Source organism: Bombina bombina, chromosome 9, assembly GCF_027579735.1.
Source record: "Bombina bombina isolate aBomBom1 chromosome 9, aBomBom1.pri, whole genome shotgun sequence".
Classification (NCBI taxonomy): Eukaryota; Metazoa; Chordata; class Amphibia; order Anura; family Bombinatoridae; genus Bombina; species Bombina bombina.
Genome location: NC_069507.1, coordinates 128,694,307 through 128,838,485, shown reverse-complemented (window position 1 = coordinate 128,838,485; position 144,179 = coordinate 128,694,307). Strand labels below are relative to the sequence as shown.

Here is a 144,179-nt window from a genome sequence, read left to right as displayed (position 1 = left end):
GCAGCATTGCCTTTAACTTACAGCACATGAGAAAGTATAGGAGATTGGAGCAGACTGTGTGGCAAACAAATTCAGCTGTAGTAAAGTTTTGGGACATCTCACCAGTTCTAGGACGAACCAGCATAAATGCACACATTACAGGGCTGTTCTGCTCTGAGAGTAGAGTGACAGCACCAACCATAACCACCAGCATTAGCATTACTAGCCTGGACAGAAAATGTGTATATTGTTAGCCCTCCAAACAAAATGCTGACACAAGGGGTTGGAGAGCAGGCTGTGATCAATGTTGAGATGGCTTTGTGGTGACTGACCGAGCTGCCAAAACGGTCAAAGCCCTAATAGATTGAAAATCAGCATACACCAACAAATATTCCGACTACTAACCAAGTCCCAATGTATCAGATATAGACTGAAGTCTACAGATTCCTGCTTGCACCTGTTTGTGTAATGGGTCTTTTCATATGTAGAGGAGGAGGGAGGGTTTGCTCTTCCTGCTTTCTCAGTCCTTTTCAGTGGGTGGCCCAGCTTAAACTCGGTGATAACTTTGAGCTTCTAAGTAAGTTTTTAAAAGGTTTTATATTGGATTTTTAGATCAGTATCTGTGCATATTCTTCTTTATAGTAGTGTCTGTCTATTATATGCAGTTATATAAAAATTGGTGTATACTGTCCCTTTAAGCAGTGCAATATAATTGCTGAGCAATGTAGCAACAAGGTGAAAAAACTGTTTGGAGATGCTAACGCAGATCCTTGAACAGCAGAGGGCACTACACTCCATGCCTTCTGGACAGAACTCTGGGGTAACGTTCCCTGTGGGTATCACGGATATCAGACAGCCAAGGCTGCCCCCACCCCCCCTACTGCCTGTCTGACTTCTTGTAACACCAGATTTGGCCCTTTCATGGCTAGCAGGATCTTGCTGTCCCTTGCTATCTACTGTTTTGCCATGCTGTGCCAGGCCGCAAGAGTTGAACCCCTACCCCCTCCTGTTCCTCAGCAGATTTTCCAGATCTTTTGTATCATTTATTTGGCGATGAGTACTTTGTCAGAGAAGAGCTGGTCTCTGACCGGAAAAACCCTCCTGGGCTCGGCGGGCTCCTGGAACTCCCGGTCGGCCGCTGTGACAATGGACACCTGCCTAACCCCTCTCAGGCTGGCCAGGCTCCTGGAACTCCCGGTCGGCCACCCGCTGACTTTACCCCTGGTTACTCCAGCGGCCCTTTGCCCCAGAGTGCTGCTCTTTTGGGGATTTGTAGCCCCTAGGGTGGACAAGAGGTGGGGGAATTACCGGAGGGGAGCTCCTTTGGGAACCGGGGGTTTTGGACACCCCTACCCCATAACTTCAACGGACTGTATCTCTGGTCGCCAGTAACGAATCACGACGCTTTTTGGACTGTGGCATCAAATGACACCCTGGAAGTGTCACCGCTCCCCCAGGATCACCCCGGGAGTGGCGGGAGAATTGTGGGATTGTCCAGTGTCTTATCGAGATGAGCTTTGTGTATAAAAGGAGTGTGTGTTTTCTCCAATAAAATCAGTTTTTGTTCCACCTGAATGCTAGTATGTCTAATTATTTGGGTGGGCTCCTGCTAAATCACTTCTTCTCCACTACATAGGGGCCCCTTGTCTGGGAGAGGAAGGACCCTCAGGCAGAGCTACCTAGTCGGGGTAGCCAGAGTCTGCCACAGGGTGGGACCCTGAATACTGATGCTGTCGGGCATCAGGGGTGGCTACAGGCTGTGGTCACTTGCCAGCTACATAGCTGCAGTCGGCAGGGAGGAAGTAGGACCCATTTGACGGAGCTACCCAGCCGGGGTAGTCAGGGTATCTGTCACAGTAGGTAAAGAGGAAAGGACGACAATTGGACAGGTAGAGATAGTGTTCAACCCATTCTGTGAATCACTGAAAACCTAAGCCAAGACACTGCAAAAGCTTGAGATATGTAATTCCCTTTATTTACTTATATAGTGAACAAAAAATTGACCACTTCCTTGATGGGCAGGAGGCTCTACCCAGTGACAGACCCTATACAGAGATAACAATACTCATGATGATGAAGGACGAGCTGAAAACTTGCTTGTGTGACTTGGTACAAGAGCCACAGTGCATGCTGGTAACCCTGTTTGATCCAATGGTGAAGGGTACATTGTCAAGTCATACGAAGAGTCTATTTCTGATCCCTTTATCTACTGTGATCAGAAGAATACTGTCTGGTTTACCCTCTTACTGTTTGCCAAGTTGCTTCTTTCTAGTCCACCTAGTAAAATCCACAATGACAGAGTTGTCTCTATTGCTGAGTATTTTGAACCTTCAGCCATCACAGCCTACCCCAAATCTTGTCGAGTAGATGCCTTTTTTTGAAAATCAACCTGTCTAAGCAGCTTTAACTTTCTAGGCAGATTGAATTAAGCACTGGCAGCACTGTGTATGTATATATATATATACATATACATACACACACACACACACACACACACAAACGCACATATATATATATATATATATATATATATATATATATATATATATATATATGTACACACAGTATCTCACAAAAGTGAGTACACCCCTCACATTTTTGTAAATATTTTATTATATCTTTTCATATGACAACACTGAAGAAATGACACTTTGCTACAATGTAAAGTAGTGCGTGTACAGCCTGTATAACAGTGTAAATTTGCTGTCCCCTCAAAATAACTCAACATACAGCCATTAATGTCTAAACCACACCGTTTGTGTGGCCATCATTATTTTCCAGCACTGCCTTAACCGTCTTGGGCATGGAGTTCACCAGAGCTTCACTGGTTGCCACTAGAGTCCTCTTCCACTCCTCCATGACGACGTCACGGAGCTGGTGGATGTTAGAGACCTTGCGCTCCCCCACCTTCCGTTTGAGGATGCCCCACAGATGCTCAATAGGGTTTAGGTCTGGAGACATGCTTGGCCAGTCCATCACCTTTACCCTCAGCTTCTTTAGCAAGGCAGTGGTCGTCTTGGAGGTGTGTTTGGGGTCAATATCAAGTTGGAATACATGCTCTGCTTCAGTATGTCACAGTACATGTTGGCATTCATGGTTCCCACAATGAACTGTAGCTCCCCAAGCCGGCAGCACTCATGCAGGCCCAGACTATGACACTCCCACCACCATGCTTGACTGTAGGCAAGACACACTTGTCTTTGTACTCCTAACCTGGTTGCCGCCACACACGCTTGACACCATCTGAACCAAATAAGTTTATCTTGGTCTCATCATGGTTCTAGTAATCCATGTCCTCAGTCTGCTTGTCTTCAGCAAACTGTTTGCAGGCTTTCTTGTGCATCATCTTTAGAGGAGGCTCCCTTCTGGGACGACAGCCATGCAGACCAATTTTATGCAGTGCGCAGCGTATGGTCTGAGTACTGACAGGCTGACCCCCTACCCCTTCAACCTCTCCAGCAATGCTGGCAGCACTCATACGTCTATTTCTCAAAGACAACCTCTGGATATGACGCCGAGCATGTGCACTCAATTTCTTTGGTCAATCACGGCGAGGCCTGTTCTGAGTGGAACCTGTTCTGTGATACCGCTGTATGGTCTTGCCCACCATGCTGCAGCTCAGTTTCCGGGTCTTGGCAATCTTCTTATAGCCTAGGCCATCTTTATGTAGAGCAACAATTATTTTTTTCAGATCCTCAGAGAGTTCTTTGCCATGAGGTGCCATGTTGAACTTCCAGTGATTAGTATGAGAGAGTGTGAGGGCGATAACACCAAATGTAACACACCTGCTTCCCATTCACACCTGAGACCTTGTAACACTAACAAGTCACATGAGTCCACTTAGGGGTGTACTCACTTTTGTTGCCAACAGTTTAGACATTAATGGCTGCGTGTTGAGTTATTTTGAGGGGACAGCAAATTTGCACTATTATACAGGATGTACACTCACTACTTTACATTGTAGCAAAGTGTCACTTCTTCAGTGTTGTCACATGAAAAAAAAGATATAATAAAATATTTACAACAATGTGAGGGGGGTTCTCACTTTTGTGAGATACTGTGTAATATATATATATATATATATATATATATATATATATATATATATATATATATATATATATACTGTATATATTTGTGTGTGTGTGCTAGCTATAGCTTCTTAAATTGTGTGGTTGTAGGTTCACTCATCCAAGTCTGCTCCTAGATGCCTCTGATGCTGTGAATGCATCTAACTTTTCCTCCAAAAATATTCAACAAATTTACTTAAAGGGACACTGAACCCAATTTTTTTTTAGAGCATGCAATTTTAAGCAACTTTCTAATGTACTCCTATTATCAATTTTTCTTCGTTCTCTTTGTATCTTTGTTTGAAAAAGCAGGAATATAAGCTTATGAGCCAGCCCATTTTTGGTTCAGACCCTGGATAGCGCTTACTCATTGGTGGCTGCATTTAGCCACCAATCAGCAAGCGTTACCCAGGTGTTGAACCAAAGATGATCAAGCAAAATTGTAATCTGCTGAACAATTATCATTGAAACAACTACGGTTGTATTTTGATTGTAGTAGATTCAATTTCATTTTTGCACCAATGCAATTAATATAATTATCACAATAATATCCTATAATATAAAATAAAAAAGTGTGTTTGTCCGAAGCTGTCATGTGCAGTAGAGACAGTACAAGGACAAACACACCTGGCCTTACCTGACATGCTGTTTGCGGCGAAAGTGGGCGTGGTCGGACAGGAGCGTGGGCGTGACCGGGTGGGAGCATGGGCCTGGCCAGGCGTGGTCGGGCGTGGCAGGGGCGTGGGCGGGCGCGGTCGGCGCAAGAGAGAGCGAGAGAAATAGAAAGAGAGGGGGAGAGACAAAAAGAGATAGGAAAGAGCTAAAGAGAGGGGGAAGAGAAGAAGAGAGGGGGAGAGAGAGGGGGAGAGAGAGCAAAAGAGAGGGGAAAGAGCAAAAGAGAGGGGAAAGAGCAAAAGAGAGGGAAGAGACAGAGAAAAAGAGAGAGGGGGGAGAGAGAGCAAAAGAGAGGGAGGAGAGAGAGCAAAAGAGAGGGAGGAGAGAGAGCAAAAGAGAGGGAGGAGAGAGAGCAAGAGAGGGAGGAGAGAGAGCAAGAGAGGGAGGAGAGAGAGCAAGAGAGGGGGAAGAGAGAGCAATAGAGAGAAGGGAGAGAGAGAGCAAGAGAGAGGGATGTAGAGAGAGAGAGCAAAAGAGAGGGATTGAGAGAAAGAGCAAAAGAGAGGGATGGAGAGAGAGAGCAAAAGAGAGGGGGAGAGAGAGCGCAAAAGAGAGGGGGGAGAGAGAGCGCAATAGAGAGGGGGAGAGAGAGCTCAAAAGAGAGGGGGAGAGAGAGAGTGCAAAAGAGAGAACACAAAAGAGAGGGGGAGAGAGAGAGCATAAAAGAGAGGGGAGAGAGAGAGCAAAAGAGAGGGGGAGAGAGGGAGCAAAAGAGAGGGGGGAGAGAGAGCAAAAGAGAGGTGGAGCGAGAGAGAGCACAAAAGAGAGGGGGAGAGAGCGCAAAAGAGAGGGGGGAGAGAGAGAGAGCAAAAGAGAGGGGGGAGAGAGAGAGCAAAAGAGAGGGGGGAGAGAGAGAGCAAAAGAGAGGGGGAGAGAGAGCAAAAGAGAGGGGGAGAGAGAGCGCAAAAGAGAGGGGGAGAGAGAGCGCAAAAGAGAGGGGGAGAGAGAGAGAGCAAAAGAGAGGGAGAGAGAGAGAGAGCAAAAGAGAGGGAGAAAGAGAGCAAGGGGTGGGACCGCTGTACTGCAAAAAATGGCCCGTGTGAACAGGCTTTAGGACTAGTCCTATATAATAAAAGGTCAAGTGTGTTTGTCCGAAGCTGTCATGCGCAGTAGAGACTGCGCGCGAGGACAAACACACCTGGCCTTCAAGACTGCAGACCTCAGAGTGAGTAGCGTGACGGGCGGGGCCTGGCGGGGGCGTTCAAGGCCGTGCGGAGAGCTCAAAAGAGGGGGGATAGAGAGAGACAGCAAACAAGAGGGGGGAGGGAGAGCAAAAGAAAGGGGAGAGAGAGATGAAGAGGAGAGATAGAGAGAGCAAAAGAGAGGGAGAGAAAAAGGAAAAGGGAGACAGAGATCAAAAGAGGGGCGATAGAGAGAGCAAAAGAGAGGGAGAGAGACAGCAAAAGAGAAGGGGAGGGAGAGCAAAAGAAAGGGGAGAGAGAGATCAAGAGGGGAGATAGATAGAGCAAAAGAGAGGGACAGAGACAGCAAAAGAGAGTGGGGAGGGAGAGCAAAAGAAAGGGGAGAGAGAGATCAAAAGAGGGGAGATAGAGAGAGCAAAAGAGAGGAAGAGAGACAGCAAAAGAGAGGGGGAGGGAGAGAAAAAGAAAGGGGAGAGGCAACAAAAGAGAGGAGGGAAAGAGAGCAAAAGAAAGAGGAGAGAGAGCAAAATAGGGGGAATGGCGACAGCAAAAGAGAGGGGGGAGAGAGCAAAAGAAAGGGGGAGAGAGAGAGCACAAGAGGGGGAGAGAGCAAAAGAGGGGGGATAGAGAGAGCAAAAGAGAGGGAGAGAGCGCAAAGAGGGGAGAGGGAATAGAGAGGGAGGAAAAGAGAGGGGGAGAGAGAGAGGGGGGAGAGAGAGCAAGGGGTAGAACCGCTGTACTGCAAAAAAATATATATATATTCCATTGTGAGTGCATTTGTCTTGAGGAATATTTATTGCATTTTTGCACCCAGGCGGATGACCTTTGGAGGGTAATACTGTAGCTTGGACTTTGGATGGATATATATATATATATATATATATATATATATATATATATATATATATATATATATATATATATATATATATACACACAAGCCCAAAGTTTTTCAGCAAAAAAGTGCAAAATAGCAATGCGTTTTTCAATATCTACAATGGAGGAATTGTATGGTTACAACTTTTTCCACTATCTATTAAGGTCCTTTATTAATATACAAGATATTAAAACTGTTGCTATCTATCTAGTTATAATTCATTATTGTTGTAACATTAGTCTGGCTAAGTGTTCAAATTTGAATTTATATCAAATATAATAGACATAATTTTGTTAGAATTATGTTCCTCTAGTTAAGAGTTCTATCCTATTATATTTAATCAAGATTGAATTGTAAGCTATAAATAAATAATAGGGAGGAGTGACAATCTCAACATGATTTTATTGCAACCAATGAGAATTTAGAGAAGGGTACTAAAGGTTTAATACAGGTGTGCCCATTAGCTATGATTACGGCTGTGTGCCGAAACATGTCAGCTATTTGTTCTCATGTTTGATTTTTGTTCTTTGTTCTATTTTTATGCTGGTACCCCCATGTTTTAATGAGTGTGACTACACTTGAATAAAGTTTATGTTTTTACCGCTATTTTGCACTTTTTTGCTGAAAAACTTTGGGCTTGTGGATTCATGAACTTTTCGGGTCAGCAGTTGTGCAATAGCGGTGTTAAAGTGCTCCATTTATACCCCAGTTTGGCGTGGACAGCTAGACTTCCCTATTGAGGCTTGCTATCATTCAAGAAAGTTGTCCCGGATTCTCTCCAATCTGATTGGATGAGTACGTACACGTGGTACGTCACACACGCATCTACACGTATTCACGCTGTTCCAGTGCGTGGATATCGGAAGGGCATCGGAAGTACAGAGGGCTGCTTCGATGCTGAAGTAAGAATACGGACATAGCGGTGGATAACAACTTCCAGGACGCCAAGAGCAATCACCTATCGAGGAAATATCCGGTGAGGTCGGTAAGTGGGTAGCCGCATAGCGGTTTCTTGCATGAGTAAGACACTTTTTAAGGAAGATTGTGTATTAGACCCACACCGACATTTACTCACAACAGTGATTACGCTCCATGATTGATCTAATTGTTTCTGATGAGACTGTTGTTGCCTCTCATATGAAGTCTTAGGGCAATAGCCATGTGGGGTTAATAAAGGATAAGACTATCTTTGGACATATACATATATTTAATGAAGGATTGAAAACCACTTTCTTTATTTTATATATATATATATATATATATATATATATATATATATATATATATATATATATATATATATATATATATAAATCATTATGGTGGTGAATGGAAAAAATTGCATATATAAAAACATGTGTCAAGTGTTCCAAAAGTATTGAGTTTACTCATATACTATAATCTCTAAAAAATGTAATAATTTAAGAGAGTCAACAGTTTAAATAAATGGTGCAGACCCATTAAATAATTATAACCATATAGTAAAAGTAGAAGAAATGGCACACAATAGTGACATTTAAAAGAATGGGAATTCAGCACTCTTTTGCAAAAGGGACCAACCACTTGAATTTGGATACAATATCATAAAGTGACTTTATTGTGCACAGTACTGTCCAGAAACCTGGGCAGATCCACATCAAAAGATGCGCATTAAATTAACCATCAAATATACCATAGACAGTATAATACACAAAAACCAAACAGTAAAAAAAGAAAATAAAATAAAAAAGGGACCGGCCCCTATGACATTTTAAGCTGGTAAAAAAGGCATTAAACCATATGTAGCTTATAGGTGCAATGTGTAGTCAACGGGATAGATGTTCTCAAGTGGAATAACAGAGCAATATTGGTTTTAGTGCAAACTGAACCACTGAAAAAAGAACATTCTAATCCTGTTCACAGGACTTGGCATCCGTTATACATATAGTGCATATCATTAATACAGGACCATATAGCTATGCTACAATGTTTCCCTTCTAAATACAAATGCAAGGTAAAATGACATAAAAGCCAATTTGTAACACAGACCAGAGTTCAGTGTAGGTCCACAGAAATTTCAATGGGAGTTGTTGCGGAGCTACGATATGCAGTGACAAACAATTTGAAAGTCTGTATCCAGATCTTCTACAAGCACATATAAAGCATGCAGCAGTGTTAGTAGCAAAGCGATGTAACAGCTCTTTTGAAAAATATAAGCCAGTGTATTTGGCAGTTGTTGGTTAGTTAGTCAACTTTAACAAGCTTAGCGAGCAAGGGGGAGGCAGTCAGTAGGAACAGCATAAGGTGATAATTCAGCATAGAAATTGGTACAGGAGGATACTCATATATGTTATTGTACCCCTCTGTCAACCGCACCTTTTCTTAGCACCCTTCGTCATTGCCATCTACCCCACAAACCATCAGATCTTCTTTTTGTCCCAAATATATAACTCGCTTACTTGAGAGACTTGAAATCGCATAGTATCCAGAAGCGGTAGTTACCTTCACCGCATATGCCAGTGCCAGTGCTCGTTCTGCTTAGAGAGTTCCACATTGCTTTGTATTTGCTCCTCTCGGCTCCATTCACGGCTGCTCGGCTCCGGAACAAACAAACATTACCAGCGTGGATGTCACATGGGTCAGTCGACCAATCGCCAACACGTGTTTCACCCCCTCGTCATCAAACAGACAAATGGGGCTTCCTCAGGGCTCGCTAAGCTTGTTAAAGTTGACTAACCAACAACTGCCAAATACACTGGCTTATATTTTTCAAAAGAGCTGTTACATCGCTTTGCTACTAACACTGCTGCATGCTTTATATGTGCTTGTAGAAGATCTGGATACAGACTTTCAAATTGTTCGTCACTGCATATCGGAGCTCCGCAACAACTCCCATTGAAATTTCTGTGGACCTACACTGAACTCTGGTCTGTGTTACAAATTGGCTTTTATGTCATTTTACCTTGCATTTGTATTTAGAAGGGAAACATTGTAGCATAGCTATATGGTCCTGTATTAATGATATGCACTATATGTATAACAGATGCCAAGTCCTGTGAACAGGATTAGAATGTTCTTTTTTCAGTGGTTCAGTTTGCACTAAAACCAATATTGGTCTGTTATTCCACTTGAGAACATCTATCCCGTTGACTACACATTGCACCTATAAGCTACATATGGTTTAATGCCTTTTTTACCAGCTTAAAATGTCATAGGGGCCGGTCCCTTTTTTCTTTTCTTTTCTTTTTTTACTGTTTGGTTTTTGTGTATTATACTGTCTATGGTATATTTGATGGTTAATTTAATGCGCATCTTTTGATGTGGATCTGCACGGGTTTCTGGACAGTACTGTGCACAATAAAGTCACTTTATGATATTGTATCCAAATTCAAGTGTTTGGTCCCTTTTTCAAAAGAGTGCTGAATTCCCAGTCTTTTAAATGTCACTATTGTGTGCCATTTCTTCTACTTTTACTATATGGTTTTATATATATATATATATATATATATATATATATATATATATATATATATATATATATATATATATATATATATACACACACAGTGGGGCAAAAAAGTATTTAGTCAGCCACCAATTGTGCAAGTTCTCCCACTTAAGAAGATGAGAGAGGCCTGTAATTTTCATCATAGGTATACCTCAACTATGAGAAGCAAAATGTGGAAACAAATCCAGGCAATCACGTTGTCTGATTTGGAAATAATTTATTTGCAAATTATGGTGGAAAATAAGTATTTGGTCAATATCAAAAGTTCATCTCAATACTTTGTTATATATCCTTTGTTGGCAATGACAGAGGTCAAACGTTTTCTGTAAGTCTTCACAAGGTTGTCACACACTGTTGCTGGTATGTTGGCCCATTCCTGTATGCAGATCTCCTTTAGAGCAGTGATGTTTTGGGGCTGTCGCTGGGCAACACAGACTTTCAACTCCCTCCAAAGGTTTTCTATAGGGTTGAGATCTGGAGACTGGCTAGGCCACTCCAGGACCTTGAAATGCTTCTTACGAATCCACTCCTTCGTTGCCCAGGCGGTGTGTTTGGGATCATTGTCATGCTAAAAGACCCAGTCATGTTTCATCTTCAATGCCCTTGCTGATGGAAGGAGGTTTGCACTCAAAATCTCACGATACATGGCCTCATTCATTCTTTCATGTACACGGATCAGTCGTCCTGTTCCCTTTGCAGAGAAACAGCCCCAAAGCATGATGTTGCCACCTCCATGCTTCACAGTAGGTATGGTGTTCTTTGGTTGCAACTCAGCATTCTCTCTCCAAACACGACGAGTTGTGTTTCTACCAAACAGTTCTACTTTGGTTTCATCTGACCATATGACATTCTCCCAATCTGCTTCTGGATCATCCAAATGCTCTCTAGCATACTTCAGACGGGCCCGAACATTTACTGGCTTAAGTAGGGGGACACGTCTGGCACTGCAGGATCTGAGTCCCTGGCGGTGTAGTGTGTTACTGATGGTAGCCTTTGTTACGTTGGTCCCAGCTCTCTGCAGGTCATTCACTAGGTCCCCCCATGTGGTTCTGGGATGTTTGCTCACCGTTCTTGTGATCATTTTGACCCCACGGGCTGAGATCTTGCGTGGAGCCCCAGATCGAGGGAGATTATCAGTGGTCTTGTATGTCTTCCATTTTCTAATTATTGCTCCCACAGTTGATTTCTTCACACCAAGCTGCTTGCCTATTGCAGATTCAGTCTTACCAGCCTGGTGCAGGTCTACAATTTTGTTTCTGGTGTCCTTCGACAGCTCTTTGGTCTTCACCATAGTGGAGTTTGGAGTGTGACTGTTTGAGGTTGTGGCCAGGTGTCTTTTATACTGATAACAAGTTCAAACAGGTGCCATTAATACAGGTAATGAGTGAAGGACAGAGGAGCCTCTTAAAGAAGAAGATACACGTCTGTGAGAGCCAGAAATCTTGCTTTTTTGTAGGTGACCAAATACTTATTTTCCACCATAATATGCAAATAAATTCTTTCCAAATCAGACAATGTGATTGTCTGGATTTGTTTCCACATTTTGTCTCTCATAGTTGAGGTATATCTATGATGAAAATTACAGGCCTCTCTCATCTTCTTAAGTGGGAGAACTTGCACAATTGGTGGCTGACTAAATACTTTTTTGCCCCATTGTGTGTATATATATATATATATATATATATATATATATATATATATATATATATATATATATATATATATATATACATACATATACATATATATATATATATATATATATATATATATATATATATATACATACACACACACAAATTAGTTATGCAAATTAGATATGCAAATTCTCAGGGGGGTTTTTGCTTCAAAATAATACTGTTTTAACACAGCTATCCTTTTAACAGGATTATTACAGCAAACCAGAAATCACTCACTGGACTGTAATAATCCACACACACAATGATACAAAGTTATACTGTATCACTGCACCACTGTAGTAAACATTTGAAAACAAATGTCGTGTAAATATATCTTCTGTTTATTCCCCCCCCCCCATTGTATTTGTTTAATGATTTCGAACTCCTTTCAATGTTTTTTTTTACACTCAAATGTATGGCCGCTAGGTAATAGGTATCACAAAAAAACGCCCCTCCCCATTAACCCCTCACTCTCTGAATAAATCTAGTCACCATGGTCAAATACTTTTAGACAGTAACCAAATACTTTACAAAAACTCGTACCTACATATAATTATATATAATAAACATATAACAGTTCTATGGCGCATTTGTTGACACACTGAAACCCACCCTCCCATCTTAGCCCTCATCTGACCTTCAGGTTTAGAAATGCCTTCGCTATTTTGTCCAAACACCGTACGTTATGCTACTTTCCATTCGGTGCTTATGATTACTGCCCAATGCCCATAACAAAGATGGCGGCTTATTCAGTGCTCTATGTAACCAGAGCATTCACTTGGTTAATGGTTACTCTCTCTAAATAACTTCCCAACTCCAAGAAAACTGCGCGTCCTTTGTATTTATAAAGTATCAAAAGCTTTGCTTTGTAAATGGCGATGGCGAGATGTTGGAATTTGTGACTGAGAAGCGTCTTTTAATAAAGTCACGTGGTTAGCTATGTATTGGGCTTGAAAACAGAATAAAGAGGGGAGGAATAATTTGAAACAGGGCTGCGAAAGACAAATTGTGTCACTGAGTAATGGCTACCACTGTGTTGAATGTGCTTTATAAAGGGGTTTGACACAACAGTATTTTATATAAAATAACGATAATCTTTATGGTATCTTCATATTATGTTATCTACAATAGACATGACATATGTTGTTTCATACATAATTGGCAACTATTTTCTCTATAGATAATGAGCTTTTAAATGAAACGTTCTATGGATTTCTTTCAATAAGACAACAGTATTTTTGCTATAGTCAGTAAGAAATGTTGCACTCTTAGGGTGACTTATTATGGGATGTACTAAAAGGAATGACAAGGGTGAATGACAAAATGGAATGCCCATAGACTTTAATGGGATGTAAAATTAAAAGTGTTGAAGCAACAAAACTATGATACATATCAACTAGATATTTACCAGATATGTTCCCCGGGTACAGTAGCATATTCTGAAATTGAGATTACATCAGATTATAGCTGCTTTCTATGGAATGACAAGGGTGAATGACAAAATGGAATGCCCATAGACTATAATGGGATTACATTTAAAAGTGCAATAGAAACTAAACTATGATACATATCAAATAGATATTTACCAGATATGTTCCCCAGGTACAGTAGCATATTCTGAAAGTGAGATTACGTCAGATTATAGTTGCTTTCTATGGAATGACAAGGGTGAATGACAAAATGGAATGCCCATAGACTATAATGGGATTAAATTTAAAAGTTCTATAGAAACTAAACTATGATACATATCAACTAGATATTTACCAGTTATGTTCCCCAGGTACAGTAGCATATTCTCAAAGTGAGATTACTTCAGATTATAGCTGCTTTCTATGGAATGACAAGGGTGAATGACAAAATGGAATGCCCATAGACTATAATGGGATTACATTTAAAAGTGCTATAGAAACTAAACTATGATACATATCAAATAGATATTTACCAGATATGTTCCCCAGGTACAGTAGCATATTCTGAAAGTGACATTATTTCAGATTATAGCTGTTTTCTATGGAATGACAAGGGTGAATGACAAAATGGAATGCCCATAGACTTTAATGGGATGTAAAATTAAAAGTGTTGAAGCAACAAAACTATGATACATATCAACTAGATATTTACCAGATATGTTCCCCATGTGCAGTAGCATATTCTGAAAGTGAGATTACATCAGATTATAGCTGCTTTCTATGGAATGACAAGGGTGAATGACAAAATGGAATGCCCATAGACTATAATGGGATTACATTTACAAGTGCTATAGAAACTAAACTCTGATACATATCAAATAGATATTTACCAAATATGTTCCCCAGGTACAGTAGCATATTGTGAAAGTGAGATTACTTCAGATTATAGCTGCTTTCTATGGAGTGACAAGGGTGAATGACATAATGGAATGCCCATAGACTATAATGGGATTAAATTTAAAAGTGCTATAGAAACTAAACTGATACATATCAAATAGATATTTACCAGATATGTTCCCCAGGTACAGTAGCATATTCTGAAAGTGAGATTACTTCAGATTATAGCTGCTTTCTATGGAATGACAAGGGTGAATGACAAAATGGAATGCCCATAGACTATAATGGGATTACATTTAAAAGTGCTATAGAAACTAAACTATGATACATATCAAATAGATATTTACCAGATATCTTCCCCAGGTACAGTAGCATATTCTGAAAGTGAGATTACTTCAGATTATAGCTGCTTTCTATGGAATGACAAGGGTGAATGACAAAATGGAATGCCCATAGACTATAATGGGATTAAATTTAAAAGTGCTATAGAAACTAAACTATGATACATATCAACTAGATATTTACCAGATATGTTCCCCAGGTACAGTAGCATATTCTCAAAGTGGGATTACTTCAGATTATAGCTGCTTTCTATGGAATGACAAGGGTGAATGACAAAATGGAATGCCCATAGACTATAATGGGATTACATTTAAAAGTGCTATAGAAACTAAACTATGATACATATCAAATAGATATTTACCAGATATGTTCCCCAGGTACAGTAGCATATTCTGAAAGTGACATTATTTCAGATTATAGCTGCTTTCTATGGAATGACAAGGGTGAATGACAAAATGGAATGCCCATAGACTTTAATGGGATGTAACATTAAAAGTGTTAAAGCAACAAAACTATGATACATATCAACTAGATATTTACCAGATATGTTCCCCATGTGCAGTAGCATATTCTGAAAGTGAGATTACATCAGATTATAGCTGCTTTCTATGGAATGACAAGGGTGAATGACAAAATGGAATGCCCATAGACTATAATGGGATTCAATTTAAAAGTGCTATAGAAACTAAACTATGATACACATCAACTAGATATTTACCAGATATGTTCCCCAGGTACATTAGCATATTCTGAAAGTGAGATTACATCAGATTATAGCTGCTTTCTATGGAATGACAAGGGTGAATGACATAATGGAATGCACATAGACTATAATGGGATTAAATTTAAAAGTGCTATAGAAACTAAACGATGATACATATCAACTAGATATTTACCAGATATGTTCCCCAGGTACAGTAGCATATTCTGTAAGGAAGATGAGCCTGGCTGAGGCGGGAAAGGATGAGAGAGTGGATTAAAATCTTAGTTGTGTCTTGTGTAAGGAAATGTCTAATTTTAGAGATGTTTTTAAGGTTGGGGCGGCAGGATTTAGCCAATGACTGAATGTGAGTAGTGAAAGAAAGATCGGAGTCAAGTGCGACCACAAGACAGCAGGCATGCAGGGTAGGTGTCTTATCGTATTGTTTCTCCACTGTACTGTTATCCTTGTACCCATGGGCAGCACTGCGGAATCTGTCAGCGCTTTATAAATAAAGAATAATAATAATAATAGGGGTAATGATGGAGCTGTCAACAGTTAGAGAGATTAGGGGTGGAGATTTTGGAAGAAGGGGTGAAAATAAGGACCCCAGTTTTGGAGGGATTTAGTTTGAGGTAGTGAGAGGACTTCGGGTTAGCAAGGAAAGAGATAGGTCTGGTGCAGAGAAGTAGATTTGGGTGTCGTCGGCATACAAATGATATTGGAACCCGTGGGACTTGGGGAACCTAATGATGACGTGTAGATTGAGAAGAGAAGGGGACCGAGGATGGAGCCTTGCAGTACACCAACAGAAAGTGGGCAGAGGAAGCCCCAGAGAAGGCGACAATAAAGTTACGGTTAGACAGGTAGGAAGAGAACTACGAGAGGGCTGTGTCACAAATGCTGAAGGATTGGAGGGTTTGGAGCAAAAGAGGGTGGACAAAAGCTACGGACAGATCGAGGAGGATAAGCAAAGAGAAGTGGCCTTTTGATTTTGCAGTAAATAGGTCGATGGTAACCTTAACGATTGCTGTAACAATTGTTTGATTGCTCTGTGGAGTGATGGGGACGAAATCCAGATTGCAGTGGGTCAAGGAGGAAGTTTAATGTAAAGAAATGGGATAGGTGTGCATATACTAGCTTTTCGAGAAGCTTTGAGAGAAGATGGAGTAGGGAAATAGGGCATTAGTTGGATGGGGAGGTTGGATCGAGAGAAGGTTTTCTGAGGAGAGGTGTGCCCAGTGCATGTTTCAGAGATGAGGTAAATATACAGAGTGAGAGGTTGAAAATGTGTGTTAGTATAGGGGTAAGGGTAGAAGAGAGGGAGCGGAGTAGCTGTGAGGGGATAGGGTCGATAGGGTCAAGGGGACAGGTAGTGAGATGAGAGCACAGTTTAAGTGCAGAGACTTCTTCCTCAGTTACAGGGGAGAAAGAGCTACATTTATGGCTATGTAGGTTGTGGTTGATTGCAAGCATTTGAGGAGGTGAGAGAATGGAAGTATGTTGAGAGCTGATTTAGTTTCTAATGGAGTTGATTTGCTATTGAAGTAGCTGGTAAATTCTTGAGCTGACAGAGAAGTTGTGTTAGGAGGTGGGGGTGGGCGGAGAAGAGTATTGAATGTGGAGAACAGACATTTTGGGTTTGAAGAAAGTAAAGATAAGAGTAGAGAAGTAATGTTGCTTATAGTGATTTATGGCAGAATAGTAGGAGTTCAAGATGAACTTGTAGTGAGCTGAACTCTGAGATTTTCTCCAGTGCCACTTAGCAGTATGGGAACATCTGCATAGGTACCGTGTCAAAGGAGTATGTCAGGGCTGAGGATGAGTGTGTGATTTCCAGCTATGGTAAGAGAGATTGTCAAGGACCGATGTAATGGTGGAATTATAGTGGCAGATAGATTGATCAGGGCAGGAAAAGGAGGAGATGGATGAGAGGAGAGGTTTGAGGGAATTAACAGGCTGTTGCTGATCTAAGACATAATGCTTCTGTGAAGTTTGGTGTGAGGAGTAGATGGAGGGAGAGTTGTAGGGAGGGAGGTGATGTTGCAAGTGAGGAGATGGTGGTCAGTCAAGGGAGTGACCACCTTTATGAGTGGGAGAGTCAGTCCATTGTGACAAAAAAGAATGAGGGCAGGGGTGTCTGAGGAAATAAGGTAACTAGGCAGCCAAGTGATCTAGAAATTGAGTTGAGTAGCCAGGGGGTCGGTATATGAATGCAACACGTATAGAGAGAATAAGCAAATAATGTGGTTTTCGAATGAGGAAAATGTGAGGGAAGAGATTGGTTGAATTTGTTGAAAGGTGCAACGAGGGGAAAGTAAAATACCTATACTACCTCCTTGTCTATTACCAGACCTAGAAGTGTGGCTGAAGTGGAGACCCCCATGTTACAGAGCAGCAGTGGATGCTGTGTCTAAGGGAGAGAGCCAGGTTTCTGTTAAAGCCAGAAGGTTGAGGGAGCGGGAGATAAAGAGGTCATGGATAGAAGTGAGCTTGTTGCAAACAGAGGGAGATTTCCAGAGTGCAAAAGTGAAGGGGTTAGTGGCTTTAGATACAAGAAAAATGTGAGTAAGGTTACCAGAGTTTTGTTTTCTGAGTCTATGGAAGGGTACACATGGATGTGCACGGCTAGGAAGTTGCTGGGGACCAGGATTAGGGGAGATGTCACCAGCAGCTAGTATAAGATAATATAAGTTATAATAGTGAGGTTTTTTTGTATAATTTCTTAGTGAGGTAGATTGCATGATGTAGACGTAGGCGTTCTGTGGGAGTTAGCTGGGCATTCCAGTTGAGTTTAGGGAAGACATGCAGTAGGTGTAGGCGGTCTGCGGGAGTTAGCCGGGCAATCCAGGGGAGTATAGCAAAGTCATGCCGTAGGTGTAGACGGTATTAGGCAGTTAGCTGGGCATTCAAGGGGAGTATAGTGAAGACATGACGTATCTATAGGCCTTCTGTGGCAGTTAGCAAAGCGTTCAAGTGGATTAATCTGCACTTTGATTGGGATACATCACCAGTAGTGAACATATTCCAATCTCTGAAATCATTAAGGTTTATTTTGAATTTGACTGTCTCTTTAATTAACTTTCCAATTCACTTTTATCAAATTTGCTTTGTTCTCTTGTTATTCTTTGTTCAAAGCTAAAAGTAGGTAGGCACATATGCTAATTTCTAAGTCCTTGAAGGGCCCTCTTATTTTAGTGCATATTGACAGTTTTTCATAGTTACATACGGCTAGTTCATGTGTGTCAAATAGATAACTCCCGTGGAGTTATTTATGAGTCAGCACTGATTAGCTAAAATTCAAGTCTGTCAAAATAATTTAAATAAGGGGGAAGCCTGCAGAAGCTTAGATACAAGGTAATCAAAGAGATAAGATGTTTAATAATATAAAAGTGTCGGTTATGCAAAACTGGGGAATGGGAAATAAATGGAGTACTGTATCGATCTTTTTAAACAATACAAATTCAGGAGTAGACTGTCCCTTTAAGCCCTTAATGACAGCAAAAATACCTAATTTGGAAGCATAGGTCTCTCATTTCAGCGGGAACACAATGCAATTTCTGCGTGCCTCAGGCAATGACAGCCACCATCAGTCACTTATGTTGGGCATCCTATTTTGTCATTCACTCTTATGAATCCATACAAAGCAGCAACAGTACCACATAATCTTACTTTTAGATTATTCTACTTTACCTAGTAAAGATATTTGGTAAAAGTCTACTTGATGTGTTTCATAGTTTTGTTGCTATAACACTTTTAAGTTTAAAACCCTTTAAAGTCTATGGGCATTCCATTTTGTCATTCACCCTTGTCATTCCATACAAAGCAGCTATAATCTGATGTAATCTCACTTTCAGAATATGCTAGTGTACCTGGGGAACATATATGGTAAATATCTATTTGATATGTCTCATATTTTAGTTTATATAGCACTTTTAAATGTAATCCCATCATATTCAATGAGCATTCTATTTTGTCATTCACCCTTGTCATTCCATAGAAAGCAGCTATAATCTGAAGTAATCTGAGTTTCAGATTATGGTACTGTACCTGTGGAACATATCTGGTAAATATCTATTTGATCTGTCTGATATTTTTGTTGCTATAGCACTTTTAAATGTAATCCCATTATAGTCTATGGGCATTCCATTTTGTCATTCACCCTTGTCATTCCATAGAAAGCAGCTATAATCTCAAATAATCTAATTTTCAGAATATGCTACTGTACCTGGGGAACATATCTGGTAAATATCTATTTGATATGTATCATAGTTTAGTTTCTATAGCACTTTGAAATGTAACCCCATTATAGTCTAAGGGCATTCCATTATGTCATTCACCCTTGTCATTCCATAGAAATCAGTTACTGTACCTGGGGAACATATATGGTAAATATCTATTTGATATGTCTCATATTTTAGTTTATATAGCACTTTTAAATGTAATCCCATTATATTCAGAGAGCATTCTATTTTGTCATTCACCCTTGTTATTCCATAGAAAGCAGCTATAATCTGAAGTAATCTGAGTTTCAGATTATGCTACTGTACCTGTGGAACATATCTGGTAAATATCTATTTGATCTGTCTGATATTTTTGTTGCTATAGCACTTTTAAATGTAATCCCATTATAGTCTATGGGCATTCCATTTTGTCATTCACCCTTGTCATTCCATAGAAAACAGCTATAATCTGAAGTAATCTCACTTTCAGAATATGCTACTGTACCTGGTGAACATATCTGGTAAATATCTAGTCAATATGTATCATAGTTTTGTTGATTCAACACTTTTAATTTTACATCCCATTAAAGTCTATGGGGATTCCATTTTGTCATTCACCCTTGTCATTCCATAGAAAACAGCTATAATCTGAAGTAATCTCACTTTCAGAATATGCTACTGTACCTGGGGAACATATCTGGTAAATATCTAGTTAATATGTATCATAGTTTTGTTGATTCAACACTTTTAAATTTAATCCCATTATAGTCTATGGGCATTCCATTATGTCATTCACCCTTGTCATTCCATAGAAAGCAGCTATAATCTGAAGTAATCTCACTTTCAGAATATGCTACTTTACCTGGGGAACATATCTGGTAAATATCTAGTTGATATGTATCATAGTTTAGTTTCTATAGCACTTTTAAATGTAATCCCATTATAGTCTATGGGCATTCCATTTTGTCATTCACCCTTGTCATTCCATAGAAAGCAGCTATAATCTGAAGAAATCTCACTTTCAGAATATGCTACTGTACCTGGGGAACATATCTGATAAATATCTAGTTGATATGTATCATAGTTTTGTTGCTTCAACACTTTTAATTTTACATCCCATTAAAGTCTATGGGCATTCCATTTTGTCATTCACCCTTGTCATTCCATAGAAAGCAGCTATAATCTGAAGTAATCTCACTTTCAGAATATGCTACTGTACATGGGGAACATATCTGGTAAATATCTATTTGATATGTATCATAGTTTAGTTTCTATAGCACTTTTAAATGTAATCCCATTATAGTCTATGGGCATTCCATTATGTCATTCACCCTTGTCATTCCATAGAAAACAGCTATAATCTGAAGTAATCTCATTTTCAGAATATGCTACTGTACACGGGGAACATATCTGGTAAATATCTAGTTGATATGTATCATAGTTTTGTTGCTTCAACACTTTTAATTTTACATCCCATTAAAGTCTATGGGCATTCCATTTTGTCATTCACCCTTGTCATTCCATAGAAAGCAGCTATAATCTGAAGTAATCTCACTTTCAGAATATGCTACTGTACATGGGGAACATATCTGGTAAATATCTATTTGATATGTATCATAGTTTAGTTTCTATAGCACTTTTAAATGTAATCCCATTATAGTCTATGGGCATTCCATTTTGTCATTCACCCTTGTCATTCCATAGAAAGCAGCTATAATCTGATGTAATCTCACTTTCAGAATATGCTACTGTACATGGGGAACATATCTGGTAAATATCTAGTTGATATGTATCATAGTTTAGTTTCTATAGCACTTTTAAATTTAATCCCATTATAGTCTATGGGCATTCCATTTTGTCATTCACCCTTGTCATTCCATAGAAAGCAGCTATAATCTGAAGTAATCTCACTTTCAGAATATGCTACTGTACCCGGGGAACATATCTGGTAAATATCTAGTTGATATGTATCATAGTTTAGTTTCTATAGAACTTTTAAATTTAATCCCATTATAGTCTATGGGCATTCCATTTTGTCATTCACCCTTGTCATTCCATAGAAAGCAGCTATAATCTGATGTAATCTCACTTTCAGAATATGCTACTGTACATGGGGAACATATCTGATAAATATCTAGTTGATATGTATCATAGTTTTGTTGCTTCAACACTTTTAATTTTACATCCCATTAAAGTCTATGGGCATTCCATTTTGTCATTCACCCTTGTCATTCCTTTTAGTACATCCCCTTATTATGACTTATTTAAGTTTCTTATAAATTGGGAATAAAGACGGTTATTTAAATTCACAATAAAATCATAAGTTGGCAACACACAAAAAACGAGAACTCCTTGCTGCAGAGTACTATCTGCTTAAAGGGACAGTATACCAATTTGCATTTAACAGTATGTAATAGACACTACTGTAAAGAATAATATACATAGATATTAATCTAAAAATCCAGTATAAAACCGTTTAAAAACTTACTTAGAAGCTCCCAGTTTAGCACTGTTAAAAAGGATAGCTGGAACTCCCACTGCAAGTGGTTCTATATCAAAAACAGCAGACACCCCTCCCTTTTGCATATGAAAAGACTCTTTACACAAACAGGAGCAAGCTGGAGTAGGTATACATCAGTATTCTCCTAAAATGTTGGGGCTTGGTTAGGAGTCTGAAAATCAGCGCAATGTTATTTAAAAACAAGCCACTATACTTTTTTTTTAATAAAAAAAAAAGCTGTATAGGCTATATAAATGGATCATCTACAAAACATTTATGCTAATATGCTAATAAAAATCTAGTGTATAGCTGGCTCTATTTTGGAGTTTCACTTGATAATTATATTGCTTTTCTCTAAAACTGAGTTTACTTCACAGCTAAAACCTAGCTAACTACTACTAGATTCAAGAATCTGTCAACCCTGGGAGGATCTTTCAGGATTAATCTTTGCCTACGCTCTACAGTTAGGCCTCACGGCTGCTGCGCTCACACAGTGTTTGCCAGTTTGTGGAGCCTGGGCTGCCGCATATTCCCCCCCCCCCAGGACACTGGGGTTACGAGTAGTAATACTTACTACTACAGCAAATTACTTCCTACCATGGACGCCTTGGAAGCAGTGGGTGTATGGGAGCGCACAATGGAGACCGCGATCACGCAATCCTATGAGCAGCTGCTAAAGGATCTCAGCATGCTACTTTTCACTGAAGCAAATCACCATATTACTTTACCCACGGAGCCTGCTGACTGTTGCCAGTCGAGGGACATGGACATTCCTCTTTTGCAACCGCAAGTGGGGTCGGAGCATCCACACGCTCAAATTTACAGGGCCCATACTGCTGCTGCGCCACAGGGTCTCACTGCAGGCCCGTGTGATCCGGAGTTGGAGACAGCAGACCTGGCGCAATTGCCGGTGGAGACGAGCCCTGAGGTGAAGGCATCAGGGTCCCACACCCTAAAGAATACTCGGCAGGACATGACCACATCGCCAACCTGGATGCAGAGTGCCATGCTCCCAAACCTGACTGTGCTAGATAGACTTCCCTCCCAAGCCTGATCTACTGAGGTCCCCACCGCTTTCTTGCTGGGATCCTGGTGGTGTGTGCCAGCTGCTCCTTTCTGGGTCGCTGCTTACCTCTTTTGAGTGCCTCCGGTGCGGTCATTGCTAGGGGGGTCATGGGCCATACTTGAACTAGACCCGGTCTGCCAGCAAACTGTCTTTTGAGTTAAGTGGTATGGAGGGGACGAGTGAAGCCTATGTCGCCACATATTTTGTACTGCCGGGCGGTAGTTTGCCCTGTTGGAAGGCCGATGTGAGATGTCTTCAAACAGAACTGGCATCTGAGGGACATACAGAGACTCTCTATCACTGAGCTGACCGCAACTGATTAACCATGCTGCTCCTACAGAACTGCGGTCAAGCTCACCTGAATTGCTACACGGAGACAGTAAGGAATGTTTATACTCCTAAGTGGGGTTTATTTTATAATAGGTGTGAGCCGCAGCCTTTGAATTGATATGCCCCATTTTCAAACACTAAAGACTTCCACATATTACCTGGATCTATATATGTCCTGATAAACTTCAGATATATGGCTGCTGTCTCTAGCTTAATCGTTGTATACACAAATGTTTTCAGCCTTTCCTATAATCCTTAGGGGTCTGTGCATATCCATGTGCTTATTTCTGTACATACCTTTGTTCTGCCATAGTCGAGTTAAAATGGGCTTTAAACATTGCAACACGGTTACAGGGTTTTAGGATGGTCATTCACTTGTTATCTTTGACTGGCATTGTGCTACCCTGTCTCACTTTGATTAATGTCTAATATGTATAGCAAGTGTTTTTGTAGGATTGATATGTCTGAATATTTGTTATTATCAACAACTTAATAATTTTTTATAGCCCCTATAATTTAGGTGTGCAAATGCTGGTAACCTCTATGTTTCTAATTATTTTTATGCAAATGCAGACTTAATTATTTATTTCTAGCTAAGGTTGTTTTCCCTAAGTTTAATGTGCTCCTAGTGTATATTGTACCCATTTCCTTGTGTCACTCAGGCAGTTTACCTACTCACGAAGCATCCTACACAGATATGGTATTTATAGAGTTCACATTGCATGTGCTGACTATATGGAATACCCTAAAATGTTAGTAGCCCTCATTTTGTTAACTATACACATCTTCAGATTTACCTACTGGCCCTCAGTTAAGATACAGTTATATTCTATGGCTACTAAGGTCTCCATATGAATTCACACGCTTATGGTTTCATAAGAAATAATGTGACGTGCTATTGCACTTAATGATCAGGTGGACCTGGTATTGTGTGCCATGCTGGCCCTTCCTATGTTTTGTTCTGTTTTTTTTTTTAAATGTTTGTGTCTGTTCCTAATTTTGTAATAAGATTGTCATCCCTTTCAGCTTGAGGCAGTCAGTTCTGTCAACCTACTATGTTATTATATATGATAGTTGGGTAAACCCCCCCTTTAATATTCAGCAACGTGTAGTCAGCTATTATTTCTGCATAGGGCTCCAAATATAGCATATTTGCCTTGTTAATTGTCTGAGGTTGTGGGTATACCCTCCTACTTAGATCTCAGCTAAGATTATGCCATCCTGTTACACTCCATCCTGTTGCGCACCTCTGGTTTCACATATCCCACTGCGCTATTAATCTCCATTATTACCACACAGTCACTAGTGTAAAGGTTTACTCAGAGCTGAAGAAAATGGACACCCATTCTTTTGTTATTATCTATTTAATCAGTATTAGGTGGTTTGAGTTCATGTTCATGTTTGATATATTGTTCCATTGTTGTATCTGCGCATTACAAGTGACACCAAACTGTTCTTATCATTGTATAAAATCTTGTTTTCATACTTCAAGCCCATAAGTGGCTATAGCCCAAAACTACCTTTCCTGCAGCTAAAACCATTAATTAATAAGAGGGTCTAAAAGTGGCCTACTCATATATTAGGAGGTATATATCATTATAAAATATGAGGTTTCTATTAGTTTTGCCTACTCTTAACTCTTATAAAGTTATGATAATGTATATATATATATATTATGTTTCCCGTGTGGGGTGAGCATTGTACCTACATATATACTTGCTCTCTTCCTTGTATTTTGTGTTGTTTTTACTTCTGTGTTAGTATGGCAACTTTTCATCTGCTCTGTTATTGTTTTTCATACCTCAATAAAAAATTTCAACAAAAAAATAAAAAAAAATCTAGTGTATAATGTAAGGTAAGGTGGCCAGACGTCCCTATTCTTTTTAGGAACAGTTCTGAATTGGGGAGTGTGTCCCTGTTGTTTTTGTTGCTATAAGCAACAGTCCTGAATTGGTCAGTCTAACCCTAATTTTTAAAGGGCTATGCTATCCTGGATTCTACTGAATTTGCTGAATGGGTTTATGTGTCTTATCCCAGTGTGTAAACAACCAGAACCAACTTCACTTTCCACAAAATCAGCTGCAGTTACTGCATTCCAACGATGGGTCACTGTGACAGCAGGAAGTGGTAGTTCACTTGCTTTTTTTGCCTTGGGGTGGATGGCTGGCATAAAGCAGCTGGAAGAGGGTAGGAAGAGTCTGGTTGACTTATTACTGGGAGCCTCCTCTTGCTTTTACTGACAGGGCAAGAACAGTACCTAGTGGCTGCAGAGTGTACAGGATAGCTCTGGTGATCTTCATAGTGGTGATCAATCACTGCCTGCTACTGCCATATGGGAACCATCTGTTCCAGGTGCAGTGTGTGCAAATCTGGAGTAGTTCTATAAAATATTTTACCAGGAAGGATACATTGAGATTTCTCTCGTTTTCAAGTATGTCCTGGGATAATCATATGTGATAGCATGGTTTTAGAAATTGCCTAGCCACAACTGTAAAACCATTGCCAGAAACTCCTGGCTATTAACTTTATTAAGGTATTTATTTATAAAGTGATTAACCCCTTAAGCCACAGGACATAGGTACTACATTACAGGGTTAAACCTTCTGCCTGTGGTCCCGGTTGTCAGCTTTAACAGATAAAACCGAAGGCAGAGGCAGAAGACATATGGTAAGGAAGAATTGATCATTCTTACTTTACCATATGAAGGCAGCTCGCCAATGCCAGCAGTGGTATATATATATATATATATATATATATATGTAAATGTCATGTTCTACTGAGTGAAGAACAAAGCTACTATATAAGCCATTTCTTAGCACACATAACGCTTGAGCGAAAGCCAGAACAAAGTTTTGTAGCCTCATAGAAGTCTATGAGGTTAGGGATTTAGCACGGCCACGCTATCCGACCTCCATATGTTAGCACGCCTGATACTTTCTGCTCAAGCGCTATCTTTTTTTTTGTTAAAACTAGTAATATGAGAGCAGGAATAAGAGTGCTATTTATTTAACTTGAGAGGCGTTAGCGTTCAACAGTGCTAATATGTTTGTATTCTTGTAATCGGAGCCATTATTAATTCATGCAATGTGCAAATAATTTCATATCATTTTGAGTAATTTTATATTTAACATTTTGTCGTCAAAACACTTCATGGCAATCATAAATAATTGTATTTAATTTGAGTGCAATTTGTTTTTATTTTTATATAACTTTATTATCAAGTGGCAATACAAAATAACATACACAAGGATAACAAGATCATATATATATAAACAGCATACCTGACCCTCATTGGACAAAGAAAGAACTTTTGAAAGTCCCGTCCACATGTGCAATCTATTGGAGGTAGGGATCAACTATGCATGCTGATATCTGGAGGTTAACCCCTCAGTGACCACAGCACTTTTCAATTTTCTGACCGTTTGGGACCAGGGCTATTTTTACATTTCTGTGGTGTTTGTGTTTAGCTGTAATTTTCCTCTTACTCATTTACTGTATCCACACATATTATATACCGTTTTTCTCGCCATTAAATTGACTTACTAAAGATACCATTATTTTCATCATATCTTATAATTTACTATAAACAAAATGATAAAATATGATGAAAAAATGGAAAAAAAACACGCTTTTTCTAACCTTGACCCCCAAAATCTGTTACACATCTACAACCACTAAAAAACACCCATGCTAAATAGTTTCTAAATTTTGTCCTGAGTTTAGAAATACCCAATGTTTACATGTTCTTTGCTTTTTTTTGCAAGTTATAGGGCAATAAGTACAAGTAGCACTTTGTTATTTCCAAACCATTTTTTTTTTTTTTTTAAATTAGCGATAGTTACATTGGAACACTGATATCTGTCAGGAATCCCTGAATAACCCTTCACGTGTATATATTTTTTAAAAGAAGACAACCTAAGGTATTAAACTTGGGGTATTTTGACTCTTTTCATGCAACCATTTTACCACCAATCTATGCCAAAGTTTGAACAAAATAGCAATTTAAGAATACATTTACTGAGAATGTTAAGGGTAACTGCCAAATAACACCCCAATATGTGTTCAGCAACATCTCCTGAGTACAGTGATACCACCCATGTATAGGTGTGTAGGGTTCTCTGGTTGCTAAAAGGCCTTATTTTAGGGGGCGCATTCCAGTTTTCCAACTTGGAATTTCACATCTGTCATCATGCACCCATGTCCTATTTGGGGCATTTCTGAAGCCGGCAAATGTACAGTGTTTCACAAAAGTGAGTACACCCCTCACATTGTTGTAAATATTTTATTATATCTTTTCATGTGACAACACTGAAGAAATTACAGTTTGCTACAATGTAAAGTAGTGATTTTACAGCCTGTATAAATTAACAGTGTAAATTTGCTGTCCCCTCAAAATAACTCAACACACAGACATTAATGCTATTAATGTCTAAACCGTTGGATCAAAAGTGAGTACACCCCTAAGTAGAAATATTTAAATTGGGCCCAATTAACCATTTTCTCTCCCTGGGGTCATGTGACTCGTTAGTGTTACAAGGTCTCAGGTGTAAATGGGGAGCAGGTGTGTTAAATTTGGTGTTATCGCTCTCACACTCTCATACTGGTCACTGGAAGTTCAACATGGCAAAGAACTCTCTGAGGATCTGAAAAAAAGAATTGCTGCTCTACATAAAGATGGCTAGGCTATAAGAAGATTGCCAAGACCCTAAAACTGAGCTGCAGCACAGTGAGCAAGACCATACAGCGGTTTCACAAAACAGGTTCCACTCAAAACAGGCCTCATCATGGTCAACCAAAGAAGTTGGGTGCACATGCTCAGCGTCATATCCAGAGGTTGTCTTTGGGAAATAGAAAGAGGACTCCAGTGGCAACCTGTGAAGCTCTGGTGAATTCCATGCCCAAGAGGGTTAAGGGGTACTCACTTTTGTTGCCAACGGTTTAGACATTAATGGCTATGTGTTGAGTTATTTTGAGGGGGACAGCAAATTTACACTGTTATACAGGCTGTACACTCACTACTTTACATTGTAGCAAAGTGTCATTTCTTCAGTGTTGTCACATGAAAAGATATAATAAAATATTAGATACTGTAATTTACCCCATCAAACACTATCTTTTTGAAAAGTAGACACCCTAGGGTATTTGAAATGCTGGTATTTTTACATTGTACTTTAGGCATGGATTCTCAGTTCCTGTTATGTGTTACTGCCAAAAAACACCTTAATATGTGTTCTCAGGGGGCTAAAAGGCCTTAATTTTAGGGGGCACATTCCAGTTTTCCAACTTGGAATTTTCACATCTGTCATGATGCACCCATGTCCTATTTGGGACATTTCTGAAGCTGGCCAATGTAATTTACCCCCATCAAACCATATATTTTTGAAAAGTAGACACCCTAGGGTAATTTGAAATGCTGGTATTGTATCACTTTCCATGCACTAATTCAACCACAAGTCTTTGTCAAACTTTTGGGTAGTCATTTTTTTTTAGTTATTTTTCACACACATTGTACTTTAGGCATGGATTCTCAGTTCCTGTTATGTGTTACTGACAAAAAAAACCACCTCAATATGTGTTAAACAACATCTCCTGAGTACAGTGATACCACCCATGAATAGGTTTGTTGGGTTCTCTGGGGGGCTAAAAGGCCTTATTTTTAGGGGGAGGATTCCAATTTTCCAACTTGGTATTTTCACATCTGTCATCATGCAACCATGTCCTATTTGGGACATTTCTGAAGCCGGCCAATGTAATTTACCCCCATCAAAACATATTTTTTTGAAAAGTAGACACCCTAGGCTATTTGAAAAGCTGGTGTTTTAACACTTTCCATGCACTTATTCAACAACCAGTCTTTGTCAAACTTTTGGGTAGTCATTTTTTTGTAATATTTTTCACACACATACTTTAGACATGCATTCTCAGTTCCTGTTATGTGTTACTGCCAAAGAACACCCCAATATTTGTTCATCAAAATCTCCTGAGTACAGTGATACCACCCATGAATAGGTTTGTCGGGTTCTCAGGGGGCATAGGTTTGTTGGGTTGTATGGATTTGCAATGCCAAACTTCTGACATGTGTTTGTGACTTTTTTTCAAATTTAACATATCTTCTTTGACTATCTTCTTTTGTGGGGCCTTTTTACATACCCCAATTTATTTGCTCACCATGAACGTGCATATATTTCAGAAGTTGAGACCCCAAGGTATTGTATATGGGGTGTTTTGATACCTTTGATTCAACTGTTTTAGACACACACAAATATTGGAGAAAGTGTGTGGTGGTATTTTTTTATTTTTACACACATATTGCTTTTTAGCTATGATTTAGGAGAGCCTGTTGTAAGTTATTGCAAGAAAACACTCCAGGTTGTTTTCTGCAAGACCTCCTGAGTACACCTATGCCCCCCATGCATAGGTTTGCCAGGATTTTGGGAAGGTTCTGTTACAATTTTATGACTTGTAATTTGAGTTAAAAGTGAGAGTATTTCTTCTGATAGGCCTATCTTTAGTTTGGGGTCTTTTGCATACCCCAGTTTTATTTATTGCAATGAAAGTGTATATATTTGAAATGTTGACACCCCAAGGTATTATATATGGTGTGCTTTGATGCAACCGTTTTAGCCAAAAAAATTGGAGAAAATGTATGGTGGTAATTTTTCAATTTTCATTTTTACACACACATTGCTTTTTATATGGTGTGCTTTGATGCAACCCTTTTTTTTTATTCATTTGTTGTCATTATTTTTCTTTATTTATAAAGTTTTTATTGAAGCTTTGTAAACATATACATCATAAAGCATCATTAGTTATTACAAAGAGACAGCATTAAAACCTTATGATGACGTCGTATTTGAATGGAAAATTACAAAAATGAAACTTTGTTGCTTATCTGCAGAGCCAGAAAAAAAAAATACAAAAAAATATAACAAAATTAAATAAAAGCAGCAAAAATAAAGAAGTAGATAAAGATGAGAATAGCAACCAGTTTTGTTGAAGGGAGAAAGAAGGGTTAAAGAGGGGGAAGTGGGAAGGCTGCCCTCGTGAGTCACTACATTTCAATTGAAGTTAAGCACTTGTCAATTTGTTATTACAGTTTGTGCAATGGTGGTTTCCCAATAAAACTGGACATTGTGGCATAGGTCTAGTCTATTGTTTTAAAGTAAGAGTATTCTTCTAGGGAGAGTAGTTCCTGAGTTCTGGTTTTCCATTCAGCTACAGTGGGGATTAGGACAGATTTCCATTTTCTAGCAATTAGGGATTTTGCACCATTTAGACAGATGGAGTAGTAGCTGTTTTATTTTGCATTTATGTTTAGGTCTATCGTTGAATAAGACTATCATGGGGGTCAATTTAAAGGCAGGATCATATAACTTAGTGAGGAATCTTTCGATGGAGACCCAGAAATCTCTTAAACAGGAACATGACCACCAAATGTGGACCATTGTTCCAGTCTCCCCACAGTCCCTCCAACAATGATGAGGTGCATTGTAGTATATTAATTTTAATCTCAAGGGCGTAAGGTACCACCTTGATATAATTTTATAATTCATTTCTAATATTTGGGTAGATGTGGAGGATTTATGTGTATACTCAAAATTTTTGATCCATGGTTTTTGGGGGATTTCTATCTATCTATTCTTTTTGCCAACCTCAGGTGTAATTGGGTAATGTTTTATATATAATTTTATCCAATATCTTCCTGGCTGTGGACAGTGAGCCTTTTAGAGCAGTGTGTTGTCTGCACAGATGCAACCCTTTTAAGCCAAAAAAAAAAAATGGAGAAAGTGTATGGCAGTAATTATTCAATTTTCATTTTTATAGACACATTGCTTTTTGACTATGATTTAGGAGAGACTGTTGTAAGTTATTGCAAAAAAAAAAAACACTCCAGGTTGTTTTCTGCAAGACCTCCTTAGTACACCTATTCCCCCAATGCATAGGTTTGCCAGGATTTTGGGAAGGTTCTGTTACAATTTATGACTTGTAATTTTTGGTATTGTATATGGTGTGCTTTGATGCCTTTGATGCAACTGTTTTAGCCAAAAAAATTGGACAAAGTGTATTGTGGTAATTTTTCAATTTTCATTTTTACACACACATAGCTTTTTTACTATGATTTAGGAGAGCCTGTTGTAAGTTATTGCAAAAAAACCCACTCCAGATTGTTTTCTGCAAGGCCCCCTGAGTACACCCATGCATTGGTTTGACAGGGGTTTTGGTAAAATACAGCACCAATTTTTTAATAAAAAAATAGAGAAGTGAAATGTAAAAAACGCTAACAGTGAACATAACAAAAAAAACAAAAACGGCAAATTTAAAAAATAAAAAAAAAATGCACCATTGTATGATACCGCTTGAAGCAGTCCCCAATGCAGAGTGCAGGCTGTCCAGGGCAATAGGACAGTAATATATGGTGTCCTTTCTCTGCCCCCTCTTGGTACAGACTCTGCATTTTTTTTGAGGTTTCTGCTTTGCGGCAGTAGGGAGGATTTTAAAAATAAAATGGGTAGCCCCAACTCTGCTCTCTTCTATCACCGCCCGGGGAGCAGGTGCATCTTGGTACAAAATCCCCAAAATGATCTGACACTGAAACTGTAAAGAAGTCTGTTTCATTCTGTGATTTGCTTTTTTGAACAACAAAAAAGCGTTGTGGGTTGCAATCTGCATTAGGTAAATTGCAACCTTTTTGTACCAGGCCCTTGTCTTCTGCATAATTAGGTAGGGCTGCAGCAGCTGATCTGCCAGATCAACCCCACCCATATGCCGGTTATAAGCCTTTATGCACACTGGCTTCATTATGCTCTCAGCTCTGCCACGTACAGAGACATCCACAGTCCTCTCTGAGTGTATGGTGGTAAGAAGGTTTACATCCTTCTTGTCTCTGTACTTAACTGCCAACAGCTCCTCTTGGCGCAGAGCTGAGGTCTCCCTCCTTCATAGCTGGGTGTGTGCAAGTTGTCCTGGGAAACCTGCACGGTTCTTTTTAATTGTACCGCAAGCTACTGTATCAAAGCAGTATCTTGAACAAAAGGACACTTGTATAGAAATGATCTAAATACAAGTGGTACCCTTTGTTCATCAGGGGTAATATCAGGTCCCAGACAATCTTGCCAGGGGTTCCCATATGTTCTGGGCAGCCTGGAGGGTCAAGGTGGCTATCCTTTACCTCATACACCCGGAAGGGCTGAGTATACCCAGTCTCACTCTCACAGAGCTTATACACCTTTACCCCATACCTGGAGCGCTTGGAAGGAATATACTGCTTGAATCGCAGCCTTCCGTTATACTTCATCAGGGATTCATCCACTCATATATTCCTTCCAGGTGTATAAGCCTCTGCAAACCTGGCAGCAAAGTGGATAATCAGGGGGCGGATTTTATACAGCCTGTCAAATTGGGGATGCTCCCTAGGGGGGCACAGGCTGTTGTCGCTGAAGTGCATGAAATGTAGAATAATTTCATACCTCTTCCTTGACATACACTGGGAGAAAATGGGGGTAGAGCAGATGGGGCTAATACTCCAGTGGGAGCTAATGGAGGGTTTCTTTATGATGCCCATCAGCATAGTCAATGCCCAAATTTTTTTAAATTCTGGCACATTGATAAGGGCCCATTGCTGCTTTACCAAATATGAGTCAGGCTTTGCAGCACAGGACTGATGGGCCTATAAATTAGTTTGGGCAACAATGTTCCCCAATACATCATCGCCCAGAAACACCTCCAGAAATTGTTGGGGGCTAAATCCTGCAACATCCATATTGATGCCAGAATTTGCTGTGAAGGGTAGGATATCTGGCCTCTGGTGATGAGGCGTTACCCATTCTTTAGCGGCAATGGCAGCAACACGTCTCCTTCTGGCAGGGGGGCTAGCAGCCACAGATACATCACTTTCAGTTGAGACTGTGTATCTGAGCATGGTCAAAATTGGGGTCTGAGTCAGACATAGAGGCATCTGACTCTGATGCAAGGATGGCATACGCCTCCTCAGCACTATATATTCTCTGTGACATTATTTATTTTATCTGTCACAGAAATAAAAATTACTAAAAAAACAAATCAACACAAAATTTTAACTAAATGGCTCTGAAAAGAGCCTTTGGGTCTCACAAAAAAATTACACAGACAGCAAAAAAGTGCAGCTGTGCTATTGCCAGTGATTTATAGTGATCACTGGCAAGCTAGGGGTTAATGGCTCTGAAAAGAGCCTTTGGGTCTCACAAAAAAATTACTAAAAAAAAAATTACCCCCTAAGAAAATGCACAGAGAGCAAAAAAGTGCAGCTGTGCTACTGCCAGTGATTTATACCAATGATAAGTGGCGAAGAAGAACTGAAAAAACATTCAAAGGTCCTAAAGGATGGTCAATTTAGATAACTCTGAAATATTAAGATTTTTCATTGGGCCTTGATTCCCATAACAAGAGAATATTATTATAGTAACAGAATGTGTCAGTGAGAAAATGATATCTCTCAAGTGTAACTGAGCTTGAGCTAGCCATGTTAGTAGTTACTACTTTTTCCCACTATTGTGGTTTGAGTGCAAGTTTTTCAGGTATATTTTAACATCTGTTAAAGGGAAAGTATACACCAATAACTGAATGCAATAGAAACTACTATAAAGAAGAATATTCACAGATACTCGTATCAAAATCCAGTATAAAACCTTTTAAAAACTTATTTAGGAGCTCCCAGTTTAGCACTGTTGATGAGGTAGTCTGGGACACCCACTGAAAGGGTTTGGGTAAACAAAAAGAGCAGACACTTCCCCCTTCCCTGCATATAAAAAGACAGATAACATAAACAGTCTGCAGGAGTCTGTAAACGCGTGTATACATCTGGCACTGGGTTTGGTTAGGAGTCTGAAAATCAGCACAATGTTCTTAAAAAATAAGCAAAACTATACATTTTTATAAAAATTCTACCAGATGGGCTATATAAAAGGATCATCTACAAAACATTTATGCAAAAAAAAATCTAGTGTACAGTGTCCCTTTAAAACCAAAAATATTCTTAACATGTAGACTGCACAAAAAATGTAATCTGCAAACTGCTCATCTATGCCACTCAACGAGATAAAATGAGTTTTCAAAAGAGGTGAAAACTACTGAATTTAAAAAGTACAACATCCTGCAAAAAGCTTCTTGATGGATTAGAATAACCTCTCCAAACTGGTCCCATGCAATCTAAAAAGAGTATTATTGCTCTATCAATACTTTGAAAAGCTTGTGATATGTCTGTACAAGTGGTATTCTAATGGAATGAAATGACTTTCAATTTGAAAACCCTGCAAAAAGCCATGAGAAGCAATATGCAGAGGATTTAAACAAAAGGATATTAAACACCTTGTTTTTGCAAAAAAACTAAAAGCAAGGTGTGTTTGATATTTTAAATATATATCCCCCGCCTGATGTGCATTTGTTAAAACATATATGCCCCTTCAGCTGGAACCTAAAAAGTTGAAATATTTAGGAATCTTCTTAGCCCTCTCCATAGAGGAGATTTTCAATGCTAATTATAAGAATTTGTAAAATGCGATTATTGTAGATATGTCAGCTTGGCGCTCAAATAACATCACATGGCTGGCGAGAATTAATGCTTACAAAATGAATATACTTCCAAGAATTGTAAATATTATGCAAGCTTTCCCTGTACTGTTACCACACAGGTTCCACACTAACTTACAAAATTAAGTTTTTGAATTCATATGGAACATAAAACCAGCTAGAATCCACAGACGTATTATGTGCCTTCCTATAACACTTGGGGGAATGGGAGTTTCTAATATGACTAAATACAGGCAGGCTATATTCTTACAAATAATCTTAGACTGGTTTACTAACTTTGATAAGAAGGGATGGATAAGTTAGAGCATTATATAACCAGCAAAACACACTTAAGGGCCGATTTATGAAAGTGCGGACGGACATGATCCGCTGTAGCGATCATGTCCGCCGCACATCGATAAATGCAGACAGCATATGCTGTCGGCATTTATCATTTGCCCAAGCAGTTCTGGTGAACTGCTTGTGCAATGCCGGCCCCTGCAGATTCACAGCCAATCAGCCACTAGTTTCTTAACTCCTATTTCCGGTGAGCCTGAAGGCTTGCACGGAAACAGCTGCATCAAGCTCCGAATGAATCGGCCCCCTAGGCTCTTTATGCTGGACACTCAGCAATAATACATTAAACCAAAAAGGGTACACCACGTTTGTACAAGAAACATATACTGTATGGGAGAAAATACTAGAAGAATATCCTTTATCATCAACCAGATTCTCCTCCTTAACCCCGCATTCAGATGACCATGAGTTTCCTCCAGGACTGGGTACCATAGGAAAATTGGTTAGGAAATCTCGTAGGTCTTTAAAGGCATATCAATTAGGGGATGAGCAAAAGTGACTGTCTGGTAATGAATTGGCGGAAAAGATCATTGATTTTCTACAAAATTGGTTTGTTACGTCAATGTCACTCATATATTTAGAGACCCTGAAAGGAAAAATATAATGAGACAACTAACACCATTTGAATCTCTATGTAGTGGTTCTAAACCAATCAGACATGCGTTATCCTTAATATATTCAATGGTGCAAAATCAAACCCCAGGATATATACCATATTATACGGAACGATGGGAACAACAGGAATTAAATATCCACATTTCCCCCTTGGATATAAAAGAGATTTTTATAAATATTACTATATCCTCAATCTCAGGTAGACTACTAGAACTTAACTTTAAGATTATACAAAGATGGTATCTTACTCCAGTGAAATGCAAGAAATCACAAATCTGGTGTCAATGCTCTGGTATAAGCTCATATTGGAAAGAAACCATAAACGAGACCTCTAAAGCATTGGAAATGGTAGTCACTGATGACCCATATTTATGGCTTTTTAACCAGATCCCCCAAAAATGTTCCACTTGTGAAACAAAATTGTTTTATAGATTGAGTAATAGCGCAAAATATTGTTAGCAAGGGAATTGGAGATCAGTTAATGTTTCCACTATAGCTCAATGGGTTGACAACAGTAACATTACAATACAATTGGAAGAATTCTATTATATAAAGAATAAACGTAAGTACTAATGAACAAATACTCAATGGAAATGTATTGTTGTTAAATTTTTCAGTTTTGTTTTTATCATTATATTTAAGAGTCGGAGTTGTCTGAGTCAGCGGATATTCTTTCCGAAATATTCATAGGAGTAGATGACCCCTGGGATGGATCGCCATATTTTACCTTACGCTTGTGCTTAGCAGAATGTGGTAAGGCACTAATCAGCTTAGACACCGCCATTTGCAGTTGATCCTCAAAATCTGGCGGCCAACGGATCCCTCCCGTAGGAGAAATAGTCATGACCTGGGGCGCAGCATGTGTAATCGGAGATGAATGTGGGGAACGCACCTCACGGGACGGAGAACCCTCAGAGGTGGACGGCTCAGTAGTACTAGACATTCTATTCTTTCTAGCTGTCGTAACTTTATCAAGGCATGTGGAACATAGTTGAGCAGGCGGATCTACCAGAACCTCCTCACAATAAACACAGGTACTAGACTTTGTTAAAGAGGGAGTATCCTCTAACGCGTCAGAGTCCTCCATAGCTTGCGCCCTTATTATGGACAAGCTATACGATATATAAAATGGAACCTTTATAACCTCCAATGGCCGGGGCACTCACCACCTCCTATGACCTGGACCACAGAAACCGTTACATCTCCTGCAACCGCCGGACAAGCAGAGGAAGTTGATTAGGCCACACCCGGTCCGAAGGTATGCTTCGCAGGACCACACCTGCACTAGAGAGAAAAACGTGCCAAATCGGCTGCGCAAATACTCCCGGAAATGAAACTAAAAGTCCACCCATTGCCAGAGCCTCATCTCACACATATCGCAGCAATGACACAATAAACAATATCATGTACAACCCCCCCCCCCCGTTCAATAATCCCCCTACCAGGGATATTAACACTTGATTCTATAAGGATAAAAGGAATCACACTATGGCCCTGTCTTCTGCGTTCCCATTACGTGCATAAAACCCCCCCGATCTTACCAGAATCTATGCCGTGGAACAGGAACACGGCCTCTCAAGTGTGACAGTGTAGTAGCATAGCTCCTGACATGGACTTGAGTGAGGAAAGCAGGCAGAGAAACTCGTCAACGCTGATTGCTTGTGGGGCTGTTAAAATGAGTCGGGATGGTTTCGCAGAAAGACTCTCCCTGCATCTCCGGACTCTAACATTCACCCAAGCTCTCACTGAGAGGCTGACAGGACTACTTAAAGTGAAGGTAAAGTTCGCATATTTACTACTATTCAAATGTAACTGGACTAAAAAATAATGTGAGTTTAATTCATCGATTTTGTTAAATTTAGATATTTACCGTTTTATCCGACATTTAAAACTATTTTCTCCGTGTTCTGTAATCTGCCCGTATTTTATTTTTTTTTTCTGCAGCAAGGTCACGTTTTTCTATTAGCCAATGATCTGTCTGGCCTTTAGGCGGTCGTCATTTGACGTCACCGCATAACTATTGGATCTGCGCATGCGTTAGATACACTTCCTGGATCTTATAATCCGTGCTCGTTCAAGATTTGCTCATGCGCAAATCTCCTTCACTCAATCAACTCTGCCGAACGCACTGGGATTAACGCATGCGCTTCAGAATGTTAAAGTTTTTAGTCGCCCAGGCGCAAATTGAGGTTGAGCCGTATTGTGCGCATGCGCAAGATTGACTAACATCGAGAACGCGCATTTACCATACGTATAGAGCGGGTGTCAACGCTCTATACGTAATAGACCAAGAAAGCAGGAAACAACTTGAAGGCGGAGCTTTAATCGGCCGGACACGGACAGATAAAGTATAGATTTTATATTGATATGTAAAGAAATATTACATAAAAACTTAGCGATCATGCTATATTTTGAATAATTAACACTATACTACTTTCATTTCCCGGAAACTTTACCTTCACTTTAAAACTCCAGTCCCATTTCAAAGAGTACTACCCTTCATAAGAAACTACTCCGAATCTTCCGACACTTTTCTGCCAACCTCCTGTGACGAAAGGCAAAAAATTACTGGGGGATGAGGGAGGTGGGGGAGGTATTTAAGCCATTGGGGCCAAATTATCAAAGGTCTTGCGGACCTGATCCGACAATGCGGATCAGGTCCGCAAGACCTCGCTGAATGCAGAGAGCAATACACTCTCCATATTCAGCATTGCACCAGCAGCTCACAAGAGCTGCTGGTGCAACGCCGCCCCCTGCAGACTCGCGGCCAATCAGCCGCCAGCAGGGAGGTGTCAATCAACCCGATCACACTCGATCGGGTTGATTTGTGGCGATTCCTGTCCGCCTCATCAGAGCAGGCGGACAGGGTTATGGAGCAGCGGTCTTTAGACCGCTTCTTCATAACTGCTGTTTCTGGCGAGTCTGAAGACTCGCCAGAAACACTGCCCTTCAAGCTCCTGGTGGCCAGGTTCTTATTTCCCACAAGTAATGAATGAAGCCGTGGACTCTCCTCCCCTTTAGATGGAAATAGGGAATTAGAAGGGGGGCAGCCTCACTAATGATTGTGGGGCTGGGGTGGTAGGGGGCACCACTACACTACAGAAAAATGTATAAATAAATAAAATAATAATAAAAAAAACATAACATAAAACATAAACTGGGTACTGGCAGACAGATGGCAGTACCTAAAATGGCCACCACTAATAGGACAGTTAAAGAGTTGTTGGGGGGGATTAGGGAGGTAGGAGGGTTGAGTATGGATCACTACACTTTGAGAAAAAATAATAATAAAAAAAAAACAATAACAACTAAAGTGCATACTGGCAGACTTTCTCCCATTACCTAAGATGGTGTTGACCTGTGTGGGTGGGGGGGGGGAGAGAAGAGAGCTGTTTGTGAGGAATCAGGTAGGGATCAGGGAGTGGGAGGTGTCAGGTGGGAGGGTAATCTCTACTCTGCATCAAAAATTAACCTTACAAGCTAATTTATTAACCCCATTCACTGCCAGGAATTTCACGAAAGGTGTGCAGCTGCAATTAGCGGCATACTAATTGCCAAAATGCAATGACAAAGCCATGTATGTTTGCTATTTCTGAACAATGTGGTTCTCAGAGAAACTTTTATAACCATTTGTCATATGACTGCAGTGGTTGTGTGTAAATCATTTTAGTGAGAAACCCAAAGGTTTTTTTTATATGATTATATATAGTGGTCAAATGGTGGCATCAAATACACCAAAATGGGCCTAGATCAATGCCTTTGGTTGTCTACTTTAACAATATATATAGTTTTCGTAGGTAAATCAAAAGCTCTATTTATGTTTAATCAGAGTGATAGGAAAAATGCTAAAAATTCTCTGGTACTTTTCTTTGAAATTAGCGAAGGGGTTAAAGGGACATGATTACCCAAATGTTGAAGCACTTGAAAATAACGGAGCATAGCTGTAAAAAGCGGACTAGGAAATACTGTATCACCGGAAAATCTATATGTAAAAAGAAAGATATTTTAGCTCACAATTTCCTTACTAGCCACATCTTATTGTAAAGGGAATTTAAGCAGCTAATCAGGATGCTACTCCCGGGACTTACAAGAAAGAGTGCACCTGGCATGTGCAGGCACAGTCATGTTAGGTTATTTCCCTTCTCGGTTTAAGGAAGTTTACTGTGAAATCTCTCAAGATTTTAGTGATCAAGCTGATTGATTGGCTGTGCATTTTATTCCAACCTGCAGCTGGCAGTAGCTGAAGGACAACTGTTCAAAGAACACTTTGGTGAGCTGAAAACATTTTGAGGAAAAATGTAAAAAAGGAAGATATAGAGATGTTCATGTGATATTTTCTTGTCAGCTATTTACAGTTACACTGCATCACTGTTAAGTGATTTAGCATATGGGTATTATGTACCTTTAAGTAGCAATAATGAATAGTAATCATTTTTTCAATCAAATACCCAATACAGGGCCACATTACAAGTGGAGCGCTAAATTATCACACACCCGCAAATGGGCAAATTTGCCTATTTGCGGGCGCACAATAATTAGCCAGCCATAACAAGTAGCGGTAGCAATTAGCACTCAGAAAATTAACCAGAGATCCGATCTCTTGTTAATTTTATAAAAGTGCCCTTAATACCCTCAAATTAGAGGGCATTATAGATTTAAATAAAAAAAAAGTAGCATTTTTTTGTAAAGAAAAAACTGCAGTTTTTGGATCCTAAAGTTGGTGGGAGTGGGGTATTGGAAAAAAATCATAACTGAAAAGTGCCTTTACATTGCGGTCTATGGGAACTGTGTTTTCCCAGTAAATATATATGTTTATGACTCCCATTAGAACCTACAGAAGCTGCGATCACAAACTCGCATTGCGCTTTACTCGTGGGGCGCTAATATCGCATGCAAGCCACTTCCTGCTCAAGAATGTCAATCTCCCACAAAAAAAATAGGCAAACCCTGTCACAAACTGAGCACCTTTTGACCCTTTCATGACGTGATGTGGAATTAAAGTGAAAACCCATGAAATAAGATAGTAGGTCATTAAGAGAGAAATCTATAAACTAAAAATCACCTTTATTAAAATATTTGCAATTTGATTTATAGTTAAAACAACTCTGAAAAGACAAAGAAATCACAACAAAAATATACATGAAAATAAATGTTAAAATATATAAGATTCTATGAAAAACAAATTTCTCACTCCTCTATTTATTGTTTGGTTTATTTTTACCAGGTTTGAATTTGCATTTGTTCTTTCAATAGTCCTCATTTAATCATGAGAGAAAGAAATGGTTGCACGCTATAGCAGAGGAATGAGAGTATTAAAGGGACATTAAACCCAAATGTTTTCTTTCATGATATAGGAAGAAGATACAATTTTAAACAAATGTCCCATTTACTTTTATTATCAAATTTGCTTCATTCTCTTGGTATCATTTGTTAAAGGAGCAGCAATGCACAACTGGTTTCTAACTGAACATATGGGTGAGCCAATGACAATCGGTGTATATATATATATATATATGCAGCCACCAATAAGCAGCTAGAACCTAGGTTCTTTGCTGCTCTTGAGCTTTCCTAGATAATGCTGTCTAAATCATGGATGTCTAATGATGACTTTACTGTCCCTTTAAATGTAATACAGTGAATGTCTGTATTATATGAATTTGGTGCCTGCTCTGATCTGAACAGGTAGTTTGGTCTCAGTGGTGTGAAAGTTCTGGTCATTCTTCTATTCTATGTTCTGCTCCTCCTCCACCACCTGCTCATAGCATCGTTCCTTTCTGTTCCTGCAGGATGGCTGTTCCTTCCTGTTTGCCGCCTCTAGTTCTTCTCCCTCATCTTCACTTTCTTCTTGCACACCCCCTGAGTCTGACTCATCTGAGTTTTCCTCCTCAAGGTAGCGATAACCTCTGACTTTGTGACGTGGTGCAGGGATCTTGGGAACACGATATGGTAATCGGCTGCTGAGCTTTCGTTCCATCCACAAATAGGATAAAACAGAGATTAAGGCAGTTGCCAGCATGATCCCTAGCTTAGCCTGATAGATAAAAAAGAGAGGTTGTAAAGAGATCACTAGAGGAAGGTGTATAAGGAACAGCTACCTCAGTTTATACATGAACATATCTTACCATCATGGGAAGTCCAGACCATAGATACACAATAAATATGGCAAGTGCTTGGAACCAGTGATAAATGGTAAATACAAAGTCCTGCCGTTCCTTGTCTTCATAAAACATGCCGATTATAACTGCAAAAAAATAATAATAATCTGTCAAGTAAGAACAGAATATTCTTTTTATTAGACTTTACACATCCTTCTCTCTCTTCCCACAATACATAAAGATGCAGTCCATGGGGCATATTAATCAAGCTCCGTAGCCCCTGAAGGCTCGCCGGAAACAGAAGTTATGAAGCGGCTGTTTAAAGACCGCTGCTCCATAACTTGTCCGCCTGCTCTGAGGCTGCGGAGAGAAATCAACCCGATCGAATATGATCGGGTTGATTGACACCCCCTGCTACGCAAATCTGCAGGGGGCGGCATTGCACCAGCAGTTCACAATGCTGTCGGCATTTATCGATGTGCAGCAGACATGATACGCTACATCGTATCATGTCTGCTCGCACTTACATAAATATACCCCATGGAGTAAATAAGGTAGCACAGGTTTCAGTTAAACCTCTTTGCAATTCTAATTGAGTCAAGAACAATCAGGCCAGCTCTCTGGGATATAAGCGGTGTAACGTAAGCTTCCGTTACCTTTGTACTTGGAGAGGACTGCAGGCCAGCCTCCTCCCCACTGACTATGGGCCCAGGAACTTGAGGGGATTCTATGATTTGGGAGGTGGGTGCCCAGGGTACATATGGAGTACTTTTACCCTGGATTCAGGTTTATACAGTTACCATGAATTCCTAGAGACTCTAAGAACTGAAGGGCCGTGAAGATTCCTGTGTTTTGTTGGAGTATAAGGTGACAGCCCAATCCAGCATTGTCTGCTGCAACTCCCACCCCCTAGACTCAGAGAATCAGAATGTTTGAGCTAATTAAAACCTCCTGATCTAATACTGGGACCTCCTGTTATCTAGTCTAGGTGTGAAGTGTCTTTCTGTTATTGTGTGAGTCATCCATTGTCCTTTTGTAAGTCAGGATGTGATTAGAATCTTGTTTAACTAACCATTGTCTGATGTTTGTCTCATTGTATAATATTTGTTTCTATTGATTATATAGTAACTACCCCCATTTGTTGGAAATGTATAAAAGCTGTGTTTTCTGTGCAATAAAGCAGTTCCTATTTTGACCCTCAAGCATTCAGTCTTGGATAATGTTCTTGGGGGTAGCTATAACAACTTGCAGAGGCCCTTATTCTAATAGTGGCGGTATCCAGTGGAGGTTCATGGGTTGGCGTTTGGTGGGAGGAAACTTACTTTAGCAGGTATACCCAGTCTGGGGTACCGAGACCCGCTACAAGCGGTTTGTTTATCGTGTATTTAGTTTATGGTATTAGAAGCTGTAATAGTTTTATTGTTTACATAGGACATACTGAATGTTGGGGCAGGAGTGGGCCATGCAGGGGGAAGAGCCCCACAATTTTGTCTTGCCTAGGGCCCAGGAAAACTATGGGGGACCCTGGAAACAATACATTTTACAGTTAACAGAAGCTCAGAATTCCTGTATTTAAATCTTGCTGCAAGAATTACCAAAATCTTTGTGACAGTACAACAGAAAGATTCCAGAACAAAAAGAACACAAACTGGCAATATTAATTTCCCAGTGAAAATTGTAGCTATTAGAAATCTGAATTTGCAATAGGTATGTACGAGGCGAGCGTTCATCATCATTTAAATCTCTAGAAACCAATAATAATCTGTTAGCACAGGATGGTAAATACATTCTTAGTTTGGAATAGAATCCCAACTTATTTGCTCCAAGACTGAAACTTCTAAAAACCATAGATGGATTTTCTTAAAATTTCAGATAAACCCAAAAGTTTTCTTTCATTATTCAGATAGAGAATACAATTTAAACGACTTTTTAATTTACTTCTATTATATAATTTGTTTAATTCTCTTGGTATCATTTGTTGAAAAAGCAACAATGCACTACTGGTTTCTAACAGGCTCGCCAGAAACACAAGTTATGAAGCAGCGGTGTAAACACCGCTGCCCCATAACCTGTCCACCTGCTCCAATCCAATACGATCAGGTTGATTGACACCCCCTGCTGGTGGACGATTGGCCGCAAATCTCCAGGGAGCGGTGTTGCACCAGCAGTTCACAAGAACTACTGGTACAATGATAAATGCAGACAGCGTATGTTGTCGGCATTTATCGATGTGCGGCGGGCATGGTTGCTATTGCGGATCATGTCCGTCCGCACAATGATAAATGGACCCCTAAGAGTAAATTGGAAAGTTGTTTAAAATTGTATTATCTATCTGAATCATGAAAGAAAAATGTGGGGTTTCATGTCCCTTTAAGCAAGGCATTAAGGATCCATTGGTATTAAACAAGCTTATGAGATTCACAGTAAAGGCTGAAGAGGAGTTCCTGATGAAAAAAAAAACCAAACAATTTTCTTTGACCAAATATGTAGAATTTCTCAAACAAAAATGCATCATTTCCACTAATAATGGTAAAAAATATGTTTGCACATACTAAAAATAAAAAAATATGACCAGTAATAGTTAGGGGCATATTTATCAAGCTCTGTTGCACTGGTCCAATGCTTGAGGAGAGGTTTGAAGTTAGAACTATTTGAGGAGAGGTTTGAGGTTAGAACTATTTGAGGAGAAGTTTGAGGTTAGAACTATTTGAGGAGAGGTTTGAGGTTAGAACTATTATGGAGGCTGGGTGTGTTAAAATAAGTGCAGTGGATGTCCATTCTGGCATTAATGATGGATAGGATTGTGGGACCTGAGTTAATGATAGTGCTATTTAAAATATCATCGTTGGAAGTAGCCATGTGGTAGAATTAGAGCCAAAAGTCAAAAGGCCTGCCAGTGTAGGTGAGCTAGCAATGCACAACACCTGAAATCATATTTTCTCAGCAGCTGTAGGCACCTGCTCCTAAAGAGGGAACCAGGAAGGATACTAATGAGGTCACTACACTGTCATCCGTCCTTGTGACAATATGTGGAAACACAATGCAAAAGGGAGAATGGACACTTATTCATAGAAGAACGACACATCTATCGCCAAAGATTTCCAATAATCAGAATTCCTGTACTTTAGAGTCATGCTGAAAGAATGACCAAAATCCTAGTGTCACTACAATACAGAGGCACCAGAACAAAATGAATACAACTTGGCAATGTTGATTTCCCAGGGAAATTAAGGCTACAAAAAATGTGAATTTGCAATAGATATGTGCAAGCATTCATCATTTAAATCTCTAAAATCACTTATGGGGGCTTATTTATCAAGCTCTGTGTTTCTGGCCAGAAACACAAGTTATGAAGCATCGGTCTAACCGCTGCTCCATAACCTGTCCGTTTGCTCTAAAGCGGTGGACAGACATCACCGGAAATCAACACGATCCAATACGATCGGGTTGATTGACACCCCCTGCTAGCGGCCGATTGGCCAGGGATCTGCAGGGGGCGGTATTGCACCAGCAGTTCACCAATGGTGCAATTATAAATGCTGAGAGTCTATGCTGTCGGCATTTATCAATGTGCAGCGGACATGATACGCAATATCGGATCATGTCCGCTCGCACGTTCTTAAATAGGGCCCATAGTCTGCTGGGATTGCATTTTCTTCTGAACTTGATGAACATATGGGCTTTAAGATGCAGCACTGGATGGTATGTTTGTTCTTAGGGACCAAAGAATAGAATTCCATATTATTTGCTCCAAGAGCATGGTTAATGCTTTAAGGTGCACTAGTGCAATGCTTGAGGAGAGGTTTGAGGTTCGAGCTACTATGAGCCAGGGTGCACCTGTAACATTAATTGGTTCTGTGGAGAGTCCAGAGTAAAAACGTCATCGGCTCATCCGGGAATCCCAACCCAGTCAATTAGCGTTACAGAACAGTAGATATTCTAGATGAAAGTGCAATGCTACCTGTCAGTGTACTCACACACCTTCACCTCCCAGGGGAACTCTTGGGAAGGGGTAAATGTCCAGGAGGCGTTAATGTAGAGAGAGGGATGAAGTGTGTTAATTTTAAATGTAACTTTTTTTTTTCTTTCTTCAAAATAAAACTATGAAGCATTTTACAATAAGCCTACAGGTTAAAGGGACATGAAACCTAAATTTTTTCTTTCATGATTTAGAAAGAGCATGCAATTTTTTTTTAAATTTTTTTTTATAATCTTTTATTGAGGATTATAAAGATATAAAACAAAAAGAATCATTTTGACATCTTACAAACATATAAGGTCACAGTAAAGTTATACAAAATGAGCAAATATAACATAAAAGTTCAATCAAATTTAGCTAAATGGAATCCTCATTTTATACATTTATGCAACATAATATCTATTACTAAGGCCACTACCAGGCCATCTGGACCAAAAGAAATCTTGTTAACCACATTTGTGACCTACAGTGTTTTACTCTTAAAGGGGCAGTCGGGTCTTAATAAGGGAAAAAAATTTTTTTAGAGGGGAGACAAAATTTCCCAACTCCTTCCCCCTCTCTCGCCTCCCTCCTCTCTTCTCCCTCAACAAAAATAAATATGTGTAAGTGTATTCCACTATCTCGTTACCAAATGCCCAGTAGTACTATTTCAGAGTTTCTGAATGGAGAGATCAGGTAATCAATTTCAGCCAGTGAAAATATTTTGACAAATTTTGCCCATTTATTAAAGAAAGATGTTATTTCATGCTCTGAGTTTAGATCTGTAGCTAATTGTTCTACTCTGTACTGTTTTTTGAGATAATTCTTTAGTTAAGTAATTGTGGGTATAAATTTACTCTTCCATTTCTTGAAAATCAAGTTCCTAGCTGCCAGGATAACTAGGTTCACTATTTTAGAATCTGTAAAGTCCCCATTGTTACTTGACAAAAAAATAATGATTAACAACGTGAGCTTGCAGGGATTTACTTTCAACACCTTAAGTAGCCAGAAATCTAATTTATGCCAAAATTGTTTAAGTCTAGGACAATCCCAGACCATGTGTATTAAATCTGCAGCAGGTAAGCCACATTTTGGACTTTTGTTGAAATTTGTGTTATACCATCTGTAACCTCTATCTGGTGTATAATAAATTTGATATAAAAGTTTTATATTGGACTCTCTCCATGTCTCGGCCAAAGTAGTATCACAAAGTATCGAAAGAGAACGCACAATTTGTAGCTCCTTATCGATATTAATGGAGATAAGATTTGTCCATTTCTGAGCTAAATTCTCTAGGTTAGAGCTACCCTTATATGAGTTGAGATACGTGTACCAGGGCGAAACGGAAAAATAACCTGCTTTAGTCAGAGCTGGCCAGTTATCTAATTTTCCCCACGACCATTTCCATTTAAATTTGATAGGTAGCTGAGTGGCATAGTGTCTGGCTTGCAAATAAGCAAAGAAATCTTGACTGTCAAGATTAAACTCGTGTTTCAGCTCTTCGAAGGATTTAATAAAACCTGTCTCTGACTTAAAAAATTGTGAAACCAAGTTGAGCCCCTGTCCGTACCATCTCTTCAGTACTACAGTTTGTGTTCCTTCTTGATATTCTGGATTTCCTAAAAAGGTTTGAAATCTAGGTATATTAGTGTTTATTCCGATTCGTGTTCCAATCCTGCCCCATGCCTGAATTATTGTATATATTATTTTAAGACCTTTCAATTGCTTAGGGATTAGGTGGAGGGGGACATGAAGCAAAGAAGCCGGCAACAACGGTTATATCATACTGGCCTCGAGCCCATTGTCAGTAAAATAATCAGACTCTGCCACCCAGTCCGCTGCTATACATCCTAAGAAGACTAGGCTATAAAGATGTAGGTCTGGGAGGGCCATTCCAGCGAATTGCTTTGAAAGATATAGTCTCTGAAGAGATATTCTAGGTTTTTTTGATTGCCATATAAAACAACGAAGCGCCGTGATAATTTTTTTTTAAAGATTTTAATAATAGGGGAAGATTTTGGAGTATATAACAAATCTTGGGTAATACTACCATTTTAAAAAGGGCAATACGCCCTGATAACGAGAGAGGTAGATTCTGCCAGTTTCTCATATATGTAATGGCTTGTGTAAGAATTGGGGAAATGTTCAGGTTATACCATTCTTAGGGATCAGCAGAGACCGAGATCCCTAAGTATCTGAAAGATTTGGAGACTATCTTAAATGGATTATCTATACATGAGCTATTAGTTTTTCTTAACCATAGTAGCTCCGATTTCAATTTATTCATTCTGTATCCTGAAAATTGACCAAATAGTTCGATTATATCCAAGAGTTTTGGAATATTGGAGGAGGTGTTGGATATATATACCAATAAATCATCAGCATATAATGCCACCTTAACCTCTTTTTTTATAGATTTTGATATCTTCGATCTAGTGTCTAATTTTAGCAGCTAAAGGTTCTATTGCTAGATCGAACAATAGTGGGGAGAGCGGGCATCCTTGCTGCGTGCCTTGCTCTAAGCGTATTTTCTTTGACTCCAGCCCATGTATAACTAGATTAGTTGATGAATGGGTGCAAATGTTTTTAACTAAATTAAGAAGATCGTCCCTAAACCCAAATCGATCTAATGTTGTTAATATATGATCATGACTGACCCGATCGAACACTTTCTCAGTGTCGATCGCTATTACTGCTGCGTCTGGATAATTTTTGGACAGGGTACCCTCTGTGTTCTTAAAATAATCAATAAATAACAAAAGTTGTCTAATTTTGGTTGATAAGCTACGTTTGAAAAGAAACCCCACCTGATCTCTATGGATAATCTCTGATAACCCCTTCTGCAATCTCTTCGCCAATATAGAAGTAAATATTTTGTAGTCTGTGTATAATAGAGCGATGGGTCTATAAGATTCTCTTCAGTGTGGATCTTTGTCAGTTTTAGGCATAAGAATAGTATGTGATGCTACGAAATTGGCAGGGATTTGAACATTTTCTTTATAAAAATAATTGAAGAGTTTGGTCAAAAATGGAGTAATTGATGAGTCCAAATTCTTATAGAATTTGTTTGGTAATGAGTCCGGACCAGGGGCTTTTTCCCATTTTAGAGCCTGGATTGCCTGAGTTACTTCCATGTCTGTTATTGGAGAATTTAAAGTGAGGTTAAACTCAGGACTACATCTCGTAATGGGAATATTTTCCCAGAATCTCTCCCGTGCTACCATGTCCGATGAAAGGGAAGAATAAATTGTCTTATAAAAAAGATTCAGATATTTCCTCAGGTGAGGTAAGTAGCTTTTTATTAATCTGTAATGATTCAATTGTCGTTGAGAGTCTAGAATTTTTTGCCAACTTAGATAATAATTTGCCTGATTTGTTACCAAATTTGTAAAATTTGGATTGGTATCTTAGGTCGGCCTGTACTGTGTTAGAAGTTAGAATGGTATCTCGTTCACCCTTTGCTTTAATGTATCTTTTCCAGTTTTCCTCAGAGGGAGAACTTAAGTATCTATTATATGCGTTAACTACCGTAGCTATTGCCGGTCTCTCCTTTAAACGAGAGTCTTGTTTAATTTTTGCCGTAAAGGCAATGATATCTCCCCTTAATACAGCTTTTGCTGTCTCCCAAATAATTAAAGGACTGGATACCGAACCATTATTAAATTTAAAGAATTCCTCCCATCTGTCTTTTAACCAGTTTCTAAATTTTGCGTTTTTGCTAAGGTGTTTGGGATAAAAGAAGCGTGGTCTTCTTGGACATTCATTCTGGCTTGGGATATCCAGCATTATGGGTGCGTGGTCTGATATACAGATTTCTGAAATAGATGCTTTAGCCCCCGTATGATAGAGACTATCGTTTATTAACATAAGGTCAATTCTTGACAATGATTTAGTTGCTTTTGAGTAGCAAGTATACTTCCTAATGTCCGGGTTCTGTGCCCTCCATACATCTCTGACTGCAAGGTTTTGGGAAATAGTGTTTAAGAGCTTTGTTTCTAAGTTATCTTTTTTGGTTTTCCTTTGAGATAAGCCATGTCTAAGCCTGTCTAAGGGGAATTGGGGGGACATATTAAAATCTCCCGCTAAGATCACATGGCCCTCCGCGACCTGTAGGATTTTAGTCTGGAGAGAGTCCCAAAACCCATGATCGATTATGTTAGGAGCATAGAGGTTGCAGATGGTGTATATTGAGTTTGCAATTTTTAGTTTTATTATTACATATCTACTATCAGGGTCAATTAGTGTTCATAATTTGTCATAAGATAATTTCTTCCCCAAAAGAATAGCTACTCCTTTTTTTCTATTTGGCTATGGGGTGAATATAGTCTCTGCAACCCATGAAGATTTCAATTTTAACGATTCCTCTTTATTAAGGTGTGTTTCTTGCAGCAGCGCTATAGAGGTATTGAGTCTCTGTAGGTGTGTCAGGATCGTTTTCTGTTTAATGGGAGATACAATACCCCCTATGTTCCAGGAGGTATCTCTAATGTCTTTATTCATAAAACTTTATTTGTGAGAGAGAGAGCGCTTGCGGGGGACGGAGGGGGCAGAGAGAGAGAGAGAGAGAGAGGAGGAGGAAAAGCAGAGGAGAAAAGAAAAAAAAAAGAGGGAGGGAGGGAAAGAGGGATATCTCATACTTTGAATAACTTCAACTATTAGTAACATAAAAGGAAGGAAAAAATAAAATAAAATTAAGTTGTAGATTCATACTCTACTTGAACGTTTGCTTTATTATCATTTAACCCCATGTTCAGCTAACTTTTTCTCTGCCTCTACTGCAGAGTCAAAAATAAAAGTTTGGCCCTCAAGTTTCAGTTTAAGTCTGGCAGGATAAATAACTGTAGCCTGCCATCCCATTTTTAGCATTTTGCCACAGATTGGGGAGAGTTCCCTCCTTTTCAAGGAGGTTTCAATAGAAAAATCCTGAAAGAGCAGAATTTTATTACCATTGTGCAAAATAGGTTGATTTTTGCGATAATATTGTAAAAAAAGCATTTTGTCTTGAAAATTCAGAAATCTTGCAATAATTGGTCTAGGCCTGGTCAAATTAGCAGAACTATCTGAAAATCTCCCCAATCTGTGAACTCTTTCAATAAGAACAGGTGACTGGGGTGGGGGCATATTTAACATTTGGGGTATAACATGAGTCATAACTTTCATGAGATCTTCTTGCTTAGAAGTATCAGGATAGCCTATGATTCTAAGATTATTCCTCCTTGACCTGTTTTCTAAGTCATCAACCTTTGCCTGAATTTTGGAGATCTTGCACTGGTTGCCCTCAATCTTAGAAAAATAGGAGTTTGTTACGTCTTCTAAATCTGAAATTCTTTGTTCTGCTTCCTGAAGTCTCTTGGAGAATTGCCTGACCTCTGTTGTTAGTTAAGATGTTTTGTTTAATTTCATTTTTTAAGAGATCAAATTTGGGAGAAATAGCTTCTAGTATATTGGATACAAGGGCTTGAGCATCATGCGCAATCAAGAGATTTTGGGATTTCAGTGGTGTAATCTCAACAGAAGATTCTGCGGGTGCCTCTGTGGGGTTCTTATTCCTGCGATCCCTATTTTTAGTTGCCATGCCTGGATTATTCTTACCAGTGATGGATGGTGACGTGATATATTTATCCATAAACATAAAAAGGGTGCACTTGTGAAAGTGAAGTTTCAAGAAAAAAACCACACCTATTATATTGTGACGAGTGAGCGAGAGAGAAGGAGCGAAGAGAAAAAGGGAAAAAGAAAGAAGGAGAGGGGGGAAAAGAGACCCCTAAGATTATTAAGGTGATAATATAAGGATGAACAAATGTGAGAGACCCGTGAAAAAAAATTAAGACCAGAATATGGCGACTTATGATGACAAAGAAAAATATGGACGCAGGAGCCTAGGACCTGTCGGCCGCAGAGAGAGGTGCTCAACTACAATTGCCTCATGAACTTAAGTTTTGATAGGCTTAAGGATAGAATCAGTAGGTACAGCTGCACAAGTCTCTGTATAACTTATCTTATCAAGAGCTGGGCAGTTGTTAAATTGGATCAAAGAGCAAACTCTCTATAAGTGGTTCTTCCTTTTGCTCACTTTACACTTTCTCCAAGATGCTAAAGCAGGGGCTACTGCTGCTCATGGCTAATACCCTTGTGGAAATTCCCCTCTGTATTTATAATATGTAGAAGGAGAAAAAATTCAAGAAAGTTTTGTGTGTGCACACTCTTTGTCAGTGAACTACTTCTACCGCTTTAACTATGAATAGCTATCAAAAATTTCTATAAATGGTTCTTCCTTTTACTCGCTTTACTCTTTCCCCAAAATGCTGAGCTAGAACCGGGGCTAATGCTGCTGATGGCTATTTCCCTTGTAGTAGTTCCCCTTTATATTTATATTGCGTAAAGGAAAGAAAAATCAAGCAAGTTTTATAGATGTACACTCTTTTACAATAAAATGCTTCTGCCACTTTAACTAAGAGGAACTGGTATGCAGAAATGGATACAAAATATGGTACACTTTATATGAGAGCAAAAATAGATATTTGCCCCCACTGAACCTTGGGGCCCTCAATTCCACCTTAATTCTCCTTGTAAACTCAGACTTTAGATAGCTTAGGCCAAAACTTCCACTACAATATAATTGTGAACAGACTTATCTACAGGCACTGCCAGGAAAAAAAGAAAAAAGGAAGATACATATATCTATTACTAAGACAACATTTGCAGGCAAAAGAACAAAGGGAAAAAAAACATTCAGAGGCAGGCATAACCGATATCTTGCCTCTGTGCACTGGTTGAGGGTTAGAACAGTTCAGCCAATCTAAGTTCCGACGGCCACCCGTTATCAGGTGAAACTCAAAATGTTCCTTCGACCTTTCAGCTTATGTAAAATAGACTGCAGCCTTCTAAAGAGGGGATGGAGGACTTTGGCCAATTGCAATATAGAAGCACAGTGGGGGGGGTTTTCTTCCCCCGTTATGTTATTCACATATAAGTCTGTCCCCAAAATGAAAAAGAAGAAATACATTTTGCTTTGATTTAAGAATATATGTCCCAAAGTACCCTTACTTTTTAGGGCTTCTAATGAAACAGTGTGTTGTGTATAGTTGAATCAACAGCTGCCTTGCACTCACCCCTCCAACCAAGTGTCTCTCTGTACCCGCTGCGATGATAGATGGATAGTGGTTTATCCTTACATAGCCGAGACAGTACAACCTCAAGGAGTGTGCGCCAAGATTGTAGCACTATGGGGTGAAGAGATAGTTCTCCTCCCGTTACGGTCGTCACTCTCTGATGTCTCCGCACTTTCTGGCTCAACTACCTGGTTCGTAGCCTCCTCCTCGCAGCATCGGTGGGGGGGAGAGGTTAAACGGCAGGAGGACAGATCCGATTCTGCGCGCCCTAGTGAGAGGGGAAAAGAAAGGAGCCCCGCTGACCAAACCCCACACGCAGCACCGGTGGGTGAGGAGGACAGCTGAACAGGGGTGACTCACAGGATCCACAGGTCAGTGTCAGGTTTCAGCTCGGCTTCGGGTATATCACAGTGTAGTATTGATGATTTGGATGAGTGCCGGCCAGCTGATGTTGTTCCCCGGTTGGCTTGTTGCAGATGAGTCAGGCTGTCTACCCTTCTCACATAAAGAGAATGTGAGTGGGGAGCCGTCCTGGGTGTTTCTTGACCAATGGGGGAGCTTGCTCACTCAGCCTTCCTATGCAAGCTCCGGGTACGAAAGATCTTTCCCAGCGTAGATGAAAACTTACGCTGCAGGAGGTTTCACCATGGTGTATCTGAATTTGACTGCAGAGTTTTTCCCTTAACCAGAAGGGTTCCTGGTGCGAAAAACCACCACTGGACTAACTGCAGGGGAAAGGAGCCTGCACCGCACTCTCTCTGTACAAGCTCCTCCTCTTCCTCCAGAGCCAAGAGCATGCAATTTTAAACAACTTTTTAATGTAATTCTATTATCTAATTTGCTTAATTCTCTTGATATCCTTTGCTGAAAAGCATATCTAGATAGGCTCAGTTGCTGCTGATTGTTGGGTTGCCTCCTGTGATTGGTTTACCCATGTGCATTGCTATTTCTTCAACAAAGGATATCTAAAGAATGAAGCAAATTAGATAACAGAAGTAAAATTGAATGCTGTTTAACATTATTCTTTATTTGAATCATGAAAGAAAAAAATTGGGTTTAAATTCCCTTTAATTTAATATACTTGTCCCTGAAAGCTTATTAAAATTAACATTTTGGGCACCCTGAGTGTTAAAGGGTATAACCCATGTCAATCTTCAGACCAGTGGCCTTCTGTTAGAGATAGAAGCAAGTGTGGATCTGTTCGGTTCACACCTTTATTAAGTTTTAACTGTAATATATTTGTTTAAGGAGAAGATGCATTTAGCAAGAACATTTTGTAAACCGTTATTCCTGATATATTTACACTTTATTCTCCTGATCATGGGGGCCTCATCATTTTTCAATTGAGGGCTTATATACTCCTCTAAGAAGCATGGAGCTCAGTTTAAGGGACATAATACTTATATGCTAAATCACTTGAAAGTGATGTAGCATAACTGTAAAAAGCTGACAGGAAAATATAACCTGAACATCTTTATGTAAAAAAGGAAGATATTTTACCTCACAATTTCCTCAGCTCACCAAAGTAAGTGCTGTGTAAAAAGTTATCTTTCAGTTATTGCTCAGCTGCAGAAAAAAAAGAAAGAAAGAAACATCAGCCAATTGGCATCAGCAGTGCTGAGGTCATTAACAGTTTTACTGTGATCTCATGAGATTTCATAGTAAACTTCCTTAAACTGAATAGGGAAATAACATGAGTGTGCATGAGGCACGCTCCCGTGCAAGTCCATACTGATTTGCTGCTTAAAGTCCTTTACAATAGGGAGTGAATATTTAGGACATTTTGAGGTAAAACAAACATCCCAAGTCTCCTGGAAGCTCCGCAAGTCTCCCGGATGGAAATAGCTGCTCCCTGACGCCCGCAAATCAATTGGACTATCCCTGAAGTACGGCAACTAACCAATATAATTTTTCATGGTAATTTCTTCAGCTATGCTAGTAACAGAGCATGCATAACGGTTTGTTTTGTGTGATGACCACACAAAACAAACCGTTATGCACGCTCTGTTACTAGCCAGTAACTGGTTTGTTTTGGTCTGAGTGTGCGATCGCTTGTTGGTCCTTTCCTTTCAGCAGTTTGATTGGCTGAATAACTGGCAGCTGGCTGCTGATTTGCGTTCATCATCTGTGTGTTCCAATGTAAATGCTGGTAACCACCATACTAGTTAGATCTGTTAACACCGAGGATTGAAGTAAGCGAGTGGCCGATAAGAGGTCAGGTGGCCGTGGAGCAACAACCTATGCCTGTAACAGAGGGGAGGGTGTTTGCCGTAATGAGCCACAAGCTGTTAATTATATTAATTGGCATTAAGAAGCTAAACTACTTACATAAATTAGCGCTTTAGCTGCTGTAATGCATAAACTTCCTATTTGGGATGGATTATGTTGACTGAATAAGATACAGTCACTTTACAACTGCATGTTAATCAGAAAGAGAGGTATCTCAAATATAGATATTCACAAAGAGCCCACTGCACTGATATTGTAAATTGCCTCTAACCCTAAATATTGGTTAAGAATAAAATGCAGTGTACATTAGCCAATGGTGCAGCTATTCTAAAAATATATATGTTTGTTGCACACACAAAGTGAGTTATAGTTCATTGTTAAATTATTAAAACGTTACCCTAGCACATGCAGTGATTATTTTACCCTCACTTTCTACTCTCTCCTCCCCTGCACAGTTTTACATACCCTGGCCTCTCATGTCCCTCCCTGCCTATTCTAATATTTATTTCTGCTCTGCATTTTCCCCCTCATTTTATGCTATCTTGTTCCTTTTTTTTTTATTTTTAATGAGTTTAATGAGTTTTTGCAGGTTGGGATGTCTGGGTAAAATATCTTTCTTTTTTACATAGAGATGTTCAGGTGATATTTTCTAGTCAGCTTTTTACAGCTATACTGCATCACTTTCAAGTGTTTCAACATTTGGGTATCATGTCCCTTTAAGATATGTTTTAGTGCCTAACCCTAGTCTCAGCATTTGCTCTGTTTTGTCCCCCATTCTCCTCACAGCAGAAAATAAGAGAAAGTAGGGTTTGATAGTTACCAATAAATAATGTTCTTTAACTAGAATGTAAATAGTAGGAGTGTCATTTGGATCTTTCCTTAGCATCCGAACGAGGAAGAAGGCAGCCACTCATGGGATTCATCTTTTTCAGAGCCGTATTTATTCCAAATCCATAGCCTAGTGTGTTGAACTTTCACAAGAATAAATGCGGCTCTGAAAAGAGCTGAAACCCACAACCATCCCCTTCTTCCGCATTCAGATCCTAATGAAGGATCTAAATGCACACCCTTAGTATTACTTCACCCCAAAATTGTTTCTCTATCCACATCTCTTGCTTGATACTTACTGCTTAGTCCACACTTGTTGAGGGCACTTCCTATACCCCACAGCACAGCCACCAGATACAACGTGGACCCCTGTGTCGGTAATCTTGGTTGTGGGCTCCAGAAGAATAGACCAATTAAAATGCAGATATGCAGTACCGTACCAGCAACCAAGGGAACTTGGCGTGGAAGACGAAGCATAGAGAGGGCAAGGATGGAAGAGATAGATGCTGAAATGCCATATGCAGTGATGAGATATGGAAGACTCTCCAGCCCGAGGGCACACACACCATAGCACTGGGATTTAGGGAAGATAGGAACAATAGAAACAGGATGAAAAAGTTAACAAACATATTTGTAATCTAATATACAAAAACAATCATTATATAAATGCAAGTATGTTTTTACTAAGGAAGACTATACAGCAAAACTATAACATCATCAGTTTTAATATGACTTACTGGCACCTTTCTTCCAAAACATGTATTATCCCTTATGAACTTTTAAGCTTTTTAAAAAGAATATAAGTTAATTTGAACTCTGGTAACAAATCAATTTAAATAACAAAAGCACAAAAATGTGCCTAAAATAGGGGCGCTGGTGTGCACAACAGTCTGGCGGCTGAATTCCCCTGGAGGAATAGGGGCGCTGGTGTGCACAACAGTCTGTAGTATATAAAATGTCCAAATAGATACCTCCACACTCTTCCTCTCACAAAGGCAGGCAGCTCTTTCAGGACCAGGTGGGCATTTCAATCAGTATATAAAGTAGGATCTGTGAAACCATAAGAGGCACCATATAGAGTAGTATAGCACCAAAATTTATGAAGCTGAGGCGGACAGGGGCGCACATACGCGCCCCTGTCCGCCGTAGCTCGCCTCTGGTGGGCTGAGTTCCCCTGGAGGAATAGGGACGCTGGTGTGCACAACAGTCTGGCGGCTAAATTCCCCTAGAGGAATAGGGACGCTGGTGTGCACAACAGTCTGTAGTATATAAAATGTCCAAATAGATACCTCCATACTCTCCCTCTCACAAAGGCATTTCAATCAGTATATAAAGTAGGATTTGCGAAACAATAAGAGGTGCCATATAGAGTAGTATAGCACCAAAATCTATATTACTCTATGTTGGGCCTCTTATGTTTTTCAGATCAAACAAAATTAATTTAGAGTGACATTTTACTGTAAATTATTAATCTGTTCCCAGTTATCTATTTTACATTCTGGATAATATTATATTGTTTACAAATGGTTGATTTTGCCTGTTGAAACTGTTAACTATACTGAAAATATAGTAACAACTGAAGTCCACAGCACCAATAATTTGAAGGAAAATGGTTTTGCAAGTTTTATAGCATTTATTTATCCTTTACAGCTTCATACAGCATAGACACCCAGCAGCAAATGCAACGTTTCGGGCGTTAACCCTTACTCATGCTAATCCAGAACACCTGTGAGCTGCTTCTTAAATACCATATGATTTAACCATTACCTCACCTTGATACAAAAACACACATTTAAAAACACAGTATACCACCACCAAAGGATAAATAAATGCTATAAAACTTGCAAAACCATTTTCCTTCAAATTATTGGTGCTGTGGACTTCAGTTGTTACTACATTACAGAGTGGCGTTTGTAGTAGCCCTCCATCACGTGCATCAGGTATGTGCTGTCTGTCATATGTGAACTGTTATACTGAAAATATAAATACTACAGTATACTCTATGGAAAGGCTATGTAAACAAAAGCCAGCAGCACAAATCACCCATCCAATGGTGGGTTAGAAAGAGAGCCCAGTCCATTTAAAAAGGTTGCGTCCTGCAGCTTCTTGGAAAACAAATAACGTCTATTAGCTACTGCTCCCTTTAATTTTTTTTTTTCAGACCAAATATCTATTTTTAACATATGTTTTTTTCATATTTATGACAGAAAATGTTTAATCCCTTTGATTTTGGAACCATTAAAAATTTAACACGTAAATGTATTTAAATGTAATTAATGACATTTATTTATTTGGTTATTTCAATTTCACTTTAAATAAACACTAAGATGTACATTTTTTTCTTCCTTTTTTAGGTAATGAAATATTGAATATTAAGAATTTATGTTTTTTTCAGCACTTAAAGGGACATTAAACCCACAATTTTAAACAATATCCCAATTTACTTCTATTATCTAATTTGCTTCATTCTTTAGATATCTTTTGTTAAAGAAATAGCAATGCACATCGGTGAGCCAATCACATGAGGCAAATATGTGCAGCCACCAATCAGAAGCTACTGAGCATATCTAGATATGCTTTTCAGGAAAGAATATCAAGAGAATGAAGCAAATTAGATTATATAAGTAAATTAGAAAGTTGTTTAAAATGGTATTCTCTATCTGAATCATGAAAGAAAAAATTTGTGTTTAATGTCCCTTTAAGTATGAAGGATTGAAAACCAATATACAGTTTCATGAAAAAAGAGCAATGACTCAATTTGTTAATTGCGGACATGATACCAGCCCCACTTGCTCTCTGAGCAGCTGCAGTATTTAAAATGCTGGTGTACTGAGAATATCTAGTTATGCTTCACATGCAGAGAAAAATGTTAACACTAAAACAGTGATAACTTTTACTAGAAGCATTTTTGCCAGTGTGAGTAGAATGTTTACCTCCTCTTAGAGGGCGATTTATCAAGCCGAGGCGGACAGAGGCCGACACCTATATTATATTTATTAACCCCTAATCTGCCCCCCCCCCCAATTTCGCCGCTACCTAACTACAATTATTAACCCCTAATCTGCCGACTGGACCTCACCGCCACTATAATAAATGTATTAACCCCTAAACCGCCGCACTCCCGCCTCGCAAACACTATAATAAATTGTATTAACCCCTAATCTGCCCTCCCTAACATCGCCGCCACCTACCTACAATTATTAACCCCTAATCTCCCGCCCGCAACGTCGCCGCTACTATAATAAATGTATTAACCCCTAAACCTGTCTAACCCTAACACCCCCTAACATAAATATAATTTAAATAAAACGAAATAATATTCCTATAATTAAATAAATTAATCCTATTTAAAAATAAATACTTACCTATAACATAAACCATAAGATAGCTACAATATAACTAGTAGTTACATTGTAGCTATTTTAGGATATATATTTATTTTACAGGCAACTTTATATTTATTTTAACTAGGTACAATAGCTATTAAATAGTTATTAACTATTTAATAGCTACCTAGTTAAAATAATTACAAAATTACCTGTAAAATAAATCCTAACCTAAGTTACAATTAAACCTAACACTACACTATCATTAAATTAATTAAATAAATTAACTACAATTAAATACAATTACATTTAATTAAATAAACTAATCTATAATACAAAAACAAACAAACACTAAATTACAGAAAAACATAATTTATGCTTACCTGATAAATTCCTTTCTTCTGTTGTGTGATCAGTCCACGGGTCATCATTACTTCTGGGATATAACTCCTCCCCAACAGGAAATGCAAGAGGATTCACCCAGCAGAGCTGCATATAGCTCCTCCCCTCTACGTCAGTCCCAGTCATTCGACCAAGAAACAACGAGAAAGGAGTAACCAAGGGTGAAGTGGTGACTGGAGTATAATTTAAAAGATATTTACCTGCCTTAAAACAGGGCGGGCCGTGGACTGATCACACAACAGAAGAAAGGAATTTATCAGGTAAGCATAAATTATGTTTTCTTCTGTTATGTGTGATCAGTCCACGGGTCATCATTACTTCTGGGATACCAATACCAAAGCAAAAGTACACGGATGACGGGAGGGATAGGCAGGCTCATTATACAGAAGGAACCACTGCCTGAAGAACCTTTCTCCCAAAAATAGCCTCCGAAGAAGCAAAAGTGTCAAATTTGTAAAATTTGGAAAAAGTATGAAGCGAAGACCAAGTTGCAGCCTTGCAAATCTGTTCAACAGAGGCCTCATTCTTAAAGGCCCAAGTGGAAGCCACAGCTCTAGTGGAGTGAGCTGTAATTCTTTCAGGAGGCTGCTGTCCAGCAGTCTCATAGGCTAAACGTATTATGCTACGAAGCCAAAAAGAGAGAGAGGTAGCAGAAGCTCTTTGACCTCTCCTCTGTCCAGAGTAAACGACAAACAAGGAAGAAGTTTGGCGAAAATCTTTAGTTGCCTGCAAGTAGAACTTGAGGGCACGAACTACATCCAGGTTGTGTAAAAGACGTTCCTTCTTTGAAGAAGGATTTGGACACAAGGATGGGACAACAATCTCTTGATTGATGTTCCTGTTAGTGACTACCTTAGGTAAGAACCCAGGTTTAGTACGCAGAACTACCTTGTCTGAGTGAAAAATCAGATAAGGGGAATCACAATGTAAGGCTGATAACTCCGAGACTCTTCGAGCCGAGGAAATAGCCATTAAAAACAGAACTTTCCAAGATAACATTTTTATATCAATGGAATGAAGGGGTTCAAACGGAACACCCTGTAAAACGTTAAGAACTAAGTTTAAACTCCATGGTGGAGCAACAGCTTTAAACACAGGCTTGATCCTAGCTAAAGCCTGACAAAAGGACTGGACGTCTGGATTTTCTGACAGACGTCTGTGTAACAAGATGGACAGAGCTGAAATCTGTCCCTTTAAAGAACTAGCTGATAAACCCTTTTCTAAACCTTCTTGTAGAAAAGACAATATCCTAGCGATCCTAACCTTACTCCAGGAGTAACCTTTGGATTCGCACCAGTATAGGTATTTCCGCCATATTTTATGGTAAATCCTTCTGGTAACAGGCTTCCTAGCCTGAATCAGGGTATCAATAACCGACTCAGAAAAACCACGTTTTGATAAAATCAAGCGTTCAATTTCCAAGCAGTCAGCTTCAGAGAAGTTAGATTTTGATGTTTGAATGGACCCTGTATCAGAAGGTCCTGTCTTAGAGGTAGAGACCAAGGCGGACAGGATGACATGTCCACTAGATCTGCATACCAAGTCCTGCGTGGCCAAGCAGGTGCTATTAGAATTACTGATGCTCTCTCCTGTTTGATTTTGGCAATCAATCGAGGAAGCAGCGGGAAGGGTGGAAACACATAAGCCATCCTGAAGTTCCAAGGTGCTGTCAAAGCATCTATCAGAACTGCTCCCGGATCCCTGGATCTGGACCCGTAGCGAGGAAGTTTGGCGTTCTGGCGAGACGCCATGAGATCTATCTCTGGTTTGCCCCAACGTCGAAGTATTTGGGCAAAGACCTCCGGATGAAGTTCCCACTCCCCCGGATGAAGAGTCTGGCGACTCAAGAAATCCGCCTCCCAGTTCTCCACTCCCGGGATGTGGATTGCTGACAGGTGGCAAGAGTGAGACTCTGCCCAGCGAATTATCTTTGATACTTCCATCATTGCTAGGGAGCTTCTTGTCCCTCCCTGATGGTTGATGTAAGCTACAGTCGTGATGTTGTCCGACTGAAACCTGATGAACCCCCGAGTTATTAACTGGGGCCAAGCCAGAAGGGCATTGAGAACTGCTCTCAATTCCAGAATGTTTATTGGAAGGAGACTCTCCTCCTGATTCCATAGTCCCTGAGCCTTCAGAGAATTCCAGACAGCGCCCCAACCTAGTAGGCTGGCGTCTGTTGTTACAATTGTCCAGTCTGGCCTGCTGAATGGCATCCCCCTGGACAGGTGTGGCCGATAAAGCCACCATAGAAGAGAATTTCTGGTCTCTTGATTCAGATTCAGAGTAGGGGACAAATCTGAGTAATCCCCATTCCACTGACTTAGCATGCATAATTGCAGCGGTCTGAGGTGTAGGCGTGCAAAAGGTACTATGTCCATTGCCGCTACCATTAAGCCGATCACCTCCATGCATTGAGCTACTGACGGGTGTTGAATGGAATGAAGGACGCGGCATGCATTTTGAAGTTTTGTTAACCTGTCTTCTGTCAGGTAAATCTTCATTTCTACAGAATCTATAAGAGTCCCCAAGAATGGAACTCTTGTGAGAGGAAAGAGAGAACTCTTCTTTTCGTTCACTTTCCATCCATGCGACCTTAGAAATGCCAGAACTAACTCTGTATGAGACTTGGCAGTTTGAAAGCTTGAAGCTTGTATTAGAATGTCGTCTAGGTACGGAGCTACCGAAATCCCTCGCGGTCTTAGTACCGCTAGAAGGGCACCCAGAACCTTTGTGAAGATTCTTGGAGCCGTAGCCAATCCGAATGGAAGAGCTACAAACTGGTAGTGCCTGTCTAAGAAGGCAAACCTTAGATACCGGTGATGATCTTTGTGGATCGGTATGTGAAGGTAAGCATCCTTTAAATCCACTGTGGTCATGTACTGACCCTCTTGGATCATGGGTAAGATTGTCCGAATAGTTTCCATTTTGAACGATGGAACTCTTAGGAATTTGTTTAGAGTCTTTAAATCTAAGATTGGCCTGAAAGTTCCCTCTTTTTTGGGAACCACAAACAGGTTTGAGTAGAACCCTTGTCCTTGTTCCGACCACGGAACCGGATGGATCACTCCCATTGTTAACAGATCTTGTACGCAGCGTAGAAACGCTTCTTTCTTTATCTGGTTTGTTGACAACCTTGACAGATGAAATCTCCCTCTTGGGGGAGATAATTTGAAGTCTAGAAGGTATCCCTGAGATATGATCTCTAGTGCCCAGGGATCCTGAACATCTCTTGCCCAGGCCTGGGCGAAGAGAGAGAGTCTGCCCCCTACTAGATCCGGTCCCGGATCGGGGGCTCTCGGTTCATGCTGTTTTTGGGGCAGCAGCAGGTTTCCTGGCCTGCTTGCTTTTGTTCCAGGACTGGTTAGGCTTCCAGCCTTGCCTGTAACGAGCAACAGCTCCTTCCTGTTTTGGTGCAGTGGAGGTTGATGCTGCTCCTGTTTTGAAATTCCGAAAGGGACGAAAATTAGACTGTCTAGCCTTAGCTTTGGCCTTGTCTTGAGGTAGGGCGTGGCCCTTACCTCCCGTAATGTCAGCGATAATTTCTTTCAAACCGGGCCCGAATAAGGACTGCCCCTTGAAAGGTATATTAAGTAATTTGGACTTAGAAGTAACATCAGCTGACCAGGATTTTAGCCACAGTGCCCTGCGTGCCTGTATGGCGAATCCTGAGTTCTTAGCCGTAAGTTTGGTTAAATGTACTACGGCCTCCGAAATGAAAGAATTAGCTAGTTTAAGGACTCTAAGCCTGTCCGTAATGTCGTCTAGCGTAGAGGAACTAAGGTTCTCTTCAAGCGACTCAATCCAAAATGCTGCCGCAGCCGTAATCGGCGCGATACATGCAAGGGGTTGTAATATAAAACCTTGTTGAACAAACATTTTCTTAAGGTAACCCTCTAATTTTTTATCCATTGGATCTGAGAAAGCACAGCTATCCTCCACCGGGATAGTGGTACGCTTAGCTAAAGTAGAAACTGCTCCCTCCACCTTGGGGACCGTTTGCCATAAGTCCCGAGTGGTGGCGTCTATTGGAAACATCTTTCTAAATATTGGAGGGGGTGAGAACGGCACACCGGGTCTATCCCACTCCTTAGTAACAATTTCAGTTAGTCTCTTAGGTATAGGAAAAACGTCAGTACTCGCCGGTACCGCAAAGTATTTATCCAACCTACACAGTTTCTCTGGTATTGCAACAGTGTTACAATCGTTGAGAGCTGCTAAGACCTCCCCTAGTAGTACACGGAGGTTCTCCAATTTAAATTTAAAATTTGAAATATCTGAGTCCAATCTGTTTGGATCAGAACCGTCACCCACAGAATGAAGCTCTCCGTCCTCATGCTCTGCGAGCTGTGACGCAGTATCAGACATGGCCCTAGCATTGTCAGCGCACTCTGTTCTCACCCCAGAGTGATCACGCTTGCCTCTTAGTTCAGGTAATTTAGACAAAACTTCAGTCATAACAGTAGCCATATCTTGTAATGTTATCTGTAATGGCCGCCCAGATGTACTAGGCGCCAAAATATCACGCACCTCCCGGGCGGGAGATGCAGGTACTGTCGCGTGAGGCGAGTTAGTCGGCATAACTCTCCCCTCGCTGTTTGGTGAAATTTGCTCACATTGTACCGATTGACTTTTATTTAAAGTAGCATCAATACAGTTAGTACATAAATTTCTATTGGGCTCCACCTTGGCATTGGAACAAATGACACAGATATCTTCCTCTGAGTCAGACATGTTTAACACACTAGCAAAAAAAAACTTACAACTTGGTTATAATCTTTTTTAGCAAAAAAAGGCACTGTGCCTCAAAGAGGTACTAACGATTAAATGACAGTTGAAATAATGAACTGAAAAACAGTTATTGCATCAAATTTTAAAACAACACAACTTTTAGCAAAGGTTTGTTCCCATTAGTAAAAAACAACACTAATTAAATTTGTACATAAGAAAACAAAACAACGTTTTTTTATACACAGTCACTATAAGAATTCTCACAGCTCTGCTGAGAGAATTTACCTCCCTTCAAAGAAGTTTGAAGACCCCTGAGATCTGTCAGAGATGAACCGGATCATGCAGGAAATATAAAAGTAGCTGACTGGAATTTTTTGATGCGTAGCAAAGAGCGCCAAAAACGGCCCCTCCCTCTCCCACACAGCAGTGAAGAGAAACGAAACTGTCACAATTAAAGCAAAAAACTGCCAAGTGGAAAATAATGCCCAAACATTTATTCACACAGTACCTCAGCAATGTAAACGATTCTACATTCCAGCAAAAACGTTTAACATGAGAATAGTTATTAAAAGGATTAGTGACCTTTAACACAGTAGTTCCGGTGAAATACCATCCCCAGAATACTGAAGTGTATACATACATGTCATTTTAACGGTATGGCAGGCTTTTCTCATCAATTCCATTCAGAAAATAAAAACTGCCACATACCTCAATGCAGATTCATCTGCCCGCTGTCCCCTGATCTGAAGCCTTTACCTCCCTCAGATGGTCGAGAACAGCAATATGATCTTAACGACTCCGGTTAAAATCATAGTAAAAAATCTCTGTCAGATTCTTCCTCAAACTCTGCCAGAGAAGTAATAACACGCTCCGGTGCTATTTTAAAATAACAAACTTTTGATTGAAGTCATAAAAACTAAGTATAATCACCATAGTCCTCTCACACATCCTATCTAGTCGTTGGGTGCAAGAGAATGACTGGGACTGACGTAGAGGGGAGGAGCTATATGCAGCTCTGCTGGGTGAATCCTCTTGCATTTCCTGTTGGGGAGGAGTTATATCCCAGAAGTAATGATGACCCGTGGACTGATCACACATAACAGAAGAAATAAAAAAATATTACAAGAAGTTTAAATTACACCTAATCTAAGCCCCCTAATAAAATAATAAAGCCCCCCAAAATAAAAAAATGCCCTACCCTATTCAAAATTACAAAGTAATCAGCTCTTTTACCAGCCCTTAAAAGGGCTTTTTGCAGGGCAATGCCCCAAAGTAATCAGCTCTTTTACCTGTAAAAAAAAACAATACAACCCCCCCAACATTAAAACCCACCACCCACATACCCCTACTCTAACCCACCCAATCCCCCCTTAAAAAAAACCTAACACTAACCCCCTGAAGATCTCCCTACCTTGAGCCGTCTTCACCCAGCCGAGCCGAATTCTTCATCCAATCCGGGCGAGATGTGGTCCTCCATCCGGGCGAAGTCTTGATCCAAGCGGCAAAGAAGAGATCCTCCATCCGGGCGATGTCTTCCTCCAAGCGGCATCTTCTATCTTCTTTCTTCCGGCTCCATCTTCAGACCGCCGACGCGGAACATCCACCTTCCCCGACGGACTAACGACGAATGACGGTTCCTTTAAGGGACGTCATCCAAGATGGCATCCCTCGAATTCCGATTGGCTGATAGGATTCTATCAGCCAATCGGAATTAAGGTAGGAAAAATCCGATTGGCTGATCCAATCAGCCAATCGGATTGAGCTTGCATTCTATTGGCTGTTCCAATCAGCCAATAGAATGCAAGCTCAATCCGATTGGCTGATTGAATCAGCCAATCAGATTTTCCTACCTTAATTCCGATTGGCTGATAGAATCCTATCAGCCAATCGGAATTCGAGGGACACCATCTTAGATGACGTCCCTTAAAGGAACCGTCATTTGTCGTTAGTCCGTCGGGGAAGGTGGATGTTCCGCGTCGGCGGTCTGAAGATGGAGCCGGAAGAAAGAAGATAGAAGATGCCACTTGGAGGAAGACATCGCCCGGATGGAGGATCTCTTCTTTGCCGCTTGGATCAAGACTTCGCCCGGATGGAGGACCACATCTCGCCCGGATTGGATGAAGAATTCGGCTCGGCTGGGTGAAGACGGCTCAAGGTAGGGAGATCTTCAGGGGGTTAGTGTTAGGTTTTTTTAAGGGGGGATTGGGTGGGTTAGAGTAGGGGTATGTGGGTGGTGGGTTTTAATGTTGGGGGGGTTGTATTTTTTTTACAGGTAAAAGCTGATTACTTTGTAATTTAGAATAGGGTAGGGCATTTTTTTATTTTGGGGGGCTTTATTATGTTATTAGGGGGCTTAGATTAGGTGTAATTAGTGTAAACTTCTTGTAATATTTTTTTATTTTCTGTAATTTAGTGGGTTTTTTTGTATTATAGATTAGTTTATTTAATTAAATGTAATTGTAGGTAATTGTAGTTAATTTATTTAATTAATTTAATGATAGTGTAGTGTTAGGTTTAATTGTAACTTAGGTTAGGATTTATTTTACAGGTAATTTTGTAATTATTTTAACTAGGTAGCTATTAAATAGTTAATAACTATTTAATAGCTATTGTACCTAGTTAAAATAAATACAAAGTTGCCTGTAAAATAAATATAAATCCTAAAATAGCTACAATGTAACTATTAGTTATATTGTAGCTATATTAGGGTTTATTTGATAGGTAAGTATTTATTTTTAAATAGGATTAATTTATTTAATTATAGGAATATTATTTAGTTTTATTTAAATTATATTTATGTTAGGGGGGTGTTAGGGTTAGACTTAGGTTTAGAGGTTAATACATTTATTATAGTAGCGGCGACGTTGCGGGCGGGAGATTAGGGGTTAATAATTGTAGGTAGGTGGCGGCGATGTTAGGGAGGGCAGATTAGGGGTTAATACAATTTATTATAGTGTTTGCTAGGCAGGAGTGCGGCGGTTTAGGGGTTAATACATTTATTATAGTGGCGACGAGGTCCGGTCGGCAGATTAGGGGTTAATAATTGTAGTTAGGTAGTGGCGACGTTGGGGGGGCAGATTAGGGGTTAATAAATATAATATAGGTGTCAGCGATGTTAGGGGCAGCAGATTAGGGGTTCATACCTATAATGTAGGTGGCAGCGGTGTCCGGTCGGCAGATTAGGGGTTAACATTTTTTATTAGAGGGTTTGCAATGTGGGGGGGCCTCGGTTTAGGGGTACATAGGTAGTTTATGGGTGTTAGTGTACTTTGTAGCACAGTAGTTAAGAGCTTTATGTTCCGGCATTAGCCCATAAAGCTCTTAACTACTGACTTTTTTTTGCGGCTGGAGTCTTGTCGGTAGAGGGTCTACCGCTCACTTCTTCAAAGACTCTAAATACCAGCGTTAGGCAAATCCCATAGAAAAGATAGGATACGCAATTGACGTAAGGGGATCTGCGGTAGCCTCGAGTCGCAGAAAGAAAGTTAGCGGTAGACCCTTTCCTGTCTGACTCTAAATACCAGCGGGCGGTCAAAAGCAGCGTTAGGACCCCTTAACGCTGCTTTTGACGGCTAACGCCAAACTCTAAATCTAGCAGTAAAATATTAAAAAAAAATTGTATTAAATCAATGCCCAAAACATATATTATATTTTGGTTTGTGTCCCTTCATATGATTTTCACATACAAATATATAGTAAAATTTTTGGTGATGGGCACTTACCAGAGTAAAACCAGTTATGGCAAACAGCACCTCGAAACCACTATAAAGAAAGTATGGTACCAGACAGCGAAGTCGATAGTCTCTGGCATGCTTGAAGGGCAACTGAAAGATGCTACCCCAACCAATGCTACGCAAGTCAATTTCCTCTGTGGGACGATATGCAGAACCACATAAGATTAGGATCTAAGGTAAGAAGAAAAAACAATGAGGAACGGGTTAAAATATAATTAAGAGTTTGAAATAAGTTAAATTAAAAGGAAAAAATTAAATTTCCCCCATTCTAATCCATTTGAATTGCTGTGTGAAAACGCATGGAAGTAATTTTTGGCTTCATTTTCTAAACCATTTCAATAAATTTGAGAAACTGAAAAATCATTTGAAAAAATAAAAACACTCAAATTACATACATGATGTTTCTTAGTAATCTTTATTTTTTGCTTCTTCTTCGTTAAACACACAAATATGTCTGCTTTAATGTAGTCAAGGAGTAGTGTGTGACCTTCACAGATATTTTTGCAGGCTTTTGGCAGACCTTCACAGAAAGAATTTATACAGCAGCTAAATGGAAAACACTGTGTTGTGAAAGTTTGATACATTATTATAAACCATGTAAGACCATCTGGGCACGTCTGGCTATCCACAGTAAAGATCTTTTTCTCTTGTAAGGTGTATCCAGTCCACGGATTCATCCATTACTTGTGGGATATTCTGCTTCCCAACAGGAAGCTGCAAGAGGACACCCACAGCAGAGCTGTCTATATAGCTCCTACCCTAACTGCCACTCCCAGTCATTCTCTTGCAGCTCTCGACAAGAAAGGAAGTATCAAGAGATATGTGGTGAATTAGTGTAGTTTATCTTCAATCAAAAGTTTGTTATTTTTAAACGGTATCGGCGTTGTACTGTTTTTACCTCAGGCAGAAATTAGAAGAAGAGTTCTGCCTGAGGTTTTTGATGATCTTAGCAGGTTGTAACTAAGGTCCACTGCTGTTCTCACACATAACTGAAGAATATGGGAAAACTTCAGCTGGGGGAATGGCCGGCAGGATTACCTGCTCTGAGGTATGTTCAGTATATTTTTTTCTAGAGAGATGATAAGGTCTAGAAAATGCTGACAGTGCCTGATATATTTAAGGTAAGCCTGATTACAGTGATTTAACAAACGACTGGGATCATGCTTGCAGTAAAGGGTAATATTCATGTTTATTGCTCATATTACTTAGTATGTAAAACGTTTGCATGAGATATAAAAAACGTTTTTTACTGAAGGTGATAAATCTTTATTTGGGGCCTAGTTTTCCACATGGCTGATAAGATTTCTCCTAGGAGTAGTTATTTATGGCCCTTTCACTTTGAGTGCATGGTGGGAGGGGCCTATTTTTGCGCTCTAATTGCGCAGTTGTTTTTATATTCTGAGACATCCAGCTTCCCTGAAGGAGTCCCCTGACATATAGGACCTCTGTAAAGGGTTTTTGTTGCTACAAAAGTCATTTTAAGGGCAGGTAGGAGCCACAGTAGAGCTGTGGCAGTTTGCTTGTGACTGTTTATAACGGTTTTATCGTTTTTCTGATTCGTTTTTGAGCCTGAGGGGTTAATCATCCATTTGCAAGTGGGTGCAATGCTATTTTAGTCTATTATACACACTGTAAAAATTTCGTAGAGTTTACTGCTTTTTTTCACTGTTTTGCAGTTTATGTGATTGTTTTTTTCCCTTAAAGGCACAGTACCGTTTTTTATATTCTGCTTTTTCACATTTATTAAAGTGTTTTTCAAGCTGGCTGGTCTCATTACTAGTCTGTTAAACATGTCTGACATAGAGGAAACTCCTTGTTCATTATGTTTAGAAGCCATTGTGGAACCCCCTCTTAGAATGTGTACCAAATGCACTGATCTTACTATAAATTATAAAGACCATATTCTGGCTTTAAAAGATTTATCACCAGAGGAAATTGACAAGGGGGAAGTTATGCCGACTAACTCTGCCCACGTCTCAGAACCTATAACTCCCGCTCAAGGGACGCCAAGTACATCTAGCGCCCCATTGCGTATACCTTACAAGACATGGCGGCAGTTATGAATCATACCCTTACAGAGGTATTGTCCAAACTGCCAGGGTTACAAGGAAAGCGAGACAGCTCTGGGGCTAGAACAAATACAGAGCTCTCTGACGCTTTAGTAGCTATGTCTGATATACCCTCACAATGTGCAGAAGCCGAAGCAGGAGAGCTTCTATCTGTGGGTGATTTTTCTGATTCAGGGAAGACACTTCAGCCTGATTCTGATATGTCTACATTTAAATTTAAACTTGAACACCTCCGAGTGTTGCTCAGGGAGGTTTTAGCAACTCTGGATGACTGTGACGCCATTGTAGTCCCAGAGAAATTGTGTAAATTGGATAAATACTATGCAGTGCCTGTTTACACTGATGTTTTTCCAATCCCTAAGAGGTTTTCAGAAATTATTACTAAGGAATGGGATAGACCAGGTGTACCGTTCTCTCCCCCTCCTGTTTTTAAAAAGATGTTTCCTATAGATGCCGCTACACAGGACTTGTGGCAAACGGTCCCTAAGGTGGAGGGAGCAGTCTCTAACCTAGCGAAGCGTACAACTATCCCGGCCGAGATCAGTTGTGCTTTTCTAGATCCAATGGATAAAAAATTAGAGGGTTACCTTAAGAAAATTTTTATTCAACAAGGTTTTATTCTCCAGCCCCTTGCATGCATTGCCCCAGTCACTGCTGCTGCGGCCTTCTGGTTTGAGTCTCTAGAAGAGGCTCTATAGGTAGAAACCCCGTTGGATGATATCCTTGACAAGCTTAAAGCTCTTAAGCTAGCCAATTCATTTGTTTCTGACGCCGTTGTTCATTTAACCAAGCTAACGGCTAAAAATTCAGGTTTTGCTATTCAGGCGCGTAGGGCGCTATGGCGTAATTCTGGTCAGCTGACGTTACTTCAAAGTCTAAGCTTTTTAACATTCCCTTCAAGGGGCAGACCCTATTCGGGCCTGGACTGAAGGAGATACTTTCTGATATTACTGGAGGAAAAGGTCACGCCCTTCCTCAGGATAGGTCCAACAAATTAAGGACCAAACAGACTAATTTTCGTTCCTTTCGAAACTTCAAGAGTGGCGCAGCTTCAACTTCCTCTAATAGAAAACAAGAGGGAAATTTTGCCCAGTCCAAGCCGGTCTGGAGACCTAACCAGGCTTGGAACAAGGGAAAGCAGGCCAAAAAACCTGCTGCTGCCTCTAAGACAGCATGAAGGATTAGCCCCCGATCCGGAAACGGATCTAGTAGGGGGCAGACTTTCTCTCTTCGCCCAGGCTTGGGCAAGAGATGTCCAGGATCCCTGGGCGTTGGAAATTGTGTCCCAGGGATATCTTCTGGATTTCAAAGCTTCTTCCTCAAAAGGGAGATTTCATCTCTCACAATTATCTGCAAACCAGATAAAGAGAGAGGCATTCTTACAATGTGTTCAAGACCTCCTAGTTATGGGAGTGATCCACCCAGTTCCAAAGGAGGAACAGGGGCAAGGCTTCTATTCAAATCTGTTTGTAGTTCCCAAGAAAGAGGGAACATTCAGACCAATCTTAGATCTAAAGATCATAAACAAATTTCTCAGGGTCCCATCCTTCAAGATGGAGACTATTCGAGCCATCCTACCTATTATCCAGGAGGGTCAATATATGACTACCGTGGACTTAAAGGATGCTTATCTTCACATTCCGATACACAGAGATCATCATCGGTTTCTCAGGTTCGCCTTCCTAGACAGGCATTACCAGTTTGTGGCTCTTCCCTTTGGGTTAGCCACGGCACCAAGAATCTTTACGAAGGTTCTAGAGTCACTCCTACCGGTCCTAAGGCCGCGGGGTATAGCAGTAGCCCCTTACCTACACGACATTCTGATACAGGCGTCGAATTTTCAAATCCCCAGGTCCCATATGGACATTGTTCTGGCATTCCTGAGGTCTCATGGGTGGAAGGTGAACGAAGAAAAGAGTTCTCTATCCCCTCTCACAAGAGTTTCCTTCCTAGGAACTCTGATAGATTCTGTAGAAATGAAGATTTACCTGACAGAGACCAGGTTGTCAAAACTTATAAATTCCTACAGTGTTCTTTATTCCACTTCTCGCCCTTCAGTGGCTCAGTGTATGGAAGTAATCGGCTTAATGGTAGCGGCAATGGACATAGTGCCGTTTGCCCGCCTACATCTCAGACCGCTGCAACTGTGCATGCTCAGTCAGTGTAATGGGGATTACACAGATTTGTCCCCTCTACTAAATCTGGATCAAGAGATCAGGGATTCTCTTCTCTGGTGGCTATCTCGGGTCCATCTGTCCAAGGGTATGACCTTCCGCAGGCCAGATTGGACAATAGTAACGACAGATGCCAGCCTTCTGGGCTGGGGTGCAGTCTGGAACTCCCTGAAGGCTCAGGGCTCGTGGACTCAGGAGGAGGCACTCCTTCCGATAAACATTCTGGAACTAAGAGCGATATTCAATGCTCTTCAGGCTTGGCCTCAGCTTGCTGCTGTCAGGTTCATCAGATTTCAGTCGGACAATATCACAACTGTAGCTTACATCAACCATCAAGGGGGAACAAGGAGTTCCCTAGCAATGTAATTCTATGGGCAGAGGTTCACTCTTGCCATCTATCAGCTATCCATATCCCAGGAGTAGAGAACTGGGAGGCGGATTTTCTAAGCCGGCAGACTTTTCATCCGGGGGAGTGGGAACTCCATCCGGAGGTATTTGCACAGTTGATTCAACTTTGGGGCAAACCAGAACTGGATCTCATGGCATCTCGTCAGAACGCCAAGCTTCCTTGTTACGGATCCAGGTCCAGGGATCCCAAGGCAGCGCTGATAGATGCTCTAGCAGCGCCTTGGTCCTTCAACCTGGCTTATGTGTTTCCACCGTTTCCTCTGCTCCCTTGTCTGATTGCCAATATCAAGCAGGAGAGAGCTTCGGTGATTTTGATAGCACCTGCGTGGCCACGCAGGACTTGGTATGCAGATCTGGTGGACATGTCATCCCTTCCACCAGGGACTCTGCCGCTGAGGCAGGACCTTCTACTTCAGGGTCCTTTCAACCATCCAAATCTAATTTCTCTGCGTCTGACTGCTTGGAGATGGAACGCTTGATTTTATCAAAGCATGGTTTTTCTGAGTCGGTCATTGACACCTTAATTCAGGCTCGAAAGCCGGTCACTAGGAAAATCTATCATAAGATATGGTGTAGATATCTTCATTGGTGTGAATCCAAATGTTACTCATGGAGTAAGGTCAGGATTCCTAGGATATTATCTTTTCTTGGAGAAGGGATTGTCAGCTAGTTCCTTAAAGGGACAGATTTCTGCTCTGTCTATTCTTTTGCACAAGCGTCTGGCTGATACTCCAGATGTTCAGGCGTTTTGTCAGGCTTTAGTTAGAATCAAGCCTGTGTTTAAACCTGTTGCTCCACCATGGAGTTTAAATTTAGTTCTTAAGGTTCTGCAAGGGGTTCCGTTCGAACCTTTGCATTCCATAGATATTAAACTTTTATCTTGGAAAGTTCTGTTTTTAGTAGCTATCTCCTCGGCTCAAAGAGTTTCGGAGTTATCTGCTTTACAATCTGATTCCCCTTATCTCATTTTCCATGCAGATAAGGTAGTGTTACGTACCAAACCTGGTTTTCTTCCTAAGGTGGTATCTAATAAAAATATCAATCAGGAAATTGTTGTTCCTTCACTATGTCCTAATCCTTCTTCAAAGAAGGAACGTCACGGTCTATTACACAATCTTGATGTGGTTCGTGCTTTAAAATTTTATTTACAAGCTACGAAGGATTTTCGGCAAACATCTGCTTTGTTTGTGGTCTACTCTGGACAGAGGAAAGCCCAAAAGGCTTCGGCAACTTCTCTTTCTTTTTGGCTAAGAAGTATAATCCCCTTAGCTTATGAGACTGCTGGCCAGCAGCCTCCTGAAAGAATTACAGCTCATTCCACTAGAGCGGTAGCTTCCACATGGGCTTTTAAGAATGAGGCTTCTGTTGAACAGATTTGTAAGGCGGCGACTTGGTCTTCGCTTCATAATTTTCTAAATTCTATAAATTTGATACTTTTGCTTCTTCGGAGGCTATTTTTGGGAGAAAGGTCTTACAGGCAGTGGTGCCTTCCGTTTAAGCGCCTGCCTTGTCCCTCCCTTCATCCGTGTCCTATAGCTTTGGTATTGGTATCCCACAAGTAATGGATGAATCCGTGGACTAGATACACCTTACAAGAGAAAACAAAATGTATGCTTACCTGATATATTTATTTCTCTTGTGGTGTATCCAGTCCACGGCCCGCCCTGTCATTTTAAGGCAGGTGTTTTTTATTTTTAAACTACAGTCACCACTGCACCCTATAGTTTCTCCTTTCTCTTGCTTGTCTTCGGTCGAATGACTGGGAGTGGCAGTTAGGGGAGGAGCTATATAGACAGCTCTGCTGTGGGTGTCCTCTTGCAGCTTCCTGTTGGGAAGAAGAATATCCCACAAGTAATGGATGAATCTGTGGACTGGATACACCACAAGAGAAATAAATTTATCAGGTAAGCATAAATTTAGTTTTTTTCCGATGAGGTGACATTTCCACCTCTTAGCCAATAGCCATGCTAGCCATGGCTAGCACGGCCATCAGCTAAAAGTATTGAAGCGCCACTTTGTTGAAAAAAATATCTTTGCTGTGAAGATTAGCAGCAAAGTCAATGCAAAAGATAACACACTTTTTAAAAAAATTGAGGACTTAAAGGGACATTAAACACTAAATACATGCTAGATAGAATGATGCATTCAAAGAAAAGATTAGTCCATGACTAACATGTAGATGTATTTTTTAAAGTTTCATTAGTTGTTTAAAAAGTGACAAAATAAGTGTAAAGTTTTAGTGTCTATAAAACACTGGGAGCTGCCATGTTGTAACTTGTGTTAACTTCTCTGCTTTGGCCAATTAGGGTCAGTTATAAATAGGTCACTAGAGTGTGCAGCCAATGGTTGTGCTGGATTTAACAGTGTTCTGCACTTCCATTTCTAACAGAAGCTGAAAAGCTCACAATTTCAGAATGGAATTACAGGCAAAGAGGACAAAATAAATAATGAAAGTATATTGCAGAGTTGTTTTATTATATACCATTTATCATTTTATATTACCATCTCAAAGTGTTTAATGTCCCTTTAAGGTAGACTTTATTTTTAAAGATGGTGAATCCTAGCATTTTTGAAACGCTAGGATTTACCATCACTTTAATGAGATTAATTTTATCTGTGTAGTTTGATTGGAAGACAGGTTATCTTGTAGGAAAAAAATGAGTATATTTATGTAAGTGCGAGCGGACATGATACAATGTAGCGTATCATGTCCTCTGCACATTGATAAATTCCGACAGCATACTCTAGCAGGGGGTGCCAATCAACCCGATCATATTCGATCGGGTTGATTTCTGTCCTCGGCCTCAGAGCAGGAGGACAAGTTATGGGGGCATATGTATCAATGTGCGAGTGGACATGATACAAAGTGAGGGCAGGCAAGAATAAATCTGTAGAGAATAGAAAAAAAGTGCAGAAATAAAAATGAAACATTGAAAAAGTATACAAAAAAAATGTAGAACAAAATCAAAATTTGTCAAACTGACAACGGGCAAATCCAGGGAAAGATGAAGAGCAGCTACGATGTCAGAATTCAAGAACTCACCCACAAGCTCCCTGAAAACATAAAGAGTCGGATTCATGGGAAGATTTATTACAGGGACTGTCTACTTGATTTTTTGTTTATTGTTTAAATAGCTAGAGAACCCCTTTTACTACCCATTGCCCAGCATTGCACAACTAACATTGTTATATTAATATACTTTATAAACTCTAAATCTCTGCCTGTTTATAAGCCCCTGCAGGCCGCCTCTTATCTCAGTGCTTTTTTTTAGCTTCTCACACCAAAGTTTATATGTGCCATATAGATAACACTGTGCTCACTCTTGTAGAGTTACACATGAGCCAGCACTGTTTGGCTAAACTGCAAGTTTTTAAATAGCACTGTGATAAGGGGGCAGTCTGCAGAAGCATAAATACAAGGTAATCACAGAGGTAAACAATATTAATATAACCGTGTTGGTTATGCAAAGCTTTGCATTACAGACTCGCATGAGCGCACGTGCTAGCACATATTAATAGGGTCAAGGCTGTTGAAAGAAAACTCCAAAAAGCATGCAAAAAAGGTGCTAGCAAAGTGATTTCTTATGGCTTGAAATACAGTTGTAGAATTACTGCACAAGGGTCTTCTAGGCAGTGTTAAGGTGGTGCACAAGCTCTTGATAAGGAAGTGAAAATAGGTTTTCTCTGTGTTTTCACATTGGTTGGATGGGATTCAAATCTGAAAACTGTGAAAAGCCATGCAAGGTACTTTTTATAATGTTCTGGAATAGACCCATAGGCCCCAATTTATCAAAGTCTGGAGGACCTGATCCGACAGTGCGAATCAGGTCCGCCAGACCTTGCTGAATACAGCGAGCAATACGCTCGCCGTATTCAGCATTGCACCAGCAGCTTACAAGAGCTGCTGGTGCAACGCCGCCCCCTGCAGACTCGAAATAAGCTGGATGGAGCAGCAGTCTTTGTGACAGCTGCTTCATAACTGCTGTTTTTGGCGAGCCTGCAGGCTCGCCAGAAACACGGGACATCGAGCCCCATCCAGAGCTTGATAGATAGGCCCCATAGTAAGAAAATAATTACTAATCAATATCCATTTTTCCTTTCCCTCTTACCAGTAGCATGGACACAAACGCAGCTCCCATTAATGCGCTTTCCACGTAGATGAGATCTAGACTGGGTGGAAGAGTATGAAGTACTGTCACATTAAATTTAGGAAGGATACCTTGAACGATGGCGGATCCTGTGGAAATAAAATGAAATAAGCTGGATAGTCCTATATAGTTCTCATTTTTGTTAGTCATCTATAAAAGCCATATACTCACCACAGTCTTTGACATTGGCGAGTGTGTGTTGATATGAATACAAGAACTTATGAAGAAAGAAGAACATCGGAAACTGAGCCATTACGAAGCTTAGCTGTAACAGAGATCATTGGTATTTTTTAAAAGAAAATGTTGGAAAACAAACAATGAAGATGAAAAGAAAGACCAAAGGAATAAACTTATTAACATGGAACTGTGTCTCCATTATTGTATTTTTGCAAATTTAAATAAAGTCAGTTGTAAAGAAAAAAAAAAAAAAAACAATTTACAAAAACGACCACAGTTTTTATTATTCTTACACAAACTTCTATCTGTGACTCACATAAAAGATGGAGTAAAAGGTGCTCTGAAATATAATGATGTATTTGTTACTGGCTCCTCGTGGTGCCTTCCGCTGCTCCCGCTCATTTTCCTCCTTATAGTTCACAAATTCATAATACTTCTGAGCCATCCTAAAAATAAATATAGATATTAAAGGGACAGTCAACTAAAAAAAAAATATTATTTAAAAAGATAGATAATACCTTTATTACCAATTCCCCAGTGTTGCACAGAAAACATGGTTATATTAATACACTTTTTATCTCTGTGATTACCTTGTATCTAAGCATCTTCTGACAGACCCCTGATAACATGACTATTTATTATCTATTGACTTGCATTTAAGCCAATTAGCGCTGTGTTGTTAGAACCAACGGGCGTGAGCACAATGTTATCTATTTGGCTCACATGAACTATCACTCCCCTGTTGTGAAAAGCTAATAAAAATGCATGTGATCATGGGGCTGTCTTTAGTGACTTAGAAGCAGACAAAAATTTAGAGGTTTAAAGGTTATAAAGTATAAGGGAATGAGTAGTAAAGGCATTGGGGGGTAGTTATCAACGTGTCTAATTTACCTGCCTGCGCCGGTTCAATACGCCCGCCTAAGCTCGCCTACCATCACCGCTGCGGACCTGCAAAATTTTGCCTAAGTTATCAAAAAAGCTGTCAAAAAGCCGCGCACCAAGTGCGGTGCGATGAGCAGCGGACTGTGAGAGTTTATCACTCATCCAATCTCGCTGCTCTTCGGCTTTTTGACAGCTTACTTGCTAGCCTGTCACTAAGCACCCACACTAAATACTCTGTTCTACCCCCTATACCGGCGCCCCCGGAGCCCCCCGCAACTCAATAAAGTTATTAACCCCTAAACCGCCGCTCCTAGACCCCGCCGCAACTCTTATAAATGTATTAACCCCTAAACCGCCGCTCCCGGACACCGCCGCCACCTACATTATACCTAGTAACCCCTATCCTGCCCCCCCTATACCGCCGCCCTCTATAATACATTTATTAACCCCTATCCTGCTGATCCCGGACCTCGCCGCAACTAAATAAATGTATTAACCCCTGAACCGCTGCTCCCGGACCCCGCCGCAACCTATATTAAACTTATTAACCCCTATCCTGCCCCCCCTATACCGTCGCCACCTATAATAAATTTAATAACCCCTATCCTGCTGATCCCGGACCTCGCCACAACTAAATAAATAGTTTAACCCCTAAATCGCCGCTCCCGGACCCCGCCGCAACCTATATTAAACTTATTAACCCATATCCTGCCCCCCCTACACCGTCGCCACCTATAATAAATTTATTAACCCCTATCCTGCCCCCCCTACACCGCCGCCACCTATAATAAATTTATTAACCCCTATCCTGCCCCCCCTACACCGCCGCCACTGTAATAAAATTATTAACCCCTAAACCTAAGTCTAACCCTAACACCCCCTAACTTAAATATTAATTAAATAAATCTAAATAATATTTCTCTTATTAAATAAATTATTCCTATTTAAAACTAAATACTTACCTTTAAAATAAACCCTAATATAGCTACAATATAAATAATAATTATATTGTAGCTATTTTAGGATTTATTTTTATTTTACAGGCATCTTTCAATTTATTTTAACTAGGTACAATAGCTATTAAATAGTTATAGCTTACCTAGCTAAAATAAAGAGTAATTTACCTGTAAAATAAAAACTAACCTAAGTTACAATTACACCTAACACTACACTATACTTTAATAAATTAATCCTATTTAAAACTAAATACTTACCTGTAAAATAAACCCTAAGATAGCTACAATATAATTAATAATTACATTGTAGCTATTTTAGGATTTATATTTATTTTACAGGTAACTTTGTATTTATTTTAGCTAGTTAGAATAGTTATTAAATAGTTATTAACTATTTAATAACTACCTAGCTAAAATAAATACAAAATTACCTGTAAAATAAATCCTAACCTAAGTTACAATTAAACCTAACACTACACTATCATTAAATTAATTAAATAAATTACCTACAAATAACTACAATTAAATACAATTAAATAAACGAACTAAAGTACAAAAAATAAAAAAAGCTAAGTTACAAAAAAAAAAGTTACAAACATTTAAAAAATATTACAACAATTTTAAGCTAATTACACCTAATCTAAGCCCCCTAATAAAATAACAAAGCCCCCAAAATAAAAAAATGCCCTACCCTATTCTAAATTAAAAAAGTTACCAGCTCTTTTACCTTACCAGCCCTTAAAAGGGCCTTTTGCGGGGCATGCCCCAAAGAAAACAGCTCTTTTGCCTGTAAAAGAAAAATACAACCCCCCCAATGTTAAAACCCACCACCCACATACCCCTAATCTAACCCAAACCCCCCTTAAATAAACCTAACACTACCCCCCTGAAGATCATCCTACCTTGAGTCATTTTCACTCAGCCGAGCCACCGATGGAACCGAAGAGGAGATCCGGAGCGGCAAAAGTGATCCTCCAAGGGGCGCTGAAGAAGTCTTCCATCCGATGAAGTCATCATCCAGGCGGCGCTGAAGAAATCTTCCATCCGGGCGATTTCATCTTCCAAGCGGCGCTGAAGAAGTCTTCCATCCGGGCGATGTCATCTTCCAAGCGGGGTCTTCAATCTTCTTTCTTCAGGATCCATCTTCATCCCGCCGACGCGGAACATCCTTCTTCCCCGACGGACTAACAACGAATGAAGGCTCCTTTAAGGGACGTCATCCAAGATGGCGTCCCTTCAATTCCGATTGGCTGATAGGATTCTATCAGCCAATCTATTGGCTGATTGGAACAGCCAATAGAATGCGAGCTCAATCTGATTGGCTGATTGGATCAGCCAATCGGATTGAACTTCAATCTGATTGGCTGATTCAATCAGCCAATCAGATTTTTCCTACCTTAATTCCGATTGGCTGATAGAATCCTATCAGCCAATCGGAATTGAAGGGACGCCATCTTGGATGACGTCCCTTAAAGGAGCCTTAATTCGTTGTTAGTCCGTCGGGGAAGAAGGATGTTCCGCGTCGGCGGGATGAAGATGGATCCTGAAGAAAGAAGATTGAAGACCCCGCTTGGAAGATCCAATCAGCCAATCGGAATTAAGGTAGGAAAAATCTGATTGGCTGATTGAATCAGCCAATCGGATTGAACTTCAATCTGATTGGCTGATTCAATCAGCCAATCAGATTTTTCCTACCTTAATTCCGATTGGCTGATAGAATCCTATCAGCCAATCGGAATTGAAGGGACGCCATCTTGGATGACGTCCCTTAAAGGAGCCTTCATTCGTCGTTAGTCTGTCGGGGAAGAAGGATGTTCTGCGTCGGCGGGATGAAGATGGATCCTGAAGAAAGAAGATTGAAGACCCCGCTTGGAAGATGACATCGCCCGGATGGAAGACTTCTTCAGCGCCGCTTGGAAGATGAAATCGCCCGGATGGAAGATTTCTTCAGCGCCGCCTGGATGATGACTTCATCGGATGGAAGACTTCTTCAGCGCCCCTTGGAGGATCACTTCTGCCGCTCCGGATCTCCTCTTCGGTTCCATCGGTGGCTCGGCTGAGTGAAGATGACTTAAGGTAGGATGATCTTCAGGGGGGTAGTGTTAGGTTTATTTAAGGGGGGTTTGGGTTAGATTAGGGGTATGTGGGTGGTGGGTTTTAACGTTGGGGGGTTGTATTTTTCTTTTACAGGCAAAAGAGCTGTTTTCTTTGGGGCATGCCCCGCAAAAGGCCCTTTTAAGGGCTGGTAAGGTAAAAGAGCTGGTAACTTTTTTAATTTAGAATAGGGTAGGGCACTTTGTTATTTTATTAGGGGGCTTAGATTAGGTGTAATATTTTTTAAATGTTTGTAACTTTTTATTTTTATTTTTTGTAACTTAGCTTTTTTTATTTTTTGTACTTTAGTTAGTTTATGTAATTGTCTTTAATTGTAGTTATTTGTAGTTAATTTATTTAATTAATGTAATGATAGTGTAGTGTTAGGTTTAATTGTAACTTAGGTTAGGATTTATTTTACAGGTAATTTTGTATTTCTTTTAGCTAGGTACTTATTAAATAGTTAATAACTATTTAATAACTATTCTAACTAGCTAAAATAAATACAAAGTTACCTGTAAAATAAATATAAATCCTAAAATAGCTACAATGTAATTATTAATTATATTGTAGCTATCTTATGGTTTATTTTACAGGTAAGTATTTAGTTTAAATAGGATTAATTTATTAAAGTATAGTGTAGTGTTAGGTGTAATTGTATCTTAGGTTAGGATTTATTTTACAGGTAAATTTCTCTTTATTTTAGCTAGGCAAGCTATTAAATAGTTAATAACTATTTAATAGCTATTGTACCTAGTTAAAATAAATTGAAAGTTGCCTGTAAAATAAAAATAAATCCTAAGATAGCTACAATATAATTATTATTTATATTGTAGCTATATTAGGGTTTATTTTAAAGGTAAGTATTTAGTTTTAAATAGGATTAATTTATTTAATAAGAGAAATATTATTTAGATTTATTTAATTAATATTTAAGTTAGGGGGGTGTTAGGGTTAGTGTTAGACTTAGGTTTAGGGGTTAATAATTTTATTACAGTGGGGGCGGTGTAGGGGGGGCAGGATAGGGGTTAATAAATTTATTATAGGTGGCGACGGTGTAGGGGGGGCAGGATAGGGGTTAATAAGTTTAATATAGGTTGTGGCGGGGTCCGGGAGCGGCGGTTTAGGGGTTAAACTATTTATTTAGTTGCGGCGAGGTCCGGGATCGGCAGGATAGGGGTTAATAACTTTATTATAGGTGGCGACGGTATAGGGGGGGCAGGATAGGGGTTAATAGGTATCATGTAGGTGGCGGCGGGGTCTGGGAGCGTCGGTTTAGGGGTTAATACGTATATTATAGTTGTGGCGGGGTCCGGGAGCGGCGGTTTAGGGGTTAACATGTTTATTATAGTTTCGGTGGGCTCCGGGAGCGGCAGTTTAGGGGGTAATAACTTTATTTAGTTTGCGGCGGTGTAGGGGGGGACAGATTAGGGGTGTTTAGACTCGGGGTACATGTTAGGGTGTTAGGTGTAGACAGCTCCCATAGGAATCAATGGGATATCTGGCAGCAGCGAACATGAACTTTCGCTATGGTCAGACTCCCATTGATTCCTATGGGATCCGCTGCCTCCAGGGCGGCGGATTGAAAACCAGGTACTCTGGGCCGGAAAAGTGCAGAGCGTACCTGCTAGTTTTTTGATAACTAGCAAAAGTAGTCAGATTGTGCCGCACTTGTGTGCGAAACATCTGTAGTGACGTAAGAATCGATCTGTGTCGGACTGAGTCCGGCGGATCGAAGCTTACGTCACTAAATTATACGGTCTCTAGCCTTTGATAACTAAGGCGAATCAGCCTCGCCACAAATACGCTGCGGAATTCCAGCGTATTTGAGGTTGACGGCTTGATAACTACCCCCCATTATCTATCTTTTTAAACAATAACTATTTTTGTGTTGACTGTCCCTTTTTCTATGGGAGTAAAGCATGGCTATCAATTTCACATAATACTACTATCATATTGTCATGAACAATAAAGCTATTTACTGCAATCTGCAATTTTGACACACGGTTACAGAAGCATTGCTATCAATTTAGATGTGTTATTATTATTCTATGTTCAGCTTCCTATTACCATTCTCCAACTGAGTTCAAATTAGTTCTACATCCTGCATTTTGCACTAATCACTTTTGACACTCTGCTTCTACTAATGTTCACTACACACTCAACAATCGCAACCAAAGCATTCCTGCCTTCAGACCCCCAATTGTAATTAGCGGGTTTTAATAAAGATCACATGATGGCGCCCTTTGTTATGCTCTCACAATACCTTTGAATCTATTTGAAAAGAACAAAAACTTATTTCTCATCTTGAGGCCATCATATCTCAAAAACCTTTTTTTATTTTATTTTTTTTGCAGCTAACCACTCTCCTCGTCTGTCCTTCTACACCACCATCCATCTCTAGCTGCACCTCTCAAGAACTTGATGACCGTTCAAGAATACAATTGACATCATAAAAATAAGTTCCTTATATTATCAATTGTATCCATTATTTCTACTAAGCTAACCACAATTATACTCACCCCTCAAAAAACAATAAAAAAAAAATACAACACTTTCTTCATCCAGCATCACTCCCAGTCTTCTGATCTCCTTAATTTGGCCTCCAAACTATAAAAAGTTAATTTACAACAGGCCAAAAACACTCTCATCCAATAATCTACTTTACACCCTGCAAGTAGGCTTATGGCCTAAGCCCTCAGAATAGCTGGTCATTTCACCCCTCATGTAGATATCTCTGCAGCTTCTAGCACTATAAAGAGCCCCCCTGTCAGTTCTTCATTCTTTTTGGTATGCAAGGCCTATTCTATTACAGGACGATGGGGCTTAGACTCAGACCCCTTGCTTTTTCCCCTCCGTACATCTCATATTTAACCACCTTTGTACTGATGATACCAAAAAAATATTTATATTACTCAGATTGTCAGTCCTTTGCTTTTGGATGTCCCACAGTTCAATATTTCTAATACTAAGATTCTGCCTCGCTCATCCTGCATCCAAAATTTCTCTTGCGATGGATGAGTCAGGAATCAATATTTACAGCTGGCAAGATATACTCAAATGCCAAAGAGAGCTGGTGATGTAATTGTCAACATAATATAAACCTTGGTTATATGTGTAAAGATGCAGTATATAAATATGGGTGCATGGAGCATATGTCTTAAGACCGCTGCTTCTTAACTCCTGTTTCCGACGAGCCTGAAGGCTTGCGCGGAAACAGATACATTAGGCTCAATACTGGGCTTGATAAATCAGCCCCTATAATCGCTAATTGCTACCACAAGCTTGCAGCAATATTTACGTATCATAATACAGCTTATACATGCAACCTAAAGGCAGTTTTATACCATGTTTAATACTTGTGTATACGTAGGGGTCAATTTATTAAATACCGGACGGACATGATTTGCTTTATCCGCCCAGCATCACTAAATGCGACAGCATACGCTGTCGGCATTTAACATTGCACAAGCATTTCAGTGCCGACCCCCTGTACAGCTGCTAGTGGGGGTGTCAATCATCCGGATCGGATCCGGATGATTGCAATCCGCCACCTAAAAGGTGGCAGACAAGTTAAGAAGCAGCAGTCTTATGACCGCTGCTTCTTAACTTCTGTTTCCGGCGAACCAGAAACTACGGGGGTAGAAAGCAGCATCCGCTACTTATTAAATCTACCCCATAGTACCATCAGAAAGTTAGTACAGTAATCCGAAAGGTAATAGCTATTGTTTTAAATTACTATAGACTAGCATTTGTATTTTAGAACAAACAAAAAAGGACACAGGCGGAGAAGATTGCGACTTTTATCTAAAGAAAACGAAATAAGAGGTCAGTGAACAGCCAAAGAAATTACACGCCAGATGAAGCCCACGAGGCACAGAAAGTGCAGGATGAAACGTGCGTAGCAAGTTGTCTCTTGGATTTTATAAGGGGGAATTAGCTGACCCCCTGACACATGCTTTCACAGGCAGCAAGGCTATCCCCAACTGTCAGGGAAATGTACAGCACCAACTTTACAAGACCGGCAGATACTGTGTGTATGAACTGAGTACTATCTCTCCCTGAGAGACCGGATGTTTGTGAGAGTTGTATGGAGTAATACACCTAACCATCCTTGGAGTGTCGTGAATGGGATGTACGAATCACAGCCACCACTACTAAAGAGCCGAGATCTTGTCAGGATTTTACAGGTATGCTGACTTACATACTGCATTACGAATCGGAAGGATCTTGTCAGGACTGTACAGGTATGATAATTCAGTTGTTCAATTACGATGCTATTGGATCCACCATCAGTTGGAACGCCCTATAAAGTCTGATGAGTTGGAGACTTTTATTTTACACTGAAACAACTTGACGGGTTAAATATCCTTTGTGACCGAATTTACTTAAGCTCCCTTTTTTCCTTTGTGGACCCAGAGGTTTAACTTTAAGACTGTTCATTTCATCTTATGGACATTCATTGACAATGGGGGACTTTATCAGTTTACATCCTATGATGATGCCCAAATTTATCTCAATATTTGGTATGGACAGCTCATGATTATAGCCATCACTCTGGGGAGTCCTAGGTCCTTATTTTCAGTGACCAGTCACTAGTAAAGCATGCTATTTGGGCTTGCTTGATTACTTGATTAGCTCTATTAAGGTTTTTTCATTGTATTATTTTTTTTTTCCATTATATTGTATTATTTTATTCACTCTTGTCTTGGAAGCTAAATAAATAGAATAGTTTAATAAACTGTTAACTAATTGTGGTCTGATCAGTTGGTGCCAAGGGACCGGGGTTTCTATATGCATTTGGAATAATCAGTGCGGAATAAGATAGACTTGGGGAGGTGTTTCAGTGGAAACAGTTTTCCCATTTTTCTCTTTTTATTTTATATTATAGTTTTCTATTTCCCTGCACCATCACTCTGTAAGATTTTGCAACACAGAGTTTTGATGATTATCAATTATTGAATGAGGATTAGTGCTGTTAGTTATTTTTCTACACACACACTATATATATATATATATATATATATATATATATATATACATACATACACACACACAATATATATATATATATATACATACACACACACACACACAATATATATATATATATATATATACATACACACACACACACACACAATATATATATATATATATATACATACACACACACACACACACACATATATATATATATATATATATACACATACACACACACACACACACACACACACACACATATATATATATATACATACACACACACTATATATATATATATATATATTTATTCATATACACACAATAAATATATATAAATAAATATATATATATATATATATATATATATATATATATATATATATATATATATATATAATTTATTGAAATCATAATCCCTATTACTTATAGTGATTGAAGGCATTTTATAACACAACAGGTCATCATTAGATCATTACAGCTACATTTCAGTTTTGTTCCTTACCTTGTAATGTAATTTGCCATTGATGCCCAGAAAGGAACTATCATCACACCAATTGCAGTAGCTGAAGGGACAAGTGTGTAATATCTCTCCCAGTAATTTGTGGAAACAAACAAAGCGTAAATTCCAGTGGAGAGAAACATCATCCATTTTATGCCAAAAAACCTGCAAAGATGAGATGTGACAATAAAAAATAACCTTAAAATCAGAGAAAGTGGTTGGTGCTGTGAGAAAGCAGAGGTCACTATATTAGTGTTAAATGGACCAAGCTGCAACAGCTACTAAGACCAAAGACAACAAAGTTAAAGGGACACGAAACCCAAAAAGTTTATTTAATGATTCAGATAGAGAATACAATTTTAAGTGACATTTAAATTTTCTTCTATTATCTAGTTTGCTTCATTCTTTAGATACCTTTGTTGAAGAAACAGCAAAGCACATGGGTGAGCCAATCACATGAGAAATCTATGTGCAACCACCAATCAGCAGCAAATGAGCGTATTTAGGTATGCTTTTCAACAAAAGGATATCAAGAGAATTAAGCATATTAGATAATAGAAGTAAATTAGAAAGTTGCTTAAAATTGCATGCTCTATCTGAATTATGAAAGAAAAAAAATTGAGTTTCATGTCCCTTTAAAGACACCAGCACATTTGTTTTCATACCTGATCAAGACTGGTGTGTAGAGAAGTGCAGCAATAGGTGTGACATTAATGCCCATCAGCATTTTACTGTCAATATCCTGAAGTCCCATGTTTCCATATTTCACATCACGATAGGTCTCATCATAATGTAAAATCAGTTGCATTTGCAAAAGGCCTAGGACAGAGAGATAGTGTTAGTACTTAAATGTTATCTCATTAGAGCCTTCATTTCAACTCATAACAATTGTTGTGCACAAGCACTGTATACTAGCTTAGGCGATATGTTACTTTGTTATCTAAGCTTTATATTAGAGGAGCAACCATTTGAATTAAATTGATTAAAGATGTTCAAATGACATAAAACAGTGATGTCATTGCCACATTAGTATAAAAAAATCAAGCTGGTAATCTCAGTCTCCAGTTAACTGAACAACCTCTTCCACCTCCTTGGAATGATAAGCGCACAACTAGGAATCCAAGTAGCTTGTAGTCAACATAGTTTCTTTAAAAACTTGCTAAAACCGTGAAACGCGTTTCTCAGCTGTATACTGGCAGTTTTCTCATGCCTGACTGAGATTACCAGCTTGCTTTTATTGCACTGCAGTGCCATCAGCATTGTTAGTTACCAATTTTGGATTTCTGTGTTTTCACAGTAGGTTTGAATTATGTTTTATACAAGAAATAAAATTAACCCCTTTAAAGTAATTTCTCTACTCTAATTTCTGAGCATACATGGTTAGATCTTTTGACCCATCTGTACTTAACAGATTTACATGCTTTCCTTACAAAGTCAGAATCTGTGGTACAGGCCTGCCCTTTGGGCAAGGTGAGATGGGGGCCCACCCAGGGCCCCGTCCTTTGGGGGGCTCCACAATGTCAGGGTTGAGGGTATGAGAAGGTGCAATGTACATCCTGAATTTAGTTTATGAAGAAGTGTTTATGGTATTAGGAGGTGTAACATATAGTGTTATTCTGTATATAGTAACACTGAATATTGGGACAGGGTGGGCCATTCAGGGGGCCGGGTATAAAGGGGTAGAGGAATAAGGGTGCTGGGCTGAGAGGCCCCACAAATTTGTCTCTCCCAGAGCCCCGCTAATGCTAAGGGTGGCCCTGCTGTGGTGTAAACACAGACCTTTGGACTTTATCTAGTAATTGCAATTTTACACAAATGTCCAATTTACTTTTATTTTCAAAACTGTCTCCGTTATCTTGGTATCCTTTGCTGAAAAGCATGCTCAGAAGCAGCAATGCACTACTGTGAACTTGTTGATGATTGGTGGCTGCACATATATGCCTCATGTCATTGGCTCACCCAATGTGTTAAGCAAGCTCCCAGTAGTGCATCATTGCTTCTTCAACAAAGGATACCAAGAGAATAATAATTTTTTTATAAAGCGCCAACATGGCATTAGGTATAAAACTGTACAATAATTAAAAGACATAAACATACACAACCTGCTTCCTGGGAGGCAGCAAAGAAAAGAGGAAGATAACACTATTTTCTGCTCTTATTTCCGATTGTTTTTCTGTTTATTTTCATGTTCTTTGCTGCTGTTTGGTAATGATTAAATAATTGATCATAAAATCATAAAAGGTAGAAGGCCTTGCCCAAAAGTTACTGATAGCCGTAAAGCACCTTTACATAAGATTATTATTGTATAGCGCTACAAAATTCTGTAGAGCTGGGTACAGAGATAGGGGTATATAATGACAGGGATTTGTGATAAGATACAAAAATATAACAGACTAACAAATCTAGTACAGGAGGAAGAGGGCCCTGCTCCGGGGGGCTTACAGTCTACAAGTTGACTGTGCAGTGACATAAGGTTTGGGGTCGCTTGTCACATTGATTGCAGCAGTGAGTCAAGGAAGTTCAAGAATTATTTTGGGTAGGATGAAAAACAGGAGAGATGGTAAACCTCTCTTAATAGGTGTGTCTTCAAGGAGCGCCTGAAGCTATATAAGGTTGACAGTCTTATGGAGCGCGGCAGAAAGTTCCAGGACAGGAGCAGCACGTGGGAAGTCTTGAAGGTGGGAGATGGATATAGAGATAATAGGAGTGGAGAGACATAGGTCAGAGGTTGATCGTTTCCATAAAGTATAAGGTGCAGCCATGTTTGAATTTGAGTAGAAAAAGAAAGAGGGCACTCCAATAGTGAAATACGTTGATGCAATGCAGCAATCCACAAAGCCCCCAATGGAGATATACTCACAAACGAGAATCACTCAATAGTGCAGTAGGTGCATGCTGAAACATCAGAGCTGTCCAGCTAGCTCGCACTCAGGCCTCCAGAAAACTTGATATGCCACACCGAGGATACCGGATCAGTTACAAGCCTCTGCTTTGCTGTATTCGACAAGGATCTATTAAATGGGGTATCTTCGCAAAAAACACTCTGTCAGGTATCAAAGTCATTTAGAGCAAAAAGTAAAATTGCTGACCCCAGATAAAGACTCAAATGCCAATATAAAAAACAATGGCCTAGATTTGGAATTTTGTCGGTAACGACCCGAAAAACTAACGCCGGCTTTTTTCTGGCCGCACCATAAAAATAACTCTGGTATCGAGAGTCCACATAAAGGCTGCGTTAGGCTCCAAAAAAGGAGCGTAGAGCATTTTTAACGCAGCTTCAACTCTCGATACCAGAGTTGCTTACGGACGCGGCCAGCCTCAAAAACGTGCTCATGCACGATTCCCCCATAGGAAACAATGGGGCTGTTTGAGCTGAAAAAAAAACAAACACCTGCAAAAAAGCCTAACGCAGCCCCATTGTTTGCTATGCGGTAACCCTTCCTACGTCTGCACTTAACACTCTAACATGTACCCCGAGTCTAAACACCCCTAACCTTACACTTATTAACCCCTAATCTGCCGCCCCCGCTATCGCTGACCCCTGCATATTATTATTAACCCCTAATCTGCCGCTCCGTAAACCGCCGCTACTTACATTATCCCTATGTACCCCTAATCTGCTGCCCCTAACACCGCCGACCCCTATATTATATTTATTAACCCCTAATCTGCCCCCCACAACGTCGCCTCCACCTGCCTACACTTATTAACCCCTAATCTACCGACCGGACCTGAGCGCTACTATAATAAAGTTATTAACCCCTAATCCGCCTCACTAACCCTATCATAAATAGTATTAACCCCTAATCTGCCCTCCCTAACATCGCCGACACCTAACTTCAATTATTAACCCCTAATCTGCCGACCGAATCTCGCCGCTATTCTAATAAATGTATTAACCCCTAAAGCTAAGTCTAACCCTAATACTAACACCCCCCTAAGTTAAATATAATTTAAATCTAATTAAATTAATTAACTCTTATTAAATAAATTATTCCAATTTAAAGCTAAATACTTACCTGTAAAATAAATCCTAATATAGCTACAATATAAATTATAATTATATTATAGCTATTTTAGGATTTATATTTATTTTACAGGTAACTTTGTATTTATTTTAACCAGGTACAATAGCTATTAAATAGTTAAGAACTATTTAATAGCTAAAATAGTTAAAATAATTACAAATTTACCTGTAAAAGAAATCCTAACCTAAGTTACAAATAAACCTAACACTAGACTATCAATAAATTAATTAAATAAACTACCTACAATTACCTACAATTAACCTAACACTACACTATCAATAAATTAATTAAATACAATTGCTACAAATAAATACAATTAAATAAACTAGCTAAAGTACAAAAAATAAAAAAGAACTAAGTTACAAAAAATAAAAAAATATTTACAAACATAAGAAAAATATTACAACAATTTTAAACTAATTACACCTACTCTAAGCCCCCTAATAAAATAACAAAGCCCCCCAAAATAAAAAAATGCCCTACCCTATTCTAAATTACTAAAGTTCAAAGCTCTTTTACCTTACCAGCCCTGAACAGGGCCCTTTGCGGGGCATGCCCCAAGAAATTCAGCTCTTTTGCCTGTAAAAAAAAACATACAATACCCCCCCACAACATTACAACCCACCACCCACATACCCCTAATCTAACCCAAACCCCCCTTAAATAAACCTAACACTAAGCCCCTGAAGATCATCCTACCTTGTCTTCACCATACCAGGTTCACCGATCGGTCCAGAAGAGCTCCTCCGATGTCCTGATCCAAGCCCAAGCGGGGGGCTGAAGAGGTCCATGATCCGGCTGAAGTCTTCATCCAAGCGGGCCAGAAGAGGTCTTCCATCCCATTGAAGTCTTCATCCAAGCGGCATCCATCCGGAGCGAAGCGGCAGCATCCTGAAGACCTCCACCGCGGAACATCCATCCTGGCCGACGACTGAACGACGAATGACGGTTCCTTTAAATGACGTCATCCAAGATGGCGTCCCTCGAATTCCGATTGGCTGATAGGATTCTATCAGCCAATCGGAATTAAGGTAGGAATATTCTGATTGGCTGATGGAATCAGCCAATCAGAATCAAGTTCAATCCGATTGGCTGATCCAATCAGCCAATCAGATTGAGCTTGCATTCTATTGGCTGATCGGAACAGCCAATAGAATGCGAGCTCAATCTGATTGGCTGATCGGATCAGCCAATCGGATTGAACTTGATTCTGATTGGCTGATTCCATCAGCCAATCAGAATATTCCTACCTTAATTCCGATTGGCTGATAGAATCCTATCAGCCAATCGGAATTCGAGGGACGCCATCTTGGATGACGTCATTTAAAGGAACCGTCATTCGTCGTTCAGTCGTCGGCCAGGATGGATGTTCCGCGGTGGAGGTCTTCAGGATGCTGCCGCTTCGCTCCGGATGGATGCCGCTTGGATGAAGACTTCAATGGGATGGAAGACCTCTTCTGGCCCGCTTGGATGAAGACTTCAGCCGGATCATGGACCTCTTCAGCCCCCCGCTTGGGCTTGGATCAGGACATCGGAGGAGCTCTTCTGGACCGATCGGTGAACCTGGTATGGTGAAGACAAGGTAGGATGATCTTCAGGGGCTTAGTGTTAGGTTTATTTAAGGGGGGTTTGGGTTAGATTAGGGGTATGTGGGTGGTGGGTTGTAATGTTGGGGGGGGTATTGTATGTTTTTTTTTACAGGCAAAAGAGCTGAATTTCTTGGGGCATGCCCCGCAAAGGGCCCTGTTCAGGGCTGGTAAGGTAAAAGAGCTTTGAACTTTAGTAATTTAGAATAGGGTAGGGCATTTTTTTATTTTGGGGGGCTTTGTTATTTTATTAGGGGGCTTAGAGTAGGTGTAATTAGTTTAAAATTGTTGTAATATTTTTCTTATGTTTGTAAATATTTTTTTATTTTTTGTAACTTAGTTCTTTTTTATTTTTTGTACTTTAGCTAGTTTATTTAATTGTATTTATTTGTAGCAATTGTATTTAATTAATTTATTGATAGTGTAGTGTTAGGTTAATTGTAGGTAATTGTAGGTAGTTTATTTAATTAATTAATTAATAGGTTAGGATTTCTTTTACAGGTAAATTTGTAATTATTTTAACTATTTTAGCTATTAAATAGTTCTTAACTATTTAATAGCTATTGTACCTGGTTAAAATAAATACAAAGTTACCTGTAAAATAAATATAAATCCTAAAATAGCTATAATATAATTATAATTTATATTGTAGCTATATTAGGATTTATTTTACAGGTAAGTATTTAGCTTTAAATTGGAATAATTTATTTAATAAGAGTTAATTAATTTCGTTAGATTTAAATAATATTTAACTTAGGGGGGTGTTAGTATTAGGGTTAGGCTTTAGGGGTTAATACATTTATTAGAATAGCGGTGAGCTCAAGTCGGCAGATTAGGGGTTAATAATTGAAGTTAGGTGTCGGCGATGTTAGGGAGGGCAGATTAGGGGTTAATACTATTTATTATAGGGTTAGTGAGGCGGATTAGGGGTTAATAACTTTATTATAGTAGCGCTCAGGTCCGGTCGGCAGATTAGGGGTTAATAAGTGTAGGCAGGTGGAGGCGACGTTGTGGGGGGCAGATTAGGGGTTAATAAATATAATATAGGGGTCTGCGGTGTTAGGGGCAGCAGATTAGGGGTACATAAGGATAACGTAGGTGGCGGTCGGCAGATTAGGGGTTAAAAAATTTTTTTTGAGTGTCGGCGATGTGGGGGGACCTCAGTTTAGGGGTACATAGGTAGTTTATGGGTGTTAGTGTACTTTAGAGTACAGTAGTTAAGAGCTTTAGAAACCGGCGTTAGCCCAGAAAGCTCTTAACTACGGACTATTTTCCTGCGGCTGGAGTTTTGTCGTTAGATGTCTAACGCTCACTTCAGAAACGACTCTAAATACCGGAGTTAGAAAAATCCCATTGAAAAGATAGGATACGCAATTTACGTAAGGGGATCTGCGGTATGGAAAAGTCGCGGCTGGAAAGTGAGCGTTAGACCCTATTTTGAGTGACTCCAAATACCGGCGGTAGCCTAAAACCAGCGTTAGGAGCCTCTAACGCTGGTTTTCACGGCTAACGCCAAACTCTAAATCTAGGCCAATGCGTTTAATATACGCTTGACATAAAAACACAAAGTATCACAATGCGTGTCTCAGTCGAAAGACTGTTTCATCAGGTGATAAAAGTAGTAGAAACACTTACTTATAAAGATGCAATATTAAACAAACATTTAATTCAGCTGCGTGTTACTAAACCTACTGGGTCGTGATTGGGTAAGCATGACTGTTAATCATGGTTACATTTGATTGACACTCATAAAGTCCAATAGAGAAACTTACTGATGATTGTCTTAATGAGGATCAATCCAATCCAATTCAGCTAAAACTATTTCAAAGGATCCAATAGCGGACCTAAGTTGAGAACAACGTATATTTACACACCATAGGTTATTCAAATTAGCCATTTGTTTGTTAGACATTTCCTATTCGTTGTGGGACTCGTTCCCAAAAACAGAGACAGATTAAAGCAATTTCTAATTAGTGAGGGCTTGTAATCTCATACCGCTTCTTTATATGGCGATATAGATCGTGTTTATAACCAGTTTTGATATGGGAATAAAATTCTTAACTCCAATCATTCATACCAAAGCGGGACTGAACACACGCAGATACAAAAACAGGGGGCATCATTAAAGAATATTAAAACCAATATATATATATAAACAATATTAAATAAAAAAACATACTTAAAACCTAGTCATACATAAAAAATATTAAGTTGATTAAACAAAAATGCCCATTATTTCGGGAATTGATAACTTAACATTTAACATGTCACAGTATGTGGACCAATTTGTTAAGAAATCAGTGATTACTTTACTTTCCTATATTAGGGACTCAGCAGATCTAATATTTAAAATGGAAAATATAAAGAAAAAATGGTAGAGATTTACACTGGTTAACTTGTTATGTTACGGCATTATATTAGAATATTACACATTCATTGGGTCTTGAAGCAGACAAGCACTATTTTGAACATGACATTTATCTGCCGTTGGGGGGTTGTTTGTATTTTTTATTGCAATGTAAAAGAGCTGATATCTTTGGGGCAATGCACCGCAAAAAGGCCCTTTTAAGGGCCATTGGCAGTTTAGTGTAGACTAGGGTTTTTTTTTATTTTGGGGGGCTTTTTAATTTTGATAGGGCTATTAGATTACGAGTAATTCGTTTTTAATTTTGATAATTTCGTTTTTTATTTTTTGTAATTTAGCGTTTTGTTTTTTTTTGTAAGTTAGTAAATTGTATTTTATTAATTTAATTTATTTCATTTTATTGTAATGTTAGGTTTTAGTGTAAGGCAGGTTAGGTTTTATTTTATAGGTAACTTTGTATTTATTTTAACTAGGTAGCTAGTAAATAGTTAATAACTATTTACTAACTAGTCTACCTAGTTAAAATAAATACAAATTTACCTGTGAAATAAAAATAAAACCTAAGATAGCTACATTATAACTATTAGTTATTTTGTAGCTAGCTTAGGTTTTTTTTTACAGGTAAGTATGTATTTAGTTTTAAATAGGAATTATTTAGTTAATAATTGTAAGGTTTATTTAGATTTATTTTAATTATATTTAAGTTAGGTGGTGTTAGGGTTAGACTTAGGGTTACATCAGGGTTAGGTTTAGGGGTTAATAACTTTAGTATAGTGGCGCCGACATTGGGGGCGGCAGTTTAGGTGTTAATAAGTGTAGGTAGGTGACGGCGATGTTAGGGGCGGCAGATTAGGGGTTAATAATTGTAATGTAGGTGGCGGCGATGTTGGGGCAGCAGATTAGGGGTTAATAACTGTAATGTAGGTGGCGGCAATGTTAGGGGCAGCAGATTAGGGGTGTTCAGACGTGGGGTTTATGTTAGGTTTAAACGTTACATTTTCTTTTCCCCTTAGACATCAATGGGGCTGCATTACGGAGCTTTTCATTCCGCGATTGCAGGTGTTAGGCTTTTTTTTGCCAACTCTCCCCATTGATATCTATGGGGAAATCATGCACAAGCACGTCAAAGCAGAGCTTGATTTCGGTGAGGTATGGCGCTCAATGCAACCATATTGCCCACACAAGCCTGCTTTTTGTAAACCTGTAATAGCAGCGCTATAGGGAGGTGAAATAATGCCAAAAATGTTGCGGTCGTTAATTTCCCTATAGCGCTCAAAACTCGTAATCTCGCTGATAGTTATATATTTTCATTTAGAGTTATTTAGATGATCAGCTCACCTAGTGTTCTCTGAATGTGAGTGGTATATATATATATATATATATATATATATATATATATATATATATATATATATATATATATATATATATATATATTTATCCATTCCTCTGTGACTCTTAACTCTCTGTCTATCTATCTATTGGGTTGTTGTAAAGCGCGGCTATTCACCCATAAGGGTCTCAAGGCGCTGAGGGTTGCAGTTCAGTTGAAGAGCCAGGTCTTGAGGTCCTTTCTGAACTTAGTTAGGGTGGTAGCTTGTCTGAGGTGCAGCGGGAGGGTGTTCCAAGTCTTGGCTGCCAGGTGAGAGAAGGATCTGCCTCCCGCTGTGGTTTTCCTGATGCGGGGGATGACAGCGAGGGCTTGGTTGGCCGATCAAAGTTGTCTGGTAGGGGTGTAGAAGGTAACACGGTGGTTCAAGTATTCGGGACCGATGTTATGGAGGACCTTGAATGCGTGGGTGAGAAGCTTGAAGGTTATTCTTTTGTTGATGGGAGCCAGTGCAGGTCCCGCAGGTGTTTAGTGGTGTGGCATTGACGAGCGATGTCAAGGATTAGTCTAGCCGAGGAGTTCTGGATGCGCTGTAGTCTCTTTTGGAGATTGATGGTGGTGCCGGCGTAGAGTGCGTTACCATAGTCCAGTCGGCTGCTGACGAGGGCGTGAGTGACAGTCTTCCTGGTCTCAGTTGGGATCCATTTGAAGATCTTTCGCAGCAGGTGAAGTGTGTGGAAGCATGCAGAAGAGATGGCGTTGATTTGCCGGTCCATGGAGAGCGATGAGTCCAGGATGACGCCTAGATTTCGTGCATGGTCGGTGGGGGTTGGAGGGTGTCCGAGGGCTGTGGGCCACCATGAGTTATTCCAAGCAGATGTGGTGGGACCAAGGAGGAGGACTTCGGTCTTGTCTGCGTTCAGCTTTAGGCAGTTGTAGTTCATCCAGGTGGAGACTGCTGTTAGCCCTTCATGGACGTTTCTCTTGGTGGTGGTGGGGTCACTGGTGAGTGAGATGATTAGCTGGGTGTCGTCGGCGTAGGAGACGATGTTGAGGTCGTATCGTCAGGCAATGGCGAAGAGAGGGGCCATGTAGATGTTGAATAGGGTGGGGCTTAGAGAAGAGCCTTGGGGTACACCGCAGCCGATTTCTGTGGGCTTGGAGGTGAAGGGTGGGAGTCTAACTTTCGATATGTACCAATTAGTGCATTTTTGTTTCATCAACTAATATTTAATGATGCCCCCTGTTTTTGTATCTGCGTGTGTTCAGTCCCATATCAAAACTGGTTATAAACACGATCTATATAAAGAAGCGGTATGAGATTACAAGCATTCACTAATTAGAAGTTGCTTTAATCTGTCTTTGTTTTTGGTAACGAGTCCTACAACGAATAGGAAACATCCAACAAACGTTGTTCTCAACTTAGGTCCGCTATCCTTTCAAATTGTTTTAGCTGAATTGGATTGGATTGATTCTCATTGAGACAATCATCAGTAAGTTTCTCTATTGGACATTGGGAGTTTTTAATCAAATGTAACCATGATTGACAGTCATGCTTACCCAATCACAACCCAGCAGGTTTAGTAACACACACAGCTGAATTAAATGCTTGTTTAATATTGTATCTTTATAAGCAAGTGTTGCTACTACTTATTTTATCACCTGATAAAACAGTCTTTGGACTGAGGAAAGCGTTGTGATACTTTTTTTTTATGTCAAGCGTATATTAAACGCATTGGTTTTTATATTGGCAATTGAGTCTTTATCTGGGGTCAGCAATTTTATTTTTTGCTCGAAATGACTGATACCTGACAGAGTGATTATTGCGAAGATACCCCATTTAATAGATCCTTATCGAATACAGCAAAGCAGAGTCTTGTAACTGATCCGGTATCCTCTGTGTGGCATATCAAGTTTGCTGGAGGCCTGAGTGTGAGCTAGCTGGACAGCTCTGATGTTTCAGCATGCACCTACTGCACTATTGAGTGATTCTCGTTTGTGAGTATATCTCCATTGGGGGCTTTGTGGATTGCTGCATTACATTAACGTATTTCACTATTGGAACACCCTCTTTCTTTTTCTACTTCACAGATCACTCCTTTCCCAGCTTGGGATTTTTCATTTGAAGAGGAAGCGGCACCTACCCTTATTTGGGATCACATGTATATATTTCTTTTGAATTTATTCTTATTTTAATTCTTTTCTTTGAATTATTTGAAGCATTTTTTGCGCACACAGTTGTTTTAGGTTTTCTCCTATCTGTTCCATGTTTGAATTTAAGTTGCCCCTTATCTTTTTACCCTGCTAAAGACAATTAAGGGCAGATATCAAACGACACTAAAAGAGAATTGTCCAAACAAGGCTGTATGGAACATAGGATAATCTAAAAGAAAACTAGTTCAAACATGGAATCAAACTAAACAAATTGTTGTAATCACTTGTGGAAATAAGCATAATATATGCACTTATATGCTTACAATGTAGTGCTGAAAAATGTACTGTCACATAAAGCAAGGTGAATACTTTTTAATGTTGCCCAATAAACAAAACCTGACTATGATACTATGGTAACTATTTGCTCTGTTTCCTAGAACATATTATTTGTGTATATAAGTAATTATGACATACCCAAATATACCCCATATGTGATGGCAGCACCCAGACTTGCACACACAACGCTTTTCACAGTCAGAAGCCTCTTGCGCCGATAATATCTCTTCTCTTCTGCCTCCTCATCATAGTCAGTCTTCTCACCCAAGAACTCCTCCACCTGTAACATAGCGCACAGATAAAGATCACATGGCTGACTTTAAAGCAGATGCCTGTCAAGATCTCACATTCATGAATAAATCACATGATGCCAATGGTTACACAATATAATACCTGTGCATTAGCGCCATCCAATATAGGAGTCTCATCAATCAGTGAAACCCCACCCACTCCATCTGCTGCTATACCATTAATGGATGCATCCTGATAGACTTGAGCCATATCCAAGTATGTACCTGCACAGTTAAAGAAAACAGTATTGCGTGTAGCCATGATTTAAAAATATAAAATTTAACATTTATTCAGCACAAGGTAAAATGCACATTCCATACATGTAACCTACGGTTCCAGTGCCAAATGAGTGAGCTAATGCATTTTGCCGTACTTTTAGCCCCGAAAACATGATTAGTAGACACTTCTTTTAAAAAGCCCCCACAAGCCTGATTGGGTACTATAAATGACATCAGAACCACTTAAAGAAACATTTAGCGTATATATAAAAATATATAAAGAATATATAAAAAACATTTATTTGCAAATACAAACATATAAAATAAGCAACAGATCAGAAAATTTCATAAACTTATAATTATGTGTGTGTTAAACTTTATATATCTCTCTCTGCATATATATATATATATATATATATATATATATATATATAATATATATATACACACTGTGTATATATATATATATATATATATATATATATATATATATATATATATATATATTTATATAATTCAGTCAGGGTAGGCATCATGGAGAAAAAAAATCGATAACAGAACAAAATAAAAAAAAAACATTTTTTGTATATAATCGGAGAGAAGCAGTGAGCAGATCTGCCGCTCTCAATTGCGTAACATGACTGAATGTGGTGACATTTTTATCACAGGGATATTGGAATATAGCTCACAGATTTTATAACTGGCAATTCACATAGCTGGTTTATTCAAGTAGTTCTTTTGTCTAGTGTCTGTCTAGAAAGACACACCCAATGGTCTTTTTGAGTGACATTTGATAAGCCACTCCCTTTTGAATTGGGGTATAAAATACTGTAACACCAGAGCCTCTCTCTCTTTTGTATCCTGGGCATGCTGTAAAGATGGCTGAAACTCTCAAGAAATATGGCTAAGTACATTCCTATGATTATTTTAGCAGTATTGAACAAATTGGGGTTAGTGTGTAGTAAAGTTGCCCTGTATCTTAAAATGTGGACTGTATCTGTAAAATAGATTTATATATATATATACACCTGTAAATATTTATCTTATTATTAACATATATTGATTCCTAAATAAACTGTTTGACAAATAATGGAGGGCCTCTCAGAGTTTATTTCACAATTTATCTGTTTTGGTTTTAGTGGTACCACCATAGAGATTTAGTGGTTTAAATTTAGTAGAAAGTAAAGATATTTTAAATTAATAGATAACCACACTGTGCAGTACCTTAGGAACCGCAAGCACAAGCGCCAATAAACCCCCAATTGAGGCAGCTCTCATAGCTGCCTCATGGGGAGGAGCCAAAGAAGTAACACTACCCGGTCACGTTCCTGGTTCACAACATCAATGTGTAGTTTTTTTTGATCAGTGTATTTTGTGGTATTAAGTTTTAAGACAATTCTGCTTAAGATGATTAGAATATGTCACACTATCACAGAGAATGCTGAGATTCTATACAATACACATAAATTAAGCATCATGTCTTTCAACAAGGCAAACTAATTTAAACACTGACACTAAATTCTGGAGGAGGAAATTATAAAAGCTTTTTTATGGAATTGCTCACATTTTTCCTACATCAGACTGGGGGGGAAGTGAACTGTCCAGGAAGAGTGACACACACTAGCAGTGCTGATGAAGGTAGCTGTCAAACTAGTAGCCCCTTTTCCGAGCGAAAATAGTGCTTCCTACGGCAAGATCCGACATCTACTAGTGAGGTTCGCAGTGTTAGCATCAAGGTGGCCCCGTGCAATGCCAGTCTGGCAGCAGCGAGCAATGCGCAAGGCCGGCTCAGCCTTGCTGAGGGATGGGGTGCACAGGTCTTCCAGGGGTGTCTACACGCTTACTTCCCTGCACGGTGTAGGCCTGTGCGTGATGCTGAGAGGAGAGATAGAATCTTACCCGGAGTTAGATGCATCTGCCCACAGCCCAGCACCGTGCTGTGCACGTAACCCGTCGCTTTACAGTGTATCTGGTTTGCTCCTTAAGCCTGTGACATACTGCAAGCGATGTTGCGCAAGGCGAAGCAACGGCCTCGCGCTGCGTCACATCGCTTCTGAAGTTCAAATATGTCAACTCTGAGCGCTCAGCTACGCGACCTGATGCAGCTGAGCACGCAGAGAAGAAAAGGCAGGGCACACTGAGCTCGCACAGCTGCATCATCACACTGCGCGCCGCTCTCAGTGTGTCACAGCCTTTACACTTTTGTTGCAGCTGCACTGTGTGCTTGGCATGCATGCTGTGTTGGTCACCTATGTACATAATCATTCATGACATGTTTCCTGTAGAACTGATGCATGGCATATGTATGCCAGAAACATGCAATCTCAAAATGCATAGAAATCATAGGATCTGTTTATAGACTAATGCACAGAGTTCAGGATCTGCTGTGATTATTACTGGCATTTCTAGGCATAGTAAATCAGTAAATAAAGATGTTCTGTCTGGCAGAGGATCTCTTAGACATGGTTTAATTAGCTGGAGGTCTCATCTTGTGTTCCCTTTTCCCCTCATGAAGAAAGCTTGCATGGAATGCCTGCTCTCTTATTATACAACCTCCTTTTTTCAGAGATCCCAGCTGAATATTCCAACAATAAATTCATGTATTTTATACAAAAAAAATAATTCTTACAAAAAAAATAAGAAAAACAAAAATAATATATAATCTATCAATCAGAATATGTTCTATATTTCCCCCCTGCTGAAGCCCTGCATATGATCTGGTGCCTTCAAGTCACTGTCAGAGAATGAACAACCCTGTGAGACTTACTTTGCTATTTTTAGCTCTTGCCCATAGAGCTTAAAGGGACATACTACTTATATGCTAAATCACTTGAAAGTGATGCAGCACAGCTGTAAAAAGCTTACTTGAAAATATCACCTGAACATCTCTATGTAAAAAAAACGAAGATATTTTGCCTCTCAATTTTCTAAGCTCACCAGAATAAGTGCTGTGTAAAAAGTTATCTTTCAGTTATTGCCCAACTGCAGGTAAAAAATTTTTTTTTTTAAAAAAAAGGAAGAAATGAACAGCAGCCAATCAGCATCTGCAGTGCTGAGGTCATTAACTGTTTTACTGTGATCTCATGAGATTTCATAGTAAACTTCCTTAAACTGAATAGGGAAATAACATGAGTGTGCCTGAGGCACGCTCCCTTGCAAGTCCCGGTACAGACATAATGATTTTCTGTTTAAAGGGACAGTCAACAATAAAAGTGTATAAAAAGATAGATAACGCCTTTACTACCCATTCCCCAACTTTGCACAACCAACATTGTTATATTAATATACTTCATAACATTTAAACCTCTACATTTCTTGCTGTTTCTGAGCCACTACAGACAGCCTCTTATAACATGCTTTTTTATTTGCTTTTCACAACAAGAGACTGCTAGTTCATGTGGGCCATATAGATAACACTGTATTCACGCCCGTGGAGTTATTTAAGAGTCAGCACACAGCACTAATTAGCTAAAATGCAAGTCAATAGATAATAAATAAAAAGTCATGTGATCAGAGGCTTAGATACAAGGTATACCTACACCAAGAGTTTTGCCACGGTAATCAGATGTAAAAAATGCTTACCTGATAAATTTATATATTTCCGGACATGGATAGTCCACGACGTCTTTCCAATTACTAGTGGGATATTCACTCCTTGCCAGCAGGAGGAGGCAAAGAGCACCCAAGCAAGCTGTTAAGTTTCACTTCCCTTACCCATAACCCCCAGTCATTCAGCCAAAGGGAAATGGAAAAAGAAGATAACACAAAGGTGTAGAAGTGCCTGAGGTTAAAAAAAAATACTGGCTAATCTTAAGGGTAGGGTCGTGGACTCTCCATGTCCAGAAAGAAAGAAATTTATCAGGTAAGCATACATTTTGTTTCTTTCCTAAGATATGGAGAGTCCACAATGTCATTCCAATTACTAGTGGGAACCAATACCCAAGCTAGAGGACACGGAATGAGCAGGGAGGGAGAGCAAGACAGGCAGACCTAAACAGAAGGCACCACTGCTTGAAGAACCTTTCTCCCAAAAGAGGTCTCAGCCGAGGCAAAAGTATAAAATTTGGAAAATTTGGAAAAAGTATGCAGAGAGGACTATGTTGCCGCCTTGCAAATCTGTTCCACAGAAGCTTCATTTTTGAAAGCCCAAGAAGAGGAGACAGCCCTAGTGGAATGAGTCGTAATTCTCTCAGGAGGCTGCTGTCCAGCAGTCTCATAAGCAAAACGAATCATACTTCTCAACCAGAGGGAAAGAGACGTAGAAAAGGCCTTCTGACCCTTACACTTTCCTGAGAAACAAACAAACAGGGCAGAAGACTGAAGAAAATCTTTAGTAGCCTGTAGGTAAAATTTTAGAGCACGCACAACATCCAAATTATGTAAAAGACGTTCCTTATGAGAAGAAGGGTAGGACAAAAGGAAGGAACAACAATTTCCTGATTAATGTTTCGATCCGAAACCACCTTAGGGAGAAACCCTAATTTAGAACGAAGGACCGCCTTATCCGTATGAAAAATAAGGAAAGGCAAATCACTGCAGAGCCGAGAGTTCAGAAACTCTACGAGCAGAGGAAATAGCAATAAGAAACAAAACTTTCCAAGATAACAACTTAATATCTACAGAATGCATTGGCTCAAATGGAGCCTGCTGCAAAACTCTAAGAACTAGGTAAAGGCACCTAAGAGGCACAACAGGCTTAAACATAGGTCTGATTCTGACCAAGGCCTGACAAAAAGATTGAACATCTGGCACATCCACCAGACATTTGTGTAAAAGAATAGCAAGTGCAGAAATCAGAAAATCTGCCTCCCAGTTGTCCACTCCTGGAATGTGGATGGCAGATAGAAGACAATTGTGAGCTTCTGCCCACTGAATAATCCGAGCCACCTCCTTCATGGCCAAGGAACTCCGAGTTCCTCCCTGGTGGCTCATGTAAGCCACTGAGGTGATGTTGTCTGACGTTAACCTGATAAACCAGGCTAAGGACAACTGAGGCCAAGCCATCAGGGTATTGAAGATCACTCTCAACTCCAAGATGTTTATGGGGAGAGAAGACTCCTCCCGAGTTCATAGGCCCTGAGCCTTTAACGAGTCCCAGACTGCTCCCCAGCTTAGTAGGCTGGCGTCCGTGGTCACAATCACCCAGGAGGGTCTCCGGAAACATGTGCCCTAAGACAGATGATCCTGAGAAATCCACCACGAGAGAGAGTCTCTTGTCAACTGGCCCAGATCTATCCTCTAAAACAGATCCGAATGGTCTCTGTTCCATTGTCTGAGCATGCATAATTGTAGAGCTCTCAAATGGAATTGAGCAAAAGGAATGATATCCATGGAAGCGACCATCAGACCAATTACCTCCATGCATTGAGCTACTGATGGCTGAACAGTAGACTGGAGAGAGAGGCAAGAAGAGAGAAGTTTGGATTTTCTGACCTCTGTCAGAAAAATCTTTATAGATAGGGAATCTATGATGGTCCCTAAGAAACACACCCTTGTAGTTGGAACAAGGGAACTCTTCTCCAGATTCAGTTTCCATCCGTGGGAACGTAGAAACGACAACAAGATCTCTGTATGAGAGTTTGCCATTTGAAAATATAGCACCTGAACCAATATGTCGTCCAGGTAAAGCGCCACCGCAATTCCCTGAGACCTGACAACTGCCAAGAGAGCCCCCAGAACCTTTGTGAATATTCTGGGAGCTGTAGCAAGGCCAAACGGAAGAGCAACACATTGAAAATGCTTGTCTAGAAAAGCGAATCTCATGAACTGGTGATGAGCCCTGTGGATGGGAACATGAAGATACGCGTCCTTCAGGTCTATGGTCATCATGAACCGGCCCTCTTGGACCAAAGGAAGAATGGAACAAATGGTTTCCATTTTGAAGGACTGTACCCTGAGAAATTTGTTGAGACACTTTAGAACTAAAATGGGTCGAAAAGTTCCCTCTTTTTTGTGAACCAAAAACAGATTTGAATAGAATCCTAGACCCTGTTCCCTTACTGGGACTGGAACAATCACTCCCAGGGAGGAAAGGTCCTGAACGCAACTTAAGAATGCCTCTCATTTTACCTGATCCGCAGATGATCTTGAGAGGAGGAATCTGGGAGGACGAGTCTTGAATTCTATTTTGTAACCCTGAGATAATATGTACACAACCCAAGAGTCTGGAACATCACGTATCCAAGCTTGTCAAAACAAGGAAAGTCTGCCCCCCACTTGATCCAATCCTGGACCGGGGGCAGACCCTTCATGATGACTTAGTTTTAGATGAAGGCTTCTTTGATTGCTTCCCCTTATTCCAAGTCTGATTGGGTCTCCAAGTGTCCAATATTTAACTGGAGTTTTCAGTATTTCAACAGTGTGTACAGTAAAATCTATACAAAAATACTGAACACTTTAATGTCCAGTTTTTAAAAGTACGGTCTAGTCAAAAATAAGCTTTCATGATTCAGATAGGGCATGTAATCTTAAACAACTTTTCAATGTACTTTTATCATCAATTTTACTTTGTTCTCTTGGTATTCTTAGTTGAAAGCTAAACCTAGGAGGCTCATATGCTAATTTGTTAGCCCTTGAATGCCACCTCTTATCTGAATGCATTTTGACAATATTTCACAACTAGAGGGCATTAGTTCATGTGTGCAATATTGATAACATTGTGGAGCAGTCTGCAGAGGCTTAGACACAAGGTAATCACAGAGGTATGCAAAACTGGGGAATGGTAAATACATTTTCTATCTTTTTAAACAATACAAATTCTGGTGTAGACTTAAAGGGACATGTCCAATTTTTTTATTTTGTAATTCAGGTAGAGTATGCTATTTCAAACAACTTTCTAATTTACTTCTATTATCAAATTGACTTTGCTCTTTTTGTATCTTTTGTTGAAAAGCAGAGAGGTAAGCTCAGGAGCCTGCCCATTTCTGGAGCACTATATGGCAGGAATTTTTCAAGAATGTTATCCATATGCAAGAGCAATAGATGGCAGCACAATTTCCTGCCATGTAGTGCTCTAGACACCTACCTCTGTATCTCTTCAACAAAGAATATCATGTGAATGAAGCAATTTTGATAATAGAAGTAAATGAAAAACTTTTCTTAAAAAAATTATATACTTTGAATCACAAAATAACATTTTTGGGTTTCATATCCCTTTAAAGTCCCCAATACACTGTCAGTGTCTTGTATGTTACTGGTAACTGAAGAGGCAATATAATATATTTGTGTGGTACTGGCAGCCAAGGGAATAAAATCACAGCTGAGAAATGGTCAGGTCAAGGGTAAGGCCTAAGGTTAGCCCATTTGCCCCATGGTACTTTATGTTTCTCCATGTTTATAGATCTATAGAACTATTCATAGTTTAAAAGCCTGCAAATTATGTAAAAATGAAGCAACACTTTTTTGCATAGCAATTTACGTTTCCATTTAGTAAGTTTACATGTTCACCTGCAGAAGGTATACATTTGCTGTGTTTAAATATTAAATACAAATTAAAATAGATATGTTTTTCTACATGTGTGTGTGTGTCCCTCTGTTTTATTTTATTTTATAGTGTATTTAATATCTCAGCACTTTGGCTCTGATACTAGCTAGTGCCTCCCCAGCCACTATATATATATATATATATATATATATATATATATATATATATATATACACACACACACAGACAAAATTATCATAATCATAAATCAATACACACTATATATGATGAAGCGTCAGGTGTTTATGTCCTGGCTTCACCTTTATACCTGCACTCTGCCAATAAACTGGTTTTGAACTGACCTTGGATGTAGCTTCGGTCTCAATGTTTCCCTCCTTTGGGGATTTCCTGCTTTTATATATTTATATATATATATATATATATATATATATATATATATATATATATATATATATATATATATATATATATACACACACACACAGACAAAATTATCATAATCATAAATCAATACACACTATATATAATAATTATATATAATAATAATTATATAATATATTTTCTACCTATGACTATAGCAAATAAATAAATCTATAAATACAAATACAGAAATGTATTTAACAGGACAGTTAAACATATAGGGCTAGATTTGCCTGTTTGCAGGCATGCGATAAATAACCAGTAATTATAAGTGGCTGGTTATTTCTACTGTGAGCTCGCAATATCAATTAGCACTCAGAAAATTAATCAGAGATCAGATCTCTGCTTAATTTTCTAAAAGTGACCCAAATGCCCCCAAAATTGAGGGTCTATTATGTTTTTATGAAAAATAAATGTAGCATTTTTTTCATTTAAAAAAAAAACTGCACTAGGCTGTTTTAAGGACTTAAACGTTGGCAGGTGTGGGGTGTGAGAAAAAAAAAACAGCACTGAAAAGTGCCTTTATATTGCGGTCTATGAGAACTGCGTGTTCCCTGTAAATATATATGTATATATTCATATACATTTATATTTAAAATTGCTGCCCATTGCTACGCAACTTACCCCCTCTACTGCGCTTAGTTCTGTGCCGTGTATGATGGCATCAGAACGAGGCTCCCATTGGAGCCTATGGAAGCGCGCTCTTGTAAGCATTGTACCTAACTCGTAATACCGTGTAAACATAAAATGGTACAGCATACGACAAACATCACTTAGTGCACGTGAAGACCTGGGGTTGCTGCCTTAACTCCCAAATAGGTAATCAAATGATGTAACGCCGCCCCCTGCAGACTCGCAGCCAATCGGCCGCCAGCAGGGGGTGTCAATTAACCCGATTGTACTCGATCGGGTTGAATTGTGGTGATTCCTGTCTGCCTGCTCAGAGCAGGCGGACAGGGTTATGGAGCACCGGTCTTTAGACCACTGCTTCATAACTACTGTTTCTGGTGAGTCTGAAGACTCGCCAGAAACACGGGACCACAAGCTCCATACGGAGCTTGATAAATGGGCCTCTTAGACTTAAAGCCTTTAATAAAGATTATGATCTAACTGTATTTTTTAATAATATGGTATGATTTTTTTTGTTGTAAGCCTCTAGAAATTAGATTGTATCCTTGTAATGCAGGCTGCATCCCAGTTTGTAAATTATTTGTACATTATTATTGATTTTAATGTTGTATAAATATTTGGTAACATATTAGCAATTTGTGATGAAAGTAAACAGCAGAGGGAGTCCATATAAAAAAAACTTTATTTAGATTGCAGAGTAGATATTCGAAATTGTCTGCAATCTCCTCCAGCTCCAGTAGATGGGAGTAGAGACTTAAGAATGAAGCCTCTGGCGCCAAAATGCCTTTAAAAGCTATTAAAAAAACACTTTACAATATGTGTGATTAAGGGGAGAACCCCGACATGTTACTGTTCTGTTTAAACTTGCCCACAATAAAGTGAACTTTTATATCGGAGTGCTGTGGACCATTGCATCATTTGATTAACTCGTAATACCTGCACACAGTGTGCACTGGTATTACTCAGTTTAGTACAAATATCGCTTTAGTGTATGCAATATTTTGTGCTCAACTCTCTCAAATCTGGCCCATAATTTACCTAATGTTATGTCAGAATGTACATTTACTGTACTCTTTGCAAAATGATACCTTTATCCATAAAATGTTGAATAAGGAGTTATTCTCTGCTTTAAATATAAAGGGGCCTATTTATCAAGCTCCGTAAGGACCACTGCTCCATAACCTGTCCGTCTACTCTGAGGCGGCAGACAGACATCGCCGAAAATCAACCCGATCCAATACGATCAGGTTGATTGACACCCCCTGCTAGCAGCCGATTGGCCGCAAATCTGCAGGGGCGGTATTGCACCAGCAGTTCACCAGAACTGCTGGTGCAATGATAGGTGCTGAGAGCGTATGCTTTCGGCATTTATCGATGTGCAGCGGATATCGGATCATGTCCGCTCGCATCATGATAAATAGGCCCCATAGCTTTAACAGCCAAATCATATTCTGAATTTAGACCTGACGGAACACGTGTTCCCAATCTAAAGAGCCAATACATCTCTTGTCAACTCAGTAGCTTAAATATGTCCCCATCTTCTTGGGAAAATAACTTTTTCAATTGCCCTCCACATTAAAGATTTAACATCTTCATTATGTTGGTGCACAAAGTGGTGCACAAGAGGCGTAGTTGAAGTACCTGTATTTATGGATGACAAATGTTGGCAAATTCTTGATCAAATTTCTCTGGTAGTGAAACCCGCATATTGTAAATTGCAAGACGTACAATGTAAAAAATAAAATACATAAGTGGACCTGCAATTCAAGCAGATTTTTAACATTGATCCCTTCTTCAGTGATTGCTGAATTAAATTATGAAGCTAGCATAACAAATTGACAGGCTCTATATACCTTTACAAGAGAGCCATGAGGAATGTCTTTTTTGTGGCTTCAACTGTGATGACCACAAAATGTTCCTTTATACCTGGAATTCTAGGATTATATGGTTCTAGTCTGTTTTTATAAGTGTTGTATAAGGGAGACGTCCCTTGATTAATTAGGAAAAGCATTTGCTGTTGTTTTTATGTGTTATAAGAATTTTTAAATAAACTAGAATGTATAAAACATAAATTAGATTGGTATCATCATTTCCTATATTTTTTTAGCGCTGCAAAATAAACCCCATTTTTTCTTCTTATGACCACAAAATGTTACCATTGGACCTAATTTGTAGGAAAATCTGCATCCTGCCTGAACCAAAGCAATTCATTTATATTCTGCAGCTAAAAGCAAAAAATGCTTCCATAAAATTCTAAAGACATCCTCTTATTGGGCTAGATTAATAATTTATCGCTTGTCGGCAAACAGCAAATTTGGCCGTTTGTGGGTGCGCAATAAATAACCAACCATTACAAGTGGCTGGTTATTGCTACTGCGAGCTTGTGGTAGCAATTATCGCTCAGAAAATTAACCAGAGATCACATATCTGGTTAATTTTCTAAAAGTGCCACAAATGCCCCCAAAATAAAGGGTCTTTTAGGTAGTTTTTAGGGGTTAAACGTGGCAGGTGTGGAGTGTTAGAAGATTGGCACTGAAAACAGCCTTTACATTACTATATGTATATATTTACGTTTGCTGCACTTTGATGTGCTTAGTTTCTGTGCTGTGTATGACGGCGTCAGATCAAGGCTCCCATTGGAGCCTATGGAAGCATACTCTCATGAGCGCAATGCTTCCATGCAAAGCGAACGTGAGGTCGCTTTCGCATTGCACCTAACTCGTAATATCAGCACACGTTTGCGTACGCTGGTATTACTCAATTGAGCACAAATATCGCTTTAGCAGAAGCGATATTTTGCTCTCAATTTGTAATCTGGCCCTTTGTGTACAGAGTGTTCAGTGACAGATGTAACACCCTACTTTGCCGTCTCTTAGATTCCAAGTGATCTTGCAACAGTGAAGTCTCTCAATGACATCCACTCCTCCCTCTGCCCTAGGAATCACTGCCTGGGGATAACACCTATCACTCAGCTAAGAAATTAGCCTGGTGTTACTGAGTATCCTCCAAGCAATTCCTTTTCAATCAGTGCTGGAGCCCTATTGAAGACGTTTTGCATTGCGACATTGACTGAGTACCAATCAGATTTGTTTCTATAATATTATTTGGTTTTAACTGGCGTTTTCTGGGACTGAGCTCTTTTTAAACAACACATATTTAAAGCATTATATATATCTAAGAACCATGTTTTTAAATAGATTGTGAGCCAACTGTGTTTCTTATAAAGGCAATATTATTATTTTATTTATATATACAGAATATATATATATATATATATATATATATATATATATATATATATATATATATATATATATATATATATATATATATATATATTTTTATATGTATAATGTGTAGACAGACCAGCACTCCAGGTGACTCCTGGTGCCCGGTGTGCAACAAATAGAATAGTATACAATCAGAAATGAAATGCAGTCACCGGGTCTTGCTTCAGACTTTTAATGCAAAAGTGTAAACATTTTCGGGGGATTAGCCCATTCCTCCGACATACATCAAAAAAGAAATAGACAAAGATACGTATGCAGGACACATACATCTGTTTCTGATTTATTGTAAAATGTGGTATTATTTGATTATTTGTTTATGTCTTCACTGCCGTAATCTCATGTTGCCCGGGATGATGACTTCATATGTCGGTGGCGCCACTACCCGGGAGATCGCGGGACACGGCGGCTAATGTTTTTAAATGGTGGCTGGTTTGGGGTAAATTTGTCTATTTCTGTTTTGATGTATGTCTGAGGAAGGGGCTAATCCCCTGAAAACGTTCACACTTTTGCATAAAAAATCTGAAGCAAGGCCCAGTGAGTGCACTTCATTTCTGACTGTGTGTGCATATATATATATATTTTATAAGTATTATGAAGTGCACACTTTCCGATAATCTTTGCACATTTAAACAGAAAAAGTGTTGTTGCTGTATTGGTCCCATAGAGAATGTTCCTTTAGTATATTGTGATACCTTTTATAAAAACTACAAAATCAAGGTTTTTTTATTCTGTAAGCTTTCAAAACCCCTAAAGAAGAGACCTCTGAGGTCTTGTAAGCTTATGGAATAAAAACAAAATTGATTTTGTTGATCCATTAATAGGTATCACAATCTGCACACTTAAAAACATTGTATCACACTGATTGTGAGGTTTAATGTGTAATTCTACCTCTGCTTTTCATAAGCAGGAAAAATATTGTTGCATTAAAGGGGCAGTTTACTCAAAAAATTTCTCCCCTTTAATTTGTTCCCAATGATCCACTTTACCTGCTGGAGTGTATTAAATTGTTTACAAGTAGCTCCTTTACCCATATATTGGCATTTGAAATTGTTAATTTAGCATGTGGTATCCCCACCTATTCTAAAAGTTTGTGGCCGCGCGTACCAGCTATAGATAAGCTTTGTAAACACAGCCAGCAGAAGAAATTACACTCCCAGTGTGTTAAAGCAGAGATAAGGTAATAAAATGTTGATTTTCCATTGTTCTCTCAAAGTATTGGGGATTGTTTTAAGGACAGATATAAGATAAAGAAGCAGGTATATGTGCACAATGTGATACAGTAATGAGATCTGATTATACCTACAAGCTCAACCTATTTTATTAGGCTGTGGCTTCAAAACACAAAATCAGAGCTTTAATATACAGAAATAAACCTTAAAAAGCAAATTTTCATACATTTTTTACTCTGCAGTTGGTAAAAAAGCAATTGTAAACACATTAAGGGAAAAACTATTTTACAGTATACTGTCCCTTTAACTTTACTCAAATTCTGCCATTCAGCCTGTGACTCCTAAGCCAACATCCCCTACAGCCTACACACACATCACTAACAAGTAGTGAAATCACAAACACTGTAACTGATATCACCAACATAAATGATTCTTACTGTTTCTCTCTTTTTGAAGATTTCAACGAACACTGCTCACTTTAGACGCCCATCTCCTTCTGAAACTGCAAATGTATTTGTATATTTGTTCCTTTCTTGTTCAGTTAAATGCTTTGAAAGAGGAAGTATAGAGAGGGGAGGAGAAAACAGGAAAGTGGGCAGAAATAAAAAAGGGGGAGGTGGAGACAGTGTTAATCAGTGATAAAGGCAACAAGAAAGCAGTGTTAATTAAACAGTGAGATAATAGTGATTAATTAGAAAGAAATTAGCAAGACACAAACAAGCAGTGAACAAACACAAGTTGTAAATAAAGATATGGTTGTTACAAACAACTTTACTTTCACTTCTTAAAAATATCAGAGAAGTTCCTGTTTTTTTTATATACAAGCAAGAACGTTCAGCAGTGGCTCCACCTCCCTTTAACCACTTACAAGCCTGGTAGAAATTGTCTGGGCAACTTTGTTAAAGGGACAGTCAACCATAGAATTGTTATTGTTTTAAAAGATAGATAATCCCTTTATTACTCATTCCCCAGTTTTGCATAACCAACACAGTTATATTAATATACTTTTTACCTCTGTGATTACCTTGTATCTAGGAACCTTCTTCCAGCCCCCTGATCACATGACTGTGACTGTTTATTATCTATTGTCTTAAATTTAGCATTGTAATGTGCTAGATCTTAACTTTCTGTGCCTGAACACAGTGTTATCTATATGGCCCACGTGTACTTTCTGTCTCTTTGTGTTGAAAAGAGATTTAAAAAGCATGTGAAAAGAGGCAGCCCTCAAAGGCTTAGAAATTAGCATATGAGCCTACCTATGTTTAGTTTAAACTAACAATACCAAGAGAAAAAAGCAAATTTGATGATAAAACTAAATTGGAAAGTCGATTAAAATTAAAAGTCCTATCTGAATAATGAAAGTTTAATTTATACTAGACTGTCCCTTTAAAATTTACTTTTTATCCAAATAAACATGCCTACCTTTTTGTATTGTTTTATAGGGAATCTTTAAAATTGAAATGTGTAAATGATTCTATTATGTCATTTGTGATTTTGATAAAGCTTACAAAGAAAAAAATAAATTTAATTATATTATTAACGCTTCCTCATTTTCTAAAAATACTTTGTTTGTTAGAACTTAAAGGGATATGAAACCCAAACATTTTATTTTGTGATTCAGACAGAACATAATAATTTATTTCTATTATAAAATTTGCTTCGTTCCCATGATATTCTGTGTTGAAGAGCTATCTAGTTAGGCATCTGGAGCACTACATAGCAGGAAAAAGTGCTGCCCTCTCCTGCTCTTGCAAATGGATAACATTCTTGCAAAACTGCTGCCGTATAGTGCTCCAGAAATGGGCCCCTGCTTTTCAACAAAATATATAAAGAGAACGAAGAAAAATTGATAATAGAAGTAAATTAGAAAGTTGTTTAAAATCACATGCTTTATATGAATTTTAAAAGAAAAAATTTGGGTTTCATATCCCTTTAACTTCTTTCCACAAGAGTATACTGTGTGTGAAGCATTGTGGCAAACAATGCTGCCTTATAGTGCTAAAAACGCAGGCTAAACACATGCTTTAACAAAAGATACCAATAGAAAAATATACAGGGCAGATTACAAGTGGAGCGTTATTTTGCGCTTTCGCTATAGCGCTAATTGTGCTAGATAGAAGAAAAGTTCTTGCGCGCGTCGGGTTTCTCTGGTATTACGAGTTCAAAGTAAAATGTTATTGCCCTCGCGCTAACCCGACACGCACAAAAAGCCGGGCTTACAATATCGCGTGAGTGTTAACGTATTCCCCCATAGAAGACAATGGAGAAAAAAAGTGGGAAAAAACACCCCACTCACTCGCAAATCCAATCATATATTCTCATGTGCGCTAACTCGACGTGAAAATATTAATATTTCACACATTCCAATGTTCTTCACGAAGCAGAATATGTTCTATTTATTAATAAATACATATTTATATTTGTATGTATACATATATATATATATATATATATATATATATATATATATATATATATATATATACACAGCAGCAGTAAAGAAAACTTGCACTCACTGGATTTTTTAAAACTCAAATTTACTGTGACCGTGCAACGTTTCGGGGATAATATATCCCCTTCCTCAGACAAGTATATATATATATATAATCTTATTTTGGTACAATATATTTATATATATATGTATATATACATGATTATATATAGGTATAGATATGTAGAGAAATATATATAGGAAAATCTATTTATCAATACATAGAACATATTCTGCTATGTACATAACATTGGAATGACAAATATTTACAGTAAATACATAGTTAAAACCTTTATTAAATATGAATACTGCATAGATATGTTTTTTCATGTTTTCATCTACTTAACTGCAAAGGGCTCTAATGCACTTCTATATATGTGTATATATGTATTTATGTGTTTATATGTGTTTATATGTCTGAAAATACATAAATAAAGGTATACACACACATATCTTTAAGCCTTTTATACCTTTTTGTGATTTTTTTTTCTAATAATGTTTATTACATGGTTTTATTATAAGTGTATTTTCTCATGTATTTTTTATGTGTTTTGTGACACTTTTTTGTTTTGTTTTGTATTACTGTGACTACATGATTTTACTATATATTTTTACTGTGATTATATGATTTTACTATGTATTTTTACTGTGATTACATGATTTTAATACGTATTATTACTGTGATTACATGATTTTACTGAGTATTATTACTGTGATTACATGATTTTACTATGTATTATTACTGTGATTACATGATTTTACTATGTATTATTACTGTGATTACATGATTTTACTATGTATTATTACTGTGATTACATGATTTTACTATGTATTTTTACTGTGATTACATGATTTTAATACGTATTATTACTGTGATTACATGATTTTACTGAGTATTATTACTGTGATTACATGATTTTACTATGTATTATTACTGTGATTACATGATTTTACTATGTATTTTTACTGTGATTACATGATTTTAATACGTATTATTACTGTGATTACATGATTTTACTGAGTATTATTACTGTGATTACATGATTTTACTATGTATTATTACTGTGATTACATGATTTTACTATGTATTATTACTGTGATTACATGATTTTACTATGTATTTTTACTGTGATTACATGATTTTAATACGTATTATTACTGTGATTACATGATTTTACTATGTATTATTACTGTGATTACATGATTTTACTATGTATTATTACTGTGATTACATGATTTTAATATGTATTATTACTGTGATTACATGATTTTAATACGTATTATTACTGTGATTACATGATTTTACTATGTATTATTACTGTGATTACATGATTTTACTATGTATTATTACTGTGATTACATGATTTTACTATGTATTATTACTGTGATTACATGATTTTACTATGTATTATTACTGTGATTACATGATTTTAATACGTATTATTACTGTGATTACATGATTGTACTGAGTATTATTACTGTGATTACATGATTTTACTATGTATTATTACTGTGATTACATGATTTTACTATGTATTTTTACTGTGATTACATGATTTTAATACGTATTATTACTGTGATTACATGATTTTACTGAGTATTATTACTGTGATTACATGATTTTACTATGTATTATTACTGTGATTACATGATTTTACTATGTATTATTACTGTGATTACATGATTTTACTATGTATTTTTACTGTGATTACATGATTTTAATACGTATTATTACTGTGATTACATGATTTTAATACGTATTATTACTGTGATTACATGATTTTACTGAGTATTATTACTGTGATTACATGATTTTACTGAGTATTATTACTGTGATTACATGATTTTTCTGAATATTATTACAGTGATTACATGATTGTACTGAGTATTATTACTGCGATTACACGATTTTACTATGTATTATTAGCTTTCATGTTACGTCTTCATTTAAGTGTATTTTTATTCCCCCCCCCCCCCAACAATAGGGAGATGTATTTTCACATTATACAGTATATCTTTAACTAATTCAAAGATCCTTTTTGTGATTTTTTTTTCTAATAATGTTTATTACATGGTTTTATTATAAGTGTATTTTCTCATGTATTTTTTATGTGTTTTGTGACACTTTTTTGTTTTGTTTTGTATTACTGTGACTACATGATTTTACTATATATTTTTACTGTGATTACATGATTTTACTATGTATTTTTACTGTGATTACATGATTTTAATACGTATTATTACTGTGATTACATGATTTTACTGAGTATTATTACTGTGATTACATGATTTTACTATGTATTATTACTGTGATTACATGATTTTACTATGTATTTTTACAGTGATTACATGATTTTAATACGTATTATTACTGTGATTACATTATTTTACTGAGTATTATTACTGTGATTACATGATTTTACTGAGTATTATTACTGTGATTACATGATTTTTCTGAATATTATTACAGTGATTACATGATTGTACTGAGTATTATTACTGCGATTACACGATTTTACTATGTATTATTAGCTTTCATGTTACGTCTTCATTTAAGTGTATTTTTATTCCCCCCCCCAACAATAGGGAGATGTATTTTCACATTATACAGTATATCTTTAACTAATTCAAAGATCTGTGTGTGTGTGTGTGTGGGGGGGGGGATAATGTCTTCTTAGCTTCATGTTTGCAACAGGAAAAGAGGTAAATAGATATGCCACATGTATCCTGAGCACATAGATACTAAATATGTGCTATCTTCACCCAATGACTACAAATCCAACAATTATACATAAGACCATCACAGCCATGGCATTTCAGGGGAAAAAATGCTATGTTTTAGTTATCAGGGGTAAGTCATCCTACAGATCCTTTTTAACCCCATAAAACATATATAAATCCTAAAGGTATACATATTAAGGAATATAAAAATTCCAAAAGAGGCGTATAGCTGATCTGGTTCCACCTTTTATAAAGGGAAGCAGGGCTTATCCAGTTAGTCTGATATCGGTAGTGGGCAAGTTACTTGAAGGAATTAAAAGGGATAATATTGATGAGTATATTAGTGTAAACAAGATTACAAGTTCAGATCAGCATGGTTTTATGAAAACTACACCCTGTTTCAAATTATTATGCAAATTCTATTTCAGTGTCACAAAGATTAAATTATTTTTTTTTCAGTTTAACTCATGGATGGCATTGTGTCTCAGGGCTCTTTTGATCACTGAAAACAATCTCGGACACCTGTGATAATTAGATTGCCAGGTGAGCCTAATTAACCCTTTAAGGACACAGCTTTCAGTTTGCTCAATTGTTTTATGACGGAAAAATTCCGTCATATGTCCTTAAGAGGTTAAAGGAAAAACTACTAAAGGAGGGTGTTCCACATTATTAAGCAGAGCACCATTTTCAAGCAATATGGGGAAGAAAAAGGATCTCTCTGCTGCCGAAAAGAGTGAAATAGTTCAATGCCTTGGATGAGGTATGAAAACATTAGATATTTCACGAAAACTTAAGCGTGATCATCGCACTATTAAGAGATTTGTGGCTGATTCAGAGCACAGACGGGTTTGTGCAGATAATGGCACATTGAGGAATATTTCTGCTGGATCCATGCATCGGATCAAGAGAGCAGCTGCTAAAATATCATTACATAGCAGCAAACAGATATTTGAAGCTGCTGGTGCCTCTGGAGTACCACGGACATCAAGGTGTAGAGTCCTCCAGAGTCTTGCAACTGTGCATAAACCTTTCATTCGGCCACCACTAACCAATGCTCACAAGCAGAAATGGCTGCATTGGGCAGAAAAATACATGAAGACTAATTTTCAAACAGTCCTGTTCACTGATGAGTGCTGTGCAACCCTGGATGTTCCAGATTGATGGAGTAGTGGATGGTTGGTGGACAGTCACCCTGTTCCAACAGGCTGCGACATCAGCAAGGCGGTGGTGGAGTTATGTTTTGGGCCGGAATCATGGGAAGAGAGCTGGTCGGCCCCTTTAGGGTCCCTGAAGGTGTAAAGATGATCTCTGCAAAGTATGTGGAGTTCCTGACTGACCACTTCCTTCCCTGGTACAGAAGGAAGAACTATGCTTTCCATAATAAAATCATCTTCATGCATGACAATGCACCATCTCATGCTGCAAAGAATACCTCTGCATCAATGGCTGCTATGGGGATAAAAGGAGAGAAAGTCATGGTGTGGCCTCCATTTTTCCCTGACCTCAATCCTATTGAGAACTTTTGGAGCATCCTCAAGCAAAAGATCTATGAGGATGGGAGGCAGTTTACATCCAAGCAGCAGCTCTGGGAGGCTATTCTGACATCTTGCAAACAAATTCAAGCAGAAACTGTCCAAAAACTCACAAGTTCAATGGATGCAAGACTTGTGAAGCTGCTATCAAATAAGGGGTCCTATGTTAAAATGTAACGTGACCTGTTAAAATGTTTAAAAAGTTAAAATGTTGTTCAAAGTTTGATTGAAATAGCTTTTGATTTCAGTAAATATGCTGCAAACATGACAAAACAATTTTCAGTTCTTTACAACCTATAAAGTGTTTTAAAACTTACTGTGCATAATAATTTGGAACAGTGCATTGTAAGTTTTTTATTTTGAAAAAAAATACTGTTATCATTAGGAGGTTTGTTCAATAAAATTTGAATTGTACTCTTAATAGTTGATAACATGAGAATTATGCTGACTGTTGTTTTGTTTACATCAATTATTTAGGTAAATGAGAAAGATATCATTGGCATAATAATTTGGAACAGGGTGTAGATCATGTCAAACCAGTGACGTGCGGTGAAGTCAGAGGCTGGTGAGGCACTGGCAATGATACGCCCGAGAAACATATATATAGATTGGGCACATATAACCTGCTACTGATACAGCAGTATGCTATGTGCACATATAACCTGCTACTGATACAGCAGTATGCTATGTACACATATAACCTGCTACTGATACAGCAGTATGCTATGTGCACATATAACCTGCTACTGATACAGCAGTATGCTATTTGCACATATAACCTGCTACTGAAACAGCAGTATGCTATGTGCACATATAACCTTCTACTGATACAGCAGTATGCTATGTGCACATATAACCTGCTACTGATACAGCAGTATGCTATGACTCAGGGTTTTTGTTAGGTTTAAGCATTATTTTCTTTTTCCCCATAGACATCAATGGGGCTGCGTTATGGAGCTTTTGTTTCCGCGATCGCAGGTGTTAGGCTTTTTTTTGCCGGCTCTCCTCATTGATGTCTATGGGGAAATCGTGCACGACCACGTCAAAGCAGCGCTTGTTTTCGGTGAGGTATGGAGCTCAACGCCACCAAATTGCCCGCACAAGCCAGCTTTTTTTAAACCTGTAATAGCAGCGCTATAGGCAGGTTAAATAACGCCTATTTTGTTGCAGTCATTAAAATCCCTATAGCACTCAAAACTCATAATCTAGCTGATTGTTAGCTCATGGATAAATAACTGTATAAAAGACAGAGCGCAACAAGTAGTACTACAAGTAGTTGTAAATGAATCATACTCAGATTGGACAAAGGTAATCAGTGAAGTCCCCCAGGGATCAGTATAAGGCCCTGTTCTTTTTAATATTTTGTAGTAAAGGGATAGGAAAGTAAAAATTAAACTTGCATGATTCAGATAGAGCATGTCATTTTAAGACACTTTTAAATTCACTTCTATTTTCAAATGTGCTTCGTTCTCTTAGAATCCCTTTTTTAAAAATGAATACGCACATATCATACACTAGTGGGAGCTGCTGCTAATTGGTGCCTGCACACATTTGTCTCTTGTGATTGGCTAAATAGATATTTTCAGCGTCCTGTCAGTAGTGCAATGCTGTCCCTTCAGCAATGGATAACAAGAGAATGAAGACAATTTGATAATAGAATTAAATTGGAAAGTTGTTTAAAATTGAATGTTCTATCTGAATCATAAAATAAAATTTTGGGGTTTACTATCCCTTTAATGACTTGGAGCAATGATTAAATAGCAGCATCTCTATTTTTACAGATGATGCAAAGGTCAGTGCAGGATTAAGTTGCTTTGCAAAGGGATTTACAAATAAAATGGAAGAATGGACTGGTATGGAAAATAAGATTCAATACTGGAAAATGTGAGGTTCTACATTTTGGAAGTAAAAATAAGCAGGCAACTTATCATTTAAATGGGACTAGATTTAGAAAACAGAGGAGGAAAGGGATTTTGGTGTACTTATTGATAACAAGCTAAAAATGGGTGCACAATGCAGGGCAGCAGATTCTAAGGCTAATAAGATACTAGCACGTATTAAAAGGTGCATTGATGCAAGGGATGAAGAAATAATTATGTCCCTATTTATAATCCCGGGTAAGACCTCACTTTAAGTATGTAGTGCAGTGCAGTTATAGGGACCAATCACAAAAGACATTGCAGAGTTAGAAAAAGTTCAAAGAAGGGCCACAAAACTAATGAGGGGAATGGAGAATATAAAATATGAGGAGAGGTTAGCCAAACAGGGTCTGTTTTCGCTAGAAAAAAAGGCGCTTGAGAGGTGATTTGATTACTTTATATAAATATATTCAAGGCCCATATACAGAGTTGGTGCAGGCTCTGTTTATTCCAAGGAAATTGTTTGTGACTAGAGGTCACAATTTAAGGCTGGAAGAAAGGAGATTTAATCTCCAGGAATGTTAACGTTTTTTCAATGTAAAAGCAATGAAACTGTGGAACTCATTACCTAAGGATGTAGTGACTGCCAATACCTTGCTTAGATACATTTCTGGCTAGAAACAGAATTCAGGGATATGACTGCTTGTGATAAATTGGTCATCTTTTTAATGGGATTAGGTTAAGATTAATTGGATTTTTTATTGTAAATTAGGTTTGATCTGTATAGGTTGAACTTGATAGACTTCTGTCTTCATTCAACCTCATCTACTATTTTACTATGTCTTGATCCATGGTTTCCATAAATTGGCTTCTAGGATCAGCATTCAAAATTATTTTTTTCTAGTTTTTAGCATATACTGCTAGGTAAAATGATAAAAGGGGCTAAATAAGAATATCCCACTTGCTTATGCACACTCGTCTCCCAGCCAAGTCACAGTGATCTACTGATTGGGGAGTCCTGGGAAGCCCTGGTGATCGCACTAATGACATCATCATTCCCTTGACTTCCCGCCAACAAATCATTGTCACCAGGTGGGGAGAATGGAAGGTATAAACATATGTGTCTGCTGCTGCTGAAAAAAGTTTTATTCCCACGTAGAGGGGCTGATCTCACACTGGTGCCTCCCAGCTCACTAGACCACCAGAGAAACTTCCCCAGGGACAATAAGCCAATCAGCAGTTGCAGTCGCATAGCTGGGTTGTGCAACTACAGACCAGCAGCTCTCTGTGACCTCACATGGCAATTTAGAGCATGTAATTTTTCCACTATAAAGGCCAATTTAAGCACCTCCAGTCAATATATGTAAGACCTCTAATTCTCCAAGGTATCAATAACCATGCATTTCCAAAGCGTCCATTTTGTATTTCCTGTGCTCTGTTTAAAGGGACGGGACAGTAAACATTTTGTAATTACAGGATTTTTTTCCCTGCAGTTTAACTATAAATTAACATAGTGAGTGAGTTTGGAAATGTTTGGAATGCATTAACATCTTGTTTGCTGCAACTATTTTTCAATAGCCAAGCTCCACCTAGAACTTGCCTTATTAAGAGTAGCAAATCGTGCTTGCTGCTGGAGTATACACAGCTAGCCATTGACATTATGTTAACAAACTCTTCATTTCTTTGCAGTTCCTTATCTGATCATCTTTGGTGAAGTCCAAAATAGCAGCAAATTTCAGAACGCACTGTAGTTTTCTTTAAAGAACCTCTATTTAATCATTATTTAAGTCATGCAAGATACAAAGTGCAGACCTACACATGTGGAGAAACTGAAATAAGATACTATGGTCCTCTTACTAAATACAGGTAATATCAGTTGGATACAATGGTGTCAGGGTTTTTCCCTGCTTTGTTTGCCATGTGCTGCTGACAGCCATTTTACTCACCTCTCTTGCTGACTCTGGTGCATACTGTGTGATGCTGCTCATTTCCTGCACTTCCTTTTATGGCCAGACTGGTGTACATCATCTGTGTGAGACAGGATGCAGTCTCAGAATTGTGATGTCATCACTTATTATTTAAAGGGCCTCTGTTCAGTCTGACCACAAGAATTTAACTTATCTATCTGAAGCAAAACGTTTGTCGCCTCGACAGGCCAGATGGGCGCTATTTTTTGTCTCAGTTTAATTATGTGGTCTCCTACCTGCCTGGTAGTAAGAATGTTAGGGCTAATGCCCTCACTCGACAATTTTCGCCTCTGTCCAAGGAGGACTCTGTACCTACTCCAGTTATACTTCCTGACCATATTCTGGCTACCATACGTACTAATTTGACTTCTCCTTGGGAGAGGAGATCCTGGCTGCACAAACCAATGCACCTCCTGAGAAACCTAGTGGTAAGTGTTTTGTTCCTGAGAATCTTCGAACTAAACTTTTGCACACTTACTACTATCCTAAAGCCGCAGGTCACCCAGGTAAGAACCAAATGATTTGGCCTGTCACTTGACAATTCTGGTGGCCAGGTCTTCGTTCTGATGTTGCTGCGTATGTTGCCTCCTGCTCAGTTTGTGCACAGAATAAGACTCCTCGACGTCTTCCTGTGGGTCTTCTTCAACCTATTGCTAATGGTGAGCATCCTTGGACACATCTTTCCACGGACTTCATTCTCGAGCTCCCTGTTTCCAATGGCAAAACTGTTATCCTTATGGTGGTTGACCGTTTTTCTAAAATGTCAAATTGCATTCCCTTGAAGAAGTTGCCTACCGCTCAGGAGCTTGATTCAATTTTTGCCCAGGAGGTCTTCCGTTTACATGGGTTACCCAAGGAGATAGTGTCGGACCGGGGTTGCCAGTTTGTCTCCAGGTTTTGGCGTTCCTTTTGTGCTCAAATGGGGATCCAGCTTTCCTTCTCCTCGGCATATCACCCTCAATCCAATGGGGCTGCGGAACGGTCTAATCAAGCTCTGGAACAGTTCCTCCATTGCTATGTCTCAGATCACCACAATAATTGATCTGAACCGTTACCCTGGGCAGAGTTTGCTCATAATAGTGCTATTAATGCTTCCTCCAAGTTATCCCCGTTCATGGCAAATTATGGGTTTCAACCATCCTTGTTGCCCGATTCATTCATGTCTCGGTATTCCGGCTTTGGAGGAGCCAATCCTGTGGCCTACGCTCTTGACCTTCCTCCTGCAATGCGCATCTCCAATGTTTTTCATGTCTCCCTCTTGAAACCATTGGTTTGTAATCGTTTTACCACTGTGTTGCCTCGTCCTCGTCCTATCTTTGTTGACAACCATGAGGAGTATGAGGTCAGCAGCATTATTGACTCTCGTATGTCCAGGGGCCGCGTACAGTATTTGGTTCACTGGAGGGGCGTTCATGGGTTCCCTCCTCTAATGTTCATGCCCCTGCCCTCCTCCATGCCTTCCATGCCCGTTTCCCCAATAAGCTTTTTGTCCTCCCGTGGGGGAGGGGTCGTTGAGGGGAGGGTACGGTCAGGGTTTTTTCTCTGCTTTGTTTGCCATGTGCTGCTGGCAGCCATTTTACTCACCTTTCTTGCTGACTCTGGTGCATACTGTGTGATGCTGCTCTTTTCCTGCACTTCCTTTTATGGCCAGACTGGTGTACATCATCCGTTTAAAGGGCCTCTGTTCAGTATGCTTCGCCCTTTGCGTTGTCTCAGACCTGTTTGTGAGAGCTCCTGTGTATTACCTGGCTGTCTGACGTCCCTCCTGGTTCCTGATCCCTGGCTTGTTCCTGACTCTGCTGTTCTCCTTGTTCCTGATTCCGGCTCGTCTGGCTACTCGTTTTGGCTCACGACTCGGCTCGTCTGACCAGCTCTGGTTTTGATTCCTGGTTTGTTATTTGACTTGTGGACTTTTTATTATTTTTTGCTATTAATAAAGGTGTGATTATTTTTGCACTTCTCGTCTCAGTCTGATTCCTGGCACCCTGACATTTGGGCACTCCTCCATAACAGTCAGGCATCACCTTTGGGTCAGTAGTCTTAGGATCCTTATTTGTATAATTTGACATGACCCTACTTCAAATATGTAACAATGTTCCATATTTAAAAGCATTCAAAGTTGCAGTCATTTTCATGTGAGTTGGTCAATAATACAAGGAACTTCAAATGCAGCTTTCTCTTGTTAAGTGTATCCAGTCCACGGATCATCCATTACTTATGGGATGTTCTCCTCCCCAACAGGACGTTGCAAGAGGATCACCCACAGCAGAGCTGTTATATAGCTCCTCCCCTCACTGCCATATCCAGTCATTCTCTTGCAACTCTCAACAAAGATGGATGTAGTAAGAGGAGTGTGGTGTATTATAGTTAGTTTTTTAACTTCAATCAAAAGTTTGTTATTTTTAAATGGTACCGGAGTGTACTGTTTTATCAAAGGCAGCATTAGAAGAAGAATCTGCCTGTGATTTCTATGATCTTAGCAGAAGTAACTAAGATCCATTGCTGTTCTCACATATTCTGAGGAGTGAGGTAACTTCAGAGGGGGAATGGCGTGCAGGTTTTCCTGCAAGAAGGTATGTGCAGTTAACATATTTCTAGGGATGGAATTTTCTAGAAAAGTGCTGCTGATACCGGATTAATGTAAGTTAAGCCTAAATGCAGTGATTTAATAGCGACTGGTATCAGGCTTATTAACAGAGATACATACTCTTATAAAAGTGTAATATAAAACGTTTGCTGGCATGTTAATCGTTTTTATATATGTTTGGTGACAAAACTTATTGGGGCCTAGTTTTTTCTCCACATGGCTGGCTTGAATTTTGCCTAGAAACAGTTTCCTGAGGCTTTCCACTGTTGTAATATGAGTGGGAGGGGCCTATTTTAGCGCTTTTCTGCGCAGCTAAAATTACAGACAGAGACACTCAGCTTCCTTCTGCTTGATACAGGACATCTCTGAAGGGCTTAAAAAGGCTTCAAAAGTCGTGTTTGAGGAGGGTAACAACCACAGTAGATCTGTGGCAGTTGTTGTGCAGCATCAACTCCCTCTACCTCAAGACAAGAGGGAACTTTTGCTCAATCTAAGCAGGCCTGGAAACCTACCCAGGCCTGGAACAAGGGCAAGCAGGCCAGAAAGCCTGCTGCTGCCTCCAAGACAGCATGAAGGAGCTGCCCCCTATCCGACAACGGATCTAGTAGGGGGCAGACTCTCTCTCTTCGTCCCAGGCGTGGGCAAGAGATGTTCAGGATCCCTGGGCGTTGGAGATCATATCTCAGGGATATCTTCTGGACTTCAAAGCTTCTCCCCCACAAGGGAGATTTCACCTTTCAAAATTATCTGCAAACCAGATAAAGAAAGAGGCATTCCTAAGCTGCGTGCAAGACCTCCTTGTAATGGGAGTGATCCATCCAGTTCCACGGACGGAACAAGGACAGGGATTTTATTCAAATATGTTTGTGGTTCCCAAAAAAGAGGGAACCTTCAGAACAATTTTGGATTTAAAGATCCTAAACAAATTCCTCAGAGTTCCATCATTCAAGATGGAAACTATTCGAACCATCCTACCCATGATCCAAGAGGGTCAGTACATGACCACAGTGGACTTAAAGGATGCTTACCTTCACATTCCGATTCACAAGAATCATCATCGGTTCCTGAGGTTTGCCTTTCTAGACAGGCATTACCAGTTTGTAGCTCTCCCATTCGGGTTGGCTACAGCCCCAAGAATTTTTACAAAGGTTCTGGGTGCACTCCTGGCGGTTCTAAGGCCGCGAGGCATAGCGGTGGCTCCCTACCTAGACGACATCCTGATACAGGCGTCAAGCTTTCAAATTGCCAAGTCTCATACAGAGATAGTCCTGGCATTTCTGAGGTCGCATGGGTGGAAAGTGAACGAAGAAAAGAGTTCTCTATCTCCTCTCACAAGGGTTTCCTTCCTAGGGACTCTGATAGATTCTATAGAAATGAAAATTTACCTGACGGAGTCCAGGTTATCAAAACTTCTAAATGCTTGCCGCGTTCTTCACTCCATTCCGCGCCCCACGGTGGCTCAGTGCATGGAAGTAATCGGCTTAATGGTGGCGGCGATGGACATAGTGCCATTTGCGCGCCTGCATCTCAGACCGCTGCAATTATGCATGCTCAGTCAGTGGAATGGGGATTACAAAGATTTGTCCCCTCTACTAAATCTGGATCAGGAAACCAGAGCTTCTCTTCTCTGGTGGTTATCTCGGGTCCATCTGTCCAAAGGTATGACCTTTCGCAGGCCAGATTGGACCATTGTAACAACAGACGCCAGCCTTCTAGGTTGGGGTGCAGTCTAGAACTCCCTGAAGGCTCAGGGCTCATGGACTCAGGAGGAGAAACTCCTCCCAATAAATATTCTGGAGTTAAGAGCAATATTCAATGCTCTTCTGGCTTGGCCTCAGTTAGCAAAACTGAGGTTCATCAGATTTCAGTCGGACAACATCATGACTGTGGCTTACATCAACCATCAAGGGGGGACCAGGAGTTCCCTAGCGATGTCAGAAGTCTCCAAGATAATTCGCTGGGCAGAGACTCACTCTTGCCACCTGTCAGCGATCCATATCCCAGGGGTAGAGAACTGGGAGGCGGATTTTCTAAGTCGTCAGACTTTTCATCCGGGGGAGTGGGAACTCCATCCGGAGGTGTTTGCTCAATTGGTTCTCCGTTGGGGCAAACCAGAACTGGATCTCATGGCGTCTCGCCAGAACGCCAAGCTTCCTTGTTACGGATCCAGGTCCAGGGACCCAGAAGCGGCACTGATAGATGCTCTAGCAGCGCCTTGGTTCTTCAACCTGGCTTATGTGTTTCCACCGTTTCCTCTGCTCCCTCGTCTGATTGCCAAAATCAAACAGGAGAGAGCTTCGGTGATATTGATAGCACCTGCGTGGCCACGCAGGACCTGGTATGCAGACCTAGTGGACATGTCATCCTTTCCACCATGGACTCTGCCTCTGAGACAAGACCTTCTAATACAAGGTCCTTTCAATCATCCGAATCTACTTTCTCTGAGACTGACTGCATGGAGATTGAACGCTTGATCCTATCAAAGCGTGGCTTCTCCGAGTCAGTAATTGATACCTTAATACAGGCACGAAAGCCTGTCACCAGGAAAATTTACCACAAGATATGGCGTAAATATCTTCATTGGTGTGAATCCAAGAATTACTCATGGAGTAGGGTTAGGATTCCTAGAATATTGTCCTTCCTCCAAGAGGGTTTGGATAAAGGATTATCAGCTAGTTCTTTGAAAGGGCAGATTTCTGCTCTGTCTATTCTTTTACACAAGCGTCTGGCAGAAGTTCCAGACGTTCAGGCATTTTGTCAGGCTTTAGTTAGAATTAAGCCTGTGTTTAAACCTGTTGCTCCCCCATGGAGCTTAAACTTAGTTCTTAAAGTTCTTCAAGGAGTTCCGTTTGAACCCCTTCATTCTATTGATATCAAACTTCTATCATGGAAAGTTCTTTTTCTGATGGCTATTTCCTTGGCTCGAAGAGTCTCGGAGTTATCTGCCTTACATTGTGATTCTCCTTATCTGATCTTTCATTCAGATAAAGTAGTTCTGCGTACAAAACCTGGGTTTTTACCTAAAGTGGTTTCTAACAAGAATATCAATCAAGAGATTGTTGTTCCGTCATTATGCCCTAATCCTTCTTCAAAGAAGGAACGTCGTTTGCATAATCTAGACGTAGTCCGTGCATTGAAGTTTTACTTGCAGGCTACTAAAGATTTTCATCAAACATCTAACCTGTTTGTTGTTTACTCTGGACAGAGGAGAGGTCAAAAGGCCTTGGCAACCTCTCTGTCTTTTTGGCTTCGGAGTATAATCCGTTTAGCGTATGAGACTGCTGGACAGCAGCCCCCTGAAAGAATTACAGCTCATTCTACTAGAGCTGTGGCTTCCACCTGGGCCTTTAAAAATGAGGCCTCTGTTGAACAGATTTGCAAGGCTGCGACTTGGTCTTCGCTTCATACCTTTTCAAAATTTTACAAATTTGATACTTTTGCTTCTTCGGAGGCTGTTTTTGGGAGAAAGGTTCTTCAGGCAGTGGTTCCTTCCGTTTGAGTTCCTGCCTTGTCCCTCCCATCATCCGTGTACTTTAGCTTTGGTATTGGTATCCCATAAGTAATGGATGATCCGTGGACTGGATACACTTAACAAGAGAAAACATAATTTATGCTTACCTGATAAATTTATTTCTCTTGTAGTGTATCCAGTCCACGGCCCGCCCTGTCCTTTTAAGACAGGTCTAAATTTTAATAAAATTTCAGTCACCACTGCACCCTATGGTTTCTCCTTTCTCGTTTTGTTTCGGTCGAATGACTGGATATGGCAGTGAGGGGAGGAGCTATATAACAGCTCTGCTGTGGGTGATCCTCTTGCAACGTCCTGTTGGGGAGGAGAATATCCCATAAGTAATGGATGATCCGTGGACTGGATACACTACAAGAGAAATAAATTTATCAGGTAAGCATAAATTATGTTTTATAGCAATGCAGCTATCCACACTACTACAGCCCTATCAATAGGGCAATACTGAAAGAAGTTCATGCTTATTTTACCTGACATATAGGCACATTGCTTAGATAGGTCTTTGGTATAGATACATAGATGCTTGTTAGATTGCTGGGGGGGGGGTTGTTGTAAAGGTGAGATTATGTTCAAAATTCATTGAGCACTGCATTAACTATATTTTTCAGCATTTTTGTTTAGTGAGCATTCCTGCCATTATAGGGAAAGCCTACCCAAAAATGTTTAGGACCAGATCAGATTAGAAGTGGATCGCTAAATATCGCCTTATAGATAATGTGCACTGGTATTACAAGTAATCTCAATGCGAACGCGAGCGCACTTCCTTTATTGTAGTTTTGTGTTTGGACCTCATCTTGGAAGAGCTGGTCTCTGACCGCCCCATCACTCTCTGGCCTGGGATTCCCGGTGTCCTTTAACCCAAGTCGCTCCAGCGGCTCCTTGTCCCAGAGCTCCGCTATTTTGGGGATTGATTCCCCGTGGGAAGGGCAAGAGGCAGGGTGATTGCCGGAGGTAAGCTCCCTTGGGAACTGGGGGTCCTGGACCTCCCTTCAACACTCTCTTCCCAGGGACCTTCCCGGTGTATGTTTGGTTTTCTACAGCCCTGGGCCCCAGCCATGGATCATGTCGCTTTTTGGACTATAGCAGCTGGGGATCAAGGGCTTTCCAACGACACTCTGGAAGGGCCGCCACTCTCCCGGGATCACCCCGAACGCACCATTCCTATACTGCTGGACACTGAAAGAACCTGGGGCTCTATGGAGTCGCCAGCCTGTCTGGAGGGGCAGGAATGGCGGGGATTTGAGGGGCTGATAAGGCTCTTATCAAGATGAGTTTGTGTATAAATGTTGTGTGTTTTTACCAATAAAGTGGACTTTGTGTTTTCATCTGAATACTAGTCTGTCTAGATATTTGGGTGGGCTCCTGCTAGAACTGCTTTCTCTGCTACATAGCGGCAGGTTCCAGGTATCGGGAGGATCCTTTGGCGGAACTACCCAGTCGGGGCAGCCAGAATCCATCACAGTGGTGGCAGTGGTGGGATGCTTCTGTCTACCTGGAACGTCCAAACCACCACCTGAAGACCTTTCTGGATAGAAAAATATAGTGAGCTCCGAAAGGACGAGCTAAGGAACTTACTGCAAGCTAGAGGAAGAGTAGGTGGCAGCAAGACAAAGGCGGTGATCATAGCAGAGCTGATGATCGGGCCGGCGAACCGTCTGGTTGGGTTGGATAACGGCCAAGGCAGTAGGCGGCCCAGTACAAGTTCAACCCCGGAGACCACGGATTCTGACCTCCAGAGACAGGTGCAGTGGTGACTGGCTCTCTATGGACCCAACCCGCCCAAGGAGATTATTACTCAGGTAATTACTGAAGCCACCAAGGTACACATGCTGGAGCTTCAGAAGTCTATTGGAGGGGTCGTGCCAGATCCACTAGACCACTCCTTTCCGGCCCAGGAAGCTACCTCATGAGGCTTTCCGAGCCTTCAAAGATGAGGAGGGAGAGGACATTGAATGCTTCCTCCATCTCTTTGAGGTCCAGTGTCAGTTGCAGGGCCTTGCTGCCACCGATAGAGTCACCCTCCTAATCCCGAAACTGTCCGGCAGGGCTCTAGAGACTTTTCATACCATCCCCTCCAAAAGCCAAGCTAATTACGACCGGGTGAAGGAGCACATCCTTGCCCACTATGGACTGACGCCAGAGGCACACCGGCTGAAATTCAGAGAACTCCAGAGACAAGAGGGGCAGCCATATACAGAGTGGGCACACTGATTAGCCTGGTCCTTGGACTCTTGGCTCACTGGTTGCCGCATAACCCCCTGGACGAAGAGGTGCAGCTCATTCTTTTGGAGCAATTCTATAACCACACCCCGGCTGAGATAAGGGACTGGGTTAAGGAGAAACGACCACAACAGCAGACTAAGCAGCCACCCTGGCTAATCAGTATGTGGATGCCCGGTGCCAGGCTGCCCCAGAACCCTGGCCAGCATGCTGCTCCACTTTGACCCCTGCTCATCTCCCAGTACTTTCCCAGACACCCCAGGCTTGACCAACCCCTGTTTCCCTGGCTGGGGCCAATAATCCTTTGGGGTGTTATGCTTGTGGGCAACCCGGACACATTCTGCGGTACTGCCCGACCCAGGCCCCAAGAACTCCTCTGGCACAGCCACCAAGAAATTCCCCTCTGGCACAATTGGTAAGAGCTCCGGCCGGGAGCTATCAAGCTGCAGCCCACTGCCTGTATTCGGAGGGCCCAACTCACTATGATGACTGGGCAGAAGAAGAAGTTGGGGTTCTGCAGGAGGTACACACAGCGTCTGGAGATAACCGCCAGCACGATCACCAGAATGTCTGGGTCAATGGGCAGGTAGCCCAGGGATTACGGAACAATGGAGCCACCTAGCCCCTGCTGCTAGCCACACTGGAAGGACCCTTGCTGTTCGAGTGGCTGGAGGTGCTGTATTACAGATTCCCATGACACAGATGCACCTGAATTGGGGTGCCGGCTCCCACACCGTAGAAATGGGCATCATGCCCCAGTTACCTGCCGAGATCCTGTTGGGGAACGACCTTTGCCACCCTGTCTCGGCTTTTGTGGGGAATAACTCCCCGGATACCTGTCCGGTGACCACCCGCCAGCAGGCCAGATGCCAAGCCAGCACTCTGGTTCTGGGGACCCTGGAAAGACCCTCTGCCCTGGCTCCTACACAACTCTCCGACCAACTCTCCTGGGCATCCCCTACTGGCTTCGCGCAGAAGACCCTTAGCGACCCATCCCTAGCCCCTTACCGTGACCGAGTAGGGACTGACCCCCCTGGGCCCCTTGGAGGAACAGTTGCAGTGGGAGAAAGGGCTCCTATACTGGATCTCCGAGAGGAGAAAAGGACCAGTGTCCAAGTGCCAGCTGGTAGTACCGAAGAAGTTTGCTGAGAATAGGACATGACATTCCCCTAGCAGGACACCTGGGAAAAGTCAGAACCCACCACCGACTCACCCAGACTTTCTTTTGGCCAGGAATTACAGTAGATATTAAGAACTACTGTGTCAGAGGGTAGGAAAGAAAGGGGAAGTGTGTCAGTGGGTAGGAAAGAAAGGGCACTGCTCTAAAGCCTCCCTGCACCCTCTCCCCATAATTGACGAACCCTTTAGCAGGGTAGCTGTAGATATCATTGGTCCCTTGACCTGACCCAGTCCCACAGGGAAGAAGTACATCCTTACAGTGGTCAACTATGCCACTCGGTACCCGGAGGCAATCCCTTTGGCTAATATCCAGGCGGAGACAGTGGCACATGCAATGCTCCAGATATTCACCAGGGTAGGCTTCCCCCAGGAAGTGATCTCCGTCCAGGGAACCCAGTTCACTGGGGAGATCACCCGACAGCTATGGGACCTGTGTGGGATCAAACCCCTGTACTGCGCCCCATATCACCCCCAAACTAATGGGGTATGTAAGAAGTTCAATGGCACCCTAAAGCAGTTGCTTGGTATGTTCTCAGCCTCTCACAAGGACTGGGAATGATACCTGCCGCACCTCCTCTTTGCATACAGAGAGGTGCCCCAATAATCCACTGGGTTCTCCCCCTTTGAATTGTTGTATGGCTGGAAAATAAGAGGACCCCTAGACTTGTTGAGAGCCTTTTGGGAGGGATCCACGGGGAGGACGGACACTCTGTTGTGGATTACATTCTAAACTTTAGAAACCGACTGAAAGACCTCGCTGCAAGAGTGAGAGAGAGTCTTCAGGTCGCTCAAAGTAGGCAGAAGCCGTGGTACGACTGGAATGCCCGCAACTGGACCCTGACAGTAGGGCAGAATGTCCTAGCCCTGAAGCCTGTCAAGATGGATAGGTTACAGGCAAACTGGCAAGGACCCTACCGAGTAGTGGAACAGGTAAATGACACCACCTACCTGGTGGCCAAATGTTCAGATGAATGGGTCCTCTGGACTTTCCATGTGAACAAGATGAAGGCCTACTTAGAAAGGGCAAGAGACATGGCCGCCATCTGTGCTCTGGCTGTTGAAGACTCTGAGAGTTTCCCTATGCCGGAGCACCCCGGGAAAATGACACCCCCCACAAGGAATAGTCGACATAACCCTGGATGGGAGGTTAGGGGCTAGCCAGAGGGGGCAGATTCAGCAAGTACTGGAAGACAGGAAAGAGATGTTCTCCACTGTCCCTGGGTACACCACCATGGCAATACACCAAGTGGAGACCCCGGGACAGGCACCCCTACGACAGGCAGCATACCGGGTTCCTGAGGCAGTCAGAGATAGTATGCACCAGGAACTGCCACTTTCTCACCACCCTTGACCTTTGCAAGGGATACTGGCAGATCCCTTTAGACCCAGAGTCTGTCCCTAAGTCAGCCTTCATCACCCCCTTCGGCCTCTACCAATTAAAGGACATGCCATTTGGGATGAAGAACTCACCAGCTACCTTCCAGAGGATGGTGGATCACCTCCTAGATGGTCTCCAGGACTATGCCTGTGCATACCTGGATGACATCGCCATCTATAGCCACACCTGGGAGGACCATTTGGTCCATCTGGGGGTCGTCCTAGATTGCATCAGGGCTGCTGGGCTGACCATAAAATCCGTCCACCATTGGATGCTCGGAGGTCCAGTACCTGGACCACCAGGTGGGCTGCAGAAAGCATCGACCAGAACCGGCCAAAGTTGAGGCTGTGGCCAACTGGCCCACTCCCAAAACCAAGACCCAAGTCCTAGCCTTCCTAGGGACATATAGGAAATTTGTCCCTAACTACAGTGCCCTTGTCAAACCCCTGACTGACTGGTATTGACCCGTAAACGGCTCCCCTGACAAGTCCTGTGGTCCCTGGAATGTGAAACCACCTTCCAGAACCTTAAGTTTACCTTAATCTCTGCCCCTGTCCTGTCTGCTCCTGATCCAACCAAACGTTTTTGTGTCCACACAGATGCCTCCATGTTCGTGTTGGGAGCAGTGTTAAGCCAGAAGGATGATGAAGGGCAAGACCACCCTGTAGCCTACCTCAGCAGAAAGCTGTTACCCCGGGAAGTAGGCTACTCGGCGGTGGAGAAAGAGTGTCTGGCCCTGGTATGGGCCCTGAAGAAGCTACAGCCCTACCTCTATGGGAGGCCTTTCACCGTCCTCATAGACCACAATCCCCTTGTGTGGCTTAACAGAGTGTCCGGGGACAATGGACGATTGCTGTGGTGGAGTTTAGCCCTGCAGTCTTTAACTTTGACATTCAGTACCAGCCGGGAAAAAACAATGGGAACGCTGATAGACTTTCCCGGCAGACAGAAGTGGCATAAACTCCTCAGACAGCCCCAGGCCGATCCGTGTGTGGATCTATCTGGGTCTGCCAAACTGGAAGGGGGGAGTTGTCACGGATACTGGGCTGCAGGGGTTAAACCTCTACCCCCTACCACCTACCCCTTCGCGTTTCTCCCTGTATTTGAGCGACTGGGAGCCTTCGCACTCTCCCAGACCTTCCCTTTATTGTAGTTTTGTGTTTGGACCTCATCTTGGAAGAGCTGGTCTCTGACCGACCAATCACTTTCCAGCTGGCTGGGCCCATGGAACTACCGGTCAGCCACCACAGCTGGGATTCCCGGTGTCCTTTAACCCAGGTCACTCCAGCAGGTCCTTGTCCCAGAGCTCCGCTCTTTTGGGGATTGGTTCCCCGTGGGAAGGGCAAGAGGCAGGGTGATTGCCGGAGGGAAGCTCCCTTGGGAACTGGGGGTCCCGGGTCCCCCTTCAACACTCTCTTTCCAGGGACCTTCCTGGTGTACGTTTGGTCGTCTACAGCCCTGGGCCCCAGCCATGGACTATAGCAGCTGGCGACCAAGGGCTTTCCAACGACACCCTGGAAGTGCCGCCGCTATCTCCCAGGATCACCCCGAACGCACCATTCCTATACTGCTGGACACTGAAAGAACCTGGGGCTCTATGGAGGCGCCAGCCTGTCTGGAGGGGCGGGAATGGCGGGAGATTTGAGGGACTGATAAGGCTCTTATCAAGATGAGTTTGTGTATAAATGTTGTGTGTTTTTACCAATAAAGTGGACTTCGTGTTTTCATCTGAATACTAGTCTGTCTAGTTATTTGGGTGGGCTCCTGTTAGAATTGCTTTCTCCGCTACATAGCGGCAGGTTCCAGGTATTGGGAGGATCCTTTGGCGGAGCTACCCAGTCGGGGTAGCCGGAATCCGTCACAGGCATCAATCTCCATTCAGAGCTTAATAATTCGGCCCCAAAGTATACAATTTTGAAAAAAAAGAGAGGCTAGGGAAGCGCAAAGAAACTAAAACATATTAATATAAGTTATATAAAAATATATGTGATATGTTTTATAAAAATATATATGCAATCAATATGATATATAAAACATGTATTTATTACTACAGATAAATCTCCTAAAGACAACAGTATTTATAAATAAAATAAAAAAATGCAAAAAATGAGTTAAAAGTCTCCGGATTTATATGGAAAGGGAGAGAAAGCTTGTAGTCTCTAGATCTGTATGATCTGTATTGAAGCTTCTTGGTTAATTAGTATCCAATATGTTCCAGCAGTGAGTATCCACTTTCATATAAACAAATGGCAACAGTTAATTTTAATCCAATGAATGGTGTTTAAAAGAAGGCATTGAAAAATGCCTTTGTATAGCACTGATATAATGTTATGAAGAAAACAAGTAACAGTCTCATCAGCTGATGATCAGTGTGTTGATTTTTATAATGCTGTATCCCAGTAATGAAACAAAAAATACCTTTGTTGTGCTCCTCTGATCAGACTTACCAGCTCCCCAATGGTTATACCGGAATGGCTCCCTGGGTCTTATGCTGTCCGTTTCACTGGTGGTGATCTTTATCCGGTCCAACTTATAAAGTCAGTTTTTCTGTGTGCCTGCTCCATTCCTGTGATATACTTACACACTCCTCCTCTGTAATTTCTTGATACTTATTCAAAAGTTAGGATTGGTTGTACATGCTGGAGGAACTGCAGGCATGAGTCAACTGGAATGTTTCGCTAAACACTCCCTTGCGGTCAGGTGATTTTTCAGGATTTCTCTCCCTTTCCATATAAATCAGGAGACTTTTAGCCCATTTTAAGCATTTTTAGATTTTATTTATAGACACCGGTTTCTTTAAGAGATTTATCTGTATTAATAAATACATGTTTTATATATCATTAGTGATGACGCGAATAGTTCCCGGTGAACATAGCTTGTTCGCGTTCACCGCGGTGGGCTACAGTCCTGAAGGACTCATCTGATTTCTGCTGTAAGGACAGCACCCCAAAAAGCCCTTTTTAGGGCTAGAACATCAGTCTGCTTTTTTTTCCCTGTGTAATCTAATTGCAGTTGCCTGCCTGCCAGCGTGTGTGTCAGGCTCACAGCGTATACTGTGCCCACTTGCCCAGTGCCCCAACTCATATCTGGTGTAACAGTAGTGTACATTTTAAAAAAAAACACTTTTTTGACTGTGAAATAATAGCATTCAGTTTCCTCCAGTGTCACACCAGTGCAAATCATATCTGGTGTAACAGTAGTGTACATTAACCCCTTAATGACCACAGCACTTTTCCATTTTCTGTCCGTTTGGGACCAGGGCTATTTTTACATTTCTACGGTGTTTGTGTTTAGCTGTAATTTTCCTCTTACTCGTTTACTGTACCCACACATATTATATACCATTTTTCTGACCATTAAATGGACTTTCTAAAGATACCATTATTTAAATTATATCCTATAATTTACTATAAATTTTTTTATAAAATATGAGAAAAAAATGGGAAAAAAAAACACTTTTTCTAACTTTGACCCCCAAAATCTGTTACTCATCTACAACCACCAAAAAACACCCATGCTAAATAGTTTCTAAATTTTGTCCTGAGTATAGAAATACCCAATGTTTACATGTTCTTTGCTTTTTTTGCAAGTTATAGGGCCATAAATACAAGTAGCACTTTGCAATTTCCAAACCATTTTTTTTTTTCAAAATTAGCGCTAGTTACATTGGAACACTGACATCTGTCAGGCATCCCTGAATAGCCATTGACATGTATATATTTTTTTTTAGAAGACATCCCAAGGTATTGATCTAGGCCCATTTTGGTATATTTCATGTCACCATTTCACCACCAAATGCGATCAAATAAAAAAAAATGTTCACTTTTTTCACAAATTTTTTCACAAACTTTAGGTTTCTCACTGAAATTATTTACAAATAGCTTGTGCAATTATGACATAAATGGTTGTATATTTTTCTCTGGGATCCCCTTTGTTCAGAAATAGCAGACATATATGGCTTTGACGTTGCTTTTTGATAATTAGAAGGCCGCTAAATGCCACTGCGCACCACACGTGTATTATGTCCAGCAGTGAAGGGGTTAATTAGGGAGCATGTAGGGTAATTTTAGCTTAAGTGTAGTGTAGTAGACAACCCAAAGTATTGATCTAGGCCCATCTTGGTATATTTCATGCCACCATTTCACCGCCAATGCGATCAAATAAAAAAAAAACATTACATTACATTTTTCCAAATTTTAGGTTTCTCACTGAAATCATTTACAAACATTTTGTGCAATTATGGCACAAATGGTTGTAAATGCTTCTCTGGGATCCCCTTCTTTCAGAAATAGCAGACATATATGGCTTTGGCATTGCTTTTTGGTAATTAGAAGGCCGCTAAATGCAGCTGCGCACCACACGTGTATTATGCTCAGCAGTGCAGGGGTTAATTAGGTACCTTGTAGGGAGCTTGTAGGGTTAATTTTAGCTTTAGTGTAGTGTAGTAGACAACCCCAAGTATTGATCTAGGCCCATTTTGGTATATTTCATGCCACCATTTCACCGCCAAATGCGATCACATTAAACAAAATAGTCAACTTTTTTACAAACTTTAGGTTTCTCACTGAAATTATTTACAAACATCTTGTGCAATTATGGCACAAATGGTTGTAAATGCTTCTCTGGGATCCCCTTTGTTCAGAAATAGCAGACATATATGGCTTTGGCGTTGCTTTTTGGTAGTTAGAAGGCCACTAAATGCAACTGCGCACAACACATGAATTATGCCCAGCAGTGAAGGGGTTAATTGGGTAGCTGGTAGGGAGCTTGCAGGGTTAATTTTAGCTTTAGTGTAGAGATCAGCTTCCCACCTGACACATCAGACCCCCTAATCCCTCCCAAAGAGCTCTCTTCCCTCCCCCACCCCACAATTGTCCCCGCCATCTTAAGTACTGGCAGAAAGTCTGCCAGTACTAAAATAAAAGGTATCTTTTTTTTATATATATATTTTTTTAGCATATTTACATATGCTGTTGTGTAGGATCCCCCCCTTAGCCCCCAACCTCCCTGATCTCCCCCAAAACAGCTTCCTAACCCTCCCCCTCTGCCTTATTGGGGGCCACTTATAAAAACATTTTTTTCTGTAGTGTAGCGATTCCCACCCGCTCCCTCCTCGTGCACGCGCCCGCCCGCCTCCTCCCGTGCACGCGCGTGCGTCTGTCACTGTAAAGCGGGCGTAACCCTTACACTACCTGATCGATACAACATCATACCTGATGTTTTAAAGCACGTTATTCCAAACAATTTAGGAATGTTAGGTGATTTATGCCCTTAATGGATTAAAACCAGACTCTGCATCAACTATGTAATTTTCCATGGGAGTTTTGCCATGGATCCCCCTCCGGCATGCCACAGTCCAGGTGTTAGTCCCCTTGAAACAACTTTTCCATCACTATTGTGGCCAGAAAGAGTCCCTGTGGGTTTTAAAATTCGCCTGCCTATTGAAGTCTATGGCGGTTCGCCCAGTTCGCCCGTTCGCGAACATTTGTGCCTTTGACACTGTCGACCACCCTCTTTTGCTCCAAACCCTCCAATCCTTCGGCATCTGTGACACAGCCCTTTCGTGGCTCTCTTCCTACCTATCAAACCGTACCTTCAGTGTAGCCTTCTCTGGAGCCTCCTCTGCCCCGTCACCACTTTCTGTCGGAGTACCGCAAGGCTCTGTCCTCGGTCCCCTTCTCTTCTCAATCTATACGTCATCACTAGGCTCCCTAATTAAGTCCCACGGTTTCCAATATCATTTGTATGCCGATGACACCCAAATCTACTTCTCTGCACCAGACCTATCTCCTTCCTTGCTAACCCGTGTCACTAACTGTCTTTCTCACATCTCTTCCTGGATGTCCTCCCACTACCTCAAGCTAAATCTCTCCAAAACTGAGCTCCTCATTTTCCCCCCTTCTTCCAAAATCTCCACCCCCAATATCTCTATAACTGCCGACAACTCCATCATTACCCCTACCCCGCAAGCCCGATGTCTAGGGGTCACATTTGACTCAGATCTTTCCTTCACTCCTCACATACAGTCCTTGGCTAAAGCCTGCCGCTTCCACCTTAAAAACATCTCCAAAATTAGACACTTCCTTACACAAGACACAACTAAGATTTTAATCCACTCTTCTTTCCCGCCTTGATTACTGCAACTCTGTCCTCTCTGGTCTCCCCACCTGCCGCCTAGCTCCCTTACAATCCATAATGAACACCTCTGCCAGACTCATCTTCCTTACACGTCGCTCTTCATCTGCTGCTCCTCTCTGCCAATCCCTTCACTGGCTTCCTCTTGCCTCTAGGATCAAACACAAAATTCTCACTCTGACATACAAATCCCTCAACTGCACTGCTCCCCCCTATATCTCAGACCTTGTCTCCAGATACTCTCCCTCCCGTCCCCTTCGCTCTGCTCATGACCTCCTACTCTCCTCCTCTCTGGTTACCTCATCGCACTCCCGTCTACAGGACTTCTCCAGACTGACTCCCATCTTGTGGAACTCTCTGCCTCGCCCCACAAGACTCTCCCCTAGTTTTGAAAGCTTCAAGCACTCCCTAAAGACTCTACTGTTCAAGGATGCATACAACCTATGCTAACCTTACTTTATACCAGTTCCACTCCTCCATTGCTATCCCCTGAACCCCTTTAGCATATAAGCCTGAGTCCAGCTGTTTGTAGATCACCTTCTTAAGAGCCGACTACAACAATGCAACTCTTGGCAAGGCCCTCTACCCATTTGATCCCTTTAATTATATTGTTGTACTCCCCTTTGTTTATAGCACTGCAGAATCTGTTGGCGCTCTACAAATAACCGATAATAATAATAATAATTTGTGGAAATTTTTATGTTCGCGACATCACTATATATCATATTTATTGCATATATATTTTTTTATAAAACATATCACATATATTTTTTATATAATTTATATTTATACGTTTTAGTTTCTTTGCGCTTCCCTAACCTCTCTTTTCTTTAACTTGACACTATTTTTTGAAGTATAGTGTTTTTTAGGGTTAAGCAGCATTTTAGTGGAGTAGTTTAAATTTCTCTGTATTTCCTTCATACAATCTTTAAAAAGTTTTAACATTTTCAATTTACTCCTATTATCAAATTTACTTCATTCTCATTGTATTTTTTGTTGGAAAGACATCTAGATGTGCACATTTCTGGAGCAGTACATGACATGACACACTGCTGCCACCTAGTGTTGCAAAAGTATAACAGTTATAAAAGGACTGCTCCAGTCACATACATGCTACACCTTCCTATCCGCTTTGCAACAAAGGATAACAAAATAAATTTTATTTAAAAAACAAAAAAGTAAACTGGATTTTTTTTTTTTTTTAAGTTTTACACTCTGGGTCCGAATGATCAAGCTCTGAATGGAGCATGATGCCCCTGTTTCCGCGTGAGCCTTCAGGCTCGCTGGAAACAGCAGTTATGAAGCTACTCCATAACTTGTCCGCCTGCTCTGAGGCTGCTGATATCAATCCGGACGATCCTATACAATTGGGCTGATTGACACCCGATTGGCCGCAAATCTGCAGGAGGCGGCACTGTACAAGCAGTTCACAAGAACTGCTTGTGCAATGATAAATGCAGACAGCATATGCTGTTGGCATTTATGGATGTGCGGCGGACATGCTACGCTACATCGTATCATGTCCGTTCGCACTTTCTTAAATCGGCCCCTCTGTCTAAATCATGAAATAACTTTTTGGGGTTTTTATGTCACTTTAAAACATTCCCACTCAAGGTGACTGGCAACATATGCATTCATCTAAGTAGTATATATTTGTGTGAATTTAACATGGAATCAGCGGAATAGTGGCTTTTAGATTAAATATATATTAAAAATATGGAAAAAAAAAGTATCCGGTGCACGTCCAGAGCAAGGAACAATCTCCACTCAGTATTAAAAGATCAAAAACTTCCTTTATTTGTGACTCCAAGGGATAAAACACAGCAAGAAAAAGTTTAAAACACACAGTCTGACCGGTTTCGGCACTACATGGCCGTAGTCACCGCATGTTGCATAGGTAATGGCCTCCTCTGGTATCTATTTAACGTCTGCACTTTAAAGACTTTAAATTTTTTGATATTAAAAATATGTAGTATGTCTTAGTACAGATTTAAAGGGAAAGTAAACATATGCAGTATGCGTACAATGAAAGAGACTTATGCGCACTCACCTTTTCTGCAGCTATATTTCACCCAGATTTTTCTTCATAGACCACCTGTCAGCTACAGCATTTATTTAAAACCATATCACAATGTTCATTGCCAATCACAGGCACATTGCTAGCGCCCTTCTCTTTAAAGGGATATAAAACCCAATTTTGTTCTTTCATGTTCCAGATAGAGCATACAATTTTCAACAACTTTCCAATGTACTTCTTTTATCTAATAAGCTTATTGATATCCTTTGTTGAAAAGCATGCTTAGGTAGGCTCAGGAGCTGGGACCTAGCTGCTGATTGATGGCTGCACATAGAGGCCTCTTTTCATTGGCTTACTTATGCGTTCAACTAGATCCCAGTAGTGTGTTGCTGCTCATTCAATTAAAGGGATAGTCTAGTCAAAATTAAACTTTCATTATTCAGATACTACATGTAATGTTAATCAACTTTCCAATTTACTTTTATCATCAAATTAGTTTTTTCCTCTTTGTATTCTTAGTTTAAACTAAACCTAGGTAGGCTCATATGCTAATTTCTAAGCCTTTGAGGGCTGCCTCTTATCACATGCTTTTTAAATCTCTTTTCAGCACAAAGAGACAGAAAGTACACATGGGCCATATAGATAACACTGTGTTCAGGCACAGAAAGTTATTTAAGATTTAGCACAATACAATGCTAAATGCAAGACAATAGATAATAAACAGTCACAGTCATGTGATCAGGGGGCTGGAAGAAGGTTCCTAGATACAAGGTAATCACAGAGGTAAAAAGTATATTAATATAACAAATGTTGGTTATGCAAAACTGGGGAATGGGTAATAAAGGGATTATTTATCTTTTAAAACAATAAAAATTCTATTGTAGACTGTCCCTTTAAGGATACCAAGAGAATGAAGCCAAATTGATAACAAAAGTAAATTGGAAAGTTGATTAAAAATGTACGCTCTGTCTGAATCATAAAAGAGAAAATTTGGGTTTCATGTCCCTTTAAAGTAGCATGGTTCTGTACTAGATAAAGCCATTTCCTGCACGGTTATGCTACACTTGCTCTTTCCTGGGTCGTAAAAATCACTGCCTCATAGGAATCCCCAGAGAACATAAAAGGGAAGGAAATATCCTCTTTGTATTCTGACGACTAAACAAAACCAAGAGAATCTATTTTAGGAATAAGAATGTTTAAAGAATGATAGTGAATGTCAACATATATTTTGCTCTGTTCAACAAAGTTCTGATTACTCTCTGCTGGCTTAAAATAGAAACAAAGAATCCGACAGTAGATTAGAACCAAAAGGCCCATAAAGTCTACCCATATTATTTGTGCAGTGTAAACGTAATATTTCTTAGGATAGCCTTATGCGTGTCCCAGGCATTTTTGAATTCTTTCACATTCCCTGTGTTTACCACCTCTGTTGGAAGTTTATTCCATGAAATCACCACTCTTTCTGTAAAAAACTATTTCCTCACATCACTCCTGAACCTGCTACCCTCTAATTTAAGATTGTCACCCCTTATTTGGTATTTCTTTTTGGTGGAAAATGCTTTCAGCTTCCACTTTATTAAGTCCCTTCATATATTTGAAGATTTCTATTATGTCACATCTTCCCCTTCTTTCCTCCAAGCTATACATATTTAGATCATAGAATATTTCTTTGTATGTTATATATTTTAGGCGGCACTATCACCATCACCATGAATACGGGGCATATTGGTTGCTGTCAGTAGCTACAGAGGGGCAAAACTATACAATAATACAAAGTAACTCTGGGCAAAATTACAAGTTGCGCGCTAAACCGGGTGCGTAAATAAAGCAAAAAAAATAGCGGTATCGTACACTGCATAGCAAGTTACTGAAAAACCTTCTTGTACTGTGCGTTATGGTGCGTTAAGCTTCATACCACACAAAACCCAAGGCCTGATTTGGCGTGCTTGTGCACGTTTTCCCCCATAGACATCAATGCAGAAAAAACTAAAACCTGCAATCGTTGAATGGCGATCGCTGTAACGCAATCCCTATGGATGTCTATGGGAAAAAAGGTTATGTAAAAACCTAACACCCTAACATAAACCCCTAGTCTAAATACCCCTAATCTGCTGTCCCCTGACATCGCCGACACTAAATAAAACTATTAACCCATAAACCGCCACCCCCGCATCGCTAACACCTAAATAAACCTATTAACCCCTAAACCGCCGGCCCCCCACATGGCTACTACTATAATAAAACTAATAACCCCTAAAACGCCGGCCCCCATATTGCAACACACTAAATTAAACTACTAACCCCTAAACCTAACTATCCCCTATACTTTAAATTAAATTTACAATATAACTATCTTAAAATAAATAAAAACTTACCTGTGAAATAAAAAAAAAACTAAGATTAAACTATAAATAAACCTAACATAACTATTTTAAGAAAAGAAAAAAAACTAAATTACAAAACATTACCAAAAAAACAAACACTAAAATTACGAAAAATAGAAAAACATTAAGATTACAAAAAATAATAAACAAAATTATCCAAAATAATAAAAATTAAACCTAATCTAATAAACAAAAAGCCACCCCAAAATAAAAACACCC

At 39.9% G+C, this 144,179-nt stretch overlaps 2 protein-coding genes across 4 annotated transcripts in view; both read right to left on the bottom strand.

The window, feature by feature from the left end:
* NUDT8 (nudix hydrolase 8) overlaps nucleotides 1-12,625 on the bottom strand; it is a 49,867-nt gene extending 37,242 nt beyond the window's left edge. The window contains exon 1 of one of the 3 annotated variants that reach the window (XM_053692374.1): nucleotides 12,547-12,625. Coding sequence is in view for 1 of the 3 variants with exons in the window: in XM_053692373.1 (XP_053548348.1) it covers nucleotides 9,182-9,202 (21 nt within the window). In the remaining 2 variants the exon portion in view is untranslated. Of the gene's footprint in view, nucleotides 1-9,181; nucleotides 9,335-12,546 lie in introns of those variants that run through there. The other 2 variants (XM_053692375.1, XM_053692373.1) reach the window with 2 other exon arrangements.
* Nucleotides 12,626-40,937: 28,312 nt separating this feature from the next.
* UNC93B1 (unc-93 homolog B1, TLR signaling regulator) lies at nucleotides 40,938-112,706 on the bottom strand. The gene is made up of 12 exons (XM_053692370.1): nucleotides 112,402-112,706; nucleotides 98,896-99,017; nucleotides 98,641-98,782; nucleotides 87,369-87,522; nucleotides 86,707-86,868; nucleotides 77,600-77,729; nucleotides 77,278-77,371; nucleotides 77,068-77,195; nucleotides 68,296-68,478; nucleotides 56,414-56,687; nucleotides 42,015-42,133; nucleotides 40,938-41,923 (listed from the first exon to the last, which is right to left on the bottom strand). Exons 2-12 carry the CDS (start codon nucleotides 99,001-99,003, stop codon nucleotides 41,615-41,617), a joined length of 1,803 nt encoding a protein of 600 aa, XP_053548345.1. The 5' UTR covers nucleotides 99,004-99,017; nucleotides 112,402-112,706; the 3' UTR covers nucleotides 40,938-41,614.
* Nucleotides 112,707-144,179: the final 31,473 nt, after the last annotated feature.

Coding starts and splice junctions, on each gene's coding strand:
- UNC93B1 (XM_053692370.1), bottom strand. CDS start 99,003: ATGGCTCAAGTCTATCAGGATGCATCCATTAATGGTATAGCAGCAGAT. Junction 77,372..77,599: donor CCTTTTACTCCATCTTTTAT/GTGAGTCACAGA, acceptor TCTCTGTTACAG/CTAAGCTTCGTAATGGCTCA. Junction 41,924..42,014: donor GGTCTGGACTTCCCATGATG/GTAAGATATGTT, acceptor TTTATCTATCAG/GCTAAGCTAGGGATCATGCT.